The 144,179-nt window shown below is 44.5% G+C and overlaps 2 protein-coding genes across 4 annotated transcripts in view; one reads left to right on the plus strand and one right to left on the minus strand.

Annotated features, from left to right (window-relative positions):
• The first annotated feature begins 11,196 nt into the window (after nucleotides 1-11,196).
• On the plus strand, nucleotides 11,197-101,018 carry PAPSS2 (3'-phosphoadenosine 5'-phosphosulfate synthase 2). 2 transcript variants are annotated; one of them, XM_044297672.1, is made up of 13 exons: nucleotides 11,197-11,348; nucleotides 57,476-57,593; nucleotides 59,990-60,225; nucleotides 61,988-62,126; nucleotides 62,237-62,355; nucleotides 66,190-66,303; nucleotides 67,686-67,797; nucleotides 70,795-70,836; nucleotides 76,586-76,791; nucleotides 81,423-81,558; nucleotides 84,806-85,074; nucleotides 90,677-90,906; nucleotides 100,376-101,018. In XM_044297672.1, the coding sequence occupies exons 1-13, from the start codon at nucleotides 11,337-11,339 to the stop codon at nucleotides 100,515-100,517; spliced, it is 1,875 nt and encodes a 624-aa protein (XP_044153607.1). In that variant the 5' UTR covers nucleotides 11,197-11,336; the 3' UTR covers nucleotides 100,518-101,018. The 2 variants fall into 2 exon arrangements, with proteins under 2 accessions (XP_044153607.1, XP_044153608.1); XM_044297673.1 differs by lacking the exon at nucleotides 70,795-70,836.
• A 22,485-nt stretch (nucleotides 101,019-123,503) lies between these two features.
• The window catches only part of ATAD1 (ATPase family AAA domain containing 1), a 24,231-nt gene continuing 3,555 nt past the window's right edge, over nucleotides 123,504-144,179 (minus strand). For both annotated transcript variants that reach the window (XM_044297623.1, XM_044297622.1), the window contains exons 3-10: nucleotides 142,186-142,284; nucleotides 140,259-140,379; nucleotides 137,736-137,936; nucleotides 135,332-135,438; nucleotides 130,010-130,099; nucleotides 128,443-128,493; nucleotides 127,495-127,628; nucleotides 123,504-126,668 (exon numbers count right to left, since the gene is read on the minus strand). In XM_044297623.1, coding sequence (XP_044153558.1) covers nucleotides 126,551-126,668; nucleotides 127,495-127,628; nucleotides 128,443-128,493; nucleotides 130,010-130,099; nucleotides 135,332-135,438; nucleotides 137,736-137,936; nucleotides 140,259-140,379; nucleotides 142,186-142,284 — 921 coding nt within the window. In that variant the 3' untranslated portion in view covers nucleotides 123,504-126,550. The remainder of the gene's footprint in view (nucleotides 126,669-127,494; nucleotides 127,629-128,442; nucleotides 128,494-130,009; nucleotides 130,100-135,331; nucleotides 135,439-137,735; nucleotides 137,937-140,258; nucleotides 140,380-142,185; nucleotides 142,285-144,179) is intronic.

Here is a 144,179-nt window from a genome sequence, read left to right on the forward strand (position 1 = left end):
GAGAGAGAACATCCAAAAAGAAGTTGTCCATTAAGTGTCTATAGCAATATGATAATTTAATTCTCGTAACAATTTTCCTAGAAATTAAGTCGTGTAAAAATGCGGGAGTATCTATAGTAAAAAAGTGTCTATTTAGAGTGCTAGAGAGTGCGGACCTCAATTGAAAGTATGCATACCAAGCCACCTCACCTAAATTTGCCCTTAGTTCCATGAGGGACAGAATTTGTCCCCCACTGACTACTTGATGTAGGTACTGAACGTTTTTGGTCCTCCAATACTGGCGGCAGCTTAGGTCGTTTAACATGAGAAGTTTTGGGTTGTGCCATAATGGGGTGCAGACGAGTGATGCCTTAACTCCGCACCAACTCCTTATGGTCAGCCAGGTCTTTATGGCCATTCTACAAAAAAATGAGTATCCGCTCGGGATATTTGCTAGATAGTCAGATTCCAGTACGGTGAAAAAATCCGAGAAGCCTGAATCTTTCACCACTCTACTACAAAAGGGGCTATTTTCCCAGTCATTAAAAAGACAGAGTTGGGAAGCCACAAAGTAGCCCCTAAAATAGGGGAGGTTAAGACCTCCCCGATTGTAGGGCATGGAAAAATAGAGTGCCTTCAGTCTCACGCGCTTCCTCCCCCATAATAGATCATTGATCATACGATCTATCAGTCTAAAATACTTGTCTGGGATCCATATGGGTGAATTACGCAGGACATAAAGAACCTGAGGTAACACTACCATTTTTATTAGTGAAATTCTGTCCGCTCTTGCTGACAGGATTTTTTGCCATATCTTAATTTTGGCTCTCAACTTCATCAGCAAAGGAATCAGGTTATGTTGCAAATATTCTCGAGGTTTGGCAGAAACTATTATCCCCAGATACTTTATTGAATCAGAAATTGTTAATTGGTTATTCCATTCACCTCGCTGCTCATCTATGGGGAGGAGAACGGTTTTGTCCCAGTTGATCTGCAGTCCAGACGGATCGGAAAAAAGACCAACCAGGTCCATTATTCGAGGGAGAGTGGTGTCTGTTTGGTGGATAAAAACCAAGATGTCGTCTGCGTAAAGGGATACTTGGTCATGCTTCCCCATTATGCCAAAACCGGCCACCTCCGGATCCTGTCTTATCATGGCAGCTAAAGGTTCGATATAAATATTAAATAGTAAAGGGGAAAGGGGACAACCCTGACGGGTGCCCCGTCCCAAGGTAAAACTCTCTGTTCGTCAAGTCATTGATCCTGATCCTAGCAGCAGAAGAATTATAGAGTAACTGAACCATCCCCATGAATCTTGGACCAAAGCCCATTTTTTTCATGACCTCCCAGAGAAAGATCCACTCCACCCTGTCGAAGGCTTTTGTTGCGTCCAGCGACAGGATGGAACGGGCACCATGCCCCGGGGACTGAATATTCATGAATAGCCTGTGTAGATTGTTGTGGGTACCCCTTTTTGGCATGAAGCCATTTTGATCTGGGTGGATAATGGTGGGCATAACCCGCGAAAGCCTCCTGGCCAGGACTTTTGATAGTAGCTTAGCATCGGTGTTTAATAGGGATATTGGTCTATAGGAGCTCAGTTCTGCCGGGTCCTTATCCTTTTTTGGAATTAAAACAATAAGGGCCTCCATCATAGAATATGGTAGTTGCCCTTCCCGTATTGCTTGGGAAAAGACCTGTAGCAACCTGGGGAGAATCACCTCGCTATACTTGCGATAGACCTCGTATGGAAGGCCATCCAATCCTGGCGATGAGTTCCCCGAGATGGATCCAATGGCTTCCTGCAGCTCCGTGAGGGACAGCCCCTCCTCCAAATATTCCTTTTGAGCTTCATTTAAAGTAGGAAGTGGAATTCTCTCCAGGAACCGCATCGCCAGTTCAGATGACAAACCTGGGGAGGATCTATATATCTGAGCGAAGTATTGTAAAAAGGTATTCCCAATTCCCCCCAAATCTGTTATAGTTTCCCCCTCTATGTTGCGGATCGAAGTAATAGATATTTTTTTTTTTTCCTGTTGTGAAATTATTCTAGCTAATAGCCTACCCGGGCGTCCAGACTCAGTGAAGTAGTTGAGCCCCTTAAAGAATACCCTATGGTTTGCCTTCTCTATTACATATTTCCCCAGGGCACAACTAGCCTTCTGCATCTCTTCCCTGTTGTATTCAGTGGGCTGGCTAGCATATCGCTCTGCTGTAAGGGCAGCCGTCTTGTCCAGTTCCTGCTCACTTATGAAAACCCCCCTCAGAAATGCTTTAAAGGCATCCCATACTGTGTTGATGTTAGCAGAGGGTAGATTCACCTCCCAAAAGGAGGACATCAGTAGTTTAATCGACTGAGGATTGTCCATGATAGTGAGCCAATATGGATTCAGCTTAAATCCTAGCCCCCTAGTGTCCTTATTCACCATGCTGCCAACCTCAACCAGAACGGGTGTATGGTCTGAAACTGTTCTTACCCCATATCGCATCTTACGGATGTTACTCAAGTTGCTCTCGTTGGTGAATGCTAAATCGATCCTAGACATTGCTCTGCCGCCCCTGCTAACACAGGAGTAAACTCTCTTTTCTCTACAAAAATGTTCCCATATGTCCACCAGTCCCACCTCTAAGCAAAACTCAGGCAATGGAGAATTAAAAAAGTTCCTCCCCCTTTCTGCGTCTAATGTAAATCTATCTTTGTTGGGGTCCATAACCGCATTAAAATCCCCCATCAGGATTAAGCGGCATTCTGGTCTCTATTCAAAAAAAAGCATTAGCTGAAGCAATGGGTACATTGAAAATGGCGGAGGTATATAGAAAAAGGCAAGAATATAACTAAGGCCGTGCAGCTTGCCATGTAGAAAAATAAATCTGCCCTGGTCGTCTATGTGTGATTTTATAAGGGTGAAATCTGTGGAATTATGAATAAGAACCGAAACACCCCTAGAGGAGCCGCTAAAGGTGGAGTGGTATGATTGAGACTGCCATCCCGTTGTCAGACGGGACAGGGTTTCTTCAGTTAAATGAGTTTCAACTATGCAGATAATTGCTGGAAGATATCTCTTTACTGCATCCATGATCGCTTGCCTTTTAACCCTTTCCCCGAGCCCTCTGACATTCCAAGCTACAATCCTAGTGGACATCAGTTATAACAAGGAGAAAAAAAAAAAACACCTCCTGCAAGGTTGGATCCATCCCCCCCCCCTTCTCCCTTGATCCGCCCGAACTAATCAGCGAACCTCTAACCCCCGGCCGTTCTCCCCTGGCCCAACCCCCCCTCCCTTCCATCCCTTCAATCATAATAGTGCGCGATTTCAGATGCCTATTTGATCCATCCAGTCTAGCGCTTGCTGTGGTGTCTCAAAGTAGAGGGAAGTCCCCTTATGGATTACTCTTACTTTCGCTGGATACTGTAGGGAATATTTGATCTCCTTAGCCGCCAAGCGTTTTTAATCCAAGCGGGAATGCTAATCAAGGACCAGGGGGCGCAGAAACCAGCTTCGAAAGGCAAGGCACAATAAAAGCCAGTGCCATTAATCCAATCAGCAATGTGTCTTGCCATACAAGCCCGGTTATAACCTCTTACATCTGGGAAATCGTTACCACACAATTCCTTAGGGGCCATTAGCTTACGCAAACTAATTCTTGGGCGCTTGCCATGTCAAAGAAAGGTTGTGAAAGCTTTGTTTATCCTATTTATGTCAGCATGCTTCAAGAGAATAGGTATAGTCTGTAGGGGATATAATAGTTTAGACATTGACATCATTTTGAGGAGATGATTTTGGCCCATTAAGGATAAAGGGAGGTTGTGCCATTGTAGTAACTCATTTATTGATGCCTAGATATTTCATAAATGACCTTGCGACTGGTATATTCTCCACTGTTTTCTCTCCTCCTCCTGAACCAGCACTTCGCAAAAAGAGAATTTCACTTTTGGTATAATTTATTTGCAGTCCTGAGATTGAGCCAAAAGCAGAGAGCGTTTGCATTATTTTGGCTAAATCGGCAATAGGATCCGCCATGAATAAGACAATGTCGTCCGCAAATAAGGTCAGGCGCATATTGTGAGGGCCCATTGTCAAGCCCTCATACATTACGGGTGAGTCTAAACATCTAGCCAGTGGCTCAATCGCTAGATCAAAAAGGAGGGGGGACATCCCTGCCTAGTTCCTCTCTGTAAAGTAAAGCTGTTAGACAAGAATCCTGCCACAGAGACCCTGGCCTTGGGGTTTGTATACATTCCCGATAAGACTGAGCGAAAGAGACCTTGGAAGCCCATAATGTCAAGGACCTGATCAAGCCAGTGCCAACCTATGCTATCAATCACTTTTTCTGTATCTAGTGTGACAATAGCCGGGTTTTCCCAGTATATTTCGGGGATCCAGCCAAAGAAAGTGCCAAAAAGACCTTTCTAATATTAATGAACGCAGACCTTCCTTTTTATAAAGCCCACTTGTGGAGGTGAGATTAGAGATAACCGCCAGCCTATTGGCTAAAATTCTAGATAACAATTTCATATCATGGTTAATCAGAGAGATCGGTCTGTAAGAGGAAGGGTCCTCCCGATCCTTCCCTTTTTTGTGAATTAAGGCAATCAAAGCTGTGTTCATATGTTCAGAGATAGTTTGTCCTTCTACTATAGAAGAATAGAGTGTAGCGAGCACAGGATATATTTGAGTATTTAGGGCCTTGTAAAAATCAGCAGAGTATCCATCAGGACCAGGTACTTTGCCAGAGGGGAAAGCTTTTATAGTGGACTGATTTTCCACCGCCGTAATTGGGGCATTTAAATTTGTGAGTTGTTGTTCCAAAATTTTGGGGAGGGATAAGCCTCCAAAAATGCCCTACCCTTTCCCAAATCTCCCTCTCTCCTCTGGTAGAAGCGATCAAAGTAATCTCCTAGAAGGTTAGTTATCTTCTGCGGTCTGCGCTCCCTAGCCACATCCCTTCCCTTAATGCAGTGTATTTGGGTCCTTAGGCGCCTGCCTTTTGCTAGAGATGCTAGTAATCGTCCTGATTTGTGGCCAAATTTGTGCATTTCAATGTCAAATTTAGTTTTCCTGAAACTTTCTTGCTTGTCAGCCCAAATATCAAACTCTCTCTGCGCCAACACCCATTTATCTTTTGCCTCTGGGGTCTGAGCGGAGAGGAAGTCCACATAAGAGGACCTAAGAGACTCGCTGGCTTTTTGAAAGCGTTCTCTTGCTAGTTTCCTAATGGAGGATGTGTACGCCAACAGACGCCCTCGGAGTACCGCCTTACCAGTCTCCCATTATAGCATTGGCGACTGAATATGGCCTTTGTTATCATCCACAAACTCCATCCACCATCCCTGTAGTAATTTATGGAAGTTTTCATCCCGTAGCAGGAAGTCAGGGAATCTCCAAATATATTCATTCCTCCTGGGATACTGATCAGTAAGATCTAGGAGAAGAGGAGAGTGATCCGATATTACCATGTCTGAAATGACGACATCAGAGACTCTCGGGAGAACCCCAGGGGATATGAAAACATAATCAATTCTAGACCAACTGTCATGAACATGTGAGTAATGCGTGAATTCTCTATCCTGCGGGTGGAAAAGCCTCCAACAGTCTTGAAGAGAAGTATTAGTGGCGAAATCTGACAATGTTGCCTGCTGCTTTTGGGTTTTGCCACTTTTCCTATCCTCCCGTGTGTTCATGACTAAATTGAAGTCTCCCCCAAGTAACTTCTTTGGATAAGAATTATTAAGTATCTTATGACTCACAACCTCAAGAAAACCTCGCTGGTTGTGATTAGGAGCGTAAATGTTGTACAAGCTATAGTCGCCAAAAGTGCCAGATATATGAATATGTACCATCCTTCCTTGTCTCTGTCCACAGAGTGGGTCACGTGAGAGAGAGGTGACTCGCTAGGAGGATCAGGACACCCGCTTTTCTACCAACTGCCTCAGAACCCTGTACCTCACCTACCCATAGTTTTTCCATTCTAGGGAAGTCATCCTTCTGTAGATGGGTCTCCTGCAGCAGCGCAATATCAGCCTTCAATCGCTTTAGGTGACGCAGAATTTTCATACGCTTGTTTGGGGAACGCAACCCCTTAACATTCCATGAAACAATTCTCATGATGCGCCGCTGCAGGTAGAGCCATGTCAGAAGTTGTATACATGTAAGAAAGATGATGCTCCTCACAAGGGTCACCTCTCAAGAAGGGGTCACCTCCCAGAAGGGCTCCCTTCTCCACGGTCATGTTGATCCCATAGTTGCAGAGTGTAAAACCAAAAGCTTACAGTATAATAAACTGAAAAAACAAAACTGTAGAACATAGAAAAAACATCAGACAATAACATATCATCAAGTGACGATTTTTCTGGTACTTGCAGCAATAGCCTCACCGCCATTCCTTCAACTTATATCACAACCCGCAACGACATTTTCCTACCCCACACAGGACAGTCCTTTTAATCTGTGAATTTCGCAGAAACGTCCGCAGAGTCCTCTTCCAAACATGCCACCCTTTGTTCCACCTCCTCAAACCGATGGTCATGCACGACCTCTTCTTGCAGCTTATTCAGAGCTGCTTGTACGGTATTAGAGAGGGAGGCTATTATATCAGGGGCAAGCTGCTTTGTCACTTCTATGGCCAATAGCTTAATGTCCACTGTACCTCCAGTAGATTCAAATAGATCCGCTTGTGTGTCAGCAGGCGCGCTGTCCTGTCTCTTTGGTGCCTCGTGCGCCACTGTCTGAGAGGAGGTCGGCGCCATCTTTGCTTGTGCACGGCCGTCTGCGGAGGATTTGCTGCGGCCAGAGGAAGAGGTCTTTTGCCCGTTCCAGAGAAGGTAGCGCTCCATACCACTGAGGGGGACGGTGAGTATGAAGTTATCTAATGTCAGGGAGGATACGGGTGCAGAGTAGGACTGGTAATTGTTAGCGGCGAGGAGCTAGCTGCCACGCGTCCTCACATACCAGCGCCGGAACCGGAAGTCTCGTTATATTTTTATTTGTTTATAGACTAAGATATCATACAATATTCTAATATACATGTATCTTTCTGTAAAGTCAGGATAGTTGTGAAAATTATAATAAATTAATAAATTGTAATAAATTATTAACAAATCTTAATCTAAACCATCAAAAAAGAAGCTACATTTTTACATCTGAAATTTTGAAGCAGAAATAAAATACACCTGCATTATTACGTTTTTCCCACAGGGGCCAATGTAGAGCTTTATTCTACTCCCTGTGTGGTATTTTCAAACTGATTTATGTGTCCACACTGGTGACCACTGCGCTGTCTGCTTATACTTCAAGGAACCTTCACCTTACAAATAGAGGTGGACACGGGACATGAACTAATGCCAATTTATGTCAAGGGTTAAGGAGATTGTCCTAGATTTTGATATTGATGGCCTATCCTCAGGATAGGTCATTAATATCAGATCAGCGGGGATCCGACTCTGGGCACCTCCGCCGACCAGCTGTTTGATGAGACCAAGGTGCTCCAGTGAGCACTGTGGGCATTTTCATAAGGCCTCATGCACACGACCGTTGTCTGGGTCCGCATCCGAGCCGCTGTTTTGGCGGTTTGGATGCGGACCCATTCATCTCAATGGGGCAGCAAAAGATTCGGACAGCAGTTTGTGTGCTGTCCGCATCCCTGGCTCTGTTCCGCGGCCCCGCAAAAAAAATATAACATGTCCTATTCTTGTCTGCGCTTTGTGGACATGAATAGGCATTTATATTACCGGCGCCCTTTCCGTTCCGCAAATTGTGGAAGGCAACATGGGCACCTTCTGTTTTTTGCGGATCCGCGGCTTGCGGACCGCAAAAAACTGCACGGTCGTGTGCATGAGGCCTAAGCCAGTGACATCATGTTTATTGGTGACACAGTCTAACATCAGCTCAGTTCCATTCTAGTGGGCTGCAATACCAAGCACATCTGCACGGAACGAAGCAACGGATGCGGACAGCACACGGAGTGCCGTCCGCATCTTTTGCTGCCCTATTGAAGTGAATGGGTCCGCACCCGAGCTGCAAAAACTGCGGCTCGGATGAGGACCCGGACAACGGTCGTGTGCATGAGGCCTAACTGAAATGAAGGGTAACTTTTGGTGAACCTTTGCTTATACATTAGTAAACTGTATTCTGAACCCCCCCCCCCCCACCCCAATAAATTTATTTCTGATTTTAGAGTTTAGATTTCGCATTGATGATCTAAAGTTACATGGACGCGTTTTATAAAAACTTTTTTTACCATCAGTGACCAGCCATAATAATTTATATTTTAACAAATGGGCCCCACAGATGTAAATTCATTTTGCACAGGTAGCACGCACTGGCGTACACCTACCACCTGACAGAACTGGGCACTGTGCCAATAAATATGACAATGGTCTGGAGGGCACTGATTCTTTATAGGCACTCACCCCTGACTAAAGGGCCACATACACAAGGGGACGATCACCCAAAAGATTGTTGTACTAATGTTCATTCCTGATCATGGCCCAGCATAACCCGGCCAGAGATCAAACAATAAAACTTACCATTGATCGTATCTTTCAGGCGGACATGAAAAACAGGTTGTTGGCAGCACATCGCCCTGAGTAAACAGCTGATGTGCTGCCAACAAATGGGGGGGGGGGGGGGGGGTACAAAACAATAATTTGTGCAAACCCTTCTTGATAAATAACAAGGCGCCAATCGACTTGTGATATATTATTGATAGTCGCTCGTTGCTGGCAGTGGATCTGCCCATAGATACAATTGCATCCAGTCAACTAATCTTCTGGGAGCTAAACAGTCCGGAGTCCAGATTGATACATTGTAACAGATTATTAGGTTAATGGAAATATTTTGGGCTGCTGATAGCACTGGATTCAAATGTAGCAAACTCTCAGACATGAGAAGTAGGGTCTGTCCACATCATGCTTATGGCTTCCTTCTAAATATATGCCATGCTGTAAAATATAGTGGCATCCTTCACCCATAGGGATACATTGTACTTGCCTCCCAACCTGTGGCATCAGAGGCGCACTGCAGTAAAGTTATTAGACACTAAACCATGCCTCTGGCTTGGCCTATGTTTACACACCTTATCCTGCCCATCCCCTTTGTGCTCCCATACAGTAGTTATGCCCCCAGGCTGAGGCCGGGGAACGATCATCCTCTTCCAGTCAGTGCGCTCTCTTATTCTGCCCAGCAGACGAGATGACGTTACTTTATCGCCCCTGCAGCTGGGGAGAGCACAGGCCAGTGAATGTCAGAGCAGGGAGCTGACGGCCCTGCTTCACCATTGCGTTCATCCTCAGGACGCAGACACAGTTGGCAGTGTGCCAGTGACCCGCTTACCCATCAGCAGTGGTTCTGGCCGCCAGCATTCCAAGTGGTTTCTGCAGGCAGCAGCCTGCACTGCTCTGTGAAGACCCCTTGCCTGTTTCTAGGACACGCGCGTGCCTACCATCTATTAAACGGCCAGCGTGCTCACACCCTAGTTCCCTCCTGCCAAGGACTGGTCACTTTAGGGTATTTTAGGCACCTTTCTGTTTAGTAGAGTGTCTCAGCTTTAGGATTTCTAGTTTTCGAATGACCAGTAAAGCATTTCTTTTCTGTCCAACTCCGACCCTCTGCTGTCTGTCCTGACCAAAGCCTGTTTACCGTATTGTCCCTTTGCTGCCTACCCTGTCCTCATACTAGTTTTGCAGATTCGCATGAGTCTTGCCTGATCCCTCAGTGCTGTGTACTGGTGTATCTGACCCCGGGGGTCAGCTGCAGATCCTACCGGGACTATTCCAAGAGGTGGCGGGCTGTTGGGTTCCCTGCAGTAATGTCCACATCCCTGTATAGGGATTAAAGGGTGAATACCAAGGGGCCACCAGGTCTAGCACAAGGTCAAACTGGTTAGTTGGCGCAGTGGTTCGACAACCCACTGCCCTTACAGTAGCCATCTATTAGACACCTACGACCAGGAACAGAGTTCAGTGATGCCACTTTCACATCAACAGGACCTGCGGACGGAGCTTTTCTGCACTTCTACTCCACATTACACTATTTTTGATTCTCTCTAGATTGCACAGAATACATGATTATTGCTGGAGACATGTCATGTGCAGGCTCAGACTGTCCAAAGGGGAACAGTTGAATCCTTGAGCGAGGTGGGCCCCTAGACCTCCACTGCTGCACAAGTGGCACATCTGCACAGTAGATTGGCTGCACTACATATAGATAGGCAGCATACAGCACCTCAACCAGCCTATGTCCATATAAAAACTGTGGGGGGAGATTTATCAAACTGGTGTAAAGTACAGCTGACTAAGTTGCCCATAGCAACCAATCAGAATTCACCTTTCATTTTTCACAGCTCAGGTGAAATCTGATTGGTTGCTATGGGCAAATAAGTCAGCTCTACTTTACACCAGTTTGATAAATCTCCCCTAGGTAGATAATTTAACAATCTTTTCAGCCAGTTCATTATAATTATTGCTTCTTCGGGTGCCAGAGATGACTTCTAGGTATAGGGGCATGTCAGCCTGTAACCCTTTACCCAGAGACTTGCCTTCTCTCGCTCCCCCCATAATCAGACATCTTGTAGCGTCTTGCCACTGTTTGAGCAGGTACTATTTGCGTGTATGGGCAGCACGGTGGCTCAGTGGTTAGCACTGGTTCCTTGCAGCGCAGTTCAAATCTGACCAAGGAGAACATCTGCATGGAGTTTGTATGTTCTCCCCGTGTTTGTGTGGGTTTCCTCCAGGTTCTCCGGTTTCCTCCCACACTCCATAGACATACTGAGAGGGACCTTAGATTGTGAGCCCCATTGGGGACAGTTGAATGCTAATGTCTGTAAAGCGCTGCAGAATAAGTGCATACAATAAATGTATCTGTGCAGGGGCTCCCCATAATGAACTTTACTGGTGGGACCTAGGCACCCCATCAGTGATCAGTGGATGAAGTCTTGTCCTTCAGCCGATAGCACAGCCTGAGGGGCAAGTGCGGTGAGAGGGGCTGACTGTCCTGGTAACAGGATCCTGGGAACTTCTTGCCCAGTTATGTGAGGAGATCTCATTGTCAGGCTGCTTGCTGTAGAGGAGGGAGGCTACATGAGCAGCAAGGAGGAGGCTCCAGAGGCAACCCCACCCAGCCCTCTGCCTGCTCCTACCCTTCTCAGAGCCTCCAGACAGCCTGCTCTTCAAGGGTTAATCCAGGGGCGGGGAAGCCGAGGAAGAGAGGAGGGGGCGAAAGGTTGGTCCAGGGACTTTGCTACGTGTCTCCCTCTCCTTTTATACCTCTCTGCTCTGCTCCTGCAGCACACTCTTCTCCTGCAGACCTGCTCCTGGCTCCTTCTCCTCCTGCAGTCACATCAGCCCAGCTCCTGCCATCATGTCCAAGACGGTAGGGAACTTTCTGAGCTCTTCTTCTGGATACCCAGCTCCTCCTTGATCTGGAGTCAGGAACTCTCTTCTTTAGACTTGTGTCACACACTTAACTTTGCTCTAGAATTATATTCCTTTGTCTTTAAATCTGAAGGTACAATGCTGAGCAGTGATTGACAGATCAGTATCCTCCAAAGAGGTTCTGCAGCAGCTTTTTCCTAGGTGATAATATTAAAGAGTGTTTACATCTCAAATGAAAAAAAAAAGTGCTATAAATGTTGCTTAGTGATGGTGTTTAGGAAAGCTGGGTGACAACCCACGTGACCGGTGTAGATGGTGGTCACTACGCTCTCCAGGGTTCCTGAATGAAAAGTCTGTCTGCTCATGCCGTCCGCCGTTCTATGTTCTCTCTGCATAAACAGATTTGCCATTCTGGATTCTAGAAAAGCTGAGTCGATCCTATGGGTGTCATGATGTGGGTGGCAAAGCGGCTCTTTGGGTTTGTAGAAGTAACATTTGAACGTTTTTAAAAGGTCTTTTTCAGTTTTGTGGTCCTTGAGGGAACTAGGGAGCAGCCAGACCAGGGGTTAGCAATCTCCGGCACTCCAGCCTTTGTGAGACTCCCAGCATGCTCCATTCACTTCTATGAGAGTTCCAAGAATAGCCAAGCAAATGTCCATGATGGGAGTTGTAGTTTGACCACAACTGGAGTGCCGGAGGTTGCTGATCCCAGCGCTAGATGTACACAGACAGTACCGGTCCATTAACCGCAGTAAGTGAGACATATAGTAATAATATTGGGCCCATATAATAATATTAATACAAACCCAAAGAGACGACCGGTTCTTTCATTTCTTTTGTGATTCTTTCTACAGCCCCATTCACGCGACCGTATCCGGATGCAGTTCCTCCTGTGATGTCCACATTTTATTTTGGGACCCATTGTTTTCAAGGGTCTGTAGTCTGCGTTTGCGGACATTGTCTATCATTTTGCGGAACGGACATACGGATGCAGAAGACACACAGATGATCCATGCGCGTTCCGCAAGAAGATAGAACATGCCCTATACTTGTCCGTGTATGAAGTCAATGGGTCAGCAAAAAAATGCGGCTACAGCATGGACCGCATCCAGATTAGGGTTCATTCACACGACCGTATGTATTTTACGGTCCGCAAAATGCAAATCCGCAAAATACGGATGACGTCCATGTTGCGTTTCCTATCCTTGTCCGAAAAATGGACAAGAATAGGAAATGTTCTATCTTTCTTGCAGGGCTACAGAACGTACCTATGCATGCGGACAGCTTATGGAGTGCTGTCCGTATTTTTGGCAGAGCCTTTAAAAATGGATGGGTCCACATCCTATCCGCAAAAAATGCGGATCCGATGCAGACCAAAAGTACGGCCGTGTGAATGTTGTCTTATGCAGATGTGCGATTTGCAGATGCAGATCGGATACGGTGGTGTACATGGGGCCTAAAGTTGAGTTGGAGAGGCCAGGATACATAGGCTAGAGCTAGATGATGATATGGGTACGCCGCACAAGCCATCGCCCTATGGTTGCGATCCTTGTGGCTCAATATGTCCTCTACTCTGCGACCAGAAAAAGTTGCAGATGACTGTAACGTCCGTGTCCTTTGCCATCTCCCTCCATACAAGACATGGCAGTTTCCTCTAGTTGTATCATGTCGCCAGCAATTGTTTGCCATAGATATTCGATTTTAGATCTGATGACCACAGGGATGTCAGATGCTAGTGGACATGGGGATATGGATCCTATCGGTTGAGTTTTTTGTTTCCTTCAGTGGCCGCACAGATGTCACTCCTCTCCTCAGCTTCATTGAAACTACATAAAATAGGACTATAATCAGGACTTCTAGATGCTGACCAAATGATCTTTCAGCCGTCAGCTACCCTATAGGCCGGTTATCACCATGATTTGCTTGTATATGCACAATCGTAGCAATATTGGCCTGTGTAAATAAAGAAGATGAATGAAAAACCTATCCTTAGCATTGCCTATTGCATAGATAACATAGAGCAAGCGACAGGGAAGCTCGTTGCTTGGGGAGTAGTTTCTTCACTGTGGGTTACCAGGATCATCCTGTTGGAAATGTTTTTAAAGAGGTTTTCCTAGATTTTATTACTGATGGACTATACTTAGGATAGGCCATCAATATCTGAATGGCAGGAGTCTGATGCCCCAAACCCTTGCCGATCAGTTGTTTCAGAGTAGCTCCGGAATTTAGCGCTAGAACAACACAGCTCCATTGTGTAGTAGACGGGCCTGGCTACTGCAGCACCGATACCATTAAAGTGAATGGGAGGTGGGGGTGAGGGTATCAGTCACACATCTATCAGATATTAATGGTCTATCCTGAGGACAGGCCATCAATATTATATTCCTGGAAAACCTCTTAAGGGTAGGTTCACATTTACGTTAAATGGATCCGGCAGGGAACAGCCTGCCAGAGTTCACCAGATCCGGCCTGGCCAGATACTGCCATTTACTGCTGGATCCCAATGACTATAATGGGATCTGGCCACTTTCTGGTGAAATGCCAGCTTTCGAGGCTCTGTTTGCCTCATATTTAGAGCCTATGTTTGGTGTATTCTCCAAGAGAAGGTCCCGGCGAATATACCAAATGGAACGATAAGGCTCCATTCACCTGACAAAGGCCTTCTGGCCTCTGTTGGGCCGGTTCATCTTGGTATACATATATTTCTTTGCAGTATGGAATAGCCTAGTAGAATACGCTATTCCATACAAAGGTATGTTTTTTACAGTGGGAGCCTATGAATGGCATGACTTTACAGTGAGGTAGATCTCTGCCTTCTGTTGGAGGTATACATTGGAAGATCTTCCCAACATTTGCCTCTATCCTAGGCTCTAAACTAGATGAGAACAAAACCTAAGGTCCTCACTGATCGTTCATTAGTATGGCGAAATATCACAGCATGTAGACCAGGCTCGGCCTGGCCCACAGGGGTGGCAGGGGATTCCTCGGTAGGCCCCCAGTCTCCTGCGCCCGGAGAGAAGACGGAGCAGTAATTATTTCTCTTGTTTCTCAGGAAAGATAATTATTGTAGCCTTCTACTGGTGTATTGTACAGGAGGCCCCGCAGAATCTTCTAAACTTCCCGGCTGCTGGCAGTGAAGGAGGAGAGAACATGTCTGGCCATCCTCATGCCCTCCCTGCTGTCAGAAAACTGGCTGCTGGAGAGAAGGACTACTCTGCGGCGCTGGGCTGATTTCTCAGGTGTGTGACAGTAGTGAGCTGTAGGAGACTGTAGGGGGAAATAGGGGATTTGTTTATAGTAGACTCAGATCTGTGTATGTGTGCTGCTCTCTGCCCTAGACCCCCCCCCCCCCCCAATGGCTCTGCTTAGAAGCAGTGCACCCCCATTAGTGCCCCAGCTTCATATGCACCCCAATGCCCCCACTCTAAATGCACCCCTAATATTGCCTCTTCTCCAGTTGCCCCCTAATACCCCTGCAGCTGCTCCAGGATCACCACTATTACCCTGCCTCAGGCGACCCTAATGCCTCTGCTTTAGGTGCACCCCTCATAAATGCCGCAGCTTCAGATGCCCCCACTCTAAATGCACCACTAATATTGCCTCTTCTCCAGTTACCCCTGCTCCAGGATCCCCACTTTTACCCTGCCTCAGGTGTCCCTAATGCCTCTGTTTCAGTTATGACCCTCCGTGTGTACCCTTTGCTCACGTTGCTCCTCTAGCACCTTTGCTTGCGGTTTGTTAAAGGGTTTCTCTCGCCCCAATTTTCGCTATTAAACAGGCTGACATTATAGATATGAAAATGTCACCTGAACTTAACTCTGCATTTCTTTTATTTAAGTATGTCCCCGTTTTCGTATAATTTTAACTTTTATTATATGCAAATGAGCCTCTAGGAGTGCGGTGGGGATCGTTGCACCTGCTCCTAGAGGCTCCATTCGCCCACCTCATTTCCACTCCCTTCTGTCTTGACTGACAGGGCCAGGCCAGCATTGGTGCTCCCAGGCCAGCATTGGTGCTCCTGCTGGCCCCGTCTGCCATGTAAATCTCGCACCTACGCCGCCCCGTTCAGTATTCGGCGCAGGCGCAGTGAGAAAGCTGTCAGCTGGCTTTACTTCTTCTTGTAGCATATAACTCACATGGACACAAACCTTCACCCCAGCATCGTTGATGCGTTTCGAACACAGGTGTGTTCTTAGTCGTAACCTAATGAAACTATCCTTCCTGGGCTTTAAATACACTTCACACCCCCAATCAAGTCAGGGGTGGGGATATACGAACCCCTTGCTAAGGAAGGCTCATTACCTTGCCAGACATAACAAATAGAATCCACATATAAAATAACATCAAATGCGACATTTCATGCTGTGAGGTAACAACCAATGTGTAATGCCAACCAAAAATTAGGTCCACATGAAAAAACACACAATATGAACAAAATAAAAAAGGAAAAATTGTGCAATTAATTTCCTTAGTTTACATTGTCAAAATTAAAATAATAAAAAATATTAATACTCTTTTGACAACATATGTAATTTGCTTTGTGTTTGCACAGGAGAAACATGATAAAAGTGTAAAATATATATATATATATATTTTATTCTCATATATATATATATATATATATATATTAATATTATTAATTAATTTTAATATAACCTAATAATAATACATAAGATCTTTTCTCATGTTTAATCCCATTGGAGATCTGGTGTTCAGCCTAAAAATCCAGAATGCCTCTCTCTGTAGAATCTTTTTTTTTTATATCTCCACCTCTAGGGGGAGCCACCACTTTTTCTATTGCAAATGTTTGGAAGCTTTTCAAGCTGCAGTCATGTGAGGATATAAAGTGTTTGGCTGCGTTCGATGTACCAGATAGGAAGGATTAGTTATGTAATTAATATGTTGTAATATTCTAGTTTTAAATCTCCTAGAAGAACTGCCTATGTACATCAAATCGCAGCCAGCATATAATATAAATTATACTGTAGATTATGTGCAATCTGAGGAGGTTAAGATTTGGTAAATTTCATGCCAGATATTTATGCTTAAAGGGGTTGAAGGGTTTGTCTCACTTCAGTAAACGGCATTTATCAGGCAGTTAATACAAGGCACTTACTAATGTATTGTGATACTCCATATTGCCTCCTTTCCATCACATTATACACAGCACGTATCCATGGTTACGACCACCCTGCAATCCAGCAGCGATGGCCGTGCTTACACACTATATGGAAAGGCTGGAAGTGCGCATAGGCCAACACTTTTACATATAGTGCGCAAGCACGGCCACCGCTGCTGGATTGCAGAGTGGTCAAAACCATGGATTTGTGCTGTGTATAATGTGATGGGAAAAAGTCAATATGGACAATCACAATACATTAGTAAGTGCCTTGTTTTAACTTTCTCTACATGATAAATGCCAATTGCTGAAGTGAGACAACTCCTTTATCTGTGCTACACTTAATAGGGTTAGGCATAAATGTCTTGGTGCGTGCATTGCGTGTTTCCTATGTGTGATTGATGTGTGATATGTTCTATGTATCAGTGGTGTATGTGCAGTATGTGACATATGCATCAGTGGCATGTGAGCCATGTATAAGTGTCTTGTGTGCCACATGTGTCCAATGAGTGATTGGTGTGCGCTGCACGTGTCTTGTTTCTGACTGACATAAGGCAGGATATCCATATATGTGTAAATTCTGCCACATGTATGTTTGTGTATTTTGCAGTAAGTGTCCGCCATCATACTTCATGTTTAATATTTCTGTTATCACTGTAAGGGCTCATGAACACGACAGTTGAATGTTTTGCAGTCTGCAAATTGCGGATCCGCAAAACATGGATACCGGGAGTGTGCATTCCACATAATGCGGAACAGAACAGCCGGCCTCTCATAGAACAGTACTATCCTTGTCTGTAATGTGGACAATAATAGGAAATGTTCTATCATTTTGCACCACGGCCATGCGGACATACAGACACAGAATGCACATGGAGTCATATTTTTTTTTGCAGCCCCATTGAAGTGAAGTGAACGATAAAGACATGGAAAAAAAATAAGTTTGTGTGCAGGAGCCCAAAGGTGGGCCCCCAGAATCAGTACCCCAGTCCGACACTGCTGTAGACATCTCACGTCTGTGGTCAGTTGTAGAATGGTGGGACTTCTGGATACTTTCTGTAGACCAGCTTGTTTGGTCAGTATCTGCATTCTTGATTTGCATGGAATCCACGAGGAAGAGGAATGATAATGTTTGTCATCCTGGAGGGAGGGAATCCATGTGGGCTCTGTACAAACTGGCCATTCAGGAAAAGATTGGCAGACTTTCGAGTTTTGTGAGGCGTCATCTGAAGGCATACCTGACGACATTGCTATGTAGCTTGAGGGACATTTCCAACTTGAGGTTTTTAACCCCCAACAAAACCGGCCTATACCTTTTCCAATTTGGTGTAGATTTAAAAAAATAAAATAAAATAGTACAAAGGAGAAGTAGAGGAGTCATCCGTTAACAACTTTACAATTTTCCTTTGGGTTGGGTTTGACATAGCTCCTCTGTGTCTGTAGGCCACATAAGTGAAGCGGCATGGCAGTACTAATAAATCCCTGCTTTACCACTGCTTTTATATATCCTATAGCCGCCGCGATCAGCCATTATCATTGGCTGGTGTTGGGTTAAGGTAGTATTTCATGCCAGCTAATTAAATGAATGGCCTGACATGTACTGGCGTGGTCTGCCAGAATGAGGGTCATCATTTCTCAGCAGCTCTCCTCTGTGGTCCATACAGGGGGCAATCGGGGGGACACCACTCTATGACATCCATATGCCGCTTGTTTATGTCAGACTGCACCTTTAATCAGCCCATTAGGTAATGGAGATGACATACCGGATATTCTTGAAATACAAAAAACTTATTGAAGGTAATTATCACTATGAATAAATGGCACTTTGGTTGGGGAAGTCATAAATGAGTGATCTGTGTGCCAGCAGCATACAGGTTGCCATTTGCAGCAGCCAGTATTCAGCCTATCTTCTGACTATATCAAGGAATCGCTATCTATGCAGTTTAAGAAAACTTCCCCAAGTGATACAGTAGTATAATTTATATTTACTATGCAGCTAAAGACAACAGGACATATTTACTAATGGGACTGCACCTAGACCTTGTCGTAGTGTCACAGGTGTTAGAGCTATTTATGAAGTATATGTGCCACAAAGAATAATCCACTGTCTCCATGAGTACAATATCTGGTCTGACACCCCTGAGCGCCACGGCCTCTTCACAGCGTATCGAGCACAGCGCCTTACATTGTATAGTGGCCGTGTTTGGTATTGCAGCCCAAGCTTATTCACATTGAATGGGACTGAGCTGAACATAGATAAACAATGTGACCAATGAATTTGACCTCACGGGGCTAGGAAGAGACGCCGTGATAAATTTGGTTCATCTTTAGACGGCAAATATGGAGCTATGTCCACATAGTAACATAGTACATAAGGCCGAAAAAAGACATTTGTCCATCCAGTTCGGCCTGTTATCCTGTACGTTGATCCAGAGGAAGGCAAAAAAAAAAAACTGGCAGGTAGAAGCAAATTTTCCTCACTTAAGGGAGAAAAATTCCTTCCCGACTCCAATCAGGCAATCAGAATAAGGCTGAGTTCACACGGGCGAGATTTCCGCGCGGGTGCAATGCGGGAGGTGAACGCATGGCACCCGCACTGAATCTGGACCCATTTGGGGCTGTGCACATGAGCTGTGATTTTCACGCATCACTTGTGCGTTGCATGAAAATCGCAGCGTGTTCTATATTGTGCGTTTATCACGCAACGCAGGCCCCATAGAAATGAATGGGACCGAATGAAAATCGCAAGCAAGTGCGGATGCGGTGTGATTTTCACGCATGGTTGCTAAGATGAAAGTCTATTCACTGTATTATTTTCTCTTATAACATGGTTATAAGGAAAAATAATAGCATTCTTTAATACAGAATGCTTAGTAGGTGGTCAATTGAGGGTTAAAAAATAAAAACCGTGGTGATGGATCATGTGATTTGACGTCACCACAGGTCCTTTAGCCGGCAGCTCATGATTAAAGAAGTAAGAAGAGACCGGCAGCTACGCGATCAAGAGAAGAAGGTGAGTTAATTATTTGTAATTTTTTAACCCTCAATTGACCACCTACTAAGCATTCTGTATTAAAGAATGCTATTATTTTCCCTTATAACCATGTTATAAGGGAAAATAATAACATCTACACAACACCTAACCCAAACCTGAACTTCAGTGAAGAACTTCGGGTCTGGGTACCACAGTCAGTTTTTTATCACGCAAGTGCAAAACGCATTGCACCCGCGCGATAAAAACTGAACAACGGAACGCAATCACAGTCAAAACTGACTGCAATTGGGTACCTACTCGCGCGGGTTTGCCGCAACGCATCCGGACCTTATCTGGACACGCTCGTGTGAACTCAGCCTAACTCCCTGGATCAACGACCCCTCTCTAGTAGCTATAGCCTGTAATATTACTACACTCCGGAAATACATCTAGGCCCCTCTTGAATTCCTTTATTGTACTCACCATCACCACCTCCTCAGGCAGAGAGCTCCATAGTCTCACTGCTCTTACCGTAAAGAATCCTCTTCTATGTTTGTGTACAAACCTTCTCTCCTCCAGACACAGAGGATGTCCCCTCGTCACAGTCACAGTCCTGGGGATAAATAGATGATGGGAGAGATCTCTGTACTGTCCTCTGATATATTTATACATAGTTATTAGATCTCCCCTCAGTCGTCTTTTTTCCAAACTGAATAACCCTAATTTTGATAATCTTTCAGGGTACTGTAGTTGCCCTCCTCTGTACCCTCTCCAGCTCTGCTATGTCTGCCTTGTTCACAGGACCCCAGAACTGTACACAGTACTCCATGTGTGGTCTGACCAGTGATTTGTAAAGGGGTAGGACTATGTTCTCATCACAGGCATCTATGCCCCTTTTGATGCAACCCATTATCTTATTGGCCTTGGCAGCAGCTGCCTGACACTGGTTTTTGCAGCTTAGTTTGCTGTTTACTAAAATTCCTAGGTCCTTTTCCATGTCAGTGTTAACCAGTGTTTTACCATTTAGTATGTACTGGTGACTTGCATTATTCCTTCCCATGTGCATAACCTTACATTTCTCAGTGTTAGACCTCAGCATGGCCCCATTTACATGGCTCTATACCTAGGGCAATGATCATGTACAAACCCTGATCATTGCCAGCTCTGTTAGCTGCATTTACATGCAGTAAATGGCAATCGATCATTCACCCCCATACAGATTCACTGATTGTCGGCAGCACACAGGGAAATGGTCTGGCCAGCGATTATGTTTTGTGCCGCAGAAATTACAGATCACGAGACAGAGAGGAATTTTGCTTGTTTGTTGGGTGATCAGAAGAGCGCTTACATGGGGAAATTATTGGGAATATGCATTCGCACAATCGTTCATTTCTGATAATGGTCCCAATAATCTGCCACATTTTAGATTTTAGAATTTGTAACTCAGCCCCATTATTTTATGCAATCAACCGTCTGAAGTGTCATTCAGTAACGCTGGGTTCACACCTGAGCGTTTTACAGCGCGTTCCTACGCGCTGTAAAACGCACAACAGGCAAGAACCAATGATTCCCTATGGGAATGGTTCACACCTGGGCGTTTTACAGCGCGTACGATCGCGCTGTAAAATGCCCGACGCTCAAACAAGTACAGGAGCTTTTTTGGCGCGTTTGACACGCGTTTGGGCCATAGACTCTTTGGACAACACTGCTGTCAATCACCCAAACGCGCGTCAAACGCACGTTTACTATTACAAAAAACGTGCATAAAAACGCGTGACAAAATCGCGCATAAAAACGCGCGTTTGCGAAACGCTTAGGTGTGAACCCAGCGTAAGAGAACTAGACGGGAAGTCTGCTGAGTGCAAGACCTTATGTTCTCTACACCATCCCATGCAATGCAGAAGTCTTCAGTACTGAGAAGTTCTAGAAATGTTCACAACACTGGTATTTAACGGTGGATTTACACTGCTTGATTATCTGGGATGAACTTTCATATGAACGCTCTTTCACGATAATCTGCTCGTGTAAGGGCTGTATTACATTAAAATATTTTGCAGGCGATTGTTGGGAAGGAAGCATTCCATCCCTGCAATCGCCTGCTCATTAGTGTAGGAGACCGCTGCTATTACATGGAGCGATCTCCTCCACAGTATGGGGAGGAGCGATCGCTAGTCCCCATAGTGACTTGTTTGACCGTAATTAGACAATAATGATTTTTAAGCTTCCTAAAAAATCTGGATTGCCCAATAAACAAGCTCAGGTAATCGGCGGCGGTATTACACTGCTAGATCACCCTACGAACGCCCATTAGCGATGATCTGGCTGACAATCGGCCAGTGTAATACAGGCCTAAAGGTGCTGGAAATCACCTGATGAATGCGCTCGTTCACCAGGTGATGCAACCGTGTGGACACCTAAATCATCATTTCTGGGCAGCAAATCAAGCTGTGTAAATAGCAATCTGCTGCCCAGAAGCAGGAGCGCACGGCGTCATTGGTTGCTATGACGCCGTGCGCTCCCTGCTGCCGCCGCAATACACTGGTATGATCTATACCAGTGTATTACTGTACTGTGGCGGCAGCAGGGAGTGCACGGCGTCATAGCAACCAATGACTCCGTGCGCTCCTGCTCTCAGCAGGAATCCAGGCCGCGGCTCCACGGACCGCTCACGGCCGTGAAAAACAGCCGTGTGCATTCGCCCTGAGGATGAGCGACAGCAGAAGCCATTGCTTATTCCCATACAGTGGAGGAGATCACTGCAGGTAAACGCTTCCTTCTTGCTCCTTCGGGCCGTGTAAACCTGCCTTTAGGTTTAGTACTTCTTTTATATGTCTTATACGGTATACAGGTAGAAAAAGTAGTCATTGTTCAATACAAGATGCAGAAGTCCAGGAAAGTCCAGGAACGTCCAGCACATCTGTTCTCAAATGAATCCAAGCTTTCTTCTGTACATGAAGGCTTATGACTGAGGATTCATTTTACTCGTTTCCTACTAGTTTTCCCAAATGTTAAGATTCATGTGTAAATGAGCATATTTTAAGGAACTACATGATTGTTAATTTCATGTCCTGATCTTCGGCCGTGCTCCCTGTATAAGTAATCTCATATTGAGATCACAGGAAGTTTGAAATTCCAAATCTGTCAGGAAAATTCTTAATTCTATCTAAAGCTGCCTGTACTCATTAGACTTCATGCACACAACCGTATCCGTCAGCACACCACAGATCCACAAAATATGGACACCTTCCGGGAAATCACTATATTTGTCTGCAATGCGGACTAGAATAGGACATGTTCTATCATTAGCAAAATGGACATAAGAATGCGGATCCATAGAAATAAATGAAATGGGACTGTGTGCAATCCTCAAAAAGTACGAATTAGACACGGTTTCAAAATATAGTTGTGTGCACAAGGATTTAGGTAGCTGTTGACCGAACACTCATCCAGCCGTTAACTTGCTATACTTGCCGGATTAAACAAGTGTTTATGTGTTTTCAGTGTGGAAAGCAGAATAAGGCTACTTTCACACTCACGTTTTGTGCGGATCCGTCATGGACTGATCTGTTCGGATAATACAACCGTATGCATCCGTTCAGAACGGATCCGTTTGTATTATCTGTAACATAGCCAAGACGGATCCGTCTTGAACACCATTTAAAGTCGATGGAGGACGGATCCGTTTTCTATTGTGCCAGATTGTGTCCGAGAAAACAGATCCGCCCCTATTGACTTACATTGTGTGTCAGGATTCATCGCTTAAAGTAGCGTTTTGGTGTCCGTCTCCAAAGTGGAATGGAGGCGGAACGGAGGCAAACTGATGCATTCTGAGCGGATCCTTTTTCATTCAGAATGCAAACTGATCCGTTTTGGACCGCTTGTGAGAGCCCTGAACGGATCTCACAAACGTAAAGCAGAAATGCTAGTGTGAAAGTAGCCTAATCCGCCCCCAGACACCTCCCGCAGTTACATAGGATTTGACATGTTGATATCCAGTTTGCCAGTCTTTCTTTTCCTTTTGTGAAGAGTTGGGACTTCCCCATACGCATCAAATGGTCCAGGCAAAACTGACAGGCAGGGATCAACAACTTCCCACACTCCAGCTGTTGTGAAACTACAACTCCCAGCATGCACATTTGTCTGCCTGTTCTGGGTACTCCCGTATAAGTGAACAGAGCATGCTGGGAGTTGTAGTTCCACGACAACTGAAGTGCCGCAGGTTGCCGACCCCTGAGGAGCAGCGGACAGTCTGTATTCTGCAGACAGAGAACATACTGCTTGTACAGGAAGTAATCAGGGAAATGAGAGTGTAATATTATAAAACACTTCTATGGAGTTTTCCATTGGCATGTCGGTAAATAATTTCTAGCTAAACTTTACATTCTAATGCCGGGACCTACAGAAATGAGTGGCACTACATAGGCGCTGCTTATCTCTACCTGTAAAAGAGGTCTGTCACAGATCGCTTTTGTAGGATGTCTCATCTCCGCACCAGACTCACTCCTTATATCTTCTAGACCAGGCATGCTCAACCTGCGGCCCTCCAGCTGTTGTAAAACTACAACTCCCACAATGCCCTGCTGTAGGCTGATAGCTGTAGGCTGTTTGGGCATTCTGGGAGTTGTAGTTTTGCAACAGCTAGAGGGCCGCAGGTTGAGCATGCCTGTAATCTAGACAAAGTTATTTAGCAAATCAATCCAAAAAGGAAAACCCATGTTTGATATTACAGATCACATTACACCAGACAAAGCCATTGGCGTCATGTGGGGTGGGTGAGTTCTGGTTTTGAATACACTATGCGCTTGTTTAAATATGTATTTTCACTGCTTGTTATTGGCACCGTCCTGTAATACGCAGTTATTGTATTTTCTCTATGGTGGTGATATTTGCTTAGCACAGTATATAATACAGTACTGTGCCAATGATGTTGCAGACCTTTATAAAGCTTCATATTAAAATGCTGGACAGAAGCTTCCTTTTCTCTTCGAAAGAGGTTCTGCAGCAGCTGAGTGTAGTATAACTTGTTATAATATATAGTAGGGGTACATCATGCGGTTATATGTGGTTGTTTCCCAATATATAAAATATACCGCGGGGAGCCTATGCGTTAGAGGAATTGTCCAGGTTAGGAAAGTCTGGGTCAGTTCTAACCTCGGTCCAGATGCTGAGGAACAAGCGTAAGCCATACATCATGATCTCAGTGGAGAATGTGTATCATATAGGGAGCTGCGTATCACTTCTCATTTATTCACACTTTCCTACTATACTGTATTTGTCTTGTCTGGTCTAGCTGTAAACCATATAATATGAGGGACATTTGTGCTAAATAGCCCTCTAATTATGACTAGTGGTGGACAACTTCTGACTAGCTGAGACTCTCCAGTCAGCGGTCACCTCTGGTTTAGTGGGTTTAGGGACACCCAGTTATCTTATCTGTAGGTTGGTTCCCTAGAAGGGGTCAGTCTAACTTTTATGATAGCTACTCACATATTAATTCTAGACACTACAGCCTTGATTTGTAGTCTAAATAGTCTTGAGAGATATCAAACCAACACCAGTGGGTTTGGAAAACTGAAAACAAAAAAGACTGGATTAATCATTTCTTGCTAAACGTTCTCTGTGCCAGTGGGATGATTCACCTCCCTGTCTGGGTCTGCGTAGGTGATCACAATAACGTATTATATATAGAGTCAGGGCATGTTGGGAGTTGTGGAGATGCACAGACGGAGTATGAACGTGCAGTGGTAGGCTCATGGATATGGCCTTGTTCTACAATCTACGTTCATGCAACCTGAGGAAGCAAAAAATACTCTACTGTAGACAGCAAGTTGATAATATGGGTTCAAACAGTAACTGAGTGCCTTTGGGATTGACGTGGTTCTGTTTTTTATTATGTAAAACCTGTTCCGTCAGGGGTCATGGCCTTCACTTGTAACAGTTGATAAGAGAAGATGAGTCACTGCTGCATCACAGTTTGGTTTCAGAAGTTCAAGGCTGTTGTTCCCTTATGATGCCCAAATATCTTAGATGTATTTTTGGCTTGCTTGTTACGCCTAGCATATTTGACATGGCTAAACACATTTGTTGTGTCAACGTAGAGAAGAACATCATCAGCGCTTCTTATCACCAGCTAGCCCAGAAGAAGCTAAATAATCCTCTTTTATTCCCAAAAATGTAGCACAAATGGAATCTTTTGTCTACATACATAAAACCATCGACACAACCCGAATAAACCAGCCCGAGATTACACTGAGGAACCCTAATCTGTTGTCCATAACGACAGCACATCATGGAAGTCATCACAGTGGGAGTCATGTTGTCCACAGTGTCTTCACTTCCTTGAGGTGCAGTTGGCCACCATGGCTAGGCGATATGTCATTAGTATGGATGAGACACCATCACATAAGTAGCACATAGGCAGTGATAATAGGCACTGTAGAACAGCGGGACATATGTACTAACACTGCGTCATGCCAATGTGCCATTATAACGAAGGTTTGACATATTTTTCAAGACCGCATATATTGATTGAATAATAGAAAGCTGCTATTTACCTACATCAGGGTAACACCTGGATTTGTTCACCATCATCACTTTCTGTGGTAAAAAATTAAGATATATAATTGTTTTATGCACTTATATAGCGCTACTATATTCCGTATCACTTTACAGACCTTACCATCAAGCTGTCCCCAAGGGAGCTCACAATCTAAGGGTCTTTGGAGTGAGGAAGGAAACTGGAGAACCCAGATTACTATATTAGTCAGCTACATGCACTGCGACTTGACTGTCAAACCCACATGTTAACATACTGTATTTATTGCAACCCATAGGTATCACAACACATAGGCATTAGCAAATGGTGGACCCTGCAGTGACTAGATGAACATTAAAGGGGTTGTCCCACGAAAAAATATTCTGCAGTTGTCAAACCAGCACCTGGTTCTAAGTACTTTTTTAATTGCCACTGAGTTATTCAATACAATCTATCTGTATGGCACCCCCTGCTGTTTGTTCTTTTTCTCTGTCCATCTCACTGAGGTGGACGCACATGCTCAGTGCCATCCTTCAACTACCTCCTGAGCTGTGATAAGGAGAGAGCTGCAGCAGAAATGACATACCTCCTGAGCTGCCATCTTGATATAAATCTAGCAGAACAATTGGAGCAATGAATGTGGAGACCTCTGGATCCATGTCAGGTACAGGACTGGTTCTAGCTTTGTTAGAAAGAGATTGTCATGTCCTATGTGATGTCTGATTTTTATATTTTACATTAGTCATGGGATAACCCCTTTAATACTTTTCATCTACCATTCTTGGGTGTGTGCTATTAGCAGGAATGGGTTTAGTACCCTTAAAGAGGTTGTCTCATCTCAGACAATAGGGGGAATATCGCTAGGATATGCCCCCATTGTCTTATAGGTGCGGGTCCCACCGCTGTGATGAGACAACCCCTTTAAGACGATGAACCCAGTTTCGGAACCAATACACTCGGCTAAAACAGCAACGGCAGTTTCTTAGCGAACAAAAATCTTGAAGTGAGTTGTGATGTAGCTCATATATTTCCTACATAGGCTGCTGATTACTCTTCCACGTGGATCTTTACAGATGCGTCTTGACATCCACCATTTACTCTCAGTGAAATGCCACATTGTGGAATTATAAACGCCGGTGCTGCGCTGTGTAAAAGAGAGCATTCAGTCTAGGTGGGTCCTTCAGAAAGTTTGGAAAGTAATTGACACACTTTCTTATAAAGGCTCTTTGTCACGCCATGTTTGGCAGCGAACAGATTAAAAGCCAGCGCTTTCTGCAGAGGATGAGTGTTGTACAGAGTCTGAGCTCATGAAAATGATATTTCTATAGTTACTCAAAGTACAAGGTTCCACAGGCACATCAGCTTTGCGTCCGGTTCAGATACATACTCTGAGCAGCATTTTATACTTTGTACATGGCAGAGGTTCTCCAGTTGCATTATGTTTTATTCTTAATCTGCCCAGAGTACCCCAAACACTGTATATTTTTGCCCCATATGCCTATTTTTCATGTCAGCGCTTTCCTATCTATCCATCTATCTATCTAATATTTATCTAATTATCTATGCTATCTAATATCTATCTAATATTTATCTATCTAATTTTCTATCCATGTATCAATCTATCTATCTATTCCACTTCATACCAACGCCAAGTCCCGTGTGGGCACTGTCTACGTGTTCTTTCAGAAATTGTTCACTAGGGGGTTGAAGGACCAATTACAGTAACAGAAACTCAATTTGTACTTTGTTTCCCCTTTAATTTGAGCTTTTCTTCAGGATTATAAACCATTTTCTGAACAGACATACATCACTCTCATTCCTTTGACCAGTCCGTACACATGACTTTGGTTTCAATGACCATGTTCACAGGCGGTCATCATATGTGCTCCACAGATTGATTCCTTTCAATGACTCAGCGCAATATAAATTTGCAAGACATAGGAATCTGCTTTATTTTTCTGCATTTTGACTTTGGACTGAAAGGAACCGTGTGTGATCAAGGTTTACTATGTACAGTAGTTTTAGAAGGTTTCTGATATGATAGTGGCGTGTAATGACTTTATCAAGATAGAAGGATATCAGGAAGGAACACTCATATAAACACAATTACTTATGGAAATAATAAATACTAATATAATAGAAATTCCAAAAGATTTCACAATTATTCAGGATTGCTGCATGCCCTAGAACTGTGTGTGATAGACGTCACTAGTCACAATCAACATTCAATAGACTTTCAAAAGACAGGAACATTTAAAGAACGTTTTATGTTTGTTGATTGACTGATCTATACCATAAATGTCCTTTTAAAGACAATATACCATCACCCAAAGAAAATGTATATATTATCTACTGTGCATTAGGAGTTATTCTATGAGCTGAGGCAATACTCATGAGCGCACACCCTGCTGCCACACCGACAAAACAGCTTACACGCGAGCTTCTCGGTGACGTCAGCCACAAAATGTTTCTCCAGAGTTAAATTTATACCAACTAGCCAGCACAACCAAAGGAGGCTGTATCTTGGTGCCTCTCCAAAGTTGACTTATTGGGTCAAAGTCTTATTGGTTTACTCAAGCTGTGTTAGGCTAGTTACACACTAGCGTTAAAACCATCCTGTTCATCATATCTGGTATAGCTGGAAACGGCCAGCGCACCGACAGACCCCATTGATGTTAATGGAACCCAGTGGTGATCCGACATGAGTGCCAGGATTTAGCTGCACAAAATCCGGTGCTTGCACCAGTTTTTGTCTGGCTGAACCCTGGCATGAGTGCTGGAAACAGGCTGGATCCCCACAGGGTCCCATTGTAGTCAGTGGGCTCCAATAGGGAAAGGAAGTATCCAGCTATGTCGGATACAATTAACTCTGGTAGGCTGCTCCTCTGCCAAAAAAGCCTGAGTGCAACTAGCCTAACCACTTTTGGTTCCGATATCATCATTGTGGTAGACAAGATTCAATCATGGTCACATGTTGGCTCCACAACATCAAGCTCTCAAGCCTTTGAGAGGTTTGAGTAGTTCTTCATACGATTCTTATAAAATACTGCCATAGCCTCTTTTAGCCAATTCTGTCTATCCATACTGTTTTACTCTTATATCACCACTCCCAGGATACCAACATGTTTTCCTAGATCCAGGGTCATGTTGCACCCACTGCACCCTATACAATGGATGATAATGTTGACTGCCAGAACATTAAGAATATTAGTGATTTCCTATTACATTGTACTTCCTAAGGAATTTATTCCTTTCTATTAGTTTATTTTATTGCTGTTTTGTTTTTAACTTTGGAAGGAAAATATATAAATCTCCACAGCTTGAATATTAGGTCATAAGTTAGAAGCCCTCATGATTAGAATTTTGGAAAGTAGCAACGATGAAGGCCAGATGTTCTGCTCATGGATCAGAAGGTATTAGTAAGCCAATTCTGTATGTTCAGGAAGAAGTAACCGATTATGCTTTTGTATAAATATCAGTTTGTGTTGACATCTGACATACAAGTCTATGGGAGATATGGAAAGCGCAGTGCAGTCTCTGTTTCCATCACATCTCATAGAACACAATGGATACTTGACAGGGTGCTTCCTCTCTGGAGTAATAATGAGGACACCCATGTTCTCCAGAACAGGTATTTATGTGACCCATCAGAATACACTGCCTACACCTTGTTTCTACATATAGAAAGATATAAAATCCAGGACATTTGTCACTCTCTACTACTGTCCATGTGTTGTTGTTTTTTTGTGTTTGCTAGATATCCTATGTTCATGTTTTCTGTTTGATATATAATTCTGCTACCTTTGGAGTGAGCTGGCACATCCTATTATTTATAATGGCTGAATTAAAACAATTTGTTATTTTAAGCCCACATAACTGTCACAGACATTCCTGCGACATGTGGTAGGAGATCGGTGAGACTGGCAACACATAGTTTGATCTGAAATGTTTTCAAATGACGTCTGTGTTGTTTCTGGTGCTTGCCACACCTTCTTTCCCCAGGTGTGGCTATTAGGGTCATTTAACCTTCTCTATTTATAGTTGCTTCTCCCACAATGCTGTGCGGTTTATAGCTTCTGTTTGGACCTTTGGATAGATTGTGGTTGGATCTCGGCTGAGTTCCTGGTGCTTCCATTGCTCCTTTGAAGTTAAGTCTTTCCTTTCCCTTTTGTATTCTGTTTGGGTTCTGTGTGTTGCATTTCCCTATTGTGTGTATTAGGCCTGAAGGAGACTCCTGTTCGTCCTTCCTTTTGGAGGAACAGGTAGTCTCGTCCCTGCCATTAGTACCAGGGTCCTATAGAGCTTGATATGACTCTAGGTATTCCTGCGTATGAACTCACCTACCTTTAGGCTTTGTTCATACTGGTAGTAAGTTAGGATTTTGGTAGGGGTTTTCACTAGGAGGTGTCCATTTTCCTTCCCTATTTCTGATTCCCTGTTCCCCCCTTCCCTCCTATGCTTGGTGTGGTGTTTCCCTCCCACACCGAAGCGTGACAATAACCCTTTGTTACTGGCAGACGGTCAAAGTATGTGGACTTTTCCTCTATTTTCCATGAATGCATTGGATGTTCTTGTCAAAAGTCATATTTATCTATGCTAGTTTATTTTTTTTAAATAACACTGTCTTCTACCATGTGATTTTTTTATTTTATTTTTTGCTTTGTATTGGACTTTTTACTGCTTTTATTTTTTATATGAGAAACCCCAGAATGGTTTGGCCCAAACTCTTCTTGAGTTGTCTCATTGGGTGAAGCATCCTGAAAACCAAAATGTGAACGACTTGCTGAATCCGCATGTCTTCAGTCATTCCTACATTAGAAATAGTCTGCTCCTGCAGCTAACACAAGATATTGCCCCAATATCATATTAGGGAATTATTGGTTAAGCAGTTTACTAATCTTTTTGAAAAGAAGCTGGAAACTAGACCTACATTACAATTAAGAAACTGTTGGTAGTATCTTAGTTTTAAGTAGCTTCTGATAACTAGAGGTTCTTCAGATTTCCAGTAGAAGAGCCATAGGTTTGCAATCAGAGATGTTTTATGGTGAGTCACACGTGTACATACACTTTAAGGTTATGAATAGAATTAGAAATAAATGGGTGGCACTACATTATAAAAAACTGTTCAGCTCTCGTGGTGTGAGTCCTGCTAGGAAATTTGGTGAAGACAAGCTTCGTTGTGTCACTAGGGCACACAGCATGGTTTGTTTCTATGGACACACAGCCATTGAATTTCTTACTGAAAAGCAAATGTCCAGCGTCTCTTCTGGGTTGTCTGTCAGGAGGCTCTTCATGAAGCAATGCTCAGGTTTTACAGAGAAGCCTTCACATTGCACTTACATAAAGGACCTTTGAGTTTTCACTCCAGAAGGCTTCTGCAGAGACCAGACTTGGAGCCAAGCCAGGCCATCGTCTTATGAATAGGTTTGTTATGTGGATTTTGCTGTCGTCTTGCCTAGCTCCTCTGAAAATTAGACTTTTCTTTGCATTAATAGGTGGTTCAAATTTATCAGCCATTGCAAGTGAATGTACATAGAACGGACTGCAATATGTCCTAGCAGATCCACTGCTTCCATGGGACCACATTCTGGTCATAACATATATTGACAAAGGAAGTAGTTGGGGGCAGGTAAGGGATTATTCTGTAATGCTTCCTTGCCGCACGCAAATATTTGGTTCACAGTTCTGGATCAACTGAAGTTCAAGGAGCTGTATGTAAAATGACAATGGTTGTGTCAGGAAAGATACAATTTTTGAGACTGAATGCTTATTGTACAGGGGTTAAAACTTTATTTCCATGTTCAGTCTCAAAAATGACAACTTTCCAGATACAACAGTTGTACTTTTACATAGAGCTCCTTGAAGTTGTATTGATCCATAACCGTGAAGCAAATATTTGCCTACGCCAAGGAAGCATCACAAAATAATCCCTCACCTGCCCCCAACCACTTCATTTGTCAATATATTATATTATTTGTTCTCTTCATGTTCTCTTTAAAAGGGGTTGTGCCTGTCCCAAAAAAAAAGTCGCCACCTGGATTTAACTAAGCAAATAGTTATGAGCCTCCTATTGGATAATTACTGCATGGGCGATTATCTTTCAGCTGGCAACAAGTTATTTAACCCCAACTGGTGCAATGAGTTGCTTCTCATTTCTTAAAGAACCATGTCGAAAGACACATCTAGCGGTCGTGGATGTTAGTCTGTTTGAAAAGGGTCAAATCATTGGCATGCATCCAGCAGAGAAAACATCTAAGGAGATTGCAGAAACTACTAAAATTGGGTTAAGAACTGTCCTAAATGCATTATTAAAAACTGGAAGGATAGTGGGGACCCATCGTATTCGAGGAAGAAATGTGGCGAAAAAAAAATCCTGAATGATTGTGATTTGCGATCACTTAAACGTTTGGTGAAATTAAATCGAAGAAAAACAACAGTAGAACTCAGGGCTATGTTTAATAGTGAAAGTAAGAGCATTTCCACACAGACAATGCGAAGGGAACTCAAAGGATTGGGACTGAACAGCTGTGTAGCCGTAAGAAAACCACTAATCAGGGAGGCAAACCAGAAAAAAAGGCTTACATTTGCTAGGGAGCATAAGGATTGGACTCTGGAGCAATGGAAGAAGGTCATGTGGTCTGATAAGTCCAGATTTACCCTGTTCCAGAGTGATGGGCTCATCAGGGTAAGAAGAGAGGCAGATGAAGTGATGAACCCATCATGCCTAGTGCCTACTGTACAAGCCTGTGGGGGCAGTGCTATGATCTGGGGTGGCTGCAGTTGGTCAGGTCTAGGTTCAGCAACAGTATGTGCTCCAAGAATGAGGTCGGCTGACAACCTGAACATACTGAATGACCCGGTTATTCCAGCAATGGATTTGTTCTTCCCTGATGGCACGGGCATATTCCAAGATGACAATGCAAGGATTCATCGGGCTCAAATTGTGAAAGAGTCGTTCAGGGAGCATGAGACATCATTTTCACACATGGATTGGCCACCACAGAGTCCAGACATTAACCCCATTTAGATTCTTTGGGATGTGCTGGAGAAGGCTTTGCGCAGCGGTCAGACTCTACCGTCATCAATGCAAGATCTTGGTGAAAAAATAATGCAACACTGGATGGAAATAAATCTTGTGAACTTACAAAAGCTTATTGAAACAATGCCACAGCAAATGCATGCCGTAATCAAAGCTAAAGGCGGTCCAACTAAATATTAGAGTGTGTGACCTTTTTTTTTGTTGTTGTTGGGGGATAGGCAGTGTATAGTGTATAATATATTTGATTGCTGGAGGTCCAGCTGCTGAACCCTGAATGATCACAAAAACGGGGGTCTGGAAGTGCCGGCGAAGTGCCCCGTGGGAGTAGGATGGTAGTTCTCCTGTGCGTCCCGCTTCTGTGGGACTGCTGTGAGCGCTGTAAATGGAGTAGAGGGTGCATTCTCATGGGGCCGTTTGGCGACACTTCCAGATCCCTGTTCTCGTGACTGCTGTGGACCCAAACGGTTGGACTTGTGGATAGGGGATAAGTGTTACAAGTGGCACAACCCCTTAAATTCTTCAGGGTTCACATCTCCAAGCATTCCTTGCAAAGAGCATGTCCTAAAAAATGTCATTCTGTAAAGTGTAGGTTTCTTTTGCCCACCACTTATTTGGGGACACGTCAGGGTTATTTAGAGGTTTCAGTCTTTTTTTTTTTTTTTTTTTTTTTATGTACTACGTGTGTGAATGCTGTACTACTCTATACATGTTGTGAAATGATGTTCAAGGGTGGACAGATGATTTAATGTTTAACCACGAATAGTTTGGGCCCTGAGCTATTAGAAACGACTGGATGTTGGTTCAGCAAACAATGATATATTTTTCTGGATGCCATATGTTCTATAGGTAACGATACAAGTAGATTTTATGTGTACAAAAGATAGAAATTCTAGATAACCATTTGACTTGGTAATAAGCTAGTGCACATCCTCCCTTATGATGTCATAATGTATTTAGTACAAATATCTTGTACCTAAACTATACCTCCCACCTTTTCATCCTCTGCCAGCTCATCGTATCTACATATAAGTTATATCCTCATTACATAATTGTCCTTGTGTCTAAGGGCTTGTTCACACAAATGTTTTTTTTTGCGTTCCGTATATGGGCCGTTTTTTTGCATTCCTTATACGGTCTGTATACGGAACTATTCATTTCAATGGTCCCGCAAAAAAAAACGGAATGTACTGCGTATGCATTCCGTTTCCGTATTTCCGTTCCGTTGAAAGATAGAACATGTCCTATTATTGCCCGCAAATCACGTTCCGTGGGTCCGCAAAAAAAACTGAACACATACGGAATGTACTCCGTATGTCTTCCGTATCCGTTCCGGAACACTTGCCGAAATGCTGGATCCGGCATTTTCTACTTAGGAATGTATTAGTGCCGGATCCGGCATTAAAAAGAAAAAAATTTGAAAAAAATAAATGCCGGATCAATTTATTTTTTTCCGGATGACACCGAAAAGGATCCGGCATTTCAATGCATTTGTAAGATGGATCAGGATCCCGATCAGCCTTACAAATGCCATCAGTTGGCATACGTTTTGACGGATCCGGCAGGCAGTTCCGGCGACAGAACTGGCTGCCGGATTCCTCTGCTGCAAGTGTGAAAGTAGCCTAAGGGTGAGTTCACATCACCGTTTAGCTTTCCGTTCTTCTGATCCGTCAGAAGAAGAGAAAGAGAAAGAAAAAACAGGATCCAGTAAAAAAAAACTGATCCTGTTGCATCAGTTATGCATGGAATTGCAACGGATCTGTTTTTTTTACAGGATACAGTAAAAAAACTGATCCTGTTGCATCAGTTGTCATCTGTTTGAACCATTTCTGTCTGAGATCCATTTTTTTAGGCTACTTTCACACTTGTGGCAGAGGGATCCGGCAAGCAGTTCCGATCCGGCAATCTGCATGCAAACGGACAGCATTTTTAGACGGATCCGGATGCAGATTTGTCTTACAAATGCATTGCAAGAACGGATCCGTCTCTCCGGAACTGCCTGGCAATCCGGACGCAAACGGATGGCATTTGTCAGACGGGTGAGGATCCGTCTGACAAATGCATTGAAATACCGGATTTGTCTCTCCTGTGTCATTTGGAAAAACAGATCCGGTATTTATTTTTTCCACTGATTTAAAGGTCTGCGCATGCTCGGACCGGAAGAACTAATCTGTCAATGCGGCAATTTTAATGCCAAATCCGGTACTAATACATGTCAATGGAAATTCTGGCAAGTGTTCAGGATTTTTGGCCGGAGAGAAAAATACAGCATGCTGCGGTATTTTCTGCGGCCAAAAATCGTGAGAGGGACTGAACTGATGCATCCTGAATGAAATGCTCTCTATTCAGAATGCATTAGGATAAAACTGATCAGTTTTTTTCCGGTATTGAGCCCCTGTCACGGAATCAATACCGTAAAAGAAAACTACTAGTGTGAAAGTACCCTTTCCCCATCTAAAAAAACGGATCTCAGATGGAAATGGCTCAAACGGATGACAACTGATGCAACAGGATTCTTTTTTTTTTCTCTCTCTCTTCTTCTGACGGATCAGAAGAACGGAAAGCAAAACGGTGATGTGAACAAGCCTTAATTCCTGAGAATGGGACAAAGTAAAATTTGTATGTATCCTATAAAATACCCTATGGGATATGTGTAGTAGCCGCATGCTGTATCCTTACTTCTTATGTAAGGTGACTTAAATGTTATGAGTTACATTCCCTCGATCACAAAGTTTTCTAGACATTAATCAATTCTCTACAGCCTACAGTATTGTAGAGTAGATTTATTTTATTTCCTCCAGGGGATAAGCAGAGAAGGATAGGAGACAAGTCCTGCTTGTACTGCTCTGTCACAAGGATCAACCCTGTTAAACTAGGCACACTGCATGGTGGGCTCATCATCCTGACTAAAACTATACCTTTAAAAAATATTCTTTAGTCTGTATGCTAAATGGCTGCAGAGATATCTGTGTTTTTATGAATATGCAAATGAGAGGTTGGAGCACCAGGAGGCAGGCTGAATCTTTTGAGCACTGCTTTGTAACGCCCCCCTGTGCTCTGCACACTCCCCCTCCTCATGATTGACATGGCTAGATATCAGCATGCTGAGGGTAGAGCTTTGTCCTAGCATCTACCTATCATATACTCTATGTACTATAGCCTCACCACACTCAGATCTGCTCAGAAGGCTAATATACAGTACATATTACTGCTTTATTCATAGGTAAGATTATATGATTACAAAAACATACTTCCATATGTGTGAAGGCTGTACCTTAGTGCTACGTGGTCTGCTATGCATGTACAAATCCTAAGTTCATGTCCCAGGAGAGAATTGCATAAACTTTTTTTTCTCAGATATTTTTTTTTCTCTTCTTTAACCTATAATAAAAGGCTATACTATAATACCATATAATAACAATAAAAGGCCTAACTATATTGAAAATTGTGGCATTTTTTTGCTTAGAAACCTAAAATCTACTGGTTTATTCATAGACCCAATATATGATTATAAAGAGACTGGCCATATTTATTAGCTTTTTCAGCCTAAAAACATTATTCTCAATATGATAAGGATATCAACTTTTATTATGGCTTAAATCTGGAAGAAAAAAATATCTGAAGTAAAAAACCTTGAAGTCTCTCCCAAGATTGAAAGCTGGGATTGCTACATGTAAGACAAAGCATTTATCACTAAGCTATAGCCTTTCCACATAAAGAAGATGTTTTTTGTATGCTTATAAAGTAACACATATTGCTGGTGTCTTTATAATCATATAGTCTGCCTGTGAATAAAGCAGTAATATGCAGATTAGCTTTCTAAGTGGATCTCAGAGTGGTGAAGCTATAGTACATAGTGTATATGATATGTAGATGCTAGCACACAGCTCTGTCCTCAGCATGTCTAGCCCTGTCAATCAAGGGTAAGGGGGGAGTATGCAGAGCTCAGGGGGTGTTACAAAGCAGTGCTCAAATGATTCAGCCTCGCCTCCTGATGCTCCAACTTCGCATTCGCATATGAATAAAAACGCAGATATCTCTGCAGCTATTTAACATATAGACAAAAGAAAAATATCGTTTTAATCCGCATGATGAGCCCTACAAGCCAGTATGTCTGGTTTAATAGGGTTGATCCTGGTGACAGAGCCTCTTTAAAGCCTGTTTAATCACGTCCCTAAGGGCCCTATACACGGGCTGAGAATCTTAAAGATAATCGCTAACGAGCATTCAAAGGAACGCTCGTTACGATTATCTGGCGGTGTAAACGTACCGCTCATTCATCGGGTAATCCGATCGCTTTTGTGTACACAAAAATCGTTGTTTGCCGGCAGTTGATTGTGTAACCATGATCTGCTGTCAGCAAACAACGAGTCAGTATGGGGATGAGTGATGGCGTTAGCGATCGCGCCTCCCCATACTCTAAAAGAGATTGCAGCATGTAAATGCAGCGGTCTCCTCCACCAGCGAGCAGCAGATTGTCGGAAGGAACCTGATAATCTGCTGCTCTGTCGTCCCATGTGAAGGGACCTTTCAAGCTGACAGCTCAAGGGGAGTGTCCTTTCTGCTGCAGCTCAGGTGCCATGTCCATTCTGCTGCAGCTCTCTCCCTATCACAGCTCAGAAGGCAGTTGAAGGATCAGACTATGCATGTGCGACCTTCTCAGTGAGCTGGACGAAGAAAAAAGGAAAAGAACAAACAGCAGGTGGCGCTATGCAGATACATTTTATTGAATAACTCAGTGGCTATGCAAAATTTTTTATTACATGCAATTACAAAATTATTCAGCTCAAGGGTGTTGTATGCCCACCAATCACATACTGATGACCTATCCTGAGGACAGGTCATCAGTATAAAACAATTTCCATCTTGATTAGTAGGACGCGTCAGGCTACTTTACCCTTAAGCTGGGTTCATGTTGTCCAGCGTACATATGTATTTACCAAAAGTAGGCATGGATACAAAACTAAGGAAAAGTATACAGTCCATAAAAGCATACTGCACATTGCTGAACTCAGCCTGTTTAGAAAGGGGATGGGTTGGTTATATAGAAACCTGAACTCCATGGATCTAAATGATTGACTTCCACTGAATACAGAGGTCATTTACAGAAGCATAGCGTGACGCTCTTGAGCTTTAATGCAAGGATGTTACACCCAACTGGTTGTCATGTTACATGCAGTATATTATGACAGTGCTGTATAGGATCTCCATACATTGTAAAGATGAAGATTTGCTGTGTATGGTGACTTGCAGTGAGCTCATTACTGTGCATTGAAGCATGTTCTGTAATTGCACTATATTACTAACCACTTATGGAGCAGTTGTTGTAGGGGTGCTCCTACCCCACATGTACAAAGTATCATATGATGCAATTGCCTTTGGAATTGGGCCTTTGCAATGATGTTATAAGAAACATGACATTTACTATCACATGTTTTAAGGTCTTCTTTCACCCAGCTATCTTGGTGCTAGGAGAGCAGGAGGCACTAGAAGACTAGCACTGTCAATCCAGGGGAAGGGGAGAAAGACTGAAGTTGAAGAGTTTGTGACAAATTGGTGCTCCAAAGGCTCTGGCCAAACCCTCGGTGCTCCGGTTAGGTCATTTGTAAATAAAATAAATGCAGTTTTCTCAGTAATGGGGCCAGAGTTATAATAAAAGGATAATTTTTATGAGCATGATCCAACCCTACCAGACACTATGCCTGGTTTATTAGGGTTGATCGGTTGATAGATGCTCTTTAACCAGAATCAAAGGGATTTTAACAGTGATGATAGTTTCATCAGTATGTAATTGGTGGGCACCCCTGTCAATCAACTGTTTGAAGAGGCAGTGATGCTCCGGTGAGCGTTTCTTGCAGCTTACAAAGCAGAGCGCCGTACATTGTATAGCGGCCGCACTTGGCTTTGCAGTGAAGCCCCATTCACTTAAATTGGGCTGAGCTGCTCCTAGCCCATGTGACCAATGAACGTGACATCACTGGCCTTGGAAGAGGCCTCCGTGCTCACCAGAGTGGGGCGTCTTCTTCAAACAGCTGATTGCGGGTCCTCACTGATCAGATATTGATGACCAAGCCTGAGAATAGGTCATCAGTATATAACACTCAGATATCCGTTTTAGCTTGTCAGCACAACCTCTGCAGATATGTAAAAGGAATCTTCCACTTGTTTGTCTTATACTATAGCATTCTCAGATGATAACGTTGGTTGACAGGTTCAGAGATGTCACTGTACTCTATGATCCCTTTCTTTTGGGAAAGCATAGTCTCATAAAGCATAGTCTCTGGTGTACTTTTGGTTCCCTTTAGCGAGGGTACTTTGGAGTCTGGACATTTAAGGATATTTGAACTTGGGTTAACTTGCACTATCATTTATGCATTTGTGTACACTTATACTGTTTTATATTGTTAAACTGCATTTTATATATATATATATATATATATATATATATATTTGTATTGTGATATATCCTGTTCATTTGCACTGTCATTACACTAGTGAAAGGGTTAATGAACAGTCAGCTAATAGTGAGAGACTTTAGGACTTTCCAGTCTGTACACTGAGAAGCTATAGGTAGTAATTTTCCATTGCTATCATAAGGGACTAGAAAGAGCTGAGTTTTGGAAGGACAAAATGACAAAGTGAACTGAAAACCATCTGGTTTAGCTTTCAGTTGTTTTTTTTACATCTACAAAGTGCTTAGTCATTCCCATTGACTTGTACTGATGCATACAGGTGTATGGCAGCCATGATCTGCAACATTGTGTGTTAGGCAGTGGTTCACCAGCTTCACCCATCCCACTAGAAGGTTTATGGATCAGTTACAAACCGTATAAAAGTAGAGGAGTCAGAGCCCCTAGAGGGCTGCACATAGGAACCAGTTTTTAGTAGGAGAGATTACGGTCGTCTCGATACCCAAATTTTGATTCGGTTTCGATACCATAAAAAAGTATTGCGATACTCAATACCATTTGATACCATGCAAAAAATAAAATAAAACACAAAAAAGCCTTTTGATTATTTAAATGTAAAATGTTTATTGAATTAAACCGAAAAACCTGCACTAGATATGAGATTGTCAGAGTTCGATACTAAATTTGACAATGTAGCAATGCTAATGACTCACATTAACCCCATGTTGCCCATTATGTGAGATGGTACTTTGGGGCCACTTACTATGAATGTGAGGCACATGGGGTCCAGTCCAAAAGCGTATGCCCAGCCTGACTTAAAATAAGCTGAAAATAAGTGACCCCCATGTTTAAAACATGGTAGTGGCAAGATTGGGGTTAATGTGACTCATTAACTCCAATCTTGCTGGCTGCCTGCTACATGTTTTTTGCCTGCCTTTATTGTGGGCCGGGTATCTGCGCTGGCTGTTCAGCGCACTAATGCACGCTGACGCTGGGGAGAACACAAGACTCAGGAGGAGGAGGCTGCCGTTCGCTGAGCTCACTAGCTCAGACGGCGCAGCAGTTTATTACCTCCCCCTTCCCAGCTCATTTAATTGGAGGTGGCCGCGTCATTGGATGGAGGGACTCCTTCCCTCCTTCTCCACTGACTCTGGCCACAGAACAATAGCGCGTGCGCCGAGCACCATGTTATCTCATAGGAGGAGATATTGGGCTGCGCAGCAGCGTAGCCTAGTATCGAAAAAATGAAAATCCCGGTATCGAATCAACTGTTTGGTCAGGGTATTGGCCTTCTGAGAGAGATCAGGACAGCTAGCTCAGGCTTTTTCCTCAGTACGGACCCTTCTTCTGCCAGGCAGGAGGCTGGAGAAGCCAGCACAGTGCCTTGCCTGTATTGTTTTGCACTTGAGTTCCTCCAGTAAAGAAGCACCCTGGTTTACTGAATCCCTGACTCCCCGGACTGATTTCCCATTGGGGTGCACCACGCCTTATCACCCCCACCAGAGAGCAGCAACCTGTGGAGACACCTCGACAGTATGGGGTCCAGCGTTGTGTTGAAGCCTGCATACTTCAACGATATGTCAGTAGAAAGTGGACTTTTACATGAATATTGGGGTAAACTATACATATAATCCACTTTAGTCCTAATCTGGGTTCCCATAAAGTCTGATTGTACTTTGCAAACTAAGAACAGCATAAAGAATAAGGAATGGCAGATAAAGCTCAGGTCTAAATTTTCTTTTTTTACACAAAGAACAATGGGAGAATTACCAGGAGTAAACTGATCTGGTAACACTTAGAAATCAGTGGAATCTAGTTTCTTCCAGGTGCCCATATAAACACTTATTGTAACCCCTGAACTCCTGGAAACAATTCATTAAAGGCTCATGAACACAAAGTTTTTTTTTTCTCTGTCCGTTTGTTTTTTATTTTTATTTTTTTTGCGGCACATATGTGGAACCATTCACTTTAATGGGGCCACAAAAAAATACTAAATGTGTGCTTCTGTGTCCGCATGGCCATTCTGCAAAAAAATAATAATATATATACGTACAAAGAGAGGACTGTTCTATTAGGGACTGGCCCTTCCAGTCCGCAAAATGCGGAATGAACATGGCCGTATCCGTGTTTTGCGGACCGCAGAACACCCAACGGTTGTGCGCATAAGCCCTAAGGGTGCATTCACACGACCGTATGTATTTTGCGGACCACAAAACATGGATCCGCGAAAAAAATGGATTTCATCCGTGTGAGGTCCGTGTTGCATCCGTTTTTTTTGCGGACCGATGGTAACAATGTCTATCCTTGTCTGCAAAACGGACTATAATAGGACATGTTCTATCTTTTTTGCAGACTGTGCAACAGAGATACAGATACGGACAGCACATGGTGTGCTGTCCGTTTTTTTTGCGAGCCCATAGAAATAAATGGGTCAGCGTGCAATCCTCAAAAAATGCAGATTGTATGCAGACCAAAAATACGGTGGTCCTTTACTCCTCCCTACTGTATTGTGTAGAGCAGAAGATTGCTCATTTGTAGCTTGCATAGTCACACTGTTCTTGAGTATAAGTCGATTGTGAAACTTCAGAAATCTTTCTCAATAAGTAAACCTTGTATTCTGGCAATCTCTCTTTGTAATGTTGTCTTTGAACTTTTAAAGGAAATGTGTCATCTGAAAATGACCTATTGTTTAAGGGGAACCTGTCATCAACTTTATGCTGATCTCACTGAGGGCAGCATAAAATAGTGACAGAAATGCTGATGTCAGCGCTGTGTCACTCATGAGCTAAATATAGGTGGTTGCTGAGAACCAGCATCATAATCATTGCAGTCCGGGCCTGGAAAAGAGTCATATCTACCTGAGAAGAGTCCTGGTTATTCCTAATCTCCCGCTCTCTCACCCGTCTGCTGATGATTGTCAGTTCTCTTCTAGAGAGAAAGAGAGAAAACTAGGTAGAAGACTGTCAGTCATCAGCAGGTGGCAGAAGAGCAGGACTTCATTAATAACATGACTCTTCTCAGGTGGCCGTGACTCTTTTCCAGGCCCAGTCTGCAATGGTTGTGATGTTGGTTCTCGCCAACCACTTAGTTTTAACTTATAAATGACAGACCGCTGAAATCAACTCTCCTGTCTCTACTTTATGCTGCTGTTAGTATGGGCAGCATAAAGTTGATGACAGGTTCCCTGAATTTTGGTGGTTATTTTTAATTTTCCATGTCAATATCTATATTAGGGCTGAAATCATTACTTGATTGAATCGAGTAATTTGCCACAAAAAAAATCCTTGATGCAAATTTTTTGCATCAATGATTGATTCATTTGTGTCATGTGAACACTGAGCGGGAGTGAAGCGCTTGCTATTACTCACCCCTCCGTGGTCACCTGCCGCACTGTCCTCCTAACACATCGTCAGGACATAGTGCATGTAAGCGTGCACTATGACCCGACGCTGCTGTGTGATGTCAGGAGAAGATGAAGGAGCTGTGGAGCGGTGCCCCAACAGGAGAGGTAAGTATTTTATTTCACTGGCGCTGGGGACATGGCTAGGAGGGGCAGCTAATGGCACTGGGGGGCAAGCTGATGGCACTGGGGGGCAAACTGATGGCACTGGGGGACAGCTGATGGCACTGGGGGGAGCTGATGGCACTGGGGGAGCTGATGGCACTGGGGGGGAAGACTGATGGCACTGGGGGGGAAGGCTGTTGGCACTGGGGGGAAGCTGATGGCACTGGGGGAAAGGTGATGGTACTGGGGGGAAGCTGAGTTTTCATAATGAAAAACGTTCTTTTAATTAGTTTTTTGTTATTAGAGTATTCGATTAATTGTTGAATCAATCGATAGAATGCTCGATTACAAAAATAGTCGATAGCTGCAGCCCTAATCTATATTTAAACAAAAAATCCTGCAGTTTTCACACTGGCCACTAAGCCTAATAATAGGCGCTTCTTTTTGGTACATAATACTTTACTGCAGATATCTGCTTACCTGTCATTCTAATCCTGCCTGTAATTATATCACCTATGTGTATAGATAAGACATAATTCACCATTTACTATAGGTGATTGAGAAAACCTATCTATTCTTTCCTTGGACAATGACCTCTGAACAGGTCACAGAGCAGCCAAAAAACTATCCCACAGATGTCAATGAGGTCCCCTCCTGACCATTGTATCTATGGACCATTGGGCTGCCGTAAAGCAATTTGCGTAATGCTTTCTAAATGACGTTCAGGCAAGATGGCCGCCCCCCTAATCATGTTCAGAAATAGAATAAATAAATCTGCAATCAGAAAATAAAAAGAGATTAGAAAAAAAAGTTATGTTTTACTATTTGGTTTTAACTATTAGTTTTTTTGGCAAAAAAAGCTTGGTGACACATTTCCTTTAATAAATGCGTCATTAGCTTTGTTGTTGTTTAGTGTGTAGAATTGTATCGTGGGTGTTTTCATCAAGACTTGGATATGTGGATGGATAACAGGTTGCCGTTAGTGACTTTATTTCTCATTAGCAAAGTAACGACTCTGAACCTGGTCAATGTTCCAGCCATGTTAGTCCGGCCATTCAGTATAAAGGTTATTTTATATGGACCAATTTAGCAGGAACAAACTAAACATTCCTGATAATTGCCTGATTGTCAGCAGAGATTAGGGCTGCATTTCCATGCAGCAATCACCTCCACTTAATGGGGCAAGTGATTGATACGGTGATCACTTGACTCCTAGAGAATCATTTTTCCTGGGCAGCAGATCGCTGTTTAGACATCATGATCTGCTGCCCAGGAACTATGATTTTTGGTGTCAGCAGAAAGACCGGCTCAACCTTTTACATTGGTCAATTATCGGGAACTAGAGTTTATACAAATGCTCACCCCTGATAATCAGCCTGATTATCGATCCATGTAAAAGGACCCTGTAAATAGACGCACAGTTATCTTCTTGGACTGGTTTGACTACTATGCTTTCAAGGAAAAGCAAGATTTTTACATTCAGAGGCTTTTCCTGTTGCAAGTAGGGGACAGAAGGTTTCCTAGTGGGCTGATGCCCAGAGAGCTGCCAGCTGGGTACATAACAATATAATACTCTCAGTATTAATTAACGTTAGGGGCAGTTAGTTTTTTTTTTTCCCCAGGGCCACTTAAAGTTCCCAGACTGCCCCTGGTTGCATGCCACCTGAATGGTACCACACTGAGTACCCCAGATGACTACATTCTTCATCATGCAAGGCTATCTGAATTTGATTACAAACTGATGTTTTTATATATATAATTACATATATATATATTTTTGTTATATAGCCTAGTCCAGTAACATCTCAGGTGACTAAAATATTGAAATGTCACATATCGGAAACCAGACATTTGACAAACATTTCCAGTATCGAATATATCCAGGGACAGATCGATAAAGCCTCTGACTTTCCTGAGAGATCAGGAACAGATTGATTTTTACATAAATGCACGTGCTTTCACCTTGCAATTTTGGACTGTCCAACAGAATTCGCCGTAAACTTACAACTAACTTGTTTGCATGAGGAGAAAGAGGATAGCTGTCACGGACGGTGTACAGGAAACAAGACAATGCAACATGCATATATGACTCACTGGATCCAAAGCTAAGGAACCAAAAGGGAGACCCCTTCACAAAACCTGGCACTTTCCCTGGCTGCTCAGCCTATGCAAAGATCCCAAAGGTGGATGGTTGCATATCCACGTACCTCGACTATATAACCCCTGAACACCCTACAATAGTGAGGGGACACGACCACCGGCTCCCTACACAAGACACGGAGGGAGTCAGGGTCACCTGGGATCCAGATAACAGATAAATGTACAGCACTTAACTTTGTAGCAGACTGGGAAACAGGATCAGCATGCACACACACTCCAGGAAGTAGTATAAGCCGCCCAGTAATGCATTATGGGGCGGAATTTAAAGGGATGCAATCAGTCCAACTACATGACAGCTGAGAGAGGCTAACGAGATGAGGAACTGAACACCACAACAAGGAAAACTCAAGGAGAGGTTCTGAAAGGCTTCTGTCAGAGCTTCTCAGCTGTCTGGTTGTTACAATAGCTGACAGTAGTCCAAAATCCTCAATCCCCAATTGATGATCACCAATAATGGATGCCTAATAGGGTCTGGCATTACTATTAAATTATCATCAGATCCACCTAAAGGCAAGAGGATCCTCTAACGTAAGGTATACTGGTTATTTAAGATGACTTTTCAAAATAAGCTGCATTGCCATCTCTTGTTAGCTTTCCCTGATCTAGGTAAAAACTAGCGGCTATGATGTCTCCAATACACAACATACATAGGAGAAGAGGAGAATCAGATCCTTTATCACTCTGTAGCACATCCTCAGAAGCCTCAACACAAGCTTGAAGGACATTATAGAGCAGTGCTGAGCACTGTAGCTGGATCCAGCACTGGGATGAGATAGCAAAATTAATAGAGCCTTCAGCAGAATCACTGTGTGTCTGTGCCTCTGTATCGCTCCGGCAGCTAACTTCCCCCCTACACCTTCCCTGCCCACTTTTTTGGGCAGTATGTAACTTATTCCTTGATGAGCTGATCTCATCCATCTTATCTCTCAATTTAGCTTTTAATTAAGTAAGGCCTCATGCACATGACCATATGTATTTTGTGGTCCACGAGTTGCATCTGCATTTTTGTGCGGACCCATTTACTTCAGTGACAGGTGTAGGACATGTTCTCTTTGTGGAACGGACATACAAATGTAGAAAGTGCACGGATCATGGGTCCACAAAAAAATGCGGACGGCACACGGACTGCATCCGTATTTTGCGGGTCTGTGGTTTGCAGATCGGAAAACAGACACAATGGCTGTGTGCATGGGGCCTAAGAATGTTCAGTGCAAGAGGAGGAGAAGAATGGCTTATTAGTGGAGAAAGAGGCATTTTCTCTAATAAGAGTCTAAATAAGTTTCTTATATTTGCTTGTACTATTGGTTTATGCAAGGTTTACTGAGAGTACAGTGCTTGTTTAATGTGCAAGACATTTCAGTATGCAAATGCCCTGGCGATGTAGCAGGGGTCACACTGCTAAGGGTAAATAACCATGTTTGGGAAAGTAAACAGCCCCGCTGTAACTGGGCTTATAAATGCAGATTGCCTTATACCTACAGCATTTTGTAGAGACCCCTTTAGGCACTTAATTTCCAGACTTAATTTAACCAAGACTGGAGTCTAATACAAGGTGTATTTATTATGATCACATTTGTACATGGTAATAGTAGTGCAGCTGCAGTGGTAATCACATGTACAAATAAAGTGCTGGCCACTTCTTGTTTACAAAGCTGTGGCACAGATGTGCGACCTAAATGAAGACCTTATCCTTCTATATTTGTCTTTAGTCTAGATGTCACGCTCATCAAGGTTGTGGTTGACCTCCAGTAGTGATATTATCATATGTGCATCTGCTTTAGGAAGAAATGTGATCACCCATGATGCATCACCAATTGCTCCACAATGTAATCAGTCTTCTCTTGAACATTGAAAGAAAATAAATATCACAAAGGCCTTTATATGATATGATAGTTTACAAAGATGAAAATGTCCTAGGACCTAGGGTATCATTAAAGATGGAGTACCAGCACTGACCAGGTATGAATGCTAGAGACAGCTATGGTTTTACTGAAGAGGACTTCCCCTTGTCATTAGGATGCCATATTTTAGTATCCATCTGATGACTGTTCATGAGATGCCAAGGACAGTAAATCAACAACGTCAACCATTGGTCTTCTACAACACACCTCTCTCTAAGGATAGCGTATTTTGAGCCAAGTTTACTATCACTGATATGACAGCACATGACAGAGGTTAACCAAGTGCGTTGCCCAGAGCTCCCCTACCCACGTAGCAGTCAGTGTCGTTTTTGAGCATTTGTTTACACGGACAAGGATGAGGCTGTTACGAGCCTCCATCATATAGAAACTGTAATATATTTTGAGGAATGCCTTGACCATAAAGTTCCTTGAACTCCCAGCCTTTGTCTTTTATTGTCTTTTATTTTAAGGTGACTTGGGGATATATAATCTTAACAGAATTCTTTTTGGCGTGTTAAAAAGCAAAGTCCAATGACAGGAGATGTCAGTAACCTTTAAGTCATCAACGCTGGAGTCGTTCAGTGACGGTGGCATGACTTCACCAAGAAAGGCAAACAATATTAATTATTCTGCTTTGCTAAAACCTCTTCACAAATAAGTTAACTTGGTTGATTGTTTAGGGGCAGTTTAAAGGTTGGTGGAGACCTCTTGGTCAGACGTGTAGGTGATGAGAATATATCTAACATCAAGTGAGCAAGTTGTCTATGGATGAGAATAGAATTGGAATAGGAATCTTGAATGATCTTAGCAGCTTTGAACATGGCATGGTCATTGGTGCTAGATTAGCCTGGGCCATTATTTCAAACTGCCAGCTTTTTTTTTTTTTTTTTTTTTTTTTTTTTCATGCAATGGTGTCTTGGCTATAGAGACAATGGTGTGATCAAGGAAAAACATCCAGCAAAAGTGTATCTTGTGGATGTAGACAACTTGTCCACGTCAAGGATCTGACGAACAATCAATTAAACCACTGTTGAATGCCCCAGCTACCTCATTGTTCCATAGCATGGATGGACTATAACAGTAGATGACTAGTTTGAGGGGAAATGAAAAGCGAGACTCCAGTGAGCAAAGGAGCACAAAATTGCCTAGTGAGCTGATGCCCAGGGGGCCACCCGAGCACTCCTCATGGCTGCTGGCTAGGTACATAATGATCTAATTCTCTCAGCCTTAATTAATGATAGGAGCATCAGACAGGCAGCCCCAGGTCCCTCCATTGATATAGAAGTCCAATTGTAATTTTTACAGTTGTACCATGGGAAGGCAATGATAATGGCAGGTGAGAGATTTCTTACTATTGACATACAGTATGGTAACAAATTAGCAAGTTTTAGCTAAGTTCTCCAGGCTGTATCGCATGGATGAATTATTTGCCTGGCATTTGACGTTCCCAGATCTCAACCACACTTAAAAGAAGATATATTCTATTATTTTAATGGTAGGGAAGGCAGGAACATGAGTATAACCAGTGCACTAGTGGGTGATAAATGATATCACTTTGGCCTACAAATTAATCATAAGATACTGAACTTACCTGCAAGTAAAAAAATACAAAATATGGGCTGGTATGAGTATATAGGTGGACATCTAAAAGAGTCTTGCCTTAGCCCTGTATCTTACCAACGTCCATCCTATGAGGGCTGTCCTACGTCTTCTGTGTTACAGTGACTTGGGTGATTGACTTCTTCTGACCTATTTAACCCCTTAATGCATAATCACATACGTCATTAGCGTTCAGGGGGTTGTACCGAGTGAGCTCACATGTCCTATCTTTTGCGGAGAGGAGGCACGCATTGGAAGCCCAAGGAAACACTCAAAAGCCCTTCTGTGGACTTTCAGGTCCATACTTCCGCACGGCAAAATATAGGACACGTCTTATCTTTTGCCATATTTTGCGGATCACGGACCCATAGAAGTCGATATTTGCGGTCCGCAGCATGGGCATGGCGACCATAGGGTTGTGTGAATACGCCACAAAAAAAATACAACTTGTTCCAAAAAAATAAGCTCTTGTTTGGCTATGTGAACGAACCAAATAAAAAAAGTTGTGGCTCCTAGAAGGTAGAAAGGAAAAAAGGAAAATGCCAAAACAATAATGGGTTTGGTCCTTAAGGGGTTGTCCTGTTTTGGCCTTTCATATCTGAGGTGAGAATAACTCACAGTAAGCGGTAACCAGAGATACGGAAATTGCCCACTGTAACTTCCATAGCAGTGAATAGGAGCTGTATAAACGCTGTTTCTGTAACTCGGCCATGAAAGGCTGGGATAGGACAAGCCCTTTAACATGGTTTCCTTCCAAAGAATGTGGTGTTATTATAGTCTGTTCTCCAAGAAAGTAGGAGCTATTATATGTTATTTCATGGATGACATCTTCTGTGCATTGTAATCTATGGGACAACAAGTCAGTTTTGGGTGGCATTGAAGTAGACATGTACCGACCGATTCCAACTCAGGCTCACAAATGAAATTGCAAATAATTATTTATAATTAATGTTCTATAATTAGTTCTTATAAATGCATAGCCTTTTGCACATTTACTTTTTAGAAATGTTAATCATACTAATGTGTTCTATCAATCTACGGAACCTGTGACTGCGGCTTCATGAAATCCATCTCCGAAAGTTCTGGCCTAGATTAAAGGTCTTCTTAAGGCCTCATACACACGACCGTTGTTCTGGTCCGCATCCGAGCCGCAGTCTTTGCGGCTTGGGTGCAGACCCATTTACTTCAATGGGGCCGCAAAACTCTGTGTGCTGTCCGCATCCGTTGCTCCGTTCCGTGGCCCCGCAAAAAAATATAACATGTACTATTCTTGTCCGTTTTGCGGATAAGAATAGGCATTTCTACAATGGACTGCCTGTTCCGTTCCGCAAATTGCGGAAGGCACACGGGCAGCTTCCGTGTTTTGCGGATGCGCAATTTGCGGACCGCAAAAAATGGAACAGTTGTGTGCATGAGGCCTAAAGAGAGTATTGGAGAGGTTTCATTGTATAAGATTTCACATGTAACAGTTTTACTTTACAGTTTGAAGAGGACCTGTCACCACCACTCCTGACATGCCTGGTTTCAGGGCCGGTTTTAGACAAAATGTGGCTCTGGGCAAAATTAAAAGTGGGGCCCCAAATCCTGAAATATTGGACTAGCAGTCTGACAGAACTTTGTAGGCACAGACGGCGGTTGCAACCACAGTAGCCTTTTGCAGAGTCCCACATCATCTCTCTTTAGCCTTTCCACTGTAAGACCTTGTTCCAACCTTAGTTTTTTGATCAGTTATTTCCATCAGTTATTGTGAGCCCAAACCAGGTGTGGGTCAGAAACACAGAACAGGAGCAGATCTTTTCATTATACCTTATGTCTGTGTAGCCTCCACTCCTGGTTTTGGCTCACAATCCCTGAGAGAAATAACTGACATGTGAACAAGGCCTTTGGGTATGTAGTATTTTCTGTGCTTAAAAAAACCTAAAGCAGAATCTGCATCAGGTTTTTTTTGGATGTGTTTTTTTTTATGACGCATTTTATAAAACACTTTTTGATGCAGTTTTGGCATGGATTTTCATTCCTTCCCATTTTCAATGGGAATTCTGGACATGGACACCGCATTATGAATGGCCAGGGCACTTCTTTTTTTTCCATGGTGCAGTTTGTAAACCCAGAAGCTGGGGAAAAAAAGGGTTGTCCCATGCGGGCCCCTGAAGTGAAGGGAGGGCACAATGTGCATGCACGGTCATCCTCCGTTATGCTATGAGTGCTCTGAAAATAGCTTATCACTGGCAATTCCATAGAAGTGAATGGAGATAATGCTGCACATGCACACTGTTATGGGGAACCTGTGGATGACACACTGTTATGGGGGATCTGTGGATGACACACTGTTATGAAGGATCTGTGGATGACACTGTTACGGGGAACCTGTGGATGACACACTGTTATGGGGGATCTGTGGATGACACACTGTTATGGGGAACCTGTGGATGACACACTGTTATGGGGGATCTGTGGATGACACACTGTTATGGGGGACCTGTGGATGACACACTGTTATGGGGGATCTGTGGATGACACACTGTTATGGGGAACCTGTGGATGACACACTGTTATGGGGGATCTGTGGATGACACACTGTTATGGGGGACCTGTGGATGACACACTGTTATGAAGGATCTGTGGATGACACTGTTACGGGGAACCTGTGGATGACACACTGTAATGGGGGACCTGTGGATCACACTGTTATGGGGATCTTTGGAGGACACACTTATGGGGGATCTATGGATGACACTGTTATGGGGAATCTATGAATGACACACTATTATGGGGGATCTGGCTGTGATACGGCCTCAATGTGTTACATAGCTTTACAGATTCCTTTATTAGCAGCCCTGGTCTGCTCTCCCCAAGTGCTGAAAGAAAAAAAGAAAAGAAAAAAAGTCACTGCTAATTTGGACTCAGGTTCTTAATCTATACTTTAACGCCCGCCCCCTCTGCCATTAACAATGCAGAGCACCTAAACAATGCCGTCTTCATTACTTTAACTAGAGCCCTCTATTGCAGGGCATAGGGAGTGCAAACAGGGGGTACAGGGAGCTCACACGGGGAGGGAAGCACACACAGCGGGCACAGGGATCGCACACAGAGGGGGCACAGGGAGTACACCCCCCCCCCAACTGGTTACCTCCCCTCTGTACCCTTACTGAAGGCTAATAGCAATTCCTTCATAACTTCTAGCAGAAATAATAAAGGAACGGCACAACATAGAGACATAAGAATAGATGCTCCAGAATTGTTATTACATGGGGAATGCATGAAGCTATTAAAACAGGAATGTCAGGAGCGGTGACAGGTCCTCTTTAACCCCTTAGGGACCCATGACGTATCGGTACGGCATGTTTCCCGAATCCTTAAGGACCCATGACGTACCGGTACGTCATGGCTTCAATTCGCGATTCCGGCGCCGCGGGGGTTAATCGGAACGGGATGCCGGCTGAAATCATTCAGCCGGCATCCCGTAACAACGCCGGGGGGGGTCATTTGACCCCCCCGTATAGACGATCGCAGAAAACCGCAGGTCCATTCAGACCTGCGGTTTTCTGCGTTTCCGGTCCATTCGGGTGTGCTGTGACCCGATGAACCGGAAAAAGACTGCGATCGGTGGCGTAATTTTACACCACCAATCGCAGTCCGAGGATTTGAGGAGGCGGTGCTGGCCCTGGTGCTGAACACTGCTGTCCAGGGTGCTGATTGGTGCAGGGGAGAGAGGCGCGAGATTCAAACTTCCTGCGCTCCTCTCTCCCCTCCTCTTCCTGTCCAGCACCCTGACCGTGCAGCATCGTCCAGCACCAGCTCCTGTGTCCCCCTAATCGGCATCCATCACCCTCCTGCACCCATCGCCACTCAGGTAGGTTAGGGTCAGTGAGGGAGAGGCACCATTAGGAAGGGAAAGAAGGAAAAAGTTAGTTAGGAAAAAAAAAAAAAAAAAAGAACTTTTACACAAAACTTTTTTGATCCATCTATCAGACCCCAGAGCCCCCCCTGCCACTTGCCCCCCCCTACCTACCAGGACATTTTGGGGCCTCGTGCTGCATATGGGTCTAGTCCAAAAACCCAGTGTCAGGCAATACTGGAGTGGGGACGTCCTATACCAGACCCCACTGTACAGTATGGTCATGACACGTCCCCGGTTTGAGGCCATCCGGAAATGTCTGCATTATTCCGATAATGCAGCATGTCCACCCCGAGGTGATCCTGCCTATGACCGGCTGTATAAGATACGGCCGGTCATCGATCACTTTGGGGCCACATTTCAGCAGGCCTACGTACCTGGAAGGGAGGTCGCGGTTGATGAGTCTCTCGTTGCGTTCAAGGGGAGACTCAGTTTCCGCCAATACATTCCCACAAAGCGGGCGAGGTATGGCGTGAAGCTATACAAAATTTGTGAGAGTACCTCAGGGTACACTTACAAATTTCGTGTGTACGAGGGGCGAGATTCCCGTATTCAACCCCCAGAATGTCCCCCCACTCTGGGTGTTAGCGGGAAACTCGTGTGGGACCTTATGCACCCACTGCTGGATAAGGGTTACCACTTGTACGTGGATAACTTTTATACCAGCATTCCCTTGTTCAGGTCCCTTGCCGCCAGATCCACGTTCGCTTGTGGGACCGTGCGGAAAAATCAGCGCGGCCTCCCTGCCCACCCCCTCCAGGTACCTATCCCCAGGGGTGAGACCCGTGCCCTTACCAGTGGAAACCTGTTGCTGGTCAGGTATAAGGACAAGAGGGATGTCCTTATGCTGTCCACAATCCACGGTAACAGCACCACCCCAGTCCCTGTGCGAGGTACCGCGGCAACGGTCCTCAAGCCCGATTGTATCGTCGACTACAATCGGTATATGGGAGGAGTTGATCTCTCTGATCAAGTCCTCACGCCATATAATGCCATGCGCAAAACCCGGGCATGGTACAAAAAAGTTACGGTCTACATGGTGCAGGTTGCCATGTACAACTCTTTTGTACTATCCCGAAGCGCTGGCAGCACAGGGACATTCCTCCAATTCTATGAGGCAGTCCTCAAAGACCTGATCTTTTCGGACCGGGAAAGAGCAGGCCGGAGTACCTTGGGAACTGGAGGCGCCCGGATCGTCCCTGGCCAACACTTTCCAGGTGTGGTCCCCCATACTGGAAAGAAGGGACGAACCCAAAAAAGATGCAGAGTGTGTCACAAGAGGGGGATACGGAAGGACACCACCACTCAATGTGACACGTGCCCCGATCATCCGGGCCTCTGCGTTATCGATTGCTTCAGGGAGTATCACACTTCCATGGAGTACTAAATTTTTATAATCCCCAACAGTCCACTAGAGAACATAAAACACTATGGCTCTTAGACTTTGGAGACACAGAAACAATTTTTTTCTCCCAAAAAAATATTAGTTTTAGAGCAGGCATCCTCAAACTGCGGCCCTCCAGATGTTGTAAAACTATAACTCCCAGCATGCCCAGACAACCTACAGCCATCAGCAGGGCATGGTGGGAATTGTAGTTTTACAACATCTGGAGGGCCGCAGTTTTTAGGATGCCTGCTTAGTGTCTCCAAAGTCTGAGAGCCATACATATTGGGCATCGTCGCGTGCGTAAAAGTCGTCGCTATAAAAATAACATTTGACCAAACGCCTCGAATGAACGGTGTTAAAAATATAAAACAAAAACGGTGCCAAAACACCCATTTTTGGGCAAAATTTCAATTTGAATCCCTTTTGCCGGTAATAAAGCAAGGGTTAACAGCCAAACAAAACTCAATATTTATGGCCCTGATTCTGTAGTTTGCAGAAACACCCCATATGTGGTCGTAAATGGCTATATAGCCGCACGGCAGGGCATAGAACGAAGGGAACTCCATACGGTTTCTGGAAGGCAGATTTTGATGGACAGTTTTTTTTTTGACACCATGTCCCATTAGAAGCCCCCCCTGATGTAGCCTAGACTAGAAACTCCAAAAAAGTGACCCCATCTAAGAAACTACACCCCTCAAGGTATTCAAAAGTTACTTTACAAACTATGTTAACCCTTTAGGTGTTCCACAAAACTAAATAGCGAATGTAGAAAATTTTTAGAATTTAATTTTTTTGTTACATTGCCTCAAAAAAGAGTAATATAGAGCAACCAAAAATCATATTTACCCCTAAAATAGTCCCAAAACAACAACCACCTTATCCTGTAGTTTCCTAGATGGGGTCACTTTTATGGAGTTTCTACTCTAGGGGTGCATCAGGGGGCTTGAAAGGGTACATGGTGTAAATAAACCAGTCCAGCAAAATCTGCCTTCCAAAAACCGTATGGCGTTCCCCTTCTTCTATGTCCTGCCGTTTGGCCAAACAGTAGTTTACGACCACATATGGGGTGTTTCTGCAAACTACAGAATCAGGGCAACCCATTTTGAGTTTTGTTTGGCAGTTAACCCTTGTTTTACTCCTGGAAAAAATTGATTATATTGGAAAATTTTCCAAAAAATAGAAATTTCTAAATTGTTTCTCCATCTGCCATTAACTCTTGTGGAACACCTAAAGGGTTAACAAAGTTTGTAAACCCAGTTTTGAATACCTTGAGGGGTGTACTTTCTTAGATGGAGTCACTTTTTTGAAATTTCTATTCTAGGGGTGCAACAGGGGGCTTCAAATGGGACATGGTATAAACAAAACCAGTCCTGCAAAATCTGCCTTCCAAAACCCATATGGTGTTCCCCTCCTTCTATGTCCTCCCGTTTGGCCAAACAGTAGTTTACGACCACATATGGGGTGTTTCTGCAAACTACAGAATCAGGGCAACCCATTTTGAGTTTTGTTTGGCAGTTAACCCTTGTTTTACTCCTGGAAAAAATTGATTATATTGGAAAATTTTCCAAAAAATAGAAATTTCTAAATTGTTTCTCCATCTGCCATTAACTCTTGTGGAACACCTAAAGGGTTAACAAAGTTTGTAAACCCAGTTTTGAATACCTTGAGGGGTGTACTTTCTTAGATGGAGTCACTTTTTTGAAATTTCTATTCTAGGGGTGCAACAGGGGGCTTCAAATGGGACATGGTATAAACAAAACCAGTCCTGCAAAATCTGCCTTCCAAAACCCATATGGTGTTCCCCTCCTTCTATGTCCTCCCGTTTGGCCAAACAGTAGTTTACGACCACATATGGGGTGTTTCTGCAAACTACAGAATCAGGGCAACCCATTTTGAGTTTTGTTTGGCAGTTAACCCTTGTTTTACTCCTGGAAAAAATTGATTATATGGGAAAATTTTCCAAAAAATAGAAATTTCTAAATTGTTTCTCCATCTGCCATTAACTCTTGTGGAACACCTAAAGGGTTAACAAAGTTTGTAAACCCAGTTTTGAATACCTTGAGGGGTGTACTTTCTTAGATGGAGTCACTTTTTTGAAATTTCTATTCTAGGGGTGCAACAGGGGGCTTCAAATGGGACATGGTATAAACAAAACCAGTCCTGCAAAATCTGCCTTCCAAAACCCATATGGCGTTCCCCTCCTTCTATGTCCTCCCGTTTGGCCAAACAGTAGTTTACGACCACATATGGGGTGTTTCTGCAAACTACAGAATCAGGGCAACCCATTTTGAGTTTTGTTTGGCAGTTAACCCTTGTTTTACTCCTGGAAAAAATTGATTATATTGGAAAATTTTCCAAAAAATAGAAATTTCTAAATTGTTTCTCCATCTGCCATTAACTCTTGTGGAACACCTAAAGGGTTAACAAAGTTTGTAAACCCAGTTTTGAATACCTTGAGGGGTGTACTTTCTTAGATGGAGTCACTTTTTTGAAATTTCTATTCTAGGGGTGCAACAGGGGGCTTCAAATGGGACATGGTATAAACAAAACCAGTCCTGCAAAATCTGCCTTCCAAAACCCATATGGTGTTCCCCTCCTTCTATGTCCTGCCGTTTGGCCAAACAGTAGTTTACGACCACATATGGGGTGTTTCTGCAAACTACAGAATCAGGGCAACCCATTTTGAGTTTTGTTTGGCAGTTAACCCTTGTTTTACTCCTGGAAAAAATTGATTATATTGGAAAATTTTCCCAAAAATAGAAATTTCTAAATTGTTTCTCCATCTGCCATTAACTCTTGTGGAAGACCTAAAGGGTTAATAAAGTTTGAAAAAACAGTTTTGAATACCTTGAGGGGTGTAGTTTCTAGAATGGGGTCATTTTTGGGAGGTTTCTATTATCTAAGCCTCACAATATGACTGCAAACCTGAACTGGTCCATAAAAAGTGGGATTTTGAAGATTTCTGAAATATTTCAAAATTTGCTTCTAAACTTCTAAGCCTTGTAACATCCCCAAAAAATAAAATATCATTTCCAAAATGCTACACACATGAAGTAGACATATGGGGAATGTAAAGCCATCACAATTTTTGGGGGTATTACTATGTATTACAGAAGTAGAGAAACTGAAACTTTGAAATTTGCTAATTTTTCAAAAAAAATTGTAAAAATTTTATTTTTTGGTGCAAAAAAATTAACTTTTTTGACCCAATTTTAGCAGTGTCATGAAGTACAATATGTGACGAAAAAACAATCTCAGAACGGCCTGGGTAAGTCAAAGCGTTTTAAAGTTATGAGCACTTAAAGGGACACTGGTCAGATTTGCAAAAAATGGCCAAGTCCTTAAGGTGAAATAGGGCTGAGTCCTTAAGGGGTTAAGTAATGTGCATTACTGATCTTTAGACTTTTGCTTATCACATTGACCTATAAAGTCTATTGTATCTTCTGCTAGAGGAGCCTTAATTATACTGTAGATTCGGTGGAGTACTCTGGTACGGACTAGTCTCTCTAATGGTATCCACACATGTTGGCTGAATTAAATTAATGTATTTAGTGAGTGGAGAAGGCTACATATGTAATTCACATTCATTATTTTCACACAGGCGCAATTAAAGAAGTCCACGAATGTGGTGTACCAATCCCACCATGTCAGCAGAAACAAGAGAGGTCAAGTTGTTGGTACCAGAGGAGGCTTCCGCGGGTGCACTGTTTGGTTAACAGGTATGATAACCTTGCCTGCGATTCCTGGGATTATGGGATTAGTAGTTTAGTCGCCTGGGTATTGATTAACAAGTACAGAGTGCTGCTGCATTGTGTTGGTTTTTGCTTTTAGCCATGGTGACTTAAAGGGGTTCTCCGGGCTTAACCTTTTTTTGGCTATGAAAAGCTAACCTGTGGCGGAAAGATTATTGGTCCCATACTTACCTTCCACAGTGTAGCCGTTCTTGAGATCTGCCTCCCGGTTATGTGGTCCCTCCAGATGGCTTTTCTGTGCTTCCGGGCAAAGTCCGTCTCCTAGTCTTCCGCTCTTCTCTTCCTGCCTTGAGCAGGAGACGGATCGTCACTAATGACGTCACCGCCTCCTGCAAGTGGAAGCCCCGGCCTCGGTCTTCTTCCCCAACGCAGGCGCAGTATGTACAATTACAGTGCGCATGCGCCGGTATCTCTGCTCCAGCTCCGTACACACATGTACTGCGCATGCGCCAGTATCTCCTCCGGTTCGTTCTTACAGGTTTACAGTGAGAGAAGCGTCAGAAACTGCTTCCTATTGGGATTGTCCTACAGTGCACTACTCAAATTACTAATATCATTTTAGCAGGATTCATTTGTGAGTGAAGTAATATGGCCACAGGAGGTAAAGTAGACGTGGTTATTGCAGGCTGAAGAGTGTAGCGGGCAGGGACAGCCTATCCCTCACCTCTGTGCAGTGCAGCCAAGCTTGAGTATGAATAAAGTTAGGAAAGAACTAAACAGGAAACTGAAGAATGTAAACAGCTCTGCCTCAAAGAAGCCAATACATTCTAGGCTTTACACAGGAGAGTCTGAAGCACAAACAGGGGAAGAAAAGCACAAAAATGAAAAACAGGTATTCGGGGCATATGTACATATGTATGCATGTAGAGAATTTAGAATTTTGATTTTGGGACCGGACAACCTCTTTAAGGTCCCTTTACACGGGACGATGTACAAGCAGATTGCCGGGAAGGAAGCATTCCTTCCAGACAATCTGCTGATCGCTAGCGGAGGAGACCGGTGCATTTACACGCAGCGATCTCCTCCAGAGTATTGGTAGGCGCGATCGCTAATGCCATACAGACTCGTTGTTTCCCGGCAGCAGATCGTGTTTACACAGCACAAACTGCCAGCGGGAAACAAAGATTTTTTGTGGTGCACAAACGATCCAACGCTCGTTCATTGTGTAATCGGCAGTGCATTTACACCGCCATATCATCGCTAATGAGCGTTGATCTGTTCATTTTTATTCATTACAGATATTAATGACCTATCCTCAGAATAGGTCATCAATATCAGATCGGTGGAGGTCTGATACCCGGCTCCCGCACCAGTCACTTGCTTCGAGCAACTACGGCTCTGAAAAACTAACAGCTTATGGAGCGGAAGCAGAAGACTCTGTACATTGGGGGACATTTATTAAAGGGGTATTCCCATAACATACAATAGGGGCATACAGTATCGCTAGGATATGCCCCCATTGTCTGATAGGTGCAGGTCCTACCTCTGGGACCCGCACCTACAACGAGAACGGAGCGGGGAGAGCTGTGGCTGGAGGACCCCGGATTTCCCAGGGTCCATTCACCACCAAGCGCTGCTCCCATAGAAGTGAATGGGAGCTCACTGCGCAAGCGCAGCCCCTGCTCCCGTTCGTTTCTATGGGGCAGACAGAAATAGCCGAGCCAGCACAAGGCTATTTTAGGCGGCCCCATAGAAATGAATGGAGGGCGCAGTGCGCCCTCCGTTCATTTCCCCACTCCGTTCTCCTTGTAGATGCGGGACCTGCACCTATCAGACAATGGGGGCATATCCTAGCGATATGCCCCCATTGTCTGAGATGGCAAAATCCCTTTAAGCTAATTACACCACTATTGTGGTGTAAAGAAAAGTCACAGATTATGATGCACGCCATATGTGCAGCATAATTAGCAATTTAGCTTAGCGGGAGGGCGCAGGGCTTTGCACCGCTGCAGGATGTACTATTAGAGGCGTAAGTTATAGCTCAAGTTTATGCCAACTTCAGTTTCTGACGCATGGCAGGAGAGAGATGCATCATAAATTAGGCGAATTAGGAAGAGGGTTTGCAAATCAGCTGTTGGTAAGCTCTGCCTCTACTGGCTATAAAGTGGCATTAGAGGCAGAGCTTGCTAATAGCTGATTTGTATACCCTCTTCCCAGAATTTCACAGGACCATTGCCTGGCCTGTTAGACTTCTCACGCCGATTAGGAGCTTTCCATAAGGAGATATAGTATCGGACAAATTCAAGCAGTCTAGTGTCTCTGATGCCAGATCGCTCAAGAGGAAACAAAACACACAGAGATCATTTCTGCATCCCGACCAGAAAAAATACCAATTATAATAGTTATAATCTGCTCAATCTCAGGTTTGTCGGGAGCAGGAAAAACAACTCTAGGGTTTGCTCTAGAAGAATACCTGGTGTCTCATGCTATTCCCTGCTACTCTCTCGATGGTGACAACATCCGTCATGGGCTTAACAAGAACCTGGGCTTCACCTCGGTGGATCGGGAAGAGAACATTCGCCGTATTGCAGAAGTGGCAAAACTCTTTGCTGATGCGGGCCTGGTGTGCATCACCAGCTTCATTTCTCCTTATACCAAGGTAACGACCTTTATAATGGTGAATGCTGTGATTCTATAACTAGACACTGGAATTGTCCAGTAAATGTCAGCAGTTTATTTTATGCTTAAAGATGGCTGCCTCAATAGAGACAACTGCAGCCCCCGGGGGCAACCAATGGATCACTCCGGGGGCTGCAGCTGGCACCATGAGCAAACAGTAGATTTTGCCGGGGAAATCCACATCCAGGCATATGGTCTGCATCATCCGCTGTATGGTAAATGTAGTAATACATGGCAGCCATTCAGATGTATTGCCATCTACATAATGCAAGGAAGCCTTGAATCCATCAGAACAGGAGCCGCTCATGCAGTGGTCCTGGACGGGTGATGTCCATATGTCCTATAGGGGGAAGTCTGGGTACTGAGATTTTGAAGACTGATCAGTAGAATGAAGGGATTGCAGTCGCCTGCTGAGTGCTGTGCCCATTAGGCTCCTGTTGGCTGTCATGACGCCATACATCCTATACAGTGTATGGGCAGATCATGTTTGTCCTGACCGGTGGCTGCAATGTATGCATTCAGGCAGCACGGAGGGGATGCTCAGGGGCAAGCAGGCCTGACTTGTGCATAACATCGGTAACTGGGCTAAAACTCTTAAATATAGGTATTTATTAACAGTGATAAAGTGAAGCGATGTGCAAGTTTTTTACAACAATAGGAAATTGAATTCTATTCCAAAGTATTTAGAGGAGCAGGTTCTTTAAAACCAAAAATAATAGAAGCAGAATTGTGTTGGAAAACAAAAGGTCCCTTTACATGGAATGACAGAGCATCAGATTCCTTCCCGATAATCCGCTGCTTGCTGGTGGAGGAGACCGCTGCATTTACATGCAGCGATCTCCTCCACTGTTTTTGTCAATGACAGCATTCTTCTTAAAATTATTTATGGTCTGCTGTTCCTATGTTGTTCCTCCTGGAAATAAACAAATCAACAACTTGGCATCACCATTCCCCTTTGTAAATAAGGAGTGTCCTCTGACAGCCTGAGGGTTTGATCTCATGGGCAAAATCTGCCATGGAATCCACTATAAAAACGCCTCCAGCAGCTTCCCATTGACATCCGTGGGAAAAACACCACCTTGGGCACTTAGTGGCATCATGGTTTTCTGCTTCTAATTTCAAATCCGCTTTAGAAGTGGCATGTTACTTCTCTGAAACACATTTTTTCTAGCAAAAATACACTGTTCAGAGACAGATCTGCTACTAAACGGCCACAGTTTTTTCTGCAGCTGATTTTAGCCGTGTGACTGTAGCCTGACATTATAAGCACTGACTGGGCAATGTGAGAAGTGGGTAGGGTAAAAGGTAATGCCCACTAGCCAATTTATTCATACATTTCCAACAGGAATAACAGTGGAATGCAACAATACATAAATGTAGGTACAGCATTTTTCATTCATGGAGGAGGCAAGTATTCATTGAAGCAGACATATCAGGAGAGCTGATAGGCCCTGTTAATATATATATACGGTACTTACTTATATAGCACCAAATATTCCACCGCACTCGCTGATATGTCTTTGGACTGTGGGAGGAAACCCACGCAAACACGGGGAAAACATGCAAACTCCATGTAGATGCAGTCTTTGCGTTGGATTTGAACCTAGGACCCCAGCGCTGTAAGGCACCAATGCTAACCACTGAGCCACTGTAGAGTATAAATTCCATACATTGTAAAATTCACCTATCGTTCCATTTTCCACCATAATACATTGATTGATGAGTCTATGCTATTTCAATAGGATCGTCTAGAAGCCCGTAAAATACAGGAAAATGCCAGACTGCCATTTTTCGAGGTCTTTGTGGATGCTCCATTAGATGTCTGTGAAAGCAGAGATGTGAAGGGCCTGTACAAGAAGGCCAGGGCGGGAGAAATCAAAGGTATGCTTGAAGAACCTAGAAAACTGGCGGTAGCAGTCTTATCTGACTATAGATGGGAGTACTTGATAGGCAGCTAGTAATTCATGTTGAGCGTTATCGTGTATTTGCAGGATTTACTGGAATTGACTCTGAATATGAGAAGCCCGATTGCCCAGAACTGGTGCTGAAGACCAATCTCTACAGTGTGAATGAATGCATCCAGCAGATTGTGGAGCTGTTGCAGGAACGGGTGAGTGATACTACATTAGTTGTATAATAAATAAGGTCCTATGCACCATAAAGAGAGCCCAGTTATTATGGGACCTTGATTTAGGAGGAAAAAAACTAAAGTTGGTCCTTTTCTCCTCAACATGGGTAGCGTGCTCCTCCAAAGGTTCTACAGCATTGCCAAACAGGTGAAAGGGAAACCATCCTAGTATGGCAGGTGAACAGGCACCAGGTCCTGAGTTGTGAGGGTATGGTAACATGAACCATCCTCTGGAGGTGGGAAGGGAGCATTTGTATTTTTGCTTTGAAGCCTTCTCTCTCTTTGTCCACATTTTACTCAAGAATATAGACATCTAGGAATAGATCTTTGAGATATACCGTCCCTGACAAAAAGGAACGGAAGCAGCGCTGCAGTAACCAGGCTCGGTTGTATGGAGCTGTGTAGTTCTGGTGCCCAGTTCTAGCTCAGCAGCTTGTGGCAGTGCCAGAAGTCAGACCCTGTTAATCTGAGGATCGGTCATCGATTGTGCCAACATTAAGTCTTATGTTAAAATCATTCAGCATGATAAAGAAGTTTCTTTCGTAATTTACTTTTTGTTTTAAAAAATGCTCCAGTTTTGAGATATTCTCTTAAAGGGGTTCTGCAGTTTGTTTTAACTGATGATCTATCCTCTGGATAGATCATCAGCATCTGAGCGACGGGGATCCAACACCCAGGACCCCCGCAAATCAGCTGTTTGAGAAGGCAGCGGCGCTCCAGCAGCGCCGCGGCCTTCTCACTGTTTACAGCCGGCCCAGTGACGTCACAACTAGTATCAACTGGCCTGGGCGGGGCTAAGCGCCATTCAAGTGACGTCACTGGGCCAGCGGTAAACAGTGAGAAGGCCGTGGCGCTGCTGGAGCGCCTCTTCCTTCTCAAACAACTGATCTGCTGGGGTCCCAGGTGTCGGACCCCGGCCGGTCAGATACTGATGATGTATCCAGAGGATAGATCATCAGTTAAAACAAACTGCAGAACCCCTTTAAGGCTGCTTTCACATATGGCCTTTGGTTTCAGGTTTGAGATCCAGCAGAGGAACAAACTGGATCTGTTGCTAAATACATTGAAAGTCAATAGGTGATGGGTCCATTTTTTAGGGTCCTAAAAAAACAGAAAAACAGATTCATCACCAATGACTTACATTGTTTTTAGAGACGGATCCGGTTTGTTCTGTTCCGATAACCAGCGCTGCGGTTTTGTGTCCAGTCACAAAACGAAATGCTGATGGAACAGAAGACATCGTGATGCATCAAAACAAAACTGTTTTAGCCCAGTTTTGAGATTCTCTGCCGGATCTAAAAACTGGAATGCTAAAACGCATATATGAAAGATGTTTAATCTGTATAGTAATGCGCACATTCACCTAATGAGCTGGAAGAGCATGGAAGCACATGCTCAGTTCCGTCCTTCAAATGCCATCAACCGTCTTTACTGACAGAAGCTGTGACAGGTAGAGAGGTGCAACAGAAAGGACACCCCCCTCCCCCCCGCCCCGAGCTGTGATAGGAAGAGAACTGCAGCACAAAGGACATACCCCCTAAACTGTGATAGGAAGAGAACTGCAGCACAAAGGACATACCCCCTGAGCTGTGATAGGAAGAGAACTGCAGGACAAAGGACACACACCCTGAGCTGTGATAGGGAACGAGCTTCAGCAGAAGGGGCAGCCCATGAGCTGATAGCTTGAACTAAATCTAGCAGACCAATTGGAACATGAATGGAGAGATCTCTTGTTCCATGTGAGGTACAGTTCTGGTTCTAGGGTTGTTAGAAAGAGCTTATTAAAGAGGACCTTTCATCTGGCAAAACATTGTGAACTAAGTGTCATGATCTGTACAGCGGCGCCCGGGGATCTCACTGCACTTACTATTATCCCTGGGCGCCGCTCCGTTCTCCTGCTATGCCCTCCGGTCACTTGGTTATAGTAGGCGGAGACTTAGGGGACTTGGTTATAGTAGGCGGAGACTTAGGGGACTTGGTTATAGTAAGCGGAGACTTAGGGGACTTGGTTATAGTAGGAGGAGACAGTTTATGTGAATATGGTAGATGGTGCTTTCCATAATTACTGTTAACCTCCCTATGTAAACTTGGCTTTAGACCACACCTAAAAGCATTTATCTGACCCCAGGATATGTAATTAGTATCTGATTAGTAGACATCTGACACCCGACCTCCTTGCAACTCACCAAGCACAGTGCCGTCCATTGGATAGCGGCTCTGCTTGGTATCGCAGCTCAGCCTCATTCACTTAAATGGGACAGAGCTGCACCTACACCACGTTATCGATGAACAGTAATGTCATTGGCCTGGCCTAGGGTGAGCTGTGAGAAGGCCACAGCCCTCACGGAGTGCTGCATCCTCCTTAAATAGCTGTTCAGTGGGCGTCTCAGGTGTCAGACCCTCACCGAGCAGATACTGATAACTTATTCTGAGCATAGGTCATCAATAGAAAACAGTCAGAAAACCCCTTTAATACAGGGTACTTTTAGTACAGTGGGGCAGATTTACTATTCTGTTTTTCATTTGCTAATTCTCTGGCTTTTAGATGGATTTACTAATTTGGCGCATTGGAAAAGGCAGTACACTGTGCCAGAACACAACCGAATTTGGCAGTCACAGTTAAGACTATAGTATATGGTGGTGTGCCTTGTGCCATTTCTTACCACCAAAAGAAACTTTAAATGTTAATAAATACGTTGAAATGTTCAACTCTGGTTAACCGAGACTGCAAGATTCCTGTACAGATCAATAGATTTAGGAATTAAAAGGCTTAAGGTGTGTAAAAGTTTACCAGAGTACAGTAACAGTCACCAAAGCCATAAACAAATGAGCTAGCTCCCCATCGACCAGTTCCCAACATGTCACCTGATGTCCATATGATACAAAGAGAGGTGGAGGAAGCAAGACACATCTTAGGCCTGATGCACACGACCGTTGTTGTGTTCCGTTCCGCAAAATGGGGTTCCGTTGTTCTGTGATCCGTTTCCATTTTTGTTTCCGTGTGTCTTCCTTTATTTTTGGAGGATCACCAGACATGAAGGAAAGTAAAAAAAAAGTCTAAGTGAAGTGTGCCATGCAATTGATAGGAAAAAAACGGACGCGGATGCGCGGACGCGGATGACAATCTTGTGTTCCTCCGTGTTTTTTCACGGTCCCATTGACTTAAATGGCTCCGCGAACCGTTTTCTGTGAAAATAATAGGACAGGTTATATTTTTTTGACGGACTGGAACCACGGATCACGGACGCGGATGACAAACGGTGCATCAGCCGAGTTTTCAACAGACCCATTGAAAGTCAATGGGTCCGCAGAAAATCACAAAAAATGGAACAACGGACACGGAATGAAACAACGGTCGTGTGCATGAGGCCTTACACTGTTGATGTCCTAAATGGAGCTGAGCTCTCTGTTACATAGCTTGATGTTTTCTAGCCTTCTGGCCCCTCAGTGTGCAGAACGCATGCACAGTTATTTCAAATGTCATGAACGCGGGCAGGTACCACTAACCAACTACATTACAAGGAATTAAAAGGAAAAGAACCCTTCTAACAAAAAGGCATTGTCCAAAGCTGACAACCCATTTCATGTAAATCTTTGGTGAATAATAATTCAAACATTTTTGCAAGTATAATCTTCCAAAATACTAAACTAACAGCAGTGCAGGTGCCATTTGGTACCTTTTACTTTCTCTCGAACGTGTACAGATCTGATAATTGCCTGGACGCTATGGATGTTTTGCTTCTTTTCCTGATTATTTCACTTTTTGGCTTGGAAGCACATTGTATTATATTTCTTCAATACATTTCTTTTTTTCAGGAAATTGTCCCATCAGGAGCTACAAAGGAAGTCCATGAATTGTTTGTACCTGAGAACAAGTTAAAGCAGGCTCGGGAGGAGGCTGAAAACTTGCCTGCAGTTGAGATTACTAAGGTAACCACCCTCCCCCAATTTACTTGTGACGATGAGGAAGAAGAGCTTGATTAAAGGAACACCAAGCATAGAGGCAGCAGCTAATTTAAAGGGTTATACCCAATCTGGACATTTATGGCATAGCCACAGGATGCCGTAAATGTCTGATAGGGGCAGATCCCACCTCTGGGTCATGATCCTATCTCAAGAACGGGACCATGTCTAAGCACACTCGACTATTTACGGAACTCCCATAGAAATGAACATGTAGAGCAGCTCATGTCACCTCACCATTTCCGGTGGTGTGAGATGGACCTCTGTTCTCAAGATACGTGCAGGTCTCAGGAGCAGGACCTGCCATAAATGTCCAGAAGGAAACAGAACCTGGTAGAAAGGATTACACAGGAGCACACGGCCAGGGAATATGTTGGGGCAAATACAGTATTCGTCGTGTACTATACCCTTACATTTCTGAATGGAATAAATCGTTCCCACATGGTGCAACTGGAAAGCCTTCCCCAACACAAATAGGAAATGTTTGTGTCAGTGTGGGATCCTCCATGAATATAATAAAACACATATGAGCACTTCAAATCAGCTTACGGGTCCATTCGCACATCCGCAAAATGGGTCCGCATCCGTTCCGCAATTTTGTGGAACGGGTGCAGACCCATTAATTTTTATTGGGGCCGGAATGTGCTGTCCGCATCCGCATTTGCCTTTAGGGTCCATTTACACTTCTGTAAGTGTTCTGCGGATCCGCAAAACACGGACACTGGCAATGTGCATTCTGCAATTTGCGTACCGCACATCGCCGGCACAATAATAGAAAATGCCTAATCTTGTCCGCAATTGCGGACAAGAATAGGACATGTTCTATTTTTTTTGTGGAAACGGAAGCACGGTTGCGGAAGTGCGGATCCGCAAATGCGGATGCGGACAGCACATTCTGGCCTCGTTGAAAATGAATGAGTTTGCACCTGTTCCACAAAATTTCGGAACGGATGCGGACCCATTTTACGGATGTGTGAATGGATCCTTAGGCTACATGCACACGAGAGTTGTTTGTTTCCGTGTCCGTTCAGGTTTTTTTTGCGGATAGGATGTGGACCCATTCATTTCAATGGGTCCGCAAAAAACACGGACGTGTGCCGTCTACATCAGTATGTCCGTTCCGTTGCCCTGCAAAAAAAATTGTGCATCTCCTATTTTTTTCTAGTTTGCAGACAAGGATAGGCATTATGCCATACGAAACGTCATCTGTTTTTTTTCGGACCGCAAAACACATACGGTGGTGTGCATGTAGCCTTATAGGCATATGAAAGTATTTTATTCAGGGTCTTCCATGTATCAACCAGCAAAAAGGTGTGTGGAGTGACCGTCATTTCGTGTTGTCATTACAGCTGGATCTCCAGTGGGTTCAGGTCCTGAGTGAAGGCTGGGCCACACCACTCAAGGGCTTTATGCGTGAGAGGGAATACCTACAAGTCCTTCATTTTGACACCCTTTTGGATGGTATGGATTATTTGGTTGTACTTTTTTGTGTCCTTTATGTTAGAATGCTGCTGCGGTAATCATTGATGGATTTCATGGTGTAAAAAAGTGTTTGCGCAGAGTAGATTGCTGCTGGCGGATTATAGCTAAAGAACACCCTGACACCCTTCGTTATGTCTAGAGCAGAGCCTGAGGGGCCAGTGCATGAGTCCCTGTGTCATGCGCCATCCCTTGAGGCCCTGCACAAAACAGAGCATAGAGTATGAGATGTGCCTTGAGTCCTTATTTAGGGAAGATCTGTCACCGCTCCCGAAATGTAAGTCCTAGCAAATATTTGTATTCTCCATGGAATCCAATTATCTATCACATGGGGGATTCTGAAGCATCTTTTCACCCTAAAACTCTTTGTTGGGCTGTTCTTCTCTTCTGAACAAGAATGAAGTGACAATTAGGCAATACCATTCCTGACATCGATATACTGTGGCTTTAGGCTAGGTTCACATCGCCATTTAAAGGGCATCTGTCAGCAGATTTGTACCTATGACACTGGTTGACCTGTTACATGTGCACTTTGCAGCTGAAGGCATCTGTGTGGGTCCCATGTTTAATGCTGACTGAAATGAAGTTGTAATATATGCAAATGAGCCTGTAGGAGCAATGGGGGAGTCGCCATTACACCTAGAGGCTCTGCTCTCTCCGCATCTGCTGCACCCCCTCCACTTTGACAGGGCCAGATGTGATGAAGCTTCCTTTGTCTGGCCCTGTCAATCAAAGTGCAATGGGCGCAGCAGTTGCAGAGCAGAAAGAGCGGAGCCCCTAGGTGTAATGACACCTCCCCCATTGCTCCTAGAGGCTCATTTGCATATAATAATTCATCATTTTTCTCAGCAATGCGGGCACATATGAACATGGGGTCAACACAGATGCCTTCAGCTGCCAAGAGCACATGTAACAGGTCAGCCAGTGTCATAGGTACAAATCTGCTGACAGATGCCCTTTAAATGGGGATATGAACCTAGCCTAAAGACACACCATATCGACGTCAGAAATGATATTGCCTAATTGTCAATTTATTCTTGTTCAAGAGGAATAAGAGAAGAACAGCACAACAAAGAGTTGGACACGGCCGGCACCTGACAGATCCGGCAATTCTGTGCCAGAACAGAATATTGCAATTATCTTACACATTCTGACCCTAACTGTCCAGTCAGGGCTAACGATGTAGAAATACACTCCACTAACAAAAGGAATGATGATGTCCAGATGGCAATTTATTCATAAATGTCTAGGAGGAATAACAGAGGAAGAAAACAATTCAGAGTTCTAAGCATTGTTATTTCCTGGGGAGTACAAGTATTTAGTAATGACACAAAATGTTGTGGTTCCATTCAGTATCTTTGTCCACAGGAAAGAAATATTGCTAAATTATATTCAATTATGGTCGTTAAGTTGTGGGAACCAACCTCAGTCAATAAACAAACGCATCAGGTCTCATCACGTTTTACAGGGCTACGCCAAACAGTTTCACCTCTTTATACATCAAAGAAATAGCTAATAGCCTTGTCCTCGAAATATATTAGTCATCGGCAACTTGAATTTTTTGCATTTCTTTTTCATTTTGAGAAGATGCTGACCAAGGTCCACTCGTATACAGCTCAGTGGCTGTGGTTTCACTTGGCCAAAGTCATACACAAGAAACAGTTTGCATCAAACTGAATGGTTGGTCATAATAATGAACATTCATTTTTGTTGTACGCAAGGGTGATTGGCCAACTTGGAAATCTGTTGGTGCTTTACCAGTTGGCCAACCATAGTCCTATGTAAAACCAGTTTCACAATGTATTGTGGCAAGCAATCAACAATATAAATTTCCACTTGACTCCTGCATGTCAATTGTGGTGGACTGTTTCAGTATTCTGAGAAGGTGACATCCAAGGGCGTAACTACCATAGCGGCAGACCATGGGACTGTTATGGGGCCCAGGGCAAGAGGAGGCCCAGTTGGGATCATCTTCTCTTCTACTGGGGGTGAAAGCTTGGTCAGGATTCTATCCTCTAAAGCAGGGATGTTCAACCTGCAGCCCTCCAGCTGTTGTAAAACTACAACTCCCACGATGCCCTTCTGTAGGATGATAGTTGTAGGCTGTGAAGGAATGATGGGAGTTGTAGTTTTGGAGGGCCGCAGGTTGAGCATGCCTGCTCTAAAGGAATATTTTTTAGCAAATGAGGCAGTGGAACAAATAGCCCAAGGGTCATTGAAAGGGGTTTAGGCGGAAACCCTTCTGTCCTGTGTGGGGGGCCTGGTTTGATGCTTGCTATAGGGTCCTTACTTCTCTATGTACGCCACTGGTGACACCACTTCTGAGCACACAGTGACTGTCAGGCCATTTATCTCTGCAGCCCCAAGTAAGGCCTCTTTTACACGTCAGGGAATCATGGACCTGTGCTGTCCATGGTCCACGGACAGCACACGTAACTATTGACTTTAATGTGTGTATTCACATATCAGTGGTTTTCCACCATGGTCCACGACACATGCTCCAACTGACTTTAATGTGTATATTCACACGTCAGTGGTTTTACACAGACCGTGGGTACGTGGTGACACAGATTACGAATCCCTCAAGCTGACTGTAGTCTAAGGGGCCGTGAAAACCACATGTACAGCATCCATGTTTGGTCTGTGGTTTTTACAGATCAGTTTGCAGTTTAGCAGTGTACGTGAAATACGAATGACACAAACAGATACAGGGACCAAACCTGGATTCTTCACAGACTTGTTCACAGAAGAACCGCTGATCATCTTGTCACAGATGTCATCATGGACAAGGTTTAATGGTCCTTGTGAGACCATTACTTGAAACTCAACATCACAATGCTTATTATTGATGCCATGTTGATGCCAGACCACCTGTCGAGTGCCACCTGCATGGGCAGGAAAAGCCAAGGGTATCTTAGGAATAACAAGAATGGTGTAAGAAGCTGTGTTTTTGATTTATTAAACTACATTTTTCTTTAGATATGCGGCATAACTCAGATATCATATGCTCAAAGTCTCTTGGTGAGTTTATTTTACCTACAAAAAATGAGTTCCAAATCATTCAGCCGCTCAAATTCCAGAGATCCGTATGCGATTTTCGCTTCCGTAATTTAGTTTGGCTGGTAAGTAAAATGTCAGCCTATGAATTGCAGTGATTTGCACTTATGGAATAGTCAATATTCGAACCCATTGGAATTTATCAAAGTACATGTACATCCTCCCTAAAAGAAAACATTCTGTAAGTGCAACCCACGTAATGCTAATCTAATGGAAACGCCGGTAATACCAGGCCATGAAGAAATCAATCAATTTCAGTATTCAAAAAGTAGCATCTTAATTCCAAGTTGCAAATATCCAATTGGTCAGTATATGGGTGGTATATTGCGGTGATTTTTAATAGAACTAAAATATGTGTGATTGGAATAAATGGACCATCCCTAAACTAATTTCATTAAGATGAAATATGAAGAGTCGCATGTCATTGTACAAATGGCCTCAGTTTCTAATTATTGTTTAACTCTGGTTCTGCCGTCATTAAGATTACTGTTCTGTGCAGCATAGAAGACAATTCCTATTGCATGGAAACCGTCAAGAAGCAGGTTACCTGTGCTGAGGACTTTTACCGCATGGTTCATAGCTATGGATCTGAATAGTTTAGTTTGTATTGTAATACTTTATTGATCTGAGAAGGTTTTCAGTGTAGTCATGCTCTGGGCTGCCGGGGGATAGTATGGTATGAATGAGGTAGCCATGCCAATTGTCACGTTCCGGAGGCCCAGAGGCAGACCTCCGGGATGTCTTGCAAACAGGAAACAGCAGAAACAAACCAGGGCCAACAGAGTACTTTATTACACATGTACTAAAACAACATGACAGTAACAGCAAGCAAGGGTAATGGTGGTAGAACTACCACAGAACCAAGTGCACCTGCAGACCACAGGCAGATGCCTGGACCCCATGCGGAACGGAAGCATGGCGGTCACAGGCAAAGCTACACACAGACTAGAGATCCTCCCTCCAGAAAACTAACTAAGGCAGGACAAACACAGGAACAAAAACAGTAAGGCACTGCAGGAACGGACTAGATCAGAAGCAGTAGGCACTGCCAGGCTGGACATAGGACAGGATCAGAAGCAGTAGGCACTGCCAGGCTGGACATAGGACAGGATAAGAAGCAGTAGGCACTGCCAGGCTGGACATAGGGCAGGATTAGAAGCAGTAGGCACTGCCAGGCTGGACATAGGACAGGATCAGAAGCAGTAGGCACTGCCAGGCTGGACATAGGACAGGATCAGAAGCAGTAGGCACTGCCAGGCTGGACATAGGACAGGATCAGAAGCAGTAGGCACTGTCAGGCTGGACATAGGACAGGATCAGAAGCAGTAGGCACTGCCAGGCTGGACATAGGACAGGATCAGAAGCAGTAGGCACTGCCAGGCTGGACATAGGACAGGATCAGAAGCAGTAGGCACTGCCAGGCTGGACATAAGACAGGATCAGAAGCAGTAGGCACTGCCAGGCTGGACATAGGGCAGGATTAGAAGCAGTTAGCACTGCCAAGATGGACATAGGGCAGGATTAGAAGCAGTTAGCACTGCCAAGATTGACATAGGACAGGATTAGAAGCAGTTAGCACTGCCAAGCTATCAGACGCCTTTAGAGCACTGCCAGGCTAGACATGGAACAGAGCAGATCCAGACAGAGAACAGGTACAGAAGAACAGGCAAGGCATGGACAATGATAACAACATCAATACAGAACAGGTCAGAAGAACAGATAAAGCAACAACAACTCATTACCAGGCGATACCACAAACAAGGGCAGATGGCAAAAGATTAGCAGCAAAGGGCTGCGCCCAGTAAGGCAGGAGATAGACTGACCCAAGCCCCACAGCTCACAGATGGATATAGTTGAGATAACAAGGGCACCTGATAAGCCACACCCAGGTCCAGATTAGGGAAGGTTAACCCCATCAGAACCAGGAGTATCAGAACTATAGAGCATACAATCACAAATGTCAGTTCACACCAGACACAGAATGCTGCAGCCAGCACGCCTGAACGACAACCAGCATATACAGGGTAACTGTAGCCAGTACGAGGTTACAGGCAGCCAGCCTACAAAGCAACAAGGAGTGACAGAACCACTCTGTGATACAAACAAATACATCCATACTCAGGTCATGTTCCCACACAAGGCCGCAGCCAGCACGCATCACAGAACCAGCATACATGGGGAAACCCACAGCCAGTATACAAAGCGCATACAGCCTGCCTGCACGGCACCGGAGACAGGAACCACAGAGATATGGACATGGGAAGCCACAACACAGGCCACAGTTCACACACAACACCGCAGCCAGCACACAGCCTGAAGAAACCAGCATACACAGGTGTCAGCCTGCAGCCAGTATGCGAGAGGGCATGCAGCCAGCCTACACGGCCACAACTGTCACAGTGAGCCACACTGTGACACCTATTCAGAATTGTAGAGCTTAAAGGTGTCCATACATATAAAATATGTGACATATATTTTACCCAACATTATATTTCAAGAGGGAGAAGGGTATTAGCTGCTGCGAAAGCCCTCTTCTAGCGGCTCCTCTCCTGTGAGAACAGAAGATTGGGCATGTTGGATGTGTTGGGGTAGAGTTAGGAGATCCTCATGCCCATAAGATAGTTGGCAAATCCCTCTAAATTTAGCAGATTCTGGTTTTATTTAATATATATGGCCAGGAAAGGAAAAGCACAACCCACAATTAGTTCTATCATCATCAGTTAACCTGCTTGTTGATGGTTTTTAGGTAACAATGGGCGTTTCACCATCCATTGTATGGAATAGGGAAGAAAGGGATGCAAATGAGCTCTTAACAAGCTCTGCCTCTAATGCCACCAGATGTAAGGCAGCTATCCTATAAGTCAGTGTTCAGCTCTTTAACTAAGCCTTGAGACATGACTTGGATATTAAATAAGCCAGCACCTGATATTTAATATTTAATATCCAAGTCATGTCTCAAGGGTTAGTTAAAGAGCTGCACATTGACATAGGATAGCTGCCTTACATCTGGTGGCATTAGAGGCAGAGCTTGTTAAGAGCTCATTTGCATCCCTTCCCTCCCAGAATTCCAGAGGAGCATGCATGGCCTAAAAGTCTCCTCACACTGATTAAGGCGCTGTCTCCCTAAGGAGAGAGCGTTCCCCCTTAACCCTGTATGGAATAGAAATAAACTGAGAAATGTTTGCATTAGATGACTAACGGCCAAGGTTAATCAAACTGGAGCTTCATAAAATGTTTACTTAAAGGGGTATTCCCATCACGCTGTTTTATAATTACCTGCTCCCGGCGCGCTGTCCACTTCCTAGTTTCGGCAGGGGGCGGGCTCCATCTTGATTGAAGTCTTCTCCCGGCCGGGCCGCTCGCTGGACTGAACGTGCGCGCCGCCGCATAGGCGCCCTGGTGACTTCTTCCTGGCAAGTATACTATACTGGCCAGGTAGAAATCACCATAGCGCATGCGCGGCCTCGGCGTGCGCTTTCGGGACTGTGCGTGGCCGGGAGAAAAGAAGTCGTCTGCGCAAGCGCGGCCACCGCAATTCCGGAGAAAAGCGGTGGCCGTAACCAGGGGAGACGGAAGACAACAGGTAAGTATATGTTCATTTTCTTCTAAGGGGTGGGAATTAGTTAATTAAATATATTTAGAAAAATGATCACTGTTAAATCATTAACCAATTTAACAGTGATCATTAAGATGGCAATACCCCTTTAAGGTTCTCCGCCCTTTAATGGGTGAACGTCACCTTTGTTTAATCTGTTCTGCAAATAAAACATAATTTGTGGTGTGCTGAACATTTATAGTGTGCGGCTGCAATATTGGAGGTGGTTTATTAAAAATGGAAAGTGTGAACATCCTCGTAACCTCACACTATAAACGCCGCCTGCTGATCATCGTCTGTACTGCTTGTAAATCTGAATGGTAAGGGCTGCTGATTAGAAGCAATGTGCTGCCATCCTTTGTCTATTTTACTTTTAACCTTCCAGCAAGTGCAGGAGCGGACTGGGAACTTAAAGTGGCCCTGGAAAAAATACCAAAAATTGCCCCGTTTTGTAGTCGGTGCCAAACTGATGGAGGGTAGGGCCAATACAAGTAGGCGTGGCCAGCAATACGGTATTGCAGCACATTATACTACCCCAACACAGCCAAATACTACAGTCCATCATAAAATACTGCTCCATCAGCACAAAATACATCTCCCAAAACTTCCACTTGCAGGCCATGAGGAGGGCTCAGGCGCCCCCTTGGGCATCGACCCACCGGGAAGTTTCCCTGTAAGGTCTATGGCCAATCCGTCCCTGAGCAAGTGACATTTTCATAAAACAGCTACAAGCTTGTGTTCAGGAAGATCATGTTGACCTAACCGGGGCCAGCCCTGATCCAGGAGGCAGACTGGGAGTTTAAAGTGGCCCAATGTTGTAGGCGGGTCCAGATTGATAAAAGGCAGAAGCAACACAAATAGGTAGGGACAACAGCCAGCAATACCATAGCGAGAGCACGTAGAGCACGAAATACCACCCCAGAAGAAGCAAATATCACAATGCAGCACAAAATACCCCCACTGCAGTATTCAACTGTCTCACTGTCCTGAGGATGGCGATACAGTTGAATTCAGGATGGCACCTGCATCCACCAACCAGTTGCGTAAGTACCTGATGCCCCTGGCATTAATTAATGTTGAGAGTATCAGATCATTATGTACCTAGCCGACAATGTGAGGAGGGCTCGGGCACCCTCTGGGCATCCGCTCACCAGAAAACTTCCCTGTAGGGTCTATGGCCAGTCCGTTCCTGCTGTGATCCTGTCCCGTGTGCTGTCCCCATCCGTTGCTCGGTTCTGCGGCCCCGCAAAAAAGATAGAACATGTCCATGATAGAACATGGCATTTCTATAATGAGCCGCACATGGGCGGCATCCTTGTTTTGCGGATCCGCAATTTACCGACCGCAAAACACTGCGCGGTCGTCTGAATGAGCCCTTATAGTGCTGGAGTGCCGAAGGTTGCTGACCCCTGCTTTAGAATGTCCTACCTATTCTACCTAATCAATTCTTCAGGATTTTTGGTGCAGACATTGTAATTGCTGCCCTTACAGTCAGTACCCTTTTCCATTAGCCATAGTGGAACGTGGCTACACAAACTTCCCTTCCGCTGGAGAGCCTGAGGCATCCGTACGTTACGTGGAGAGCCTTTTTATTCCGATTGGAACTCTATAAAGCCTAATTTCCCCCGGAACCACTTAGGAATTTAAATGGACTGTAGCTATAAGGGGTGCAAACGTAGGCATCACACTAAGGCTCTGCTGCCTAAAAGGGCCCAAAGGCCCTCCTGTCATATAAGAAGCCTCTAGTATGATAAATGGCACATAGTAGATGGGTTGTTCCAATTTTTTTTATTTTTTTCCTCTGCTTCCCCTACAAAGGTCTAAAGGGGTTGTCTCGTGATCACAACCGTTTTAAAAAAGAAGCCCCCCTCCCTGGCTCTCCATGAGATGTATGTATGGTCTATCATGGTGGGAGTGGTTCTTCGCACGGGTACGCAGGCCACCTTCTATGACATCCATATGACCTAATAGGTCATATGGACAGGGTTTGTCATAAAGAGACCACCCCCTTAATTGATGGTATTCTGGTCACCACTAGGAGGAGCATATTGCTCCCTATTTATACAGTGCCGGCATACTTGGTATTTTTCATTTGTGTCCATTACCTTATGTTTGAAGGTGGAATAATCAACCTGAGCATTCCCATCGTGCTGCCCGTCTCTACAGAGGACAAGGAAAGACTGAGCAACGCCAAAGAATTTGCCCTATCCTATGAGGGAAAGAGAGTGGCCATTGTGCGGAACCCTGAGTTTTATGAGCACAGAAAGGAAGAAAGATGCGCCCGTGTTTGGGGCACTACCTGTGCCAAGCATCCTTACGTCAAGGTAAGCTGTGCCGCCATATAGTCATAGAGCTGCTGTGGCTGGTGCTTACTATATAGTATTGTAGTGGCTGCCATTACTGTATGGTCATATATGTCTTTTTTAACATTTATGACCATAGATTCATATATGTTAACTGACTTTATAATCCTGGTAAAGTCAGGATGGTGGAAGTCAAAGGGAAATTTCACCTCTAGGGGGAACGGGGCTGGATTATAGCATAGACAAATAGGGAAATTTCCCTGTGACTTCCACCATCCTGACTTTACCATGTCATTAACATGATCACAATCACCTATATGGCAGCATTATTTAAGCAGCACATCATTTGATGTTCAGTGTTATATGGGCTCGGTTGTGTTGGTGATGTACGGTAGTAATATAGTATTTAGCCTCTAATATTATTGCAGTATTACTCGCTATTTTCTGTCTTTAAAAAAGGGTATTCTGGTTACATTAAGTTATCCCCTATACACAGGATAGGGGATAACTATTAGATGAGTGAGGGTCCTACTAGTGGCACCCCCACCGACCACAAGAACGGGGGCCACGTACCCCCTGCAGCCCACTGAAAGGAACGGAGTGGCTGTTCTTGGCTGTCTCCAGAACTCCTATAGTAATGAATGGAGCGGCCAAGCGAATGATTAGCGGTTTCATTCATCTCAGGGGGCTGCAAGGGATACAGGGCCCCCGTTCTTGTGATCGGTGGAGGTCCCAGCATAATCCGACGTGACCAAAGATGCAAAGACATAAATGAAGACTACTTTCAGCATCTTATGTGACTTGTGGGTAATAAAAAAAAAAAAAAAAAAATCCAGTTGCTTGTTCATCTAGTGATACTATCGGCTGGAGACGGGCTACTTTTTCGTGGGCCACCCTGTATAATGTATGCCTATGGTCTCGCAATTTGATACGACACATACTGGGACGGGACAATCACACAAAAATATGACTTGGATAGATTTTTTTTTCAGTGTCGCGTTGCAGCATCATAGACATACATTATATCAAATATCGCACGACTTTCTTGTCACCGTATAGCCGTACCCTTAGCGGATTCCACACACTTTTATCTGACCTTGTCGGGAGGACTCAGAGCTGCCCCGGCCCAGTCCTCTGATTAAATAGGTGCTCCCCCTGCTAGATCCTGTAATATCTATCATAAGATGTATATACACGGCCATCTTCACTGTGGCTCTTGTGAAACTACAACTCCCATTCTGCAGACACATAGGTTGGACACCACAGATACAGAGCATGAGGTAGATTGTGACAAGATTGTCGTAATGTAAAAATAGCTGATATTAACACCTGATAAAAGCTAATATAATATATATATATATATATATATATATATAAATAAGAAATTCCGCAGCACATCCAGGTTGTAAGAAAGTAAAAAAAGGCTTTATTCACCAAGCATGCGATGTTTCAATCCTCTCAATGGGATTTTCCTCAAGCAGTGACATAGTGGGCAGTGCAATGTGCATATTTAAACGCTTTCACATCATTAAACAATCAATAATTCAAGTACATCCATTTAAAGAAAATACATTTAAAAATAATGATACAGACAGTATTATCAATATACTGATACATTCACATTATATCCCCGATTTAAATCCAATGATACAGTGTTGATCATTCCCATAACCGATTCGGCATATCATATATAACATAAAATATTTTAATTATAACAATTATCAATCCAGGTGCATGTCTTCCATGAAAATTAAATGTGCAGGTGTACCTTCAGAAGGGTGATGAGTCCGCTCACAGGAGTGTGCGATGGGGCCGATGCACATGGATCCCGGCGTCCCGGGTATGCCACTGCGCATGTCGCAGGACCTTCCTAAGAGTTCCGATCACATGACCATCACAATGTGCTGATAGTTAGAGTGCGCATGTCCAAGGACCTTCAGACATGTGACCGCAGTCCGCACTCACCCCTCCGGTCACGTGATTAGATGTATCACATGATAGGGGCTAGATGATGTTACTTAGGTGTATCACGTGATCGGAACTCGATGGTAAGGCAATTCAGGAGTTTAATAATGTTCAGGACACACAATAAATGTAATTGTGTCTCAAAAAATCTACATCTCAGAGATATGGCTCTGTCTAAATCATTATTTAAGTCCTAAAAGGTATTAAATAATCAAACAATATAAAATAAAAATAGCAAAATGTACAGACATAGACATAAGCATGCGGCTGACCCACTACACGTACTGTCACTGGTCCTAGTGGAGTCTCACTGTATATCACATGATAACCATCCACATATGTCGATATCGATGGGTCAGCGATCAATCAGAGGGGTAAGGGTGATTGTATATCGATGGGAGTACCATCACTATACAAAGAGAAATAATATGTGTTATGCGTAAATACCGCCGTTTCTCTTTTAAAGTACTGAAATCAGTATATTTCATTACAAGATAGTCCCCTAGTCTAATCGAGGAGTTCAGTACAAGTGGCCCATGTTGTCACCATAGAGCCCCAAGCTGAGATGTCCCGGGACGCCGGGATCCATGTGCATCGGCCCCATCGCACACTCCTGTGAGCGGACTCATCACCCTTCTGAAGGTACACCTGCACATTTAATTTTCATGGAAGACATGCACCTGGATTGATAATTGTTATAATTAAAATATTTTATGTTATATATGATATGCCGAATCGGTTATGGGAATGATCAACACTGTATCATTGGATTTAAATCGGGAATATAATGTGAATGTATCAGTATATTGATAATACTGTCTGTATCATTATTTTTAAATGTATTTTCTTTAAATGGATGTACTTGAATTATTGATTGTTTAATGACGTGAAAGCGTTTAAATATGCACATTGCACTGCCCACTATGTCACTGCTTGAGGAAAATCCCATTGAGAGGATTGAAACGTCGCATGCTTGGTGAATAAAGCCTTTTTTTACTTTCTTACAACCTGGATGTGCTGCGGAATTTCTTATTTTTATACATTTGGAGGTGGATCGCCTACCCAGCCGCTGGCACTCCGCATACACCCTACAGATAGTGGTGCTGCCCACACTTTCTTTATATATATATATATATATATATATATATATATATGTACGGATTTCTCCTGCTTTCTTCGAGCAGAGCACTAGTAGTCTTGTTCTTGCACACAGCGCTGTCTCCTGGAAGCGTTCTGAATCCAAACAAATATTGGAAAATCGCCCTTTAATAAGTGTAATCATTAACAGACTGTAATTTTCCATCTGACATATTGGATTGTTCATACTGAAGTCAACCGGAAAATGGACAGACCGCACACATGCACTGGGAGAGAGTTCTTAAAACTGGTGGAAAGGAATAATGGCTTACTTGTCCATAGCAACCAATCAGATTCCACCTTTCATTTTCCAAAGGAGCTCTGAAAAATGAAAGGTGGACTCTGATTGGTTGCTATGGGCAACTAAGCTAGTTCTACTTTACACCAGTTTTGCGAAATCTCCCCAACTGAGTTTTGTATTAATAATAAAAGGGGAAAATTGACTGTACTGTTGTCTGCAAGGTTTTTTTTGGGACTTAGATATGGAGGGCCCCTTAATACCAGATCGTGGGGGTCTGACACTCATCACCCCAACCGTTTCAGGTGAACCAGATGCCAGAAACTATACAGTGGAAGGAAGACTGCATCTACTGTGTAGTTTCTGATGACGGCATCACTTGAATGGGAGCTGAGCTGTAGTACCATGGCAGGGCCACTACATAGTGGGTGGAGCTGTTTGCCTCAAGCTCCGTACACTGTATAGTTTACAGCACCAACGACTGCCCAAAACCACTAATTAACCAGGGTGTCGGGAGTCGGCCCTCCACCAATCTGATATCGATGACTTATCCAGAGAATACCTAAGTCCTGGAAGACCCCATTAACATGAGCACTGCAAATAATGAACCTTAATCTTGTGAGAATAGGGTGTTTGAAAAATGAGGAAATTACTCTTTGCATTAGAAGTGTTATGTCAGATATTTGTCTGTCATAATCGTTTTGTCACCAGAAGGTTCTACTGATATTACAGCACACATTGTCTCACAGTATTAATAGAGTCGCCTCTCCTGACAGCTCTGTTTTAGGGCTCATTCAGACGGCCGTATGCTGTCTGCCAAAATGCGGATCCGTTTTTTAGCGGATTAAATGCAGACCAATTCACTATCATTTGGCACTTTTCTTCTGTTCTATGTCTCCGCAAAAAAAATAAAACATGTCCTATACTTGTTAGTGAAAATCAGGACGTGGCCTCATTGAAGTCTATGGGTTCACAAACATGCGGAATGCAATCTTTTTTTTTATTTTTATTGATCTGCATTTTTGCGGACAATATACGACCGTCTGAATGAGCCCTTAATAACACACTGTTCGGAGTCACCCCCATTTGACCAGGAGAATGGTAAGTCCTAATTGTGAGTTTATTTGTACATTATTCTGTGGACAACACAGTGTTAATAGAGGCTCCAGAACTGATTATTATTTTTTTTATATATATATGTAATGCAAATATTTGCTACAGCAGCCATGTCGGGAGCAGTGACAGATCCTCTTCAAAGGGTTAATTTAATATGAATTTAGTTTTCACAAAAGCAAACATCTTATCTCTTCAGATGGTCCTGGAAAGTGGCGACTGGCTGGTTGGTGGCGAGCTGGAGGTTCTGGAAAGAATCCAGTGGGGAGATGGTTTAGATCAATACCGACTCACACCTCTGGAGCTGAAAGAAAAGGCAAAAGAAATGAATGCTGGTAAGTGTGGTACTTCTGGGTACCGGGCAATTCCCTGATACACTGGCATTTACCATATGTCCCATGTACAGGTCCCACCATAGAAAATACCGACATATCTTAGTGATGTCATCATCTATCTGTTGGGAGGCCAGTAAATGGGGTTCAGTTGCTGTTCCTGCGCAGATCAGGAGCGGCAGAGAAATTACTTACCTGGTGCCTTTCGTCTAGTAAATGCGGGGCCCAGGAGTCAGATCTTCTCCAATAAAACATTAAAGGGGTTTTCAGGGAGATAACATTTTTTAAGACAAGGACCAGAAAGGGTTAAAAAAAAAAATAAGCCTTCGGCCCCTTTCACACGAGCGAGTTTTCCGCGCAGATGCAATGCGTGATGTGAACGCATAGCACCCGCACTGAATCCTGACCCATTAATTTAATTGGGTCTGTGTACGTGCGCGTTTTTTTGACCCATTTGTTCTGCGTTGTGTGAAAATAGCAGCATGTTCTATATTCTGCGTTTTTCACGCAGCCCTGGCCCCAAAGAAGTGAATGAGGCTTTAGTGAAAAACACATTGCATCCGGAAGCAAGTACGGATGCGATGCGTTTTTCACTGATGGTCGCTAAGAGGTGTTTGTAAACCTTCAGTTTTTTACTACGTGTGTGAAAAACGCATTGAAACGGATTGCACCCGCTCGGAAAAAACTGAATAACTGAACGCAATCACAGACAAAACTGACTGAACTTTCTTGCAAAATGGTGCGAGTTTCACTGAACGCATCCGGAGCCAATCCGTCACGCTTGTGTGAGAAAGGGCTTAGGCCTCGTTCACATTTCCAGTTTTTACTGTCGTGTGCTGTCTGCATTTTCCACGGACATCACATGTACCCATTCATTTTAATGTGTCCAAATATCAGTATATTTTTACTGATTGTGGGTCGGTGAAAAAAATCACGGAGACATGCACTACTTTGATCCATGATGACGACCAAACATGCCCATTATAGTCTATGGTCTGTGGTCTGATGGCATCCGTGTTGTGTCATGTTTGGTACGTTTTTCACTGACCATTGATAGGAGATGCTTTGGAAATTAACTTTCAGGTGAGCAGCATCCGTGAAATACGGATGACACAGAGACCAAACATGGACATCTTCATGGATGAAACATAGATTTTTTTTACAGACCCCAAATGAATACGGAAATGTAAATGAGGCTTCACTTGGGGTACGTTCACACAACCATATGTATTTTGCGGTCTGCAAAATGCGATGACATTCATGTTGCATCCGTTTTGACTTCAATGGGTCAGTGAGACCAATTTTGCTCCAAGTATAGGACATCTGACATACGGATATGAAAATCTTTCGTGAAAAATAGAACATGTCCTATATTTGGGCACAAAATGCTGCTCACGGACCCGTTGAAGTCAATGGGTCCACAAAAAAAAAAAAAAAACATATGCAACACAGACGTCATCCGTATTTTGCGGTTCCACTTTTTGTCGACCTCAAAATACATACGGTCGAATGCACCCTTACCTCCCTCACCAATCGCCTGTAGCTCCTCTGGTCCATGCTGCTTTCCACTTTCTGTTCTCGGCTCGTCACACAGGAAATAGCTTGGTATGGCTGCTCAGCCAATCACTGCCTGACATTGTGATCCGCCTCTGGCACTGGGGGGCAAGCTAATGGCACTGGGGGGCAGCTGGTGGCACTGAAGGGGCAGCTGTTGGCACTGGGGGGCAAGCTGGTGGCACCGAGGGGGCAGCTGGTGGCACTGAGGGGGCAGCTGGTGGCACTGGGGGGAAAGCTGGTGGCACTGGGGTGCAGCTGGTGGCACTGGGGGGCAAGCTGGTGGCACTGGGGTGCAGCTGGTGGCACTGGGGGGGCAAGCTGGTGGCACTGGGGGGGCAAGCTGGTGGCACTGGGGGGCAAGCTGGTGGCACTGGGGGGCAAGCTGATGGCACTTGGGGGGAAGCTGATGGCAGTGGGGGGAGCCTGATGGCACTGGGGGGGCAGATGATGGCACTGGGGGGGCAGCTGATGGCACTGAGGGGGCAGCTGATGGCACTGAGGGGGCAAGCTGGTGGCACTGGGGGGAACGGAGCTGATGGCACAGGGGGATAGTGGTGCTGATGGCACTGGGGGAAATGGAGCTGATGGCACCTGGGGGAACTGATGCACTTGGGCTGATCGCACAGGGGGGAACAAAGGGTCTTGGGGACTGATGGCAGGCGGTCTGATAAGTTTTTTTATAAAGGTAAAGTCTATTAATTATTTTTTTTCTTAGTAGATTACTCAATTAATCGTAAAAAATAATTGATAGAATACTCGATTTCTAAAATAATCGTTTACTGCAGCCCTAGTTCACATTATCGTTTAGCTTTCCGTTCTGATCCATCAGAAGAAGAGGGAAAAAAACAGGATCCTGTAAAAAAAAAAAAACGATCTCGTTGCACCAGTTAGCATCTATTTGAGCCATTTCTGTCTGAGATAAGTTTTTTAGGCTATTTTCACATCTGTGTTTTTGCTGGATCCGTCATGGATTAGCAAAAACGCTCCTGTCATGATAATACAACCGCCTTAATCCGTTATGAACGGATCCGGTAGTATTATATCTAAAATGGCCAAGACGGATCCGTCTCTAAAACCGTTTTAAGTCAATAGGGGACTGATCAGTTTTCTTTTGTGTCAGAGAAAACGGATCCGTCCTCTTTGACTTACATTGTGAGTCATGATGGATCCGTCTTGCTCCGCATCTCAGGACGCACTCGAAAACACTGCTTGCAGCGCTTTTGTGTATGTAATGGGAACTCAACGAAACAGAACGGAATGCATTGTGGTGCTCTCTGCTCCCTTCAGTTCAGTTTTGTCCCCATTGACAATGAACAGTAATGTGAATGCACCCTTATCGGAGTAGGACCCCTTTAATAATGACCATATATAACACTACAGATTACAGTATATCCCATGAACCTCTGTATATTGAGCGGGGGTGCTGTGGGTAGCGCTCACTAATGACTGGTATTTATGACCTTTGTAGGTGGCATTGAAGAGCTGCTCCTGTGTTTGCACAGCCCAGTACAGGGGAGGAGGGAGACTGTACACTCCGTCCTAGAGAAAGCTTCTTGGCGTGACCTCACTCTTAATATATTGTTTGTCTTACGATAAAGCAATCTGTTATCTGCTGCAAAGCTTGTCCTCATAAGACTCTACATCGTTTCCATGCCCATGGTTTAATGCATTCTCTTTATTGCTCTTCTCCCAGACGCCGTCTTCGCTTTCCAACTCCGCAACCCTGTCCATAATGGACACGCTCTGCTCATGCAGGATACTAGGCGCCACCTGCTATCTAGGGGATATAAGTGCCCAGTACTTCTCTTACACCCACTTGGAGGGTGGACCAAAGACGATGACGTGCCTCTGGATTGGCGCATGAAGCAACACGCGGCTGTACTTGAAGAAGGTATCTTGGACCCACAATCCACCATTGTTGCTATCTTTCCGTCACCAATGTTGTACGCAGGACCCACAGAGGTGAGTTGGTATTAAATAGCAGTAATATGAGAGGTAAATGTTAAAGGGGGGTCGACTGATTTTGACACTGTCTTATACATTAGCGTAGATAGAGATAGTAAAACCCAGAACAAAGAACGAGTGCAAAGAAAGGATTTTGCTCAGAAAATCTGCTGGTGTCCCGACATTACACAAGGATTTCTGATTTAAATGGCCGGGAAGTAATGGTTAATATGTCCTGGTGATCACAGCTTTCAACTCCAATACCCTCCACCATGCAATCATTTAGATGTAAGGGGTCCCTGTCAATACAGGTTAGTCCTCAGGCGGGACACGTTTGTGAGATGTGACGGCGATGGCTTATTGGTTGACCCATGGCTTTGTCAGAAACAGATATAACCAGGGAATATTTGAAACAATTTATAAAAAAATTGCTGTATTTGGACTGATGAGACCAACTTACATGGTTAGGGCTCATTCACACAAACATAATTTTCTTCAGTTTGCATTCCGTTTTGTTTTTTTGTTTTTTTACAGGTCCATATGCAGAACTATTCATTTTAATGGGGCTTGAAGAAAAACAGTCTGCATGTCCGTTCCGCCCCAAAAAAATTGAACATGTCCTATTCTTGTCCATTTTGCAGACAAGGAGAGGCGTTGTTACAATGGATCTGCCAAAAAAAAACAGATGCAACACGGATGTCACATGGATGTTATCCATTTTTATTTGCGGATCCGTCTTTTGCGGACCACAAAATACATACAGTCGTGTGCATGTACTTGCTCACTAGAGTATCCTCTGGTGGGCCTACGCTCTGACCCAATAATGTGCCGTAGGGCGCCTTCACACGCGGAAGATTTTGTGGCAGAAAATTCCACGACTGAAAATCAGTACCATTTGAATGGGGGCAGCGAGCACATGGATTTCTGCAAGCCCCATTAAGACCTGATTTTCATTCCCAGAGGAAATTTCTGTCCCATGATCTGCTGCGTGTGAAGGCACACTTAAAGGGACTGAGCACGATTTTGATATTGATGGCCTATCCTCAGGATAGGTCATCAATATTAGATTGGTGGGGGTCCAACACCCGGCACCCCCTACCGATCAGCTGTTTGAAGAGCTAGCAGCGCTCATACGAGTGCCGCGTCCTCCTCAGTTTACATGCACGCCATCGAGCTTGTAGCGCTGGTGCAAGGTAGTTACAGCTTTCTATCCCATTCAAATGAACAGGAAAGGAAGGTGTAATTACACTGCAAGGTAGACGCTGTGCGGGTAAACTGAGGAGGACCCTGCATTCGTATGAGTGCCGCCTCAGCTGATCGGTGGGGGTGCAGAGAGGATAAGTCATCAATAGCCTGACACTCCACAACCCATTACATACATACCCACCATGTATACAAAGATCCTAATAATTAAAACTTCTAGCAAAAAAAAAAATATTCTACAGGCGTGTTAAGACAAAACAAAATCCATGGCTGATATCTGCAGCTGGTTTTATCTGGAGAACTGGCAGACAAATACGTTTTCTGCGCCATAATTTATCTTAACGATTTTATTTGACAGTAGATGGGAGGCGTCTGGCTGGGGTTGTGCATAGCTGAGAAGATAGAAAACGAAAACATTTCTAGAACACTGACGTGTATCCCAGACCTTTCAAAGATGGTGAAAATGTCCATCTGTAATTGCGTTAAGGCTGCACATGTATACTAGCGTTGTACGGCTATACGCTGAACTAAAGGGCTTATTACACTTATCTGGAACAAATTTCATAGGAACTTGTTCCCACTAATTGTACTTGTGCTCCGAACCAGCAAATGTCTGTTTGTTGGCTGATTGTATCTTGTAGGCCTCATGTATAAGGGCTCATGCACGCGAACGTTTTTATTGCGTTCCGTATACGGGCCATATTTTGATTCTGTATACGGTCTGTATACGAAACCATTAATTTCAAAGGGTCCGCAAAAGATGCGGACAGCACTCTGTGTGCTGTCCGCATTCGTTGCTCCGTTCCGTGACCCCGCAAAAATAATGAGACATGTCCTATTCTTTTCCGTGTTGCGGAGAAGAATAGGCATCTCTATAATGGGCCTCCTGTTCCGTTTCGCAAATTGCAGAAGGCACGCGAGCGGCATCTGTTTTTTGCGCAAAAAACTTCACGTTCGTGTGCATGAGCCCTTAGGGTCCATTCACACGTCCATAAGTGTTTTGCGGATCCACAAAACACAGACACCTGCAATGTGCAATCCGCAATTTGCGGACCGCACATCACAGACACTATAATAGAAAATGCCTTTTCTGATCCGCAATTGCGGACAAGAATAGGACACGTTCTATTTTTTTTCAGGAACGGAATTGCGGATCCTGAAAAAACGGATGCGGATCCCGAAAATGCAGATGCGGATAACGAAAATGTGGATTCGCATCCGTTCCAGTCCCATTGAAAGTGAATGGGTCCGCAAATTGCGGAACAAATGCGGACCCAAATTACGGATGTGTGAATGGACCCTTAGAAAGTATTTTTGGTCCTTGTCCGATTTGCATTCTTTGGCAGATTATTCTGACCCATTCATTTCTATGGGTCCTCAAAAGAAACTAATGATGCCCATGTGCTATCCGCATCCGTGAGACTAGGTTACAAATTATAGTACCTGTCCTATTCTTGCCCGTTTTGCGGACAAGAATAGGTTTTTCTACAATGAGTACCGTGAAAATTGTGGGATGCACATGGACCGCATCTGTGTTTTGCGAATCCACAATTTGTGGACCACAAACGCTGGAGGCTTTATGCAGAATACAAGTTGCTCGATTATCAGCAGTACATGGTCCTCTGTAATTGGGAATGTGCAGCTGATAATCAGTACAACAAAATAGGGGAGGCCTGGAGAACTGATCGCGGTAGTAAATTATTAAAATTACGAGCATATGCTTTGACCCTGAATAGGTTTGTTTGGTCAAAACCAATATTAGGCTTTTGGGGGTGAAGGTAAAAGGGGGGTAAAGGGTCCACCTTGTATATCGCTGCACCTTAGTACAATATGATATTCCTCCTACGTGCCCCTATTATTTAATATTTCCCCACCTATGTACAAGAGGCATGTCTGTTCCCTGTATGCTGTGAGCACCCCTTTCCTAAGTATCCTAAGGTCATCAGTGTCTGAATGGTGGGGTTTTGACACCCAGGGCTTCCGCTGATTAGCTGTTTGAAAAGGTTCCTGTGAGCGCCATGGCCTTCTCCCTGCTACCAGGCACAGTGCCGTACATTGTACAGCGGCTGCGCTTGAAATCACAGCTCAGCCCCATTCACTTCAATGGGGCTGAGCTGCGCCTAGGTCATGTGACCGATGAACGTGACGTCATATGGCCCAGGGAAAGCTTGCTACTAAGAGCACCGGTACCTTCTCAAATAGATGATTGGCGGGGTTCCTGGGTGTCGGACCCTCACCGATCAGATACTGATAACCTATCCATAGGATAGGTTCTCAGTATGTAAGTCTCAGAAAAGCACTTTAAATATATACAGGTCGCCGATGCGGTTATCCCTTAGCTAACCGCTCACTAGTTAAAACCTAAAGCCCGATGCTCCCCTCAACATGTTTCGGCATTTTCTGGCTTCAGCTTTAGCATTAGCTCCATACCCCTGATGAAGGAAAATTAACGTTACAATATTTTTATTGCATGTATATTTCAATAATACGGTACCTTATTTGAAGGAGCTGACCTCAAATAGTGAGCATAGCAGAATGCATCAAGCAACACATATTTGGAAGCTGCTGAATGTTAGGGCAGAACCTTTGGGGGTATTTTAGTATAGTGAGGTCTATAAAGGATTTTAATTATAATCATTATTACTATCATAACATATATCTATATAAAATATTTTTCCTCACAATTATGGCTACGATGAGGCTTGCTCTATTCTGTACAAAGCTTAGGTACAGAATAAGGCCCCTTCCACACCGGCGAGTATTCCGCGTGGATGCGATGCATGAGTTGAACGCATTGCACCCGCACTGAATCCCAACCCATTCATTTCTATGGGGCTGTTCACATAAGCGGTGATTTTCACGCATCACTTGTGCGTTGCGTGAAAATCGCAGCATGCTCTATATTGTGCGTTTTTCATGTAACGCAGGCCCCATAGAAATGATTTGGGTTGCGTGAAAATTGCAAGCATCCGCAAGCAAGTGCAGATGCGGTACGATTTTCACACACTGTTGCAAGGAGACGATCGGGATGGAGACCCGATCATTATTATTTTCCCTTATAACAGAATACAGAATGCTTAGTACAATAGCACTGAAGGGGTTAAAAAAATAATAATAATTTAACTCCCCTTAATCCACTTGCTCGGGCAGCCGGCATCTTCTTCTGTCTTCATCTTAGGCTACTTTCACACTAGCGTTCTGCTGTCCGCTCGTGAGCTCCGTTTGAAGGAGCTCACGAGCGGAGCAGAACGCTTCCGTCCAGCCCTGATGCAGTCTGAATGGATGCGGATCCGCTCAGACTGCATCAGTCTGGCGGCGTTCAGCATCCGCTCCGCTCGCCTCCGCACGGCCAGGCGGACAGCTGAATGCTGCAAGCAGCGTTCAGCTGTCCGCCTGGCCGTGCGGAGGCGTGCGGATCCGTCCAGACTTACAATGTAAGTCAATGGGAACGGATCCGCTTGAAGATGACACCATATGGCTCAATCTTCAAGCGGATCCGTCCCCCATTGACTTTACATTGAAAGTCTGAACGGATCCGCGCAGGCTACTTTCGCACTTAGAAATTTTTCTAAGTTATTAATGCAGACGGATCCGTACTGAACGGAGCCTCCGTCTGCATTAATATGATCGGATCCGTTCAGAACGGATCCGATCAAACGCAAGTGTGAAAGTAGCCTTAGCTGTGTGCAGTAACAGGACCTGTGGTGACGTCACTCCGGTCATCACATGATCCATTACATGATCTTTTACCATGGTGATGGACCATGTGATGACCGGAGTGATATCATCACAGGTCCTGTTACTGCACAGAGCTAAGATGAAGACAGAAGGAGATGCCGGCTGCGCGAGCAAGTTGATTAAGGTGAGTTAAATTTTATTTTTTTAACCCCTCCAGCACTATTTTACTATGCATTTTGTATTCAGAATGCTATTATAACCATGTTATAAGGGAAAATAATACAATCTACAGAACACTGATCCCAAGCCCAAACTTCTGTGAAGAAGTTCGGGTTTGGGTACCAAACATGTGCGATTTTTCTCACACAAGTGCAAAACGCATTACAATGTTTTGCACTTGCGCGGAAAAATCGCACGTGTACCCGCAACGCCCGTGTGAAACCAGCCTAAGAGAACCAGGACCTCCAGTGGACAATCAGGTTACAGTGCAGGATCAGGAATGCTTTTATTAGTTAATTTGCAATGCAATTCAGATAACTGAAGCTAAAATTGGTTGTAAACCGTTACCCCTTGAAGCCCGATATTTATGTGTAAGCATTTACTTTGATGATTGCCCTGGTAAAAATGAGACGGAAGAACTCTATAGTTCTCTACTCACAAAACTATTCCTAAAATACATGTAGGCATGTGTAAAGCGGATTATAAAAGCCATGTCTCTATCATGTTCTTTTCTTCACAGGTTCAGTGGCACTGCAGGTCTCGGATGATCGCTGGATCCAACTTCTATATTGTAGGCAGAGACCCTGCTGGTATGCCACATCCTGAGACCAAAGTGGATCTCTACGAGCCATCACATGGTGGAAAAGTCCTGAGCATGGCCCCAGGATTGACTTCTGTGGAGATCATCCCATTCAGAGTGGCTGCCTACAACACGAAGAACAAAGCCATGGAGTTCTATGACAAAGAAAGGTAGGCTGTCTGGTGGCCAGGTGGCCAGGAACCACACATAGATTGGATTGAGGTCCTCAGCCCTAAAGGAGTTACAACAGAACACCTTTAGGTGTAGCAATATTAGAGATATGCAACTTAATGCACAAGTTGTTAGATGCCTGAGGTGCGCTGATCCTCACACCCAAAGCCATCTGCCCATGCAGCTTACGGCCATATCCACATGCAGCTGAGAACAATAGCTAAAACTGTGTCCTTTCCCAAGGTCAGTTGAGCAAAAGAATTAATTAGCAAACACCTTTTAAAATCTATATTTAAAGAGGACCTTTCACCACTCCTGACATGCCTGTTTTAATAGCTTCATGCATTCCCCATGTAATAACAATTCCGGAGCCTCTATTCCTATGGCTCTATGTTGTGCCGTTCCTTTATTATTTCTGCTAGAAGTTATGAGTGAATTGCTAGCAGTCTGCAGTAAGGGTACAGAGGGGTGGTAACAAGTTGGGGGGTGTACCTGCACAGACTGAGAATGGCAGCACTGATTGGATAGAGTGCTTCTGCACAGGTATACACACCCAACCGGTTACCACCCCTCTGATACCCTTACTGCAGACTGCTAGTAATTCATTCATAACTTCTAGTAGAAATAATAAAGGAACGGCACAACATAGAGACATACGAATAAATGCTTCAGAATTGTTATTACATAGGGAATGCATAGAGCTATTAAAACAGGAATGTCAGGAGAGGTGACAGCAACTCTTTGACATCCGTTTCCATATAAGTAGCAATCTCAAGGCTGGAAGTTTGTAATCATAAAGTTCTTCAAAGAGATTACTGCCATTATAGGGAAGCTGTCATCCCTTTCATGCTGCCCAAACCATGGGCAAAAATAAATCCCGACAACCTCCTATGAGCGTTTTACTTTGAAATGTTGCGTTTTTGAAAAAACAGAGGGGAACACATTTATTACATTTTTTTCTAGAAAAGTCGCAAATTGTGGAGCAAGTCCCATCTTGCAGCAAAATGTGTGAAGGTTTCCGTTTCTCTGCGACCCCCTCCACTTTTGTAAAAAAAATAAAAATAAGGTGGGGAGTGAGTGGGCTGCTGGAGTTCAGTTCTGGTTTACGGGCCTCTCCTAATAATTGGGACACAATTTACTCTAGCAAAAAGCCCAGATTATGACCAGCATACTAAACACCAGTCTTGTCAAATTTCTTCGATAGCTTTACACGGAGTTGGGCTAAGTGGGAAGAGTCCAGGCATAGGGAAAACAGTCCACTGTGCGATGATTATTGTGAAAAATGTAAATCAGACATATAGTACTCTTTCTAAAAAAGCTAGAACCAGCCCTGTGCCTCACATGGAAGCACAGATGTCCCCATTCCTTGCGCCAACTGTTCTGCTAGTTTTCAGTCTGGCAGCGCAGGGGGAGAGTCCTTTCAGGGACTGCGTCATTTCTGCAGCTGTCTCCCTATTTCATAACTCAGTGAGCATGGCCTTTCTGCTGCAGCCCCCTGTCTCTGTAACTGCCACAGAAGATATGGCTACTGACAATTGAAGATTTAAACTGAGAAAGTGCGACCAACTCAGTGAGGTGGACAAAAAATAAGGAAAAGAATGAACAGCAGGTGGCACTATACAGATAGATTTTATTGAATAGCTCAGTGGCTAGACTAAATTTTATGCAATTTACAAATGTATTAAGATCCAGTTGCTGGTGTGAAAAATGTAGATATCTTTCATGGCACAACCCTTTTTATGAGGACTCTGCCTATTTGGACAGTGCAGTGGACTCTTCACCCTGTGCCCTGCTCATCTTTAAAACAGTTTAGGGGGTTCCCATCACGTTAGGAAAAAAAAGGTTACAAAAACGCAGCACACCACTTTCTTGTATCCTGCACAGTCCAATAAAAAAAGTACAGTATTTTTCGCTTTATAATACGCACCTGTTGATAAGATGCACCCCAGGTTTTAAAGAAGGAAAAGATTTTCAGCAGACCTCATATCAGATCCTCAGATCAGGCCCCCATATCAAATCCTCCAAGACATTACATCACCCCCCCATAAGAGGATATCACATCAGACCCCCATATCAGGACATTACATGAGACCCCCATATCAGGACATTACATGAGACCCCCATATCAGGACATTACATGAGACCCCCATATCAGGACATTACATGAGACCCCCATATCAGGACATTACATGAGACTTTCATATTAGACTCGCATCAGACCTTCTTTAGACCTCATATCAGCCCTCCACAGACCCCCATACCACTAGATCCTTATCAGACCTCAGATCAGACCTTAAAATAAAAAAACTTCTCTTACCTCCCCTGCGCCGCAGTTCCGCTCTGGATCCGGCGGTCTCTTTAGAAGTCATCCTCCCGTCTTCTCTGGCCGGCGCTGCATGATCAGCTGACTTCGTGCACCGTTGGATCATAGTGAACGCACTACGTCCTGACACTGTACGCAGTCAGGACAGTGCGCCCGTGGCCCCAGAAAGGAAGACCAGGGAGGATGAGTACAGAAAGCGCTCACAGCGTTTCACTCCCCTCTCCCGGCATCTAATGCATACTAAGGAATGCTTCCATAATTGAAGCACTCACTAGTATTTGCTTTATAAGGCTCACTGTGCGTCTTATAAAGCGAAAAATACGGTATATGTTGTTTTTTTACAGTGGTAAAAAAAACGTATACTTTTTTTTTTTTTTTTTACAATGGAACTCTATGGCATCAGTCTGAGACATCCGTTTAACATATATGTTTTTTGTATACGTTGAAACAGGCATGCTCAACCTGCGGCCCTCCAGCTGTTTCAAAACTACAACTCCCAGCATGCCCTAATAGCTGTAGGCTTTACAGGCATCCTGGGAATTGTAGTTTTGCAACAGCTGGAGGGCCGCAGGTTGGGCATCCCTTTGTTTAAAACGTGATGTGAACCCACCCTTTCATACATATTTTAGCAGCTCTTTAGGACCATCTTAATTAAGCATTTCCTGTAATACTTGGTCACATTGAGCCCAGCAGAACAGTAGCTGCTATTTCTGTACACACCCTCTCTGACTTAGGGCTGTTGTAGAAATATTAATAGTTGTAATCTGCTCGCTCATTAAAGTTTGTGTAAGGAAAAAGGTAAATCCCTTTTCCCTCAGCCGCAGTCAGAGACAGACCCAAGTGTTACCATATCCATGCCCAGTCTGTTCTTTTATTTACTAACAAAAGGTGTAAAAAGGGGCTGGCCCAAGACAAAGATACAGGAAGTGATGACATACAGGAAGTGATGACATAGGAAGACAAGACACCATCATTTAGAATAACCTAGCCAGCTAACAAACACATGTATACTATAACCTCCCATTACCACTGGAGCTAACTTTATCCAGCCTTGCTCAGTGATCAATGCCAGATAAAATTACTATGATCCGCATGCATGTTTATTCACAGGACAGCGTCATTATCTCCAGCGGCTGATCAGGCGCACTAGAGACAACAAATGCACGTTCCTTTCATATATTGTTCTCTTAACAAATGCATCCACGCCAAGCCAATTAATCTGCGTCTTGCGCGGGGGTCTTAGCCGGCGTCCATACATCAGCCAACAAAACACTTCTCTGCTGAACACATCAGTCTCCCCGGCCCACAGCCCAGTGCTTGGCACATGGACAATTCGCCGACGGAGACCTCTGCGCCCAGCAGCTGTGACAGGTCATACACGGGAAGATATCCACTCCAATGGTTTACCCTGACACAGAGACATGATGACAATACACAATATATTAAATACACATCCTAATAAAAATTTCCACAACAGTCCCTCCTCTTTGTCATATGCTCCCCAGTGTCCCTCGACGAATCTCGATCTTATTCTTTGAAAAGAAAACAGTCTTGTCTACGAAAAGTCCTGAATCCATAAAACAAAACGGATGATGGAAAACAGAAAGTCAATCTTGACACGTAGCTTCTTTTCTTCGGGAGGTGACTTAGGAGGTGGCGATTCGCATTGGTCGTCGGCTGGTTTGGGATCCTCTGCATCTGGTCCATGGTTTGGTCTTCAGGGCGTCTTGTCTGTTCAGGCTTCGGTAACTCAGTCGATTAGACATCAGGAACATCTCACCAGGAATGGAAACAAAAAAACATAAGTATATGTCCTATTTCCTTTCGCCCGGATCCAATGGAAAACCAGTGAGCCCCAAGACCTCCCAAAGCTTTAAAAAGGATTCTGACCCTCACTAGTCATAGCTCCGCCTCTGCCCTGCTCCTGTCAGTATGGGCCTGACCCTTGTCAATGGTGTCTGCTAGCCAGGCATAACCGTATACCTTCCTCACAACTGGAGGATCCCACATCTATGGGTCGCCTAGCTGCCCGGACACCCATACAGGATTAACAAGCAAGGAGCAGGAGCCAGAGCTAATATTAATATTACCCCAAGAATGTATCGTCTATCAACAAATGCCTCCTTGTAACAAATAAATAAAAGTGATACTCTGCATTCTTTGACTTAGTTGAGCAGCTTCTTGCAGTGACCGGTGTGGATCTAGTTGTCTCGTCCCTCGAACTTCAGAGAGGTTGGCGTCAGCAGCAGCACCTGGAATGGCCCAAGATATCTCGGCTCTAGTCCCGTCCTCGGATGTTTCTTTAGCACGACCCAATCACCTGGTTGACTAGAATGAACACTGGTTATTGAGTCCTGGACGGCTGCTACTCCCCTTCGTTCGCCTCTGAGTTGCCCTAGGGTTTATGGCACCGACACACGGACCACGTTCACCCTAGTTAGACCTCAGGAAAAGGAGTAATCAGTGTGGGGAAAAGGGCTCTCGACGATACTCGGTGGCCCTCTGAGTCTCGTAATGAGATATACCAGCCTCGGTTTTGGCTCTGAATAGTGACCTGGCCACAGGATAGGGCTTCCAATTGACCTGGAGTGGAAAAAGGGGTGCACAGAGAACACACAGTACCTTCTGTGGGGACAAGGGGTGCACAGGAAACAAACACACAGTACTCCTGTGGGGAATGGGGTTACTCACACAGCTATTGGTATGCCTGGGTGATATATATATCACCTTGTCTCCTTAAAAAAAGCTCATCAACTCACTTTCCTTTGCCGATATGATTCTATATAGTCAAGCTGAACAGCACACGAAGCCCTTTTTGCAGTGACTGATCAAAAACCTCTCGCTCAGCAGCAATCCTTGAATTCAGACAGTAGTTCCCACACAATATCATGAGACCCCCAGTACTCCTAACCAAATTTACAGAGAAGAGAGGGAAAGAAAGAGAAAAAAAGAAAAAAAAAAAAAAGAGAAAAGCACCAAAATATGAAAAAGGATCATTTTTTATAATAGACTAAAAATAAAAATGGGTTGGTAAATAAGGAAAAACTGAAAAAAACTTCAATAAAAACCTAAAAAATAAAAATGGATTAGTAAAAGAAGAAAAATGTAAATTAATCAAAGAAATACCCAAACAAAAATAGACAAGAATAACTGAAAAATAAAAAAAGGAAAAAACTTGATTACAACAATAAAACCTAAAAATAAAAATGGATTAGGCTAGTTTCACACTAGCGGCAGGACGGATCCGACAGGCTGTTCACCATGTCGGATCCGTCCTGCGGCTATTTCGCCGTGCCCGCGGACCGCCGCTCCGTCCCCATTGACTACTAAGGGGACGGGGGCGGAGCTCCGGCGCAGCACGGGGAAAGCCGCCGGCTAAAAAGCCTGACATGCAGTAATTTTAGTCCGGCGGCCTTTCTCCGTGCAGCGCCGTGCTGCGCCGGAGCTCCGCCCCCGTCCCCATTATAGTCAATGGGGACGGAGCGGCGGTCCGCGGGCACGGCGAAATAGCCGCAGGACGGATCCGACATGGTGAACAGCCTGTCGGATCCGTCCTGCCGCAAGTGTGAAAGTACCCTTAGTAGAAGAAGACCTGTAAACAGGAGAGAAAAACAAACATAGAAAACTTCAGTTACAGACAGTCTTGTTATATTCATTGAGATTAAGTAAAAAGTTAATATTAACTTAAAACCCAAAACTCAAATACAAAAACTAAAACCTTAGGAACACATACAATTGTATAGGACTGAATTAACAAATCAATGTCTTGGAGGGTTCACCTGAAACTGTACAGGAGAATTTCTACGCACCCAGTCATAGAAATGCTAATTTGCCCAGCCCAAACAGCTTCAGATTCATTTTACCATAGAAGCAGGATTTAACATTACAAGGTCCCAAAACCGTTTTTTCCTAGGGGTAGGGATTCTATTGAAATTAGGTCTTAAGAGTTAAAATGGTATACAAAGACCTTAATGTACCCTTCTTTCGCACACAAAAATTAGAAACTCTACTGAATTCCAGGAACCGATCTCTTTCCTCTCTGAGCTTCACATTTTAACCGTTCATATTGTGATCTAAAATCCGCTTCACTGATAAATGATCTTGGCTGTCCCTGGGTTCCATTCCTCTGCAAAGAAGCATGTCTGGGACTATTACCCCACCTTGCTGAATAAACCACTTCACTTCTAGTTGTGGTTCTGGGGTACTTAACATACCCGTGTCTGCTGCCATTAGCAACGTCAATATCGTGCAATGTGCCCATATTCCCTGCATGCAAAACAACGGATAGCTTGCCTCCCTGCACAAAACCTTGTCTGGGCACATGGTGATTTGACTTGGCGCAAAACATTAACCATCCTAGCATGACTAGATCCCACACTACTATCTGTATTGAGTCCACTTACCACGGACTCATCTGAATCTTCTGGCCTTGTATTAATACTTCCAACTCCAGGGTCAGACACATTGTCCATCTCCATCCCTGAGTTGGTTCCACTATCTGAACCACAGTCCTCAGACTTATCCATGCTTACAGCCCATACATTTCCTCTAAGCCCAGACACATTACTCTCTAACGGTTGCTTCAATGACTCTGACAATTCCCTTACAGCACCCTGTGCATGCGTCAGGCTTTCAGATAAATATTCATTTTCCTTGCGCTGCTCAGTATTATACTAATTCATAATTAGCGCTAGCTTCAGCTGCCTGCTGGGCAAGAGTTCTCAATTTAACAATTTCCACTTTTAAATCTTCCACTTCTCCTTCCAAACTCAGCTCCAGCCTACAAGACTCCTGATATTTATCCGCTATCCGCCCAGCAGCAAAAATCAGAGCATACTTGCCTTTACTTTTGCGCCATTTTTTGGTACCGATCAGGTTTGCTACACAATTCTGGGCCTGCAGCCATGGATCAGTAGATCCCTGCATAGCCTGAAGAATGGCCGCCGTGTCCTTCAACTTTGCTATTTCTTTAAAAATACTTTCCATTGCACAAGAAAACAAAACACTGGTACCAAGCACCTCCTTTCTTTACTGTAATACCCGTATTAATTATGCCAAACAAGTGTACAATTCAGTGTAACAACCACAGATATACAAACATTAAGCAGAATCATCAACTATAGGACGATTTCACCACTAAACTACCACTAATGTTCACACAATGATTCCTGTATCAGACTGGTCACTGCGCTATACCATCACCGAACACTCAACTGATATCCAGCACAAAACTTATCAAAACAAAATCAAACTATACACAGAAAGTTACAAAAAGACAAGATAACTATTCTCGACAAAACTAACATCTCAGGCAAAAACAATCAAATCACTTTCCATAGCAACTTAAAGATGGCCAACATAGCACATGGTCATAAAGATGGCCGACAAGCCACACAATCTCATCATACAATCTCTGTACAATCAACTCGGATCCACCAAAACCGACACGACGGAAAAACTCTTACCTTATCCTTACACCCCTTGACGCAGCAGACAACAACCACATACACCAAAAGGTTCTTTAAATAGATTTTTTCTGATACCAGCAGATTGGAGTACACAGATTTCAGTTCACAAAGAGCAAAACTTTCTCAAAAATGAGAGTGAGGAAAAGGATATTACCTTATGCCGGCCTTTTTTGCTTTTTGAAAATTAAGCTGTGTCTCCTTTAAGTTCTGCTGATAACGGGGGAAAAAAATTATCTCCTTAACTGAGCTCGCCATCTGTTGTAGAAATATTAATAGTAATCAGCTCGCATCAAGTTTGTGTAAGGAAAAAGGTAAATCTCTCTTCCCTCAACCACAGTCAGAGACAGACCCAGGTGTTACCATATTGATTAAATTCTGAGCAACTCCTCCCTGCCCAGCCTGTTCCTTTTATGTTCTCACAAAAGGTGTAAAAAGGTCTGGCCCAAGACAAGGATACAGGAAGTGATGACATGTCAAAGGACAGGGAGGGGCAATCAATGTGGCTGGACAGGCAATGCACACACACCATCCCTGTATAAGGAAGGATGAGTCATGTCCACTGCCAGACCAGCCAGGTGGCCGCCCACCCCCCATCACTGTCAGCATGGACCTCATTCAATACTGCTCAAAAGTGACCAGTATCTAATAAAGATCATTCTATTGGTTCTTATAGGTTTGAGATTATCTGCGAGACATTGCTACGGCTATTGTCAGTATACGGTACGAGTATACAGACAAGGCAGATATGCATGTCTTAAAAGCAGATATGTATCCAGAAAGGGATAGCGAAGCCGCAGCAGAGGTATAATATGTATCTCTCGTTATGCAGACTTCACTTCTCTAATGTGTATAGACATTTGAAGGGAAGAAGCCCAGTGCTTGCACTTAGTGCTCACAAACTGGCAAACGCCCCCCTAAACACTGAGAACACGTCTCCAAGCCCATGAGAAGGTTTTCATACTGACGGTTTTACCACTGGTCCCGATTCAGCCAAAGTACCCTCTGCTAGAGCGCTCCTCGGCTAAATCCAACACAGGGAGACAGATGGCAATCTATAAAAACACACACACATCCTAAGATAAAATGTCCGACTAATAAAATTTCCACAACAGGGCTCATGCACAAGACTGTAAAAAATATGGATGACATCCGTGTGCATTCCGTATTTTGGGGAACAGAACAGCTGGCCCCTAATGGAACAGTCCTATCCTTGTCCGTTATGCGGACAATAATGGGACATGTTCTATTATTTTGCAGAACGGACATACGGAAACAGAATGCACACGGAGTAACTTCCTTTTTTTTTTGCGGACCCATTGAAATCAATGAGTCCGCATATGGTCCGCAAAAAAAAAAGAATGGACCTGGAAAGAATACACTTGTGTGCATGAGCACTTAGAGAGAGAGAGAGTTTACAGAACTGGGCACCCCCTTTAACCGGGCATAAGAACAGGGGCATCCTGATTGGACAACTAGTACAAGATAATAGATGAAGGTCCCCAACTGAGGATCCCCTTCCACCAGCAAGACCTGAAAGCTGTGTCAAGTTCAGCTCCCTGCACTAATCATGGGGTCCGGGCTTTAAAGGTGTTGTGCTGAATCTGAACATTCCTTTAGCTATTCTGTGATGTAAAGATGGCCGCACTGAAGGGATGCTTTCCCTTTTTTTTATTTTAGACACAATGAATTTGACTTCATCTCTGGAACCCGCATGAGAAAGCTGGCACGTGAAGGAGAAAACCCCCCAGATGGTTTCATGGCCCCCAAAGCCTGGAAAGTCCTGACAGATTATTATTGCTCCCTGGAGAAGAACAGTTGATTTGATGCACGTCCAGAGGGAATGTTCTGGTGTTTTCTACTTTTTTTTTTTTTTTTTTTTTTTATAATTACATTTTAAATCTATTTCCATGTTAATTTCTAAACTATTTTAAAGCATTTAATACAATTATAATGACTATTTTTTTATAATTAATAATCGCTTGCCAGCTAAACAAAAATGTTGCACTTTGACAAATTCCAGGAGTTACATTTCTCGTAGGTTGAAACCTCTGTTCTGTGTTAGCATACCTTCATGTAATAATAAGACATACGTGTGCAGATAGACATTTATCTTCTCTGTACCGTATTTCATTTACTGGACCTGTTTGTGCTTAAGAGCTGCTCTTCTTACTAGAACGTAGGACATTAAACGGCATCTGGCAGCAGATTTGGACCTAGGACACCGGCTGACCTGTTGCATGGTCGCTTGGCAGCTGAAGACATCTGTGTTGGTCCCATGTTCATATGTGTCCGCATTGCTGAGAAAACTAAAATTATACTATATGCAAATGAGCCTCTAAGAGCAACGTGGGTGTTCTCATTACACCTAGAGGCTCTGCTCTCTCTGCAACTGCCCCGCCCTCTGCACTTTGACTTTAGGAGAAGTCAGTGCCGGGCGTTATCATGTTCACACTGCCTGGTCCTATCAATCAAAATGCAGAGGGTGCAGCAGTTGCAGAGAGAGCTGAACCTCTAGGAGTAATGACAACGCCCCCGTTGCTCCTAAAAGCTCATTTGCATATATTAAAACATAATTTTTCTCAGCAATGTGGGCACATATGTACATGGGAGCAACACAGATGTCTTCAGCTGCCAAGCGCACATGTAACAGGTCAGTCAGTGTCATAGGTACAAATCTGCCGACAGATGCCCTTTAAAGGGATTTTTCCAAATACAATGCTTACCCCCTATCCACAGCTTAGCAGTCGGACCCCCAGCAATCAGATACCTATCCTCTCTCTCTGTTTGGCTAGGGGATGAGTATTGTTAGTCGGAAAATCCCTTTAAATTCCGCAATTTGAGGAACGGACGGTCCTTTATGGAAATGCCTATTCTTGTCTGCAAAACGGACAAGAATAGGACATGTTCTATTTTAATTTTTTTTGCGGGCCACGCAACGGAGCAACGGATGCGGAAAGCACACAGAGTGAATGGGTTCGCATCCGAGCCGCAAAAAATGCTACCAGAGCTCAGCTTCTCATCCTCTACCACCTCCTGCTCAACAGAAATCACCCAACAGGTTTGCTTTAAGACGACAGGAAGATGGAAATGTAAACCGAATTCCACGATTGTCCTATCATGTTTACTATATGTACATAATTGTGAAATATGTCCATAATTGTGTCAAATCTGCTGACCAGATTATTTAGTACTACAAAGAAAATCTGTATTTTTATAAATTGTTCCAAATGACTATGTTTCTGCCTTTTTTAAGTCGATATGTTCATATGTATGCATTGTATTCAAGGACCAAGGGGGACATTTATCAAGTCTGCTTTTCCAATTTTGCAGTGCAAAAATTTCGCAAGCAGTGTATATTTTTGCGACATTTAGTGGTTCTTGCCACTTTTAGAAGTGGAGTGAAAAGTAGATCAGGATTTCAGATTAGAACACCCCTAGGTTTCATTTATGATATGAAACTTTTTTTTTAAATTTCATCTCCACGCCAGGCAACCCCCTGGTTTACTTTTACAGACTTGGTCGCACACCACATTGCACTTGCGCCAAATATATTATTACTGTGTGACATTTAATCAATTTTACACAACCTCAGAAAGCAAAGAGAGACTTAAAACTGACACCAAAACCACCGCAAATGATACATTCCCCCCAAATGTTTTTGGTGTGATTTATGTTTTACAGTAAAGGAAGTGCTCAAGATCTCTGGGCTGGAGTCTAGAACAGGGGTCAGCGAACTTCAGCACTCCAGCCACTGTTAAACTACAACCCCCAGCATGAACGTTTGCTTGGCTGTTTGTGTAACTCCCACAGAAGTGAACTGAGCGTTCTGGGAGTTGTAGTTTCAGAGCAGCTGGAATGCTGGAGGTTGACGATCCATGACGTGATCTGGTCACCAGATCCCATAGAGGTCAGTCTGGCGTTGATTTGCAGCAATTATGAAGGATTGGTTGTCACAAGTCTGTCTGCTTGTCCTGTATGATATTTAATTATGTTGTGATCTGGGCTATTTATATATAGAGCCTGTATTTATTAGAAGATGACATATGTGCCTTGAAGACAAATTACTGTACTTACCGATGTATCTCTCAATGTCATATGAATACTGCTTACGTTGCATAGCAAATACATTTTATATATTTACCTTCACTTGTGTTGTGACTTTGTGTGTCTTGTGAGCCATCACGTGTTTGCATTGTGCAAATGGGGCATTTCAGAAAAGAAAAACCTCTGGGGAACAATCCGGAAAATGGGCTAATCTAACATGGTAACATAGTATACAAGTCTGAAAAAAGACATTGGTCCATCCAGTTCGGCCTGTTATCCTGCAGGTTGATCCAGAGGAAGAAAAAAAAAAAAAGAAACCCTGTGAGATAGAAGCCAGTTTTTCTCACTTTAGGGGAAAAAATTCCTTCCCGACTCCAATCAGGCAATCAGAATAAAGCCGAATGCACACGGCCGTGCTCCGTGGCCGAGAGCGGACCGTGGTAACACGGCCTGGATTGCTGTTGAGAGCAGGAGCGCACGTCGTCATTGGTTGCTATACTAGTGTATTACTGTAGTGCAGCGGCGGCATAAAGTGCATGGCGTCATAGCAACCAATGACACCATGCGGTCCTAATCTCAACCGCACCATTCCTTGCCATAAATCTCCCAATGGCCCGATTAACCTTCACCCTGGCTCTGTTAATGCCCTCAACCGACCGAGCCTTCCTCCACTTCTGCCTCGGCACAATGTCCGACCAAACCGTAACCATTCGAGGGAACAGTGACCACAACCTCAACAGGTCGAACTTGACATCCCTGACTAATTCACAAAAAGGACGTGCACCCAAATCGTTCCCCCCGACAAGCAGCACCAGAACATCCGGGGCCCTATCCTGCCGAACAAACCTGTGGAATTCGGGCAACACTCCCCCCCAAACCATTCCCCGTCGACCAATCCACCTTACCAACGCCGTGCCGCCGCCCGATCAGCTCCCCAGAACACAAACGACTGTCTAAAAATCCACACGAGAGCTGGCCCAGCACCTGAAATGAGAGAACAAAACAAGAAGCAATTAAAAAACAGGCACCATAACCCCCCTGTCCTTAAACCTCACACCCTATCCACCTGAACGCAAGACTTAAAATGGACATACTCCCACTGGCCTATTTTCCGTATCACCACATCCCACACCCCCCATCTCGCTGCCTCCGTAGCTGCTCCTATTCTAAACGAATGCCCTGAATATCCCACCCTGCTTAACCCCGGACAATCCAAACATCTCCGAAAAACGTCCAAAAGTCCTCATGCACTAATAACGGCACAACCCCTCCACCCCCAACCAAACCAAAAACCTGCAAACAGCGCACTGGACACATGACGCACCCGGGAACCCCAAACAGCACTACTCTGCGCCCCCTGCCCTCCATATCGGTTTTGGTACTACGAATAAGGAACTCAATCCTATCTGGAAACAAGTTCACATCCTCCCCTTTTACCCCACCAGTCGACGGAGACACCAACTCCTCTAACCATAGCGCCCCAAAAAAGGCTAACAAGAAGGCAAGCTGAAACAAACGCACCTCCCAAGCCGACCTGCACACCTGCCCCAACTGTGCCCCCAACCGCAACAACAGGTCAAACGATACGGGACACCTGTCATCAACCCCCACCTACAACCTACGCCAGCCCTTCAACGCCCGCGTGACCAGATTTCGTAAAGTCCCTCATCTGCCTCAACCAAACCGAAAGACAAACCCGCTACATACCCATTCATTTTACTCACCGTATAACCCTCCTCCTTGCAGTGTCCCAAAAACAAAAGAAGCGGAACCTCCAAGTCATCATCACTCAAACTCAGGTTCCCACACCAATCTTCCCAGCACCTCCAGGCCCTTCACATACAACACCCACGTACCGGGCGTCAAAGATGCACGAATCAGCCCTGCCACTGCGACTCCAGCAGTTCCCACAGACAATTCTGGCAAGCCAACCCCTCCTCTTCCGCCTCTGGAGCCAGCCGCCGGAAACGGTCCCACTGCGAACGAGAGCGTCAGCAATGCAGTTATCATCCCCTGGGACATGCACTGCCACCACCCAAGCATTAATGGACAAGCACTCCAACACCAAGCGCTGAAGCAACCGCACCACCAACGGTGACGAAGCTGACAACCCGTTAATCGCAGTAACCACCCCCAAATTATCGCAGTGGAGCCTCACCTTTTTGTCCCTAAACACCTCTCTCCACAACAACACCGCCACCACAATGGGGAAAAGCTCCAACAGAGCCAGGTTCTTCACCCAACCCCTCTCTGCCCACGCCGCGGGCCACTGCTCCGCACACCATTGCCCGCCACAGTACACACCGAAACCGCCACCCCCTGCCGCATCTTAATAAAGTTCAAAATCAAACGCCTCCACCGTGTCTCCAATAAATAATGACCGGCCGTTGTATTGTTCCAGAAAAGAACCCCAAACCCGCAAATCCTCCCGTAGTTCCCTCCCCAATCGCACAAAATGCATAGGTGCCAACACCCCAGCCATTGCCCCATCCAGCCTCCTACAAAACACCCTTCCCATAGGCATGATCCTACAGGCGAAGTTAAGCTTACCCAGGAGAGACTGAAGTTGACGCAATCTGACCTTCCGCAACCTCTGAGCTCTCCCCACCTCATCCTTCAAATCCGTGAGTTTGTCTACTGGCAACCGACACGCCATCCACACGGTATCTATCACAATCCCAAGAAAGCTTAACTCCGTCGTCGGCCCCAACGTCTTTTCTGGCGCCAAAGGAATTCCAAAGTCCCGGAATATACTCTCAAGCGTGTGCAACAATACGGAACAACAGTGCGAATCTGGCGGCCCAATACACAAGAAATCATTCAGATAATGAATCAGAGATTCACACCAGGACGCGTCCCTCACCGCCCATTCCAGAAACGTACTAAATGCCTCGAAGTACGCACACGACAGAGAGCAGCCTATCGGCAAACACCGATGGACGAAAAACCCGCCTTCCCAAAAACAACCCAACAAATGGAGGCTGTCCGGATGCACCGGCAGCAAACGAAACGCTGCCTCAATATCAGTCTTTGCCAAAAGGGCCCCCCCGACCGAACCGCCGTACCCATGTTACCGCCGCATCGAATGAGGTATAAACCACCGAGCATAAGGCCGGATCTATATAATAGTTTACCGATGACCCTCTAGGAAAAGACAGATGATGTATAAGGTGGAATTTGTTTGCCTCCCTTTTCGAAACCACCCCCAGCGGCGATACGTGCAAATCCGCCACCGTGGCCGACTTCAAATTCTTCCGAAGTAACACCGCCCCCGACGGGACGAACGGAATCCTAAAACCAAACAAAAAACCATCCCACAATAACCCCGCCTCCTTACCGTCGGGATACCTATTTAGGAAGGGCTCCATCTTTTCCAACTGTACCGGCGTCACCCCCTTTGCTATGGGGATCACTCCGCTGTCTACCTCCCTTGAAGCACCGCAACGCTCCGTGGGACTCCCCGCAAGTGGAGCACTCCTGCTTGAACTTGCACTTAGCTCCAAACTTGCATCCCCCCTTGTTAAAGAGGAAACACAAACCTTTAGCTGACGCCGACGCAAAGGCGGAATGTCTCCCCCCCGGATTCCCCCCGAAAGGGCTGACCCGACCTCGCTGGTGCCGTCACTTTCAACCACAATGCTACAGTTGCAAGAAAAAGTATGTGAACCCTTTGGAATTATATAGATTTCTGCACAAATTGGTCATAAAATGTTATCTGATCTTCATCTAAGTCACAACAATAGACAATCACAGTCTGCTTAAACTAATAACACACAAAGAATTAAATGTTACCATATTTTTATTGAACACACCATGTAAACATTCACAGTGCAGGTGGAGAAAGTATGTGAACCCTTGGATTTAATAACTGGTTGAACCTCACAACATCCAAACTGTTTCCTGTAGTTGCAGATCAGACGTGCACAACGGTCAGGAGTAATTATTGACCATTCCTCTTTACAGAACTGTTTCAGTTCAGCAATATTCTTGGGATGTCTGGTGTGAATCGCTTTCTTGAGGTCATGCCACAGCATCTCAATCGGGTTGAGGTCAGGACTCTGACTGGGCCACTCCAGACAGCGTATTTTCTTCTGTTTAAGCCATTCTGTTGTTGATTTACTTCCATGCTTTGGGTCGTTATCCTGTTGCAACAACCATCTTCTGTTGAGCTTCAGCTGGTGGACAGATGGCCTTACGTTTTCCTGCAAAATGTCTTGATAAACTTGGGAATTCGTTTTTCCTTTGATGATAGCAATCTGTCCAGGCCCTGACGCAGCAAAGCAGCCCCAAACCATGATGCCCCAACCACCATACTTCACAGTTGGGATGAGGTTTTGATGTTGGTGTGCTGTGCCTCTTTTTCTCCACACATAATGTTGTGTGTTTCTTCCAAACAACTTGACATTGGTTTCATCTGTCCATAGAATATTTTGCCAGTACTGCTGTGGAACATCCAGGTGCTCTTGTGCAAACTGTAAACATGCAGCAATGTTTTTTTTCGGACAGCAGTGGCTTCCTCTGTGGTATCCTCCAAAGAAATCCATTCTTGTTTAGTGTTTTACGTATCGTAGATTCGCTAACAGGGATGTTAGCATATGCCAGAGACTTTTGTAAGTCTTTAGCTGACACTCTAGGATTCTTCATCTCATTGAGCAGTCTGCACTGTGCTCTTGCAGTAATCTTTACAGGACGGCCACTCCTAGGGAGAGTAGCAGCAGTGCTGAACTTTCTCCATTTATAGACAATTTGTCTTACCTTGTACTGATGAACAGCAAGGCTTTTGGAGATACTTTTATAACCCTTTCCAGCATTATGCAAGTCAACAATTCTTAATCGTAGGTCTTCTGAGAGCTCTTTTGTGCGAGGCATCATTCACATCAGGCAATGCTTCTTGTTAAAAACAAACCCAGAACTGGTGTGTGTTTTTATAGGGCAGGGCAGCTGTAACCAACACCTCCAATCTCATCTCATTGATTGGACTCCAGTTGGCTGACACCTCACTCCAATTAGCTCTTGGAGATGTCATTAGTCTAGGGGTTCACATACTTTTTCCACCTGCACTGTGAATGTTTACATGGTGTGTTCAATAAAAACATGGTAACATTTAATTCTTTGTGTGTTATTAGTTTAAGCAGACTGTGATTGTCTATTGTTGTGACTTAGATGAAGATCAGATCACATTTTGGGACCAATTTGTGCAGAAATCCATATCATTCCACAGGGTTCACATACTTTTTCTTGCAACTGTATATCCTTGTGGTCCCATCTAATGTCCGGACGCACCGCTTTGCGCTGCCTAAATTGCTCATCGTACCGCAGCTATGCAAAACCACCGTACATCCTGTAAGCCTCCCCAATCGCATCCATGTAGCAGAAAAGCGCCGAACAATTGTCCGGCGACTTCTTGCCAATCACGCTTGCTAAAATCGCGAACGCCTGCAACCAATTGGCAAACGTCCGCGGTATTAAGCAATGTCTTCTCTTCTCCTCCTCCTCCTTCTTCCCCTCGTCTTCCTAGCCCTATCCAAATTAAATCTCTCCAGGGGGAGCAGGGAAAAAATATCCATACACTCCCCCTTCCAGATCCGCTCCCTCACCTCCTGCTTCAAATGGGCCCCCAGCGGGCCCTCAAAGCAGACGTACACCTCCCCTTTTGCCTTATCATCTAACCGTTCTGACCAGTCCCCCGCCGACCCTCTGGCCTGCGTCTGTACAGACACTGAGGAACCCCCCACACGCCCTTGGCCCACCGGAACCGCCTGCAGCTCCGCAAGCTGGTAAAGGTGACAAACCGCCCGTTCCCCAACAAACTCGCCAAACCCCCCCAATAACTGCCCCAAACCTCTACCTACGTCAGCTGAAGGGGCCTCACCCCCCAGAGCCCAAACCCACTATCACCTGCGCTAATGGTCCCACAAGGGCCTCACCTGGCTGCCTGGGTGCTGTGATCCCATCAGCCGCTGGTCCGGATTCCTGCAGCGGCTGATGGGACCCTGATGAAATGGCTCCCAGAATCTGTCCCTTGGCCGTGCTGCAGTCAGGGACGCTTCCCCTGCTGTCTTCTCCATATTCTTCAAGGGGTGTGTGCCCTCCTTATGTAGAGCTGCCGAGGGCCTGCTGATTCCCTCCTCCACCACAGCAACAGCCCCGTGCCTGTCGCCATCTTGACCATCCAGACCAAGGAGAGGGCCCGCCGCACCAGCTCCGGACTTCCTAGGTGAGTTGATGCAGGTGAAGTGGGAACAAGGTCCGGGCCCCACGCGAGCTCCGCCTACTAGCAGGATTCCTCCCGCTCCTGGGCTTGTGGTCAGGGGTGTTCCCCGCCGCCTGCCGGAGCGGAGGGTCCCCGGAGGGGCTCCTAATGCGGCACTGAGCTCTAGGGGAGAACTGATCAGGGCTGAGGCGCGACGGCCCCTAAACAGCCCGATTACAGCCTCCAGGGTATCCATGGCCGGACTGCTCATGCTGTCTTACCAGCAAAAATGGCTACCCCCACTATCTCACCTACCTATTTAACCCCATACCCCCCTCCCCCTTTATCTGAATCCACCTATACTAATCCCTGGGGGGTCTCCCTAAACCAAGCCCCCGTCATAGGCGCCTCCCCTAAAGGCTACGCCCCCCAGTCCGGCTATTCTTTACACACACACATATGTATATCAGTAACCCACCCGCCTGGCTACTCACTGTGGGCTGCACACAGGGTCTTAGGGGTTGATGCTGCAAGGATTCAGCAGCAGGCAGGGGTTAATGGTGCAGCAGCAGGGGTTAATGGGGAGGGCTGGGGCTGCAGGGGTACAAGGAACTGTGAAGGGGTTACTGCTGTAGTGGTTAACACAGGAATAGGAGGCCGGGATACTAATCCATGACTCGGTCAGCAATGCCTCTTCCTGCTCTCTCTCTCCTGAGGCTGCCGGTGATCTGAGGGCTGCCTGCGCTTTTCTTCCAGGTGAATTCTTCCCGTATTCCTGCGCTTCCGCCCAGTCCATGCAGGCAGCCGCGGTGATATGACGTCACCGCGCCAGCCCGCGTATCCTGAAGCGCGAAGATGATGCATACCTCATTTACAGGCTGTCAATGAGGCCACTGTCTTGGAAACACCAATCGTCCCAAACCCCCACACTTTTCTGTTAGCCGTACCTCCTGAGGCTACCAGTTTCACAGTCATAGATCTTGCAAATGTCTTCTTCTCTGTGCTACTGCATCCTGACTGTCAGTATCTAATTGCCTTCACACATGCAGGATCCCAGTACACCTGGACTGTAATGCCCCAGGGAGCCCAAAATAGCCCCTCCCAGTTTAGCAAGGTCATGTCTTCCATCCTGGACAAGTGACAGCAAAGCCATGGATCTGTAGTCCTCCTATAATATGTTGATGACATTTTAGTATGCGCTGACGCCCCTCACCTTTTCTCTGAAGCTTCATTGCATCTACTTCTCTTCCTAGCACAACAAGGGTGCAAAGTTAGCCTGGACAAAGTCCAGTGGTGCAGAAACAAAGATGTTTTTCTCGGACATTGCCTCAGCCAGGGGGCAAAACACCTGACTGAAGAATGGAAAAAGGCTATTTTAGACATTGCTCAGCCTACAACCCCTAAACAACAACTTCAGGCCTTTCTGGGTATTATCTCTTACTGTAGACCATGGATATTGGATGCCTCAATAATAATGCAACCTCTGTATGACTGCATCTTACACTCACCGTTCTACCTTTCAGAAGAGGCACAGGGACGTTTTAAACAGCTTCAACTCGCAGCAGCCTCCTCTCCTGCATTCAGACTACCCAATTATAACATCCCCTTACGATTATACGTTATGGAAAGACAGGGCCACACCACAGGAGTACTCACACAACAACATGGAGGCCAAAATCGCCCATTAGGGTATTACTCCTACCGGCTGGATGCAGTAGGGAGAGGCACTCTTTCCTGCATACAGGGCATCCATGCTTGTCATCTGCTGGACAAAACCTCTGATATGGTGCTGGGGCGGCCCCTACAAATCCTGGCCCCGCATGATATTTCAGCCATTCTACAACAAACACAGCCAAAACACCTCTTGGCTGCCCGACACCTTAGAATGCAGTGTTCATTACTTCTACCCGATTCTGTCACAATTTCTAGATGTCATGTGTTAAACCCAGTCTCCCTCTTTCCCCTCAGACACACAGGGGACACACACGACTGTTTGGAACTCATCAAGCAGGAAACTGAGCACCTACCAAACATTGAAGAAACGCCACTAGCCTCCCCAGATGTTACTGCAGCGATGAGAGAAAGAAAGGAGATGGCAATCATGGCATCAGCACCCCCAAGGGTGGAAAGAGCAAGAGCGGGTGTACCCAAAAGCCTTTTTCTCACAAAAGAAATCCTTGAAGACAGACAGATAGCAGCATCTGACGAGGAAATTGAAACATGGGCCCAGAGAGGGGCTGGACCAGATGAAGATAGAATCTGGAGGAACGATCATCTGCTATGTCTGCCCAGAAGTCTGTACCTTTCTGTAGTTTGTTGGACTCATGGACCCACTCGCCTAGGAAAATCAGCCATGAATGATCTTATCTCTTCGATATGGTTGGCCCTGGCTATCTCCATGTTCACCACCCAGTATGTCAACAGCTGCATGGTGTGTGCCAAGTGTAACTCAAGAAAACTAGAAAAGGTCACCATGAAGTGCCTACCAAAACCCATGTATCCTTTCCAAAGGATTCAGATTGACCACATACAAATGCTCCCTGCCCAGGGATTTCCATACGCATTAGTGGTCATAGACATGTTCTCTGGATGGCCTGAAGCCTACCCCGTGAAGAATCAGCATGCAAAAAAACTGTAAAAAAAGTTATTAAACGAAGTGGTCTGCAGATTTGGGGTACCTGAGGTGACAGAAAGTGATCAAGGAGCTGCGTTCACAGCTGATATAGCACAAGAAATCTGGAAGGCACTTGGGACCCACTTGGCTTTTCAGACCCCCTACAGACCACAAAGCAGCAGAAAAGTTGAAAGAATGAATGCCACTCTCAAGTTGAAGATGGCACAGGAAACTGAAAGACCCTGGCCCGAGACTCTTCCCATTGTTCTTTCTAGTGTCAGATTTACCCTTAGGGGAAAAGAGAAACTGTCTCCTTTTGAGATATTGTTTGGCAGTGCACCCAATATTTCCCCCAGGAACTTGCACTGCAACATGACTGCATGACATATTATGTGACTGCTTTATGTAAACACTTGACTAATCTAAATTTTTGAGTGTTTTCTTCCCTTCCAGATCCCAGCCAAATCCCTGGGGGCATGAAAAGGGTCAAGAGAGAAGAGGCTCCACAAGGAAGTCTACAAGTTCATGTGTACATAAACACCATAGGAGTCCCCAGGGGTGGTCTCTAATGAATATAAGGCCAGAGATTCGATTGCTGCTGGATTTGAGAGCATAATTTCCATAGTGTCCGTAAATAAGAACACCGACTGGATAAATTACCTCTACTATAGTCAACAACGGTTTGTTAACTATACAAGAGATGCACTTAAAGGGACAATAGAACAATTGGGCCCCACCAGTACCATAGCGTTTCAAAATCGAATGGCTCTTGATATGCTCCTAGCTGAGAAAGGAGGGGCTTGTAGATTAATAGGAGAATCCTGCTGTATAGTCATCCCTGACAACTTAGAATGCACTAAAAGGTCTCACCTCACTATCTGAAGAACTCAAAAGGAACTCCGGGGTGGGAAACACTTGGACAGAATGGTTAGAGAGCTGGTTCAAAAATTGGAAACAAATGCTGTTACAGATCGTCATAATCATAATGTTGATATTGCTTGCTTTAATTGTTCTGTTGTGTCATCCCCTGCATTAGGCTACTTTCACACTTGCGCTTGATCGGATCCGTTCTGAACGGATCCGATCATATTAATGCAGACGGAGGCTCCGTTCAGTATGGATCCGTCTGCATTAATAACTTAGAAAAATTTCGCAAGTGCGCAAGTAGCCTGAGCGGATCCGTTCAGACTTTCAATGTAAAGTCAATGGGGGACGGATCCGCTTGAAGATTGAGCCATATGGGCTCATCTTGAAGCGGATCCGTTCCCATTGACTTACATTGTAAGTCTGAACGGATCCGCTCGCCTCCGCCTGTCCGTGCGGAGGCAAGCGGAGCGGAGGCTGAACGCCGCCAGACTGATGCAGTCTGAGTGGATCCGCATCCATTCAGACTGCATCAGGGCTGGACGGAGGCGTTTGGGTCCGCTCGTGAGCTCCTTCAAACGGAGCTCACGAACGGACCCATGAACGCTAGTGTGAAAGTAGCCTTAGGAAGCTTTTAAGTAAAGCCTTGGACGAAACTGTTCCTGAAATGATAATGGGAAACTTGTACGATGATATTGAACAAGAAAAACAACAGTCTTTACTGTCTACGGCCCCCCTTCATACCGATACACACAAGGCCAGGGATAGATCATCTAACTTCCCTATGTCAAATCCAGTGTCATGGGAGGCTATTCGCAAGGAATAGATTGTCATAGAAGCTGGTGAAGCGAACGCAGGGCATATGGGATAGATGGATAGGATTTTAGGGAAAGAATGAGATTCAAAGGGGGTCTGATAGAGAAGTGAATATAATTCAGTTTCCCTTACTCAGCTTCTGCTCAAAAGAACAGAAGAAAATGGCTTCCACAGACAAAATGGCTCCCATATCCGGCTACAGCTTCTGTTCACCTCAAGCAAGCAGCTTCAAGCAAACAAAGAAACCAAGACTAATGGCTTCACCCATCTGGCAAGGGGGGGGGGGGGACTTCCTCTCTGCACACAGATGTGGCAGAAAATAGATATACAGATGTATCTATGCAGTGCTTTTGGCCAATAGCAAAGATATACGACCCCCTATATTCTCCCCACTTCTTCCTGTTCTATATTTACTACCCTATATAATGTCAGCTGTTCCACAATAAAGTTGAGAAGTTACTTTGACCATACCCGAGTCACTGTGATTTCTTCTGTGCATGCACATAAACCAGAAATACCATTTTAATTTGTAGCAACAGAGCAAATCCTAATTGCCCTGTTTGGGGGTGACTTTACCAGGGTCACAGCAGGACTCGTAAATTACCACAATCCCAAAAAATCGTGTAGTCAAGGATTGGACTGGCCATAGATCTTACAGGAAAATTTACCGGTGGGCCAATGCCTGGAGGATGGAGGGTGGGCCCACAAATGCCCCCCTCACTTGAAACTTTAAAGTGAACCCGGCTTCGGTTCCGACTAGTACCTCGGTAACAAATCCAAATTCGGTTTCAAGTTTTAAAGTGGTTTTCCACTTTAAAAAATCAACTACCGTAGTTATTCAACGAAGTCATGCGCAACTTTGTGAATAACTAACTTCGGAGCCCATACATTCTAATACTGTACGAAGACGGATCTCTGTACAGTATTAGGCCTCATGCACACGACTGTTGTGCTGGTCCGCATCCGAGCCGCAGTTTTTGCGGCTCGGATGCGGACCCATTCACTTCAATGGGGCCGCAAAAGATGCTGTCCGCATCCGTTGCTCCGTTCCGTGGCCCCGCAAAAAAAAATAGAACATGTCCTATTCTTGTCCATTTTGTGGACAAGAATAGGCATTTCTACAATGGGCCACCCATTACGGGCACACAGGCGGCTTCCGTTTTTGGTCCGCATCCGAGCCGCAGGAACGGTCGTGTGCCTGTAGTCTTATTCTGAAGTTTCGAACGAAGTGACTTCAGATGCTGATTTCATGTGGATTTGTGTAGTGGTTTTTAAGAACTTAGGCTACTTTCACACTTGCGTTCGGAGCGGATCCGTCTGGTGTCTGCACAGACGGATCCGCTCCTATAATGCAAACGATGGTATCCGTTCAGAACGGATCCGTCTGCATTATATTTCAGAAAAAACTCGAATTGTTAGTCAGACGGATCCGTCCAGACTTTACATTGAAAGTCAATGGGGGACGGATCCGTTTGAAATTGCACCATATTGTGTCAACGTCAAATGTATCCGTCCCCATTGACTTACATTGTAAGTCTGGACGGATCCGTTTGGCTCCGCACGGCCAGGCGGACACGAAAACGCTGCAAGCAGCGTTCGGGTGTCCGCCTGCTGAGCGGAACGGTGGCCAAACGGAGCCAGACTGATGCATTCTGAGCGGATCCGTATCCACTCAGAATGCATTGGGACTGTACGGATCCGTTCGGGGCCGCTTGTGAGAGCCTTCAAACGGAACTCACAAGCGGAACCCTGAACGCAAGTGTGAAAGTAGCCTTACATGTTATACCCAGCGACACACGGCCTGCAAGGGGTCCAATGATATTCATGAGACGAGCGCCTACCCCTGCCGTCACCTCCCCCAGCTACTGATTGACAAGGGGAACCTGCATGGCATAAGTATCATCGGACTCCTGACTGCAGCACTGAATGCGCTCTGCAGAATATAACCTGAAATTTCTTGAAAACCATTCCATAAAACCAGGTGGAAATCAGAGGATTACTACTCTGTGCTGCCCGCAGCATTAAGGACCTGGAAGGCCCTTTACCATCCAGCTCATTCCACTAATGGCACATACTATAACGTTATTGCACAGTCTGCTTATGTACCTCGCTGCTTTAGTGGCAGGAATCTGGCAGCATATCTTATATATTATCTTCTGGTGACCACACCAGTACATGCAGCTAAAAAACGATAACGATATAAGCTGTACGAAAAGAGATAAAGACAGGTTCTGCAAATGTACACTGTGTGAACACCACACCTAGTGATTGATATCAGCCACACCCAGGTGCATGAAGCAGGCACCCAGCCATACCATCTCCGTAGACCAGGCGTAGGCAACTCTAGCTGTTGTGAAACTACAACTCCCAGCATGCATACTTGCTCTGCTCTTCTAAGAACTCAAATAGAAATGAATGGAGCATGCTGGGAATTGTAGTTTCACAACAGCTGGAGTGCCAAAGGTTGCCGATCCCTGGACCAGACAAACATAGGGAGTAGTGTGGGCCGTACTGAAGAAGAGCTTAACGACTTCAAAGAGGTTGTCCGCGTTGAACTAGTAGTCTGGTGCAATGTATGCCTGTTTACTGGGGTAAGTAATCTAAAATTTGTCGGGCCACGTAGGTCCTGCCCCAGTTGTTAGAGATGTCTTGCACATTTTTGTGCAAAGCAAGGCACAAAACCAGCATTTAAGCATTAGTAAAGTCCCCCATGGCTTCATGAGTTTGGTGGAGTGGAGGAGCGTGAGTGATGATGGCACAGGGTCCTGACCTCAACCCCATGGATCAGCTTTGGGATGATCTGTGCAAATTGTGGATCCGCAAAACATGGTTCCCGGCCATGTGCCTTCTGCATTTTGCAATAGATTATAGAACTGTCCTATACTTGTCTGTAAAAAATATTCGGGGGGCAGCAGAACAGACATACGGATGTGGACAGCACATGGTGTGCTGTCCGAATCTCTTGCACCCCACTGAAGTGGATGGGTCTGCATCCGACCCGCGAACAATGCAGATCAGATACGGATAAAAAACACGTGTGCATCAGCCCTAACTGTGAGCCAGGCCTTCACATCTAAAAATGGACAATCATGTTACAAGCCCGCTCTCATGCCACCGAAACCAATGCTCGAGGTCCAGATGATGTAAAAATAAAGTAGATGACTGACCACATGCAATGAAACTTTTTGGGACAGTAGCCAAACCTTGTAAGACACCAACACGCACAGGGTGTACTGTGAAGAAATAACACAATAAAGCACAATTTTTCTACGTCATCACAAGGCTGGCAGGAATTAAACCAAAGACAACAAACGCCTTTACAAGGTGCTGTATGGCCATATAGTAATTAAGGCAATGGTCAAACCAACCATGACCTGGACTGCTGCATGCAGTGGACATGTGAGGTTATAGGAGCACACGGGGCGTGAACTATTCACAAGCCAGTTTTACTAAACTTCCTGTTATATATTGCTAGCCTGAATCTGCAAGCCGAGTTGTAAAATCATGTTTATTGAAATATTCTTATCATACTCATCGTATTACAATCCACAGTATCTCACTTTATGGCTTCTGAAGTGGGACTAGATTTGGCAGTCACACCTATGCTCCAATGCCTTGGTGGTCAAGGACATATGACTTCTAATCGCACAGTAAGGCTGGTTTCACACGAGCGAGTGTCACTCTCCGGACTCGCAGCGCAGCACCCGTCCTGACCTCCCAGCACTGCTGGGGTTGCATAGCATTATATTGATGTATGATACTATGCAACCCTTAGGGCTCATGCCCACGAACGTAAGGGCTCCGGGCCCGTGCTGCGGATCGCATACGGCAGTTCCACAATAAATGGGTCACCAGCCATGTGCATTCCGCATCACAGATGTGGACCCATTCACTTAAATGGGTCCGCAAATCCAGAGATGTGGTGCAGAAGCACGGATCGGAACTCCACGAAAGCACTACGGAGTGCCTCCGCACCGCAAAAAAGTAGTGCATGCACTACTTTTTTGCGGTGCGGACCGTTGGATGCAGATTGCGGACTCCATTCAAGTGAATGGGCCCGCTATCCGCATGCAGCTGCCCCACTGTCAGCACGGGCACGGAACCCTTACGTTCGTGAGCATGAGCCCTTAGAGGTCTGAAATGTATTGTATAACACTGACATAATGCTGTGCGACCCCGGCAGTGCTGGAAGTTCAGGATGGGAGCAGCGCTGCAAGTCCGAAGAGTGACACTCGCTTGTGTGAAACCAGCCTAAGGGTAGGTTAAACCTGCCAGAATTCACCAGATCCGGCCCAGCTGTATACTGCCATTCACCGCTGGATCCAGTTGACCATAATAAGATCTGGCCGCTTTCCTGCAAAATGCCGGCTTTTAGCCGGATAATATCCTTTGCATGCAAAATGGTACAGTACTTATGCTGGAAACCGGATGGATCCCATTATAGTCAATGGGGTCTGGCGGTGAATAGCAGGATTCCTCGGTTTGTGCCAGAACAGCTTGCCAATTCCATTTCACACAGGTAAATCATACTCGATGGACCGATCTCACAAGTAATAAACCATTGGTTTATTTTTTATTATTATTTATTAGATAATATTTATTATTATCTAATAACTCAGCAAACCAAAATATTTTCTTCTCCAATTACAATGAACAGCATAGTCTAGTAGGATGTACAGCGCACAGGTGTCAACAGTTGGGCACATACTAAGGCGACTATCAATTTTGTGGTCTGCAAAATATGGATGATGTCTTTCTTGTGTCCGTTTTTTTGGGGACCCAATGACTTCAGTTGGTCTGTGGTCTGCATCCGCGTGCCTTCTGTTTTTTTTGTAGACCCATAAAAAGAAATGGGTCCATATGCAATCCGAAGAAAAAAAAATTATTGGACACATACAGTGCTGCCCATAATTATTCATACCCCAGGCAAATTTTGACTTAAAGTTACTTTTATTCAACCAGCAAGTAATTTTTTTTAAATTTTAGGAAATGACATAGGTGTCTCCAAAAAGATAATAAGACGATGTACAAGAGGCATAATTGTGGGAAATAAACATTTCTCAGCTTTTATTTACATTTGAGCAAAAAGGGTCCAGTCCAAAATTATTCATATCCTTCTCAATAATCAATAGAAAAGCTTTTATTGGCTATTACAGCAATCAAACGCTTCCTATAATTGCAGACAAGCTTTTTGTCTCCACAGGTATTTTTGCCCATTCATCTTTAGCAATGAGCGCCAAATCTTTCAGGTTGGAGGGTCTTCTTGCCATCACCCTGATCTTTAGCTCTCTCCACAGATTCTTAATTGGATTCAAGTCTGGAATCTGGCTGAGCCACTCCAAAACGTTAATGTTGTTGTCTGCTAACCATTTCTTCACCACTTTTGCTGTGTTTTGGGTCATTGTCATGCTGAAATGTCCACTGGTGCTGTTTGACAGTGGGGATGGTGTCCTTTGGGTTGAAGGCTTCTCCTTTTTTACGCCAGATGAAGGAAACATCATTGTGACCAAACAATACAATTTTTGTTTCATCTGACCATAACGCAGAAGGCCAGAAGTCTTCTTCTTTGTCCAGATGAGCTTTTGCAAAGGCCAAGCGAGCTTTTGTGTGCCTTATCTGGAGAAGTGGAACCCAGCAGTGTGCAGTGTCCGTTGGATTGTCTGCCTTGAGACATTGCCACCAGCAGAGCCCAGATTCACCAAGATGGCCTTGGTGGTGATCCTTGGATTCTTTTTCACCTCAGCCAGGACAGGCGTCACTGTTGGCTTCCGACCACGTCCTCTGAGATTTTCCACAGTGCGGAACATCTTGTATTTTTTAATAATACTTTGCACTGTAGCCACTGGAACTTGAAAACATTTAGATATGGCCTTGTAGCCCTTTCCTGACTTGTGAGCAGCCACAGGTCCTCACTGAGCTCCTTTGTCTTAGCTATGACTGTCCACAAACCAACTGCAGAGAGCTGCTGTTTTTTACCTGTTGAGTTGATTAAAACAGCTGTTCCCAATTAATCAGGGTAATTAGGACGCTTTAGAACAGCTTGGACAATTTGGAATGGTATAAAACTTTTGATTTTCCCACAGACTATGACAGTTTGTGAAGGGTATGAATAATTTTGGACTAGACGCTTTTTGCTCAAATGTAAATAAAAGCTGAAAAATGTTGTTTTTTCCCAACAATAATGCCTCTTGTACATCGTCTTATTATCTTTTGGGACACACCTATGTCATTTCCCGTCAAAAAATTACTTGCTGGTTGAATAAAAGTAACTTTAAGTCAAAATTTGCCAGGGGTATGAATAAATATGGGCAGCACTGTATACGAAATGCACCCGTGTGCATGAGGTCTAAACATTTGGGCACCAATAAGCTTACTGATGCACGTGCTCACCCTCATGTGCCTGACTTCTTGTGAGCATCAGCACTCACACATTGGAACCTGGGACGCTGTGGATCGATGCTATGGGCCTGAGAAATAGGTTTGTGGTCCCAAGGGGGCCATGTTATCAGAGTTTATATGTATTTTACATTTATGGTATGGTAACCACTGGTCTGACGTTGACCTGCTTTACAGAGCAGGGGTGCACAAAGGCCTTTGTGCAAAGGCCCCTTTCAAGGGCTGCAATAAAAGTTAAAATTAAAGAGAAACTCAGATCCAAGGCACTTATAGCATAATCAGAGAACACGTTAAGGGCATATGCTGTGCGCATGTCAAAAATGACTTGGGAAGGAATTTAGGTAAAACAGTTTCCCCTAAGAAAAGTGCAAAGTCTCCCATTCATGGCTGCCCTTACTCCTGTACCTTCTGTTCTCTGGCAAGTTAGGTACATGCCTCATCCAAGAGCTGCCCTGATATCTAGGAGGTGAGGGCAGAGCTGCCATTAAATGATTGCCTTGGTTCTATGCCACAGAGGGCTGTGTCTTTCTGTACTATCGGCCAGGGGCGGACCAGGAGCATAAAGTGGCCCAGGAAAAAAAACTAAAAGAGGCCCCATGTTGTGGGCAAGTACAGCAAAAAATCCATTCACCGCCGCTGCAGTATTCCACTGTATCACCATGCTGAGGATGGCCATACAGGTGAATTCAGTAGGGCACCTGCAGCTGCCAAATTGCATAAGTACCTGATGCACAAAGCATTAATTAAAGGGGTTATCCAATACTTATAATGCCTGGGCACCACATACAGGTTATACTTGCCCTGCTCCCTGGCACACGCATCGCTCCTGATGCCCGCAAGGCAGCCGCTGCATTTCCCCGTTGTGCAGATTGAAACATCCGGCGATATGGGGGGGGGGGGGTTAAGCAATAGCAGGCCACAACGGGACCAAGCATCCCTAGTGTCACCCGTGATGCTGCGGTGGCACGGCAGGGATCCGGAGGGACATGGGTGCCTGGGAACGGGGTAAGTATAACCCATATGAGGTGTCTGGGCATTTTAGGTGTTGGATAACCCCTTTAATGCTCAAAGTATTAAATGACTATGTATCCAGCCTGCGGTGATAAGGAGGGGCTCAGGTAGCCCCCTGGCCATTGGCCCACCGGGACATTTCTGTGCACCAACAAAAGTAAGTGACACTTTAAGGAAGTTTTGAACCCCTGTGGTTCATATGAATTGGACTTAGACCACCACAGAATGCTATGGTGATCGAAGTTCACTTCATTTGACTGCAGGGTGGGGACAGGTCCTGTGATCAAATTTCAACTATTTGAATGTGGGTTATAGTTAATTAACTTTGGTATTTTGAATTTTGGCAGAAGTACCTTCGGCTGAATTTATTTGCAGCATTCTTCGGGCTCCATTAGCTTGGGTTATGCTGACCCGTAATGGAACTAACATTTGGTCTAAAGGTCCCAGCTGGTCAGCACAGGAAATTTGAATACATATTTTTATTTATTAAATCCAGCTCATAAGGCTTTCATGGAAGGCTCGGGGTCATTGTACTGCTGGATTATGTGACTGAAGATGTTCAAGTCTGAAAATGAAGACTGCCATCTAGTGGTTGTTTTTGTCAAGGATCCTCAATTTATGCATTAGATCAGTGGTGCCCAACCATTGTTCGTCTCAGGGACGCACTAGACTTGGTATAAATTTCGTGGGCCGGAACCAGGTAGCTTTGCCAGAAAGAAATGCAAACGCTATGAGGGGGAACGTGTGAGCATTACTACTATGAGGGGGCACATATCTGGGCATAACTACTGTGAGGAGGGCACATATCAGGGCATAGCTACTGTGAGGGGGCACGAGTGAGCATTACTACTGTGAAGAGGGCACATATCTGGGCATAACTACTGTGAGGGGGCACATATCTGGGCATAACTACTGTGAGGGGGCATGTGTGAGCATTAAGTCTGTGGACAGGGCACATATCTTGGCATTATTACTGTGAGGGGGCATGTGATGTATACATGTGTGTAATGTATGTAGTGCAGTATGTGATGATCACACACTGCACTACATACATTACACACAGGTATACATCACATACTGCGCTGTCACCTTCTTCTGCAGGTCTACCTTGATGTCTGGTCTTTAGGCTTCATTTAGATCCTCCACCGCCATGCTTGCACCGTGTGCCCGACGCCACCAGGAGCTGGCCCCTCCTCCTTTTATCTCCCACCGGCTTCTCCTACAGCAGGGTACTCTATCGCTCCAGTGCCCGCCCAATCTTACCAATCAGGGGCGTAGCTAGAAATGACTGGGCCCCATAGCAAAAAAATGAATTTTTTTGTGTGGACCATACACGGAACCATTCATTTCAACGTGTCCGCAAAAAAAAAAAAAACTGAAGCTTCTCCATGTGCATTCTGTTTCCGTATGTCCATTCCACGAAAGAATAGAACATGGCTTATTATTGTCCACAATACGGACAAGGATAGGACTGGTCTATTAGGGGCCAGCTGTTACGTTCCGCAAAATACAGAATGCACACGGATGTCATCAATTTTTTTTCGCCGATCCGTGTTTTGCAGACTGCAAAATACATACGGTTGTGTGCATGAGCCCATACAGACGGCATTTGCTTTGGTCTCTTTAGAAGCCGGGGTATTTGTGGTTCTTCTCAACCAAATTCCCTTACATACAAAAGTCATCCCTGAAACTGGTAGTAAGGCTACTTTCACACTAGCGTTCGGGTTTCCGTTCGTGAGCTCCGTTTGAAGGAGCTCACGAGCGGACCCGAACGCAGCCGTCCAGCCCTGATGCAGTCTGAATGGAGGCGGATCCGCTCAGACTGCATCAGTCTGGCGGCGTTCAGCCTCCGCTCCGCTCGCCTCCGCACGGACAGGCGGACAGCTGAACGCTGCTTGCAGCGTTCGGGTGTCCGCCTGGCCGTTCGGAGGCGTGCGGATCCGTCCAGACTTTCAATGTAAGTCAATGGGGACGGATCTGTTTGAAGATGCCACAATGTGGCTCAATCTTCAAGTGGATCCGTCCCCCATTGACTTTACATTGAAAGTCTGGACGGATCCGTCCCAGGCTATTTTCACACTTAGCTTTTTTTTGCTAATATAATGCAGACGGATCCGTTCTGAACGGAGCCTCCGTCTGCATTATTATGAGCGGATCCGTTCAGAACGGATCCGCCCGAACGCTAGTGTGAAAGTAGCCTTACTGGTGTCCCCTGCAAATCCAGGAAGTGCTTGTAAGCCATAATATGTACATTTATGTCACAGTGCTGGAATGGATGAATCCTACTAGGCAACACACTGCGTCATTAATGGACCATACAAAGGTATTTGGGTGCCTTTGCCTAGAGATAAAGTGAACCTCTGGCCTGGAGCTGTTCATCTTAGGACATCCTGCATCATCTGCACTTTCTGTAGGAGAATGACCACGATCAGTAACTAGGCTTATGGTAAATACAATCTGAAGTGGTTACTCTTGGAAGCTAGAAGAGGTCTACAGTTTGTTCATGGGGTGGAGGCTACAGCTGTCATAAAGGTATGGCCACATAGATTTTGAGGCAGATCTGCCTGCAGGATTTAGTCAAAGTCAGAAGTGGCTTTTAAAGGAATTGGAAATATAAAAAGGAAGGATTTGTGCTTTCATGGTGGATCCACTTCTGGCTTTGGCTGAAAATCTCAAAGGCAGATCTGCTTCAAAATCTCATCCAAAAAAAGAACTCTGTATGGCCGTACCCTAACTGTACGTAGCCTGTTGATAGGCTGCAGGGTGCCACAGACGGACAATGTTCATACTGCTATGGGGGGGGGGGGGGGGGGGGGAGTGTTTAATTAAGACCTTTTGCGGCGTTAACAAGAACACAGGAGTCACAATCCACATAACATGTTTTAATGTACAAGCATCAGTGATACATTCAGGGTGGAAGATTAGAAAACAAAAAAAAGGAAAATCCTTCACACTAGCTAAGATAGATCACTCACGCAATGAACTGGTCGGACAAACAATACATGCACGCCATGAAGACATAATATATACTTAAAGGGGCATTCTAGATCGATTAGGTTATCCACTAACTTTCAGATTGGGTTCTACCGCTGGGACCCCCTATCGTTCACAAGAACGGGGGCCCCGTACCCCCTGAAATGAACAGCGTGGCTGTTCAGTCATGCGTGCAGCTGGTCTATTGATTTCTATGGGAATTCCGGAGATAGCAGAGCGCTGTATGTCCGAAACTCCCAAAGAAATGAATGGAGCAACAATGTGCATGCCTGACCGGCTGCTCCATAAATTTCAGGGGGCTGGATCAGCTGTTTGGAGAGGAGGAGGCGCTTGTGCAAGTGCCCGTCTTTTTTGCAGCAGCGGCGCAGTGTAATTACAAGTGCTTGCCCCATTCATCAGATATTTATGATATGAAGTCATCAGTATACGCCAGCTGCGCAACCCCTACATATATATTCAATACATTTATTTTATATCTCTTATTCACAAAAAGGTAAATCTGCACACATCTAGAGCGCCCCCTCCAACAAAAAAATAATAATATTTAAAAAAAAGCCAGTGATCATAATGAGGAAGCCTGTCAGTTGCTTTAAGATGGATCTTCACCTTCAGCTGAGGTTACACTTTTACATCTGTCAAGGCAGGGGGTTTGGGAACTCAGGATCCAGAAATGGAGCTCCTATGATGTACTTAGAAATTTATCAGCACACAATTTTAAACCTATCTAGACTTTAAAAAAAATACAATAAAGTTAAATATAGTGGTATTCAATAGTAGACATTCACTTTATAGGAGTTGACCACATTTGGGGAGTTTTTGAGCAGCCTTGCAAAGGGAAGCGTCCTTACCCGCTCTCCGGTGCTGGGTTCCAGCTCCTTCGCTCCCAGGTCTCGGCTGCCTTACTTGGATCCCCTGCTGTCATCATCTGCTTCGACACCACTGCAGCAGTGGTGATCTGCTCCCCTTGCGTCATTTGACCAACTGACATGACGCAAGGGGGTCACAGTTGTGTCAAAGCAGATGTTCACAGTGGAAGACCAGAATAAAGCCGCTGAGGTCGGGACCCAACACTGTAGAGCAGGTAAGTATGCTATCCTTTGCAGGGCTGCCCAGCAGGGGATTTTGCCAACCCTTTTAAGGATGATCAGGGAGGCATGTAAAATAGTCTTCATAATCAAAAATGATTAAACTCCTTAGGCTGACATTTATGTAAGGCATACGGTACAGTATACTGTACACCTTTGACGCTACTGTGCAGGTACAGCGAGGGTGATGTGCTCAGTGTACGGCTCATGACTGTCCTCAGCGGTACACTGCTGAAGACGCTGGTTGGCTGCAGCGAGGACATCAGTTTGTATACCGGCAGCACAGAGAACAGCAAGAGGAAATTTTTTTACTTTAGAAAATGAAGGGGGCTTTTAACCTTTTTAATGGGCTTGCAGTTAGTGGGTTACAGAGCGGGCATTAAAAAGGAGTGCTGAACAATGCATGCGAGACTGTACCCTTATGTGCAGATTGTCATAGTTAAAGCTGAATGAAAATTCTTCTAGAAGACGCTTCATTCTGTGGTCACGTCCAGGTCAAGCTGTGTTAAAAATATCACTGTTGTTGAAAATCACAAAAGCAAAACAGTCATTTTGTATGTGTCAAAAATGCAATAATCAGATCGGCCAGTGTTAATGGGTCATGAGAACGGTCAGCTTTATAAATGCCATGGGCACATAAACACAAAGGAACCTGGACCCTTGTATGTAGAAAGATTTCTAAAGTGGCATCCAGGTCATTACATGTGAACACGTCACACACTATATTTACTGCATAGGCTAATCTTTACAATCTGTATACTGGGCTCCGCTGTTTTCATGAAGATTAGCCACCCCTACAATACTAATGAAATGCATTCCCTCTCGCCGCCTGCACAATGGCATTTTTCCATTGACTTGTACATTTCCTACATGTAAATAAATACCTATGATTTTGTCCATCAAAGCAAAGATTCAATATCATTTCGGGTTCTGTAAATGAACTAAAATGTAAGGTCTCAAAAGGGAAAACTCATTAGCAAATTAGGAAGTAAAAAAACAAAACACATCAAGTCAGGACTTTCAGCAAGTGAAAGGAATGAGTGCGCGCATATAGGACACAAATGGTAGGGGTTATACGTCCCTGAAAGAGACAATGACAATGCAGGATTTGAAGGCTTATGCTGCAGCATGCTACCTGCTCAGGTGGAACCAGCAAGGCCCCATCCTTTTACCTAAAGCCTATCGCTTCACATGCACTAGCTCTGGAGGGGAGACATAAAAACACATGCTTTTCTTCTTCACCCTTTAGATTTCAAAATGGGACAGAGCAGTATATCATAGCACAATGATGACAGTGTCGCAAGTAAAGCTGGAAGGTCAGTAGGGAATATATGTAGAACTTGGACCCAAACAAGTGGATAAATTAGTCCATGTGGAAATAACCATAAAAAATGGCTGTTACTCCCTGTACTGTAAGGCCTGGATTATAAAACACTTCTTGTACAGGTGCGAAGATATGCTGGTAGGCTTCAGCCTCTTACAAAAGCCCAAAACACGGCGTGTGACTGAACAGCACCAGATATCTAGCACCCTGCACATGATCTATGAAGCACGCCACTATAGTCAGCGGTTCCCTTTCCAAAAGTTCTACAAATCATTCACACAGACGACGGTACAAAGTAAACGTATGGACGCACACCCGGTACAAGACAATATCAGCAGCTCAAGTGATGCTAGAGAGAGTTACCGTCTTCTCTCTACAAGGCTTTTTACTTAATAGAGAAAAGTTACTAAGGTCCAAAAGTGGGGGCTAGCGATCATAAAATCTGGTTACCAATAAAGTCTATGATCTAGGCCTGCTGCCGACGGCTCGGATGATAGGAGCTGAAACAGGCTCAGTCCAAACTAACATGCATCAAAACCCCCTGGTTGGTTGCGCTTTTCGATTTCTTCATCTTGTCAATGGCCCTCATTAAATCTTGTTGCCGAATTGGTCGGATCTCCTCATCGGGACTGAAAGGAAAAAGAAGAAATTATTTCCAGGTAACAGAACCCAGTCTGATCAAAATTATATTATTATTCCAAAGTAAATGTATGCATTAGAATAAAAATATATGTCTGGTACTGAATTTGATGCACCTATGAAGAGTGAAAAGAGAAGTCCTACAGAGCAGTGGCAAGACTGTGTGTGGCCTTCACCTTCTGTTGATGATCACTCCCCAAAGGGTACAGGGAGATGCAGAAAGTCTGGGGCTAAGGCAGTATTCTCAGCCACAGATTGGGGTCAAAAAGAGGAGACTATAGGAACCACAACGAACAGCAAATTGTAGTGTTAATAGCAGCAAACGGTTGAAGACTGAGAATGTGTTAGTACTGACGAGAAACCCCTTTAAGGGCATTTTCAAAGACCCCTAAAATTTTTACTGAAGGCCAGGAATACTGCAAGATAGAAAAATAAGCCTGACGTACGAATGACGTAGCAGACTAACCCTTTGAATGGATGCAGCAATCAAGTGGAGCAGTTGGTGACGTCATCACTGCAGCTCTGACCACCAAAGTGGCGGAGCTGGAATGTTGGGGAATTGAGCAGGTTTACAATTACAGATGCAGATTTAGTATCCAGTAAAAATTCCATATCAGTAGCCACATGCTGATTAGCCCAATCCGCATGACAAACTACATAATTCTTGGCCACCACTACACTGTGGCAGCGACTTACCAACTGATCTGCCTGCTTCTGTGTCCAGCACTTTGGTGGCGGCACAACACTTATTGTAATTAAACGTTCAGAACACATTACATATGAAGGACAGCAGATCCACGCCTAGAACATGCTAACCTTTCTTCTGTGTTATTGACCACGCTCTCCCTGACACACAGCAAAGCTGCATCTCTGCACATTTCCTTCAGGTCACTTCCAGAGAATCCATCTGTACCGTTTGCAACCTGCAACAAATCCACACGTTGGTCCACCTACAGCAGAAGACAGACAGATAGATAAAGGTTAACGTGGCCTTACAAGATAAGAGGCAAAGCCAAACAGTGTCCCATACTGTCTAAATATACATCCTGGTAATGCTCTGAATTCCTTTAAGCTTATTGTTCCAAGATCAGGCAAGTTAAACTCCAACAGCCTGTTCCTCATCTTTCCTGACATTGCCCAACAAGAGACGTCAGGAAACTCATCCACATTAGATGATCGGGATGGCCGATAAACCTCTAATGTGTATGGCCAGCTTAAAGGGGTTGAGCTAAGTTTGCAACTAACTGATTGCTATGGGTACAACTGCTGGTACCTCCAATGATCTTGAGAACAGGGGTACAGTTTCCCCGATCTGATGGAGCAGCAGGTCAAGCATGCAGTGCCCAACGCTCCATTCGTTCTCTATGTAACTGCCAGAAATAGCTGACATTCCCACAGAGAATGAATGGAGTGCCAGGGCATGATTGGCCTGCTGCTCCATCAAATCAGGGGAACGGGACCCCAATTCTCAGGACTGAAGGGGGTTCTCGTGGTCAGATCCACAGTGATCAGTTTGTTATCCCCTATTCTGTGGATAAGGGATAACTTGCAAACTTGGAGGAAAGGCTCTTTAATATAAGGAGTTGTCCACTTCCTTGACCCTGATCAGTGTGTGTGGGCATCACGCCAGGGATATAAAACATTCCAGATCTCCCGGTTCTTCTTTCTAAACATGTCCATATGAAATCAGATCTCAAATTAATACTTACTCCTTCTAGAAAAAGGAAGGAGGAGGAGATTCACTTCACTTAATATATTACTTACATTCTCGTTCCTCAGTATGAGGTTAAGGATTGCCTCTCGCTGTCTCATAGACTGGGAAGAAAGTGTGATAAGTTATTAATGTAAAATGGAAACAGAAACATGATAAAATTCTATAATATGCTATGTGAACAAGGAATCTTACATACTGTAAGGCTTATATAGAAAAGTTACTTTGCCATAAGAAAAGCTATTTTCTTCTAAAGATACTTCTAGGGCTGTGATGGCACTCCAGCTGTGGTAAAACTACAACTCCCAAGATGCACACTTGCTTGGCTGTTCTCAGAACTCCACAGAAATAAAATGAGCATGCTGGGAGTAGTAGTTTCACCACAGCGGGAGTGTCGGAGTTTAGCCATCACTGTTCTAGGGCATTGACCTTCACCTTCTTAACAGGGCAGCAAAGGCAACTGCTATGGGGATTTATTTCACATGGTCACAAAAGGACAGAATAATAATAAAATAAATCCAAATAGATATTCAATTTTATATAAATTATATAATAATATATAATTATATTATAATTATATAATTACAGTTAAAGTAATTGTCACTTATCTTACCACCCATGGCCGTACGGAGCTCTAGCATACCAGATCACGTCATGGTTGTGAATTATTGGGCTATGATGACACATTCAGGATTTGGATACTCAAATCCAACATTGCTCATTGTCATTTTTAAAATCTGCAGCATGGTCATTATGCCACACACATTTTTCCCATTGCATGCGATTGGGATAGGATAACTCCCATTCATTTACATTGGATGTAGAGTATCGGTGGCTCTAATGGAGGATTGAGGAACAGAATCCACAAACCCTCAAATTTCTGAACGCCCATGATTATTAAAGAGGTTGTCCAAGTTAAATAAAAACTCAGGTAAACCCTGTAAATGTAATAAGATAACAAAAGCCTCAATATTAACCCCTTTTTTCCCCTGTCGATTCATGCGATGCGCTATGGTCCTCCCTCTGTGCTTTTTGCTATTTTTTCTGGCTGCAGCGGTGATGTCCCATGTACTGCTGAGGCCAGTGATAGGCTGCATGGTGTCCTGTGCACACACAACATCACCACTACTGCCAGAAAGATGACGTCAGTGACAGGAAGACCAGAGCACATCACTGGAAGTAACACGTATCTCTTGTTATTATTCACAGAGCATTCCCAACTATAATATATAACCCCTTCTGGACCCCCCCATCGTACATGTACAGCGGAAGTCCAGTATTTAAACATGGTGCCTACTCAGATCCACATCCATATGTCAGTTCCTCAAAAGACAGAACATGTCTTTTTCTTGGCTGCAAGCGCAGGCCTCGAGCCACTGAAATCCATGGATCCGCAAAAAAACAAAACATGGATGCAACACAGACGTCATCCGTATTTTGTAGGCCCACAAAATACATTCAGTCATGTAAATGCCCCTTTACAAGCAATCAATAGGTGACCTAAATATCAGAGACGGGGGCTGTGATCACATAAATCCTGCCTGTTGATTGTGACGTTTACCTTCAAAGTCATTTATTATTTTGTCTAATTAATTCTCAAATATATATGTTTTAATGTACCGGCTGATTGATGTGAAACCTTGTGGGCATTCTCCTCATAATTGCAATATCCAGGTCCTGAGGACGGTTTGTGGCTCCCATTACAACCACCTATGTCAGAAAAGAGGAAAAAATGAATAATAATAATGAATAATAATACTGCTACTAATATGTATTATACAACATAATTAATATCAATAGTAATATTGAGGAACACATGGTATAGTGCTCAGATTAACCCCTTTCAGACACAGTCTAATTTAGCAAATAGGACGAGTCACTTTATGTGGTAATAACTTTAGAACGTTTTTACTTATCCAAGCCATTCTAAAATTGTTTCTCGTGACACATCGTACTTCAGGATTGTGGTAAATTAGGGTTGATATGCTTTACCTTTATTTATTAAAAAAAATAATCCAAAATCTATGGAGCTTTTGGCAAAATTAGCAATTTTCTGATTTTATAGTCCGATTTTAATTAGTGTAAGTATAAAGCTTAGCCTGCTCTCCCTCACTCACTGGAAGCCTTTTGGCACCAGGAGATGTATAGGGTGGACTCTCATTGAATTCATGGGAAGCCGTCTGGCACCAGGAGAGGTGTGGGGTGGGGTGGGCTCAGCATGCATGTGGGACCTGCACTCCTGAATTTTATGGTGGTCGTTATGGCACATAACAGGTAGGATTTAGTGTTACCGTATTTTTCGCCCTATAAGACGCACCTAGGTTTTTGAGGAGGAAAATAAGAAAAAAATAATATTTTGAACCAAAAGGTGTGCTTTTAACTAATGGTGGTCTGTGGATGGCACTGTTATGGGGATCTGTGGATGACACATATATAGCATCTTATGCTATGTGTCATCCACAAATCCCCTCCTTAACAGTGTCCCTGTAGTGTGAATGACCCCCCGATACAGGGGGTGGGGGTCGCATCTGGTTTTATAGTGACAGCAGGGCCCGTTCAGTGACTGTATTCTACTACACGGGCCCCGCTCACTGTATATAATCTTATCTATAATTGTAGGCATTGTTAATATATACAAATTCAGGGTAATCAGCGTCTATTACTTACAAGCGCTCGGTAGCAGAGAGGAGGGAGGAGGCAGGCCGTGAGGATGGGCGCTGGCAGCGTGAGTCACTACGTCATGCCCCTGCGCCGCCCACTTTATGAATGAAGCAGGCGGCGTGGGCGCATTACGTAGTGACTCACACTGCCAGCGCCCATCCTCCCGGCCTGCCTCCTCCAGAGCGCTTGTAGTAATACAGGCACTGATTACCCTGAATTTTTATATATTAACAATGCCTACAATTATAGATACGATTATATACAGTGAGCGGGGCCCGTGTAGTAGAATACGGTCACCGCACGGGCCCCGCTGTCATTATAAAAGCAGATGCCGGCCCCCAGCCCCTCCTCCCTCTCAGCTGATACACCCGCAGCGCGGCATCGTGGCGTATCATTGAAAATTCAGCAAAATGCAGCATTCGCCCCTGCTATTTCCCCCCACTTTTTTGGGGGGGAAAGGGAGTCTTATAGGGCGAAAAATATGGTAGGTTCCCATCTGATAGAGATCGCCTTGACGTGTGGCAGACTGGCCCAAATAATTTTGTACAAAATGTATTTGCCAAGAATCTCAAATTTACAAAATAAGCGTAGCATTAGCACTGTTGCATTGTGTTTTTTTTTTCTTAGAATTTTAGAACCCTTTTACATTTTCCTGAAATTTTTTAAAACAGACTAACAGTAACAGTAACTACCTGTAAATGAGTTAATTTTAGAAAATACACCCCTCAACTTATTCAAAACTGATTTTAGAAATGATAATGTGTTCCACAGGCTCCAAAGGCTTGTTCTGGGGTTTCTAATAGTTTACGAGTGAGCATTTGGTGTCTGAATTTGTTTAGGGGGTCTGCCAAGGTCTGTATTCAAAGGCATGGATTTGTTTAGAGGGTCTGCCGAGGTCCGTATTTAAAGGCATGGATTTGTTTAGGGGGTCTGCCCAGGTCTGTATTCAAAGGCATGGATTTGTTTAGAGGGTCTGCCGAGGTCCGTATTTAAAGGCATGGATTTGTTTAGGGGGTCTGCCCAGGTCTGTATTCAAAGGCAAGGATTTGTTTAGGGGGTCTGTTCTGGGGCCTTTTAGGTGGCATCTGTCACCCATAGGATGTCTTTGAATAGAATAGCATAGTAGACTACACTAATCTATCCAGAAAAAAAAAAAAAAAGTATAGAGGGACTATCTCTATATCGTTGGTGCGCTGACTCCAGCTCTGATAACGCCTCATTAAGCTGTCTATCTCTAGCTTTTTTCAAACGAGAGGCAGCCTGTAAAAATATACCTCTCATATAGGCCTTGTGAGCCAGCCACAGAGTAGATGATGAAATATCAGGGGTGTTATTCAGAAGAAAGAACTCCTTCAAACTAGTGCGGAATTCTTCCAGTACTGGTTTAACCTCCAGGTAGGGGGTGTTTGGGAGGGTACGCCCATATTAAGTTCCATCATTATAGGGGCATGATCCGACCAAGTGGTTAGCAGAATATCCGTTTTAAGTACTCCCTGCAAAATATCCCTAGAAACCAGGAAATAATCAATCCGGGATTGTGTTTGATGTGCGGATGAAATATGCGTGTAATCTCTCTCTCCCCCATGCTGGTACCGCCAGATGTCATGCAAGGAAGTGCTTTTAAGGGCTTCTTTTAGGCCCTTCCGGCGGGGCTCAGCATGGGTGAGACAGTCCATCCCCACATCAATTGGAACGTTAAAATCCCCCCCATTATGATAGCGCCTTTCGCCACCTTTAACATTTTCTTATGCAATCTGTTGAAAAAGGAGATCTGTCTAACATTTGGTGCATAAACCGAGACTATCGTGCACAATTTACCTTCAAGTGAACAGATCAGGATAACATATCTGCCTTCCTTGTCTGTGATGCATTGGTGTAATGTGAAAGCTACAGAGCCCCTTATACATATGAGGGTGCCAGCCTTACGTCTCTGGGCAGCAGGGGAGTGGAAAATATGCGGATACAGTCGATGAGTACATCTGTGCTGATCTGCTCCCACCAAATGCGTCTCCTGAATGAAAGCCACATCGCATTTGTTGCGGAGCAGAATCCCGCCACATCTGAGAGCGGCGAAATGGGGAATTCAGACCACGGACATTATTAGAATAAAATTTCAGCCCCACCATAAGAAGATGCGTAACGTACTAGGTGTGAGCACAAAGGGCATTATGAGGCTAAGGTAGAGATCAAAATATGTGGGCCACATATCAGAGCGCGAGCAAATTAGGACAACAAAAAACAACATAACATTAGTAAAAACACTTACGAAAAGGTGATTAGACATCCTAAAACTGCAATGAGCAGGATTCTAGAGTCTAAAAAGGGGGTCTGCTTAGAGGGTGACCACCACCCTAGCACCAGGCGAGCAGACCTAGTGGGGGGAAGAAAGAGATAAGTTCTTACGTATCTCCCAACCCGCACATCCAGAAGAATAAAATAGGTGAGGGAGTCCTGGAAGTCATGTTTGTTCCAATTCTCGCCGACTTGTTTCCACGCTCTTCTGCAGAATTGGTGTTATCTCCGATTGAAAGCAGGCCCATCTTGTGTAGAAGGACAGAGGCATCCTGCGGGGTGTTGCAGGCGGTCATCTGCCCCTGCACCGAGATCAGTAGCTTTACAGGGAAACCCCAGCGGTAACGGATATTCTTGTCACGAAGGATACGTGTAAGTTGCGCAAATTCCTTCCTCTTCACTAATGTGGCTGCGGACAGGTCTGCGAATACTTTGATGTCCTTAAAGGATTTAGTTGGTGTCGGGTTTTGTCGCAGGGTTCGAAGAAAGAGATCTTTGGCGTGATAGAAGTGAATTCGCGCTATACCGTCACGCGCGAGCGAAGGATCCAGTCCCTTTGGCTTAGGGATGCGATGTATCCTATCAATCAGTAGGTCCCGTTCAGATAACTCAGGTACGGCTTCTTTAAGCAGAGTTTGCAAATAAAACTCCAGCTCCGCTGGGCCTACCGTCTCCGGAATTCCCCTTATGCGCACATTATTACGCCTATGGCGATCTTCCATATCCTGGATCTTTTCTTTTATGGCCGCTACATCCTCCTCTAGCGCTTCATGCGCATCAATCAGAGAATTGTGTGATGCAGCATATTTAGCCATTTTGCTCTCCACGTGGGTGACTCTGTCTCCTACTCCCTGAATGTCGCGCTGTAAATCCTTAATCATGCCGGAGATGTCCGCCTTCACCGATCTTAGGGAGTCCAGCAGTGTGCGCAGCGTCCCCTCTGTTATCGGGGGAGTTCCAGCCTCAGCAGAAAGGAGAAGCGATGGGCCTCCACATGCAGCAGGGGAAGGAGCAGGAGTCGCGGTGAGCCGGGGAGAGGAAGCAGGAGATCCCTCAGCTCTGGCGCATGACGGTGGCGTTCTGGGGAAGAACTCTGTCATTTTCTTTGGCGCCTGTCTCTTTCTGATCTTGCCCATTCTGGGAACCAGGTACACAAGCTCAGTACGTTCCAGGGCCCTTCAAGAGTAATATTTGAGCCGCTATGGATATGCGGGAAGCGGAGCTACAGTCTCAGGCAGCCGCCGCCATCAACGCGCAGGCCACGCCCCAAAAAAAAAAAAAAAAAAAGTATAATAAAAGTATACCAGAGAGAAGGATGCGAAAAGTAAATTATTTTTACTTTTTTGTCTCTGGTGGGCGAATGGGGACCTATGGATGAATTTAATGAATACTACAGGACCTTTTCTGGCATATACAGCATGTTAAATATTGTTCTTGGCTAGCTCCAGTAGTCCCATAGAAAACTAATGGAACAGCAGCAGACATGACCAACCTGCCAATCCATTCATACAGGAGCACATCAAATACTTATCCCCTATCCTATGGCACAACTCCTTTATTGTACTGGAAGTATGTTCTGCCCAAGAGGAGGGGATATTACAACTCTATTGAGATCATTTATCAAACTGGTGTAATGTAGAACTGGCTTAGTGTCCTATAGCAACCATCAGATTGCACCTTTCATTTTAACAGCTCCTATGGAAAATGGAATCCGATTGGTTGCTATGGGCAACTAAGCCAGTTTTACTTTACACCAGTTTGATAAGTGACCCCATATAGGTCTGGTATTCTGTGCCATAAAAGGCAAGTAAGGAAATGTAATTCACATTCCAGTCCACAGGTATTAACTGGAAGAGGACAGTGGGGTGGACACATAGTACACCAGTGGGTAACTACAAAGTCTGAAAATCTGTGGATCCCGAGGACCCAATTACAATATAATGGGGTCCATGTATCAGTCATATGATGATTAAATACAGATGCTTTTACCTGACAGCTATAGTCAGTATCCAGTCCATCCCAGAGACTCATGAACTGAGCCTTCATCATTGCAGTTGCCTCGTGATCAGTACTTGAACGGCTCCGAAGGAAAGAATCTTCATTGCAAAAGAAGAGAAGTAACGAGATTAAATAATTGCTGCTCAAATACATTTCAGAATCAAAAATGAAAGAGGATAACTAATTTCAGGAGAATGAAATGTTTTAATATAGTTATGAAGCATTACAATGGCCCTCTTCCCATATGTCAGTTGTGTCCTGCCAGCTACTTCAGGCAGGGAGCCGGACACAACTGATGTGTCTATACTAATGCCGGAGAGGAAAACGCTGCATGCCAAGTTTTTCAGTCCTGCGCTATTTGACATCCAGCATCATTAGTGATGCACGGGATGAATATGAACGATCCAACAGAAAACTACGGGATCAGTTCTAGCTTCTGTTCCCATCCTGTGTTTTCTGCACCTTGCTGGGGTAAACGGAGCTGGACTTCTGGATATATGTGAAGCTGGCCTAACGCTAACATTTCAAGGTCTATGTGGTCTCTGAAAGGCACACAGGATCACATCACCAGGCGCGTTACAAGAGACAGCTCGGATACACTAGATCAGGAGTGCTTCTGGCTCAGCTGGACATGATCGTGTTGGAATTTCAGTCTTGAAACCAAATAATCACTTAAAAGGGTATCCCATAGTGTCATGGCTTATCTCTCCACTGAGAATATTGGGGCGATCGCCCTTTTAATGTTATTTCCCTGCCCAGAGGTGCTCCTGGCCACTTGGCTGTGCAGGGAACTGCAGTAAAACTCCAATCTTCAGGATTGGTGGAGGTCCTAGAGATCAGATCCCCACCGGTCATGAAGTAGTGGCATATCTCAGCAATATGGCATCACTTTATGGGAATTTAAAGAATAGGTACATCTGATCCACAAATCAGTTAAAAGAAAGTAAATCTGCTCATAGACCCATGTCTAAAAGCTTTGCTGACAGGCAACTCGGATGTTACCCTTATAATAATGGAGTTTACACCTAGCTATGTGTCTTATTATGGCTCATTGATACTAAAGGGGATGTGCAGTGTAAGGGTATTGATGACCTATTGTCAGCTGAGAAGTGGACAGAGTTGTATGCGTCTTGTCAGTGTTCTGTGAATGGCTGTGCCTGTGTGATTCACAGGTAAAGCAAGTCTACCAGAGTCTTCTGGGTCATAGACTTAAAGGGGTTGTGCATATTGGTGACCTATCCTCAGGATGGGTCATCAATATCAGATCAGCAGGGATCCAATTCCTGCTGTTTGAAGGAGTCTTGACACTAGCGTGAATGCTGCATCTATCTTAACGTTCAAGTGCCGTCTAACTTGTAGGGGAGGTGTGTGCAATTGGCTGTAATTACACGGCAGCAATCTATAATCTATAATCTAAACTAGGGATGCTCAACCTGCGGCACCTCCAGCTGTTGCAAAACGACAGCTCCCAGCATGCCCTAATAGCTGTAGGCTGTCCAGGCATGCTGGGAGATCCCTGATCTCCTAGGCCAGTGGTCAGCAACCCTCGTCACTCCAGCTGTTGTGAAACTACAATTCCCAGCATGCTCCACTTGTTTCTATTGGAGTTTTGAGAAGAACACAGCAAGTATGCATGCTGAGAGTTGTAGTTTCACAACAGCTGGAGTGCTGGAGGTTGCCTACCCCTGTCCTAGGCAGGCTGTGCATACCTGATCTAGACAGCGTGCAGGTAAATACTGAAAAGGACACAGCACTCTAACGAGCACCACGACCCCTTCAAATAGCTGATCAGTGGGAGTGCAGAGAGTCGGTCTACCGCTGATCTGATATTGATGACCTATCTTGAAACTGCACAACCCCTTTAAGTCTATGACCCAGAACACTCTGGTAGACTTGATTTACCCATGAATCACACAGACAGCCGTTCACAGAGAATTGACAAGACACATACAACTGTGTCAATTTCTTAGCCGAGAGCATGATATCTATCTTTTCACCAATCCACTGATGCTCCCATATTTATGCTGCAGGATCCTCCGCCGTGCACCGCTTTCTGCTGCAGCAAAGAAGTCCTGACACGGGGACATGTGACTGCTATAGCAGAATCACTGGCTGCAGCAGACATGTCTTTGTGATAGGACATCATTACTTCAGCAGGTAGTAAAGGAGAACAGGGGAAATGCAGCGGGGGATCAGCGAGTATGCCTCTCTTAATTTATGTACACCGAACAACCCCTTTAACACAATGGTGATAAGCATTAGAATTAGTTAGTGGGAAAAGTCAGTTTTCCAGTCAGCCTCTGCGAAATTAGAGCAGGACCCTGACTGGTTTGGTTTTTACCAGTAAACCTACATGATAAGTTAATGACCCACACGGTCTTTGACGTTATCTTACCAATTTCATCAATAAAAATGATGGACGGTTGTAGTTTTACAGCCAAGGAGAAGACAGCGGCAGCGAGTTTCTGGGACTCTCCATACCACTTGTCAGTCAGAGTAGATGGCTGCAGGTTTATGAAGCGACACCCGGCTTCTTTGGCAGTTGCTTTAGCAATAAGAGTCTTCCCACATCCTGGTGGTCCATAAAGCAGCACACCTACATAATTAAATAAACATAATCAGTGAGGAGTCCGATGTGCAATACAACGTAGAAAAAATGCATCACCGTCTGCTATAATCAGTCTTCACTGAAGGTCTTCTGAAAGCAGCTATATGCTTGATATTGGCCACACAGGTTCCTATCACCATACCGGACATAAGCTATTTCCTGGATGGGGATTTAGCACACAAGATTTTTTTTTACGACTGAAAAATGGAGGGTTAATTTTGTTTTAAATAATCAGCACTTTGTTCTGCCAGCATTTGCTCTGCTTCACAGGATATCGCTCTTCTGCTCTCCCTTTGGCCGGGAATAAGTTGCATTTGTTCTTTTACTTTTAACGATTCCAAGAAACAAAATTTCTAAGAAGCCTTTATCATGTTATAGAGAATTAAACGCTTTCAGACGGCAAGGTTTTTGGCTGGAAGAGCTCATTTATTCTAAACCTCCCCTCCGCAGTCAGGAGGGACTTGTGCAATTTGAAATTATACTTCTAGAAGCATTCTGCTGTCAGGAAATGCATCTTCATACTAAATAAGCAGACTTCTTACTTAGTGTTTTTTGCCTGTTTGTACGGGACTATATGGGTTTCAGTGCACAAAAATATTTCATTAATTTATAGCAAACCGAGACGTTGAAAATGATATATTCCTACAGACAACAAAATGCACAAAGGGGTCTGAATTATCTTCTCTATTATCATCAACTGGATGTAGGTATGGACCAGTCGAAGACTAAAGGGGTTATCCGTGAATTTGATATTGATGGTCTATCCTCAGGATAGGTCATCAATATCATATTGGTGAGGGTCCAACTTCCAGCACACTTGCCGACCAGCTGTTTAAAGAGGCTGCTGCGCTCACTGGAGCTCTGGTAAGTGCTGCGGCCTCCTCACAGCTTACCAAGCACAGTGCCATCCATTGCATAGCAGCTCTCTTTTGAAGGGGACTGAGCTGCACCTAGGACACGTGACTGAGCGCTCTGGCCTCTTCGAACTCCCAGCACCTCCACTGATCTGATATTGATGACCTATCCTGTAGCAACTACTTGATCGCTACTAAAATGCTTGAGAATACTTATTATTACAATATTGCCAGTTAGGGTCTTTCAAACTAGCGTTATTCTTTTCCGGCATGGAGTTCTGCCCTAGGGGATCAATACTGGAAAAGAACTGATCAGTTTTATCCCCATGCATTCTGAATGGAGAGCAATCCATTCAGGATGTCTTCAGTTCAGTCTTTTTTACTTTTCAGGATGGAGGATCCGGCCCCAAGTGTTCCGGCAAAACGGATCCGGCATTGTGGTCTGCGCATGCTGAGACTGCAAAAAAAATTTAAAAAATAAATGCCGGATCCGTTCTTCCGGATGACACCGGAGAGACGGATCCGGCATTTCAATGCATTTGTCATACGGATCAGGATCCTGATCGTCTGACAAATGCCATCAGTTGGTATATGTTTTGACGGATCTGGCAGGCAGTTTCTGCGACGGAACTGCCTGCCGGAATCCTCTGCTGCAAGTGTGAAAGTACCCTTAATGTTACACACTGGCATGACCTACTAGTTCTACCTACCTTTGTTAGGATCCCAGCTGCCATGGCATCCCATCAGCACCACCTGAATTCATTGCGGATACTGATGGGCTGACAGAAAGAGCCCCACCTTCTGTCAAGCCAACTCCCTAGTTAGGGTACATTCACACTAGCGGCAGGACGGATCCGACAGCCTGTTCACCCTGTCGGATCCGTCCTACCGCTGTTTCGCCGGACTGCCGCTCCGTCCCTATTGACAGGGGCGCGCAGGACTAAAAAGTCGGACATGCAGTACTTTTAGTCCGGCAGCCTCTCGTCCCCATTATAGTCAATGGGGACAGAACGGCAGCCTGGCGAAATAGCGGCAGGTAGGATCCGACAGGGTGAACAGCCTGTCAGATCCGTCCTGCCGCTAGTGTGAAAGTAGCCTTACCATGGTTGCTACTGGCCATGACATCTAAGGGATTAATTGACTGGCTTCAAAGATAACTCCAATTCCAGCTGTTGCTGCGTCATGACACTGTATACGCTCCCAACCAGTGCGCCTCCAGCTGTTGCAAAACTGCAACTCCCAGCATGCCCGCACAACCAAAGACCGTCCGGGCATGCTGGGAGTTGTAGTTTTGCAACAGCTGGAGGCACATTGGTTAGGAAACACTGCACTAGATCTACCCGTACATCCAACTGCTGTTAGAACAACACAGCTAGGACATAATGGCATTTCCTTTTCCAGAAAGTAACCATAAGTTCCCAAAACAACACAGAGCAACATAAGTCAAGAGTGGTACCTTTAGGAGGCTGAAGAAGTCTTGAGTTCTCAAATAAATGTTTCTTTCTTATTGGGAGAATAACTGTATCTTTCAGGTCTGTGATCACATCATCCAGGCCAGCAATGTCACTCCACGTCACCTGAAGTCAAGTTATCACATTAGTATTATAAGGGAGTGAAGATTCACCTATTTTGAAAAATGTAATTGTATAAAACGTTCTTATCTCTGCACAAACCACAGTCTAAACACTTTTTATGATTGCTTACATCTACATTTCGTCAGCTGGTCTTTTTTTACAGCAAGAATAGGTCAATCCACAGAGCTATGCTCACTATAACACTACTGGAAACCATTACAGTCAGTGGACCAGGCCCTCCATCAGTGTCACAGAGCCTTCAGAGCCTCATAACTTTTTGTTAAAAATAGGAATCACGACTTGAATTGACAAATCGTTCACTCAGATAACCTTTCCATGGTATTGATCTCATTCCTCCAGCGGTTTCTTGGATGGATAAGATGTGTGGCCAAACTTCAAGGAAACGTCTGGGAGTTGAAAAGTGCTGCCGTTAGCATAAGCCTGTAAAGTGCTGGAACCTTTGTACAGAGATCCAGATATCTCTGCTCAGGAGCCAAAATACTGCGTGGTGTCTAAAATATCTCTGAGCTAAAACCTTCTGCTGCAGTTTACAGCTCACGTTCACGTGGCCTAGCAGCAGCTCGGCCTCATTCAGTGAATAGGGCTGAGTGCGAAAACAAGCACAGCCGCTATACAAAGTATGGCAGTGTGCGAGAAGGGAGGAACGCCATTAACAAGAGCACCGCTGCCTTCTCAAAACAGCTGATTGGCGGTGGTCCCGGGTGTTGGACCCCCACCTATCAGATACTCACCCAGAGGAATAAAAATCCTGGAAAGCCCTTTTAACTATAGTACTGACACATACTATCATGCCATTGTCAGTTATTGCAGCTTAAAGGGAACCTGTCACCTGGATTTTGGGTATAGAGCTGGGTATTGTGGATGTGCTAGCGGCCATCTAGCAGCCCATGTCCTCAGCTCTATACCCAAAATACAAGTGACAGGTTTCCTTTAAAGGAGTGGAGGCTCAGTACCAGACACATACCCGTGTACATGAACAGGATTGGGTACAGGAGTGAAGAGGAAAGGCACTCTAGTGAGCACTACTGCCTTATTGTCCGGCTCAATGATGGCCTATACTAAGTATAGCATTAATATAAAATCCCAAATAACCTTTAAAGTACCATATTTTTAGCTCTATAAAGGCTCGCGTGACCATAGGATGTACCTAGGTTTTAGAGGGGGGGGGATAAGAAAAAAATATTTTTCATCAGACCTCAGAGGAGACCCCCAATCTTTATTGGACAATTAAATAAAAACAACTCACCTCTCCTGCCCTGGACGGCGTTGCCACTCGGGAGGTCCAGCAGCGCTGCACTGTGACCTGATGTAACACGCTTTCAGGACACAGAACAGTGTGGTGCCCGCAGAAGAAGACCAAGCAGTGAGTAAAGCCAGTACATTCCCCTCTTCCCTGTCCTACTGTACTAATGGGCGCTTCCATAACGGAAGTGCACATTAGTAACAATAAGATGTCAAAATCCCACCCCTGGATTGCTATACTCACTTTATAAGACACACTGCCATTTTTCCTGTCCACTTTTGTGGGGGGGGGGGGGGGGGGGGGGGGAAGAAGGGGAAATGCATCTTATAAAACAAAAAACCCAGTAGTTATAGGATGTGTAAACGTCCCATAAACCTTCTGAGATTCATTACAAGCATCGTCTTATTTTTGTCAAAAGACTTACTTCAATCATGTTCATTTGGGAGACCTGAAAACCCATTACAGCTCGATGTTTAATAAAATGGAGCTATATACAACAAAACTAGCCAAGAATTGCTTCTCCGCAGCATGAACAACATGGTTACCTGCATACTGAGTGGATCGACAAGATGGGCGGCGATGCTCATTTCATATTCTGTTAGCTTTACGTTCTTCACCCCAATCTGTCTCATCAGCTTCTCGGCCTGAATGACAGAATAGCAATGACAGAAATAGTAAGAATTCCAACGAAACCAGCAATATACAGCATCTAACACATCAGAAACGACAAGCTTGGGATTGTCAAAATGGACGGTCACTATTCTCCACTTATTCTTGCATTGTAAATATTAAAGGGGTTCTTTCTGTAAAAACTTTTTTAGGCCCAACTATTGTGATCCCAGCTGATCACCAGGGCGAAGTGCAACAGATAGAGATAAGTGCGGTGCTGCTGCATCTATGCAGGCTACCTATGCTGCTCCAGAAAACACTCACCAGGGTGGAAAGGAGATGAAGAGATATGGCATTCTCATACATACAGGTGAAACTCGAAAAATTTGAATATCGTGCAAAGTTCATTTATTTCAGTAATGCAACTTAAAAGGTGAAACTGACATATGAGATAGACTCATTACATGCAAAGCGAGATATTTCAAGCCTTTATCTGTTATAATTTGGATGATTATGGCTTATAGCTTATGAAACCTCAAAGTCACAATTTTGAGGTCCCCTTTGCTCAGGGGGTATGGATTATTTAGCTGACTAGAGTGTGACACTTTGAGCCTAGAATATTGAACCTTTTCACAAAATTCTAATTTTAAGCTGCAATTCCTTTTAATTTGCATTACTAATAAATGGACTTTTGCACGATATTCTAATTTTTCGTGTTTTACCTGTATAGGCTACTATAATTATCAGTGTGGGCTCAGGGCCATCTGACAACCACTGATGGCAAATCCTAGCAGAATGTCAGTGCTTGTTCCTAGCCAAACCCTTTACACTGCGTACACACCGTGTATAGAGGAATCCTAAGAGGAAAAGACACAGCATTTTTAGTAGCAACAAGTGGATGAGAATAAAAAAATATGTAATCTACAGTGTGGAAAGTGTCCGCACATAACTTGACCGGTGGTGCAGATTTTAAAGGGGTTTGGCCACCTTCTAACTACTACTGACCAATGTGTAGGTAAGATAGCTATATGGCACTTACTGATATAGCCTTTGTTGATATTCTATGCCGTTTGCGATACTTCAGAAGCTATGCCCCCTTGTTCGGCAAATCTACTGTGCGGTCCTCATAGGAGGTCCTGTCTATAAGATGGCTGCTGATCACATCACTCAGCCTCCGCCATTCAAACACACTGCACCTGCGCTAAACTCCCTACAGTGCAAGTGCAGGTGTGGTGTAATGGAATGAGGGAGTGATTTGTCTGGTCACATGACCCTCCATCAGCCACTATTTTATGGTCAGGACCTCTGTGTGGACAGCACGAGAGACTTGGCCAACAGGGGCGCCTACCTAATGAAGATGGTGTACAATATCTATAAGAGTAAGAGCAATATAGTCATCTTACAAACACACTGACCAAGACTAACCAGACAGTGGCCAGCCCCTTTAAATCAGCAGAATGTCAATTTATGTTGCGGGTATCTGCTGTGGACTTCCTGTGCGACGCAGGAGGTGCCATCTGCGGCAAAACGGTTCCGACACAAATGGAAATAGATGAGAGCGCTAAACCGTTTCCAACATAGACTACTATGGGTTGCTACGGGCCAGTACATTAGAAATGCAGGCTATCTTATCCCATGTCAGCCAGGTTTCAGCATGGCAACAGGGTCACATGGGGCCCCCATTCATGGAATTGCTGGGGTCCTAGTAATTGTAACTGGCATCACCCACGACTTTGCCAGATACACTGTGGAGTCTCCACTGTTTGTGGCAGTACTAGAAATGTTATCTGAGGACATTGTTACTCCCACTTAACTAATAGCACATGCTTCCCTTGGGCTTTGCGACACTCCAAAATGGAGGTACTAAGGGAACCAAATCTCCAATTTATGGAATAGCAAATGAGCTTGTTCACAATACTGACCTCCAAAA

Source organism: Bufo gargarizans, chromosome 6 (genome assembly GCF_014858855.1).
Source record: "Bufo gargarizans isolate SCDJY-AF-19 chromosome 6, ASM1485885v1, whole genome shotgun sequence".
In the NCBI taxonomy this organism is placed as follows: domain Eukaryota; kingdom Metazoa; phylum Chordata; class Amphibia; order Anura; family Bufonidae; genus Bufo; species Bufo gargarizans.

Coding starts and splice junctions, on each gene's coding strand:
- PAPSS2 (XM_044297672.1), top strand. Junction 70,837..76,585: donor CATATGCTCAAAGTCTCTTG/GTGAGTTTATTT, acceptor TTATGTTTGAAG/GTGGAATAATCAACCTGAGC. Junction 85,075..90,676: donor TGTACGCAGGACCCACAGAG/GTGAGTTGGTAT, acceptor TTTTCTTCACAG/GTTCAGTGGCACTGCAGGTC.